The following is a 140063-nucleotide window of genomic DNA, read 5'->3' as shown; positions in this document are numbered from 1 at the left end:
TGTGCGCTGGGGCCAGAGCCCTCTGCTGGGAGAGCGATGGAGGAGGCCTGGCCGGACCTCCTGCAAGATGGCAGATCTCGTCTCCAGATCCAGATGGCTTGTCTGTCGTTGGTGATAGCCCTGTTTTTATTATTATTACCTTCCTGTGCTGTCATGACTTTGTTCTTTCTTTGGGTTTTCTGTGAATTTCTCAATTTTATACCTGGTGCTCAGCTAATATAGCACCATTAAAAAGATAAAGACATGGCCGAAACTGGTTTGGCTCAGTGGATAGAGCGTTGTGACTGCCGACTGAAAGGTCCCGGGTTCAATTCTGGTCCAAGGCATGCACCTTGGTTGCGGGCACATCCCCAGTAGGGGGTGTGCAGGAGGCAGCTGATAGATGATTCTCTTTTATCAGTGTTTCTAACTTTCTATCCCTCTCTCTTCCTCTCTGTAAAAAAATCAATAAAGTATATTAAAAAAAAAAAAAAAGATAGAGACAGGGGCAGGAGAAGGGGGAAGAGTGAAAGGGGAAGGGGGAAGGGGGTAGGGGTGGATGGTGTGGTGCTGGATAATAACTAGATTTGGGGGGGGGGGGTGATGACTTTTCAGTGTATACAGTTGTCGAATTCCAATGCTGTGCACCTGAAGTGTGTATAATCACGTGATAAAGTTAAAGGCAAGAGAGGCAACCAGGCCCCAAAAGTCACAAGCAAGCCAATACTCGAATACTCGAGCTCTGGCTCAGTGGTTGGAGCGCCAGCCTGAGCACTGAAAGGTCACTGGTTCGACTCCCAGTCAAGGCCACGTACCTGGGTTTCAGGCTGGATCCCCAGCTCAGTCCCGTGACTGCAGGAGGCAACCAATCTATTCTCTCTCCCTCCCTCCCTCTCTCTCTCTCTCTCTCTCTCTCTCTCTCTCTCTCTCTCTTTTTCTCCCTCTCTCCCTCCCTCTTTCCCTCCCTCCTTCCCCTTCCACTCTCCATCTAAAAATCCATGGGAAAACTACCCATGGGTAAGGATTAACAACAACATTAAATTAAATATTCAAAACAGAAAAGGAGGGAGGATTCTCCTGTTTCCTGGAGAGAAGCCTGCCGAGCCTCCTGGCTCCTGCCCTGCCCCTGCCCCCAGCAGTGTCTCCCCTCCTTCCTGTCCTCCGGGAGGTACAGGGAGACAGGGCAGGGCTGCACACAGGGCGGCCCAGCTTCCTCCCCTGACCCTGAGAGGGCACAGTCCTCTCCTGGCCACGTGCAAGTCCCAGCCTGGAGGGCAGAGCCTCCCAGCACAGTGACAGCCAACAGCTGGAGTTGTCCGCGTGAACCTGTGGTCCGAACACGTGGCCCCACGTGCCTGAGTGATTTAGGCTGCAGGTAAACAAAGTTTGACCAGCTGCATGTAGTTGAGTAGGATGGAAACCCAGGAGAATGCTATAAACACCTTGACCAGGCCCTTACTTTGCCTCGTGGCATCGGCTATAAAATAAAGACACGGCTTGTCTCTGTGGCGCTGTCCCTCCATCAGAGAAGCAGCATCCCACCGAGACCAACTTTCATTCTCTTGCCTGTCTTCTCCAAGCCTTCCAGCCGCCCCTCTCAGGGTCACCCTGGGCCGTGCCGGTGCAGCACAGAGGGGTGTGTGTGTGTGTGGGGGGAGGTGGAAATAGGTTACATCTTGGTTCCTCCACCAAAAAAACCACCTTGGAAACCTAGCAGGAAACTTTCCCCGGAAGGACTGCTTGTCCCCCTGGGTGAGGGGACCGCTTTTTCCAGGATCCTCTTGTAAAACAGCAACAGCTCAGGGGGGTGGGGGCTGAGCTGAGGCCGGGACGGGGAGCGGGTAGACACCACAGTGCTGCCATTCAATTCCTTTTAAAAAGTTGCTTCTAAAAGCCACCCCAATGAGAGTGTTTCCTCCATGGGTGGGAAGCAGGCTGGGGGGGGGGGGGGGGGGAGGGGAGAGGGGAAGAAGGGAGAAAGGGGGGTTGCTAGGAGTAAGGGGGCACTAGGCATGTGGGAAGGTGTTGGGCTCTTTGCCCAAGGTTGTCCATTCCCCAGGAGGCACCAGAAAACCCAAAATAAACCCCAGTTTGAGCCGCTAATCCAGCATCGGCTGACTCCCTCCCAGGTGCGGGTGCTCAACTTCGACTCTTGCACCAGCTGTGGCCGCCCCTTAGCAGACCCTTCTGACCCGCTGCTCCTGCTCCCTCCGCAAGCTGGGGGGGGGGCCTCAGTCTGGCTGGCATCCCTGGCTGACAATAGTTGCCTTTCCTGAGATCTCCCAAGAGGGGTCTTCCATGCAAGAGGTTCCGTGTAAGACTGAGGCCTGCTGTCAACTCAAAGGCACAGGAATAAAAAAAAGGAGAAAAGCAGCCGAAACCAGTTTGGCTCGGTGGCTAGAGCCTATGGACTGAAAGGTCCCAGGTTTGATTCCGGTCAAGGGCATGTACCTTGGTTGCGGGCACATCCCCAGTAGGGGGTGTGCAGGAGGCAGCTGATCAATGCTTCTCTCTCATCGATGTTTCTAACTCTATCCCTCTCCCTTCCTCTCTGTAAAAAAAAAAATCAAAATATATTTTAAAAAAGAAAAACAAAAAACAAGGTTCGCCACCTGCCTCAGGTACTCCCATAAGCTCTGTGCGCAAAGTCAGAGCTGCTCAGTGAAGCCTGCTGTCCCGGCCCAGGCCCGGCCCTTGCAGGGCGAGGACAGACCAGCTCTGAGCTCCCTGCAGATGCCAGCACGGCAGTTAGCTGGTGGCAGTCCTGCCCGCCTTTAGCTCAACCACAGCACGGAGGAGGCCCAAGGGGTGGGTTCGCGCCTGTCCGTGCCAATCAGATGCCCTGTGCCAGGCTTTCACCCCAGGCAGCCGTCTCAAAACCAGAAGCTACCGGGCACAGGGTAGCATCCCCTCCTAAAGGGAGAACCCTCCCAAGCGGAGGAACGTAGGATCAGGGAGGGAGTGCCACTGCCATGTTTCCTAAAAGTCATCTTTTTTTAAAAAATCAAGTAATATACCCTGTTTCCCAAAAAATAAGACAGTGTCTTATATTAATTTTTGCTCCCAAAGATGCGCTAGGTCTTATTTTCAGGGGATGTCTTATTTTTCCATGAAGATGAATACGGTACACATTTATTGTTAAATGAAAATAAAGGAAATTTATGACCTGTATACGGTACGGTAGTACGGTAGTTGTCAACACAAACCAGACAAACTGTGAATCCTACAGTATCAAGAATTTACTCATTTATTCAATGACAATCATGTCATCATCTTCTGGAACATCATCATAACAATCCAGTTCCTGAATTTCCTGGTGAATTCCTTGTGACTCCATTTCTTTCAGAATCAGTGGACCAAATCTCTCATGTGTAGCAATAGCATTCTGAGACAGAGCCTAGGGGGGCCTTATTTTCGGGGGATGCCTTTTATTTCACTCAGAAGGAAACCTGTAAATAGGTCTTATTTTGGGGGAAACGGTACTATCCAACCCACCTGGAGCTGGCTTTGTAAACTCTCCCAATAGCCTCATGCCTCGTCTCACACTGTCTGCCCCTGACGAAACCCTCCCGACACCTCAGAGAAACCGTCCCAGCTGAACCCTTCCTCCCCTGGACTCCACGGAACTCGTGCACCTGCTGCGGCACTTCCTGCCCTGCTGACGGTGACCCCGTGACCTGTGTGTGCTGCCCCCCTCCTCCCCCCCACCCCCCGGAGGCTTGTGCGGGAGATGTCTGGGTTTACGGCTCCTCCTAGGCAGGTCACCTAGCCCCGTGGTCGGCAAACTGCGGCTCTTGAGCCACATGCGGCTCTTTGGCCCCTTGAATGTGGCTCTTTCACAAAACACCACAGCCCGGGCGAGTCTATTTTGAAGTGGCGTTTGAAGAAGTTGAAGTTTAAAAAAACTTGGCTCTCAGAAAGCAATTTCAGACTTGTTAATAACCATTTCACACAAAAAATAAACGGTTTTAAAATAAAAAAAAAATAAAAAAAAAAAAAGCAATTCCAATCGCTGTACTGTTGCTATTTGGCTCTGTGGACTGATGAGTTGGCCCACCATGGACCTAGCCCAGTGTCTGGCACATAAGGCTGCATGTACTCATTCACATGCATGTGTAGTTCCAGGCGGAAGGGGTCTGACACGCCGCGCTTTGTTCCTGTGAAAATGCCTCTGAATAACCAGAGGCAGGAGCACCCACACCCAGGCGTGCAGCTTGCCCATCCAGATCCTCCCTCCTCTGTGAACCCTCCTCCCCGCTCCCTGCGGCTGCCCGTGGGCGCCCTCTGGTGGCCCTTGTGGGTAATGACAACACACACACAAGGCGAATGGGGAGATGGGGGGGGGGGGGCTGTTTATTAGGTGGTTATAACAGGGGTCAGACCACGTCCGTCCGTGGTGCCAGCCCTGGGAGTGTGACCTCTCAGGGTTGGTCACCAAGCCCCCACGGCTGGTCCCCTGGTCCCGGGGCGCCCCAAGGTCAGAAATGGAACTGGAAGGCCTCGGTCACGTGTGGCTTCCAGGCGTCCAGGCTGGGCAGCAGCGAGGAGATGCCCATGACGTGCCAGGTCTCCCCGTCGGACACCACCGAGGTCTGGTAGGACAGCAGCTGCACGCCGGCCTCTGCCAGGAGCCCTGGGGAGGAGAAAGCCTGGGTTGGCACGGAGTGTGGGAAAGGAGAAACGAGAGCCTGGGGCCGCGGTGACGCCTGCCGCAGTGCAGGCTGATGGTCTCGGGATCAGAGAGCCGAGAGAGGGAGCGCCTGGCTCAGCTGTATTCCGGAGAGCATGGGGCGGGTGGGCGAGGCAGGGTGGGAACCGCTGAGCTGGAGCGGCTGCCTGGCTGGCTGGCTGCCAGCTCCATCAGACGCACCGCGAGAGAACAAAGCAGGCCTGCTCCTCGGCACAGCTGGCAGGGGTGGGGAAACTGAGCACTCCCTGCCAGGCAGTGCTCCAAAGCTCCCCTCAGCCCAGACGCCGGGGGACTGGGCAGCTCAAGATGGCATAGACTGTCAAATCTCAGAGGGAGCCGAAACCGGTTTGGCTCAGTGGATAGATAAGAGTGTCGGCCTGCGGACTGAAAAGGTCCCAGGTTCGATTCTGGTCAAGGACGTGTACCTTGGTTGCGGGCACATCCCCAGTAGCGGGTGTGCAAAGAGGCAGCTGATTCATGTTTCTCTCTCATCTATGTTTCTGGTTCTCTATCTCTCTCCCTTCCTCTCTGTGTTAAAAAATAAAATCTCAGAGGGAAGATAGGGGTGAGGAAGAGATCAACCAAAGATAGGACACCCCCTTCCACCCCTCCCCACCGCCTCAGGACGCCAGCACCCCCCCAGGCCCCTCCTCACCGATCATGGTGGGCAGCATGGCGGGGTTGGAGGGCTGGGCTCGGAACAGCAGCAGGGGCAGCCCCCTGCGGAGAGGCACTTCGGGTCGGAAGGCGGCTCCGTTGAGCGCCTGCAGCACAGGCGTGGTGCCCTGGACGAAGCCCACGGCCTGGTAGGGGGCACCGGCCAGGGCCACGCTCAGGAGGCCTTCCCCGCATCCCTGCTCTCCGGGCCCAGCGGGGTTATGGGAGGAGGTGACCTGCGGAGAGAAGGCAGGGGGCGGTCACGCCTCCTGGCGGCATCAGGCCGGCCCATTCCCTCAGCCCCACGGCCGATGAGTAGGGCTTCAGCCTGGCCCGCTGGGTTAGCCATCCAGAGCTGGGGGAGGGGTCCATGGGCCCCGTAAGGAAGAACGGATCTGCCTGGTACAGGGAACAGCTCGGAGGGGAGGGGTGGGAACGAGGGCTGCGGGGCTGACCCAGCCTGGCCGCTCCGGCTCACGGCTCCCTGCACAGAACCAGCCGCCTCCCTGGGACGTAGGTGTGGAGAGGGGGCGGGAGGGGGGCTGCCGGAGCCCCGCTTCCCAGGGCCGCTGCCAGCTCCCCTGGCAGCAGGCTTTGATCTACAAAGGGAGCCGGAGGGAGAGATGCCAAAGAGAAGCCGGGAGGGCAGCAGAGGCGAGCTGCCAGCTTCCCAGGAGCAGGCAAGCTCAGCAGGAAACCGGGCTCCATGGTGCATGCACAGCCCTGGAGGGAGCCAGAGCTGAGCACGCGAGGCTGCCTCCCAGCCCCCCGGCCAGACAGACACAAATGGGCCCCTCAGTGCTCCCGGCTGTGAAATGGGGGTGCTGGCACAGGCGTGCACACACACAGCACTTTCCTGCACAGCGACACTCGGAGGCACTCACTGAGCAGGGCTGGGGCGTGCTCTGAGCAGGCAGGGGAGAGGGCTGTGCCCAATGACACAGGTTGGGGTGGGGAGGGGAGGGTGGGCACCCACATTGAGGCCGGCCTCCTTCACCAGCAGCTTGGCGTTCACCAAGTTCACGTCCGCGTGATTGGAAGCGTCCTTGAGGAGGCCGACGATGACTGCGGGGCTCAGGCAGTTCCCGGCATTCTTCAGGGATACGCCTGGGGGGGCCGAAAGGAAGCCACCATGAGGCCACCGTTGGTTGAGCAACTCAGGAGGGGCAGGAGGCCCCAGCACCCACTGGGGACCCCGATCCCAGCCTGCCTGGGCCGTCCTGCTTCCCCCAAGGAGGAGCGGACACATGGTGGGTCTGCAGACTGCCCAGAGGCTGGCCGGCCTGGCCCTTGTCCCTGTCCCGGACTGGACCCCGAGGGCACTCTCATCCACTAAAAAAAAAGCATCTCCAGCCGAAACCGGTTTGGCTCAGTGGTAGAGCGTTGGTCTTTGGACTGAAAGGCCCCGGGTTCGATTCCGGTCAAGGGCATGTACGTTGGTTGTGGGCACATCCCGGAATAGGGGGTGTGCAAGAGGCAGCTGGTCGATGTTTCTCTCTCATCGATGTTTCTAGCTCTCTATCTCTCTCCCTTTCTCTCTGTAAAAAATTCAATAAAAAATATTTAAAAAAAAACGCATCTCCAAAACCTGCCCAAATCCAGTGTCCCCCACACCTGCCATGGCCTGGCCATCTGGCCTGCCTGTTCCTTCCGACATTCACACCCTTGCTGGCCTCAGGAAGTAGAAGAAAGGGGTCATCGAAGGAATTGCGGCCAGTTCCCTCTGCCTTGTGGCCTGGAGTCCCAGGACGGACAATGCTCAGGGTCTACCTGCCCGACCCTCACCCCCACCCGTCCCTCTCCCCGAGAGTCAACGGTCAATGGGGCGGACGGTCTCGGCAATGCTGGAGCCTCCCTGGTCTCTCCAGCACCTCTGCCCCGGGTGGAGCCTGCACAGTCAACAAGCGGCCGGCAGAGGGCGCTGTTCTGCTCCCACGTCGCGGCTGAGCAATGCCCCCAAGGCTACCATCTTGTCCCAGCGCCCATCTTAGGCTGTCGAGCACAGAACGTCCTCAACACCTCGTCTGGCACACCCATGGTGACTCACACTTCACACATGAAAAACACAAGGTTCGGAGACCGGGAATGCCACACAGCTGGTAAGCGACAGGGTCAAAACCAGCATCAAACTCCATGTCACTTAACCAGGACTCCCGCCACCAAATCCTACTGCCTCTCATGGGAAACTGTGTCTCTTGTGGAGGTTCCTCTTGCACCCCAAACAGGGACATCTTTAAACTACTGCACTCACACACACATCTTTAAAATAATGTGTACACGGGATTTGTGAAAATGAAGCATTTTTCCCAACGACTTTTTTGTCCCTCCTCTTCTGCCTCTAACTCAGTAGCAAGTGAGCCGTACTCAGAACATGGGGCCCCTGAGACCAGGGTCACCTCCGAGTCCCTCACTGGGGGACTCGGAGGTGACCCTGCAGTGGACACACCTGCAGCGGACACACCTCGTGGGGTGCAGAGTCCACACCCCTCCTCCCCTTCCCTCGGCAGGGTCCCCGCTCACCCTGCGTTACCACCTGGATGGTCCCTTTGGGGGACCCGGCCCAGGCTCGCATCAGAGTCCCCAGAGCTTCTGCCAGGCCGATCCACGGCTTGGTGTGCGGAGAGAAGGCGCTGGTGAGGGCCTGGGCATTCACCTGCAGGGAGACGGGGAGGGGGGCTGGGGTTAGGAAGAGGTGGGTGGGACCCGGCAGGCCTGTCCCAGCAAGCCTTGTTGCTGAGACCCAGCTCCCCAAGGACCGCGGAGAGCAGACGGCCAGCTGCTGGGAGCAGAGCCGAACAGCTGGGTGGCCATGAGCCTGTGGCAGGCGGAGGAAGTGTGCAAAGTGTGCAACTAACAAAGATCCTCACCCTCAGGGGCTTTCTCCACTGCCCCGCCCCCCACTCCGGGGAGTCCAGCCCTCAGCCCAGCCTCACCCCTGCATTCGCAGGCCTGCAGGGAACAAAGGAGCCTTTCCCAGGCGCTGGGCCCCGGGGAGAACCTCAATTCCCGCACAAGGCAGCAATGTCAGGGCGGAGCTGGGCTCCCTGCTGCCAGGCCTGGGCCTCCAGGCGAGGGGCAGGCCCGCTCCTGCCACCGGCCCAGAGGCCGACTCAGGTGGAACCTTACCTCGGCTCCCAGAGCAGAACCCGGCCACCACACCACGCTGTCCCTGCCGCCGTCACCAGGACTCCTCTCCCCCCTCCCCCCTTCCCCCCCCCCCCCCCCCCCCGCCTGGGATACTTACGACCCCCGCGAGGGCTCTGCCCTTCACCATGTCCACGAACTGCACCGCGATCTCCTCCCCGCAGCGGCTCTGCGCCTCCCTGGTGCTGGCGCCCAGGTGGGGGCAGCTGATGACGTTCTCGTGGTCCACCAGGGCGCGGTCCCGGGGCGGCTCCTGCCGGACAGAGACGGGGACGTTGGCAGGAGGGAAGGCGGCTCCTCCTCTCATTCCGTCAGGGTGGCCACTGGGCTCCATGGCCGGCTCCCTCACGGATGCCCCGCCACAGCCAAGGGTGGCCAGAGCCCTGGACCACAGTCAAATAAATGTGCCTCTGGGCAAACCTCCATCTTCCCGAGCCTCAGTTTCCCACCCTCAGAAATGGGTGAGCACTGCTGCCTACCTTGGACCGTCGCCATGGAGATTACACGCCAGCAGTGGCACCTCCCGTGGTGGCTGCTTTTCCCTCAAAGCCCTGCCCCCTGCGCTCACGTTTGCAGACAGAAGGTGGCCACCTGGGCACCTCCTCCCCACGCTCCAGGGTCCCTCCACCCCTTCTGCTTGCTGAGCACAGCGCACTGCCCCTTGGGCTCTTCTCTGCCGGGCACTGTCCCCCGGGCTCAGGCGGTGGCAGTCAGTGCTCTGAGGAGGTCGGGGACAGAGGATGGGTTGTGCTGGGAGAGGGCCAGGCACCCCGGCCCTCGGGAACCTCACCATCTAGTCCAGAGAGGTGACCAGAAACACAGACCCAGAGCGCTGTGCACCGGGCAGGGGATGGACAGCGAGCCTATGGGGGCTCGGAGGGCGGGGGTGGCCAAGGTCACACAGTTCACACAGGCCAGGCACCCGCCCGGGCCTCGGCCAAAGTCCATGCTCTCCCCGGGCTCCGGGTGTTGAGGCGGCGAGGGGATTCTAGGGGAAGTGCACCCTCCATCGCTGGGCCTGGCGCACGGGCAGGATGGGTGGGGGGTGAGAGGTGGGGGTGGAGGAGGAGACCTAGGGGAGCAGCCCACCCTGGGGACCCGGAGCCTCTAACCTCTGTCCTGGGAGAGGAAGGGCGGGAGAGCCAGGGCACTGGGCGCAGCGGGCGGGATTCGCTTCATCAGACCCACATCAACAATGAAACCTCTCTCCCTGCCGCAGGCCCGGCCTCAGGAGCCCGTGCCGCTGTCTCCTCTGAGGTTCTAACCCAGCAGGGACCAGGATTGGTCCCACTTCACACTCGGGTTTTGCAGGAGCCAGCGTGGGGAGGCCTCCTCAAACCACACAGCACAGGGCCATTTCTCTCTCCCCTTTCTCGGGAGGTGCCCTGCCCCCTCCAGGGTCCTGACTCCTCCCACCCCCACGCACTCACCTCGGTGAACACGTCCAGCGCGGCGCCCGCGCACTGCCCGGACTGCAGGGCGCGCAGCAGGGCACCCTCGTCCACGATGCCCCCGCGGGCGCAGTTCACCACGCGCACGCCCTTCTTGCACAGCGCGAAGGTGCCGTCGTTCAGCAGGCCTGGGGGGCGGGGGAGGGGGGGAGGGGTGCCACCATGGTGCCAGGATCCCATGGGCTTGGCTCCAGCTCAGACCCCCTTCCCTGCCCCCCTCCTCCCTACAGGCGTCCCCCTCCCCTCTGAGGCGCTGGGCCAGACCCCGTTCAGAAACCTCCTAGAATAGAAGTCCCTGAGATACGGCTGCACCCAGGGGGTCCGGAGCCAGAAAGGCCTGCAGCGGCCCAGCCACTCACTATCCAGGGACACTGGTCTAACATGTTGCCCCAGCTCACCCCTGCACCCCACAACTCCCTGCGAGCTCACCCCTCCCCTCGAATGCAGGGCAGTTCACAAAGCATCCTATGCCGGTGCTGGCAGAGCTGGGGGCCCATCCCCAGAGCTGATGACACACACACTCTCACACGTACACACGGGCACACACACGAACACACACGCACAGTGTCTGTGGAAGCCCTGGACGGCGGCCCACCCTGATCTGGCCCGTGGCTTCCGTGGGGGGACAGACCCACCTGTCGTGGAGGGCAGGAGGGGGGTGTGCACCGTGATGAAGTCACAGAGCGGCCAGATCTCCTCCAGGGGCAGCTGCTGAACGCCGAAGGAGGCCGAGACCTCTGGGGAGATGATGGGGTCGTACCCTACAGTCTGGTCGTGAGAGAGAGTGTGTGTGTCATTAGGATTAGTATTTATATTATTAATGGCAACCATGGGACAGTTAACATGCTAAGCCTTCTGCAGACACCAGTGTCCTGAATACAGGGGCTTACCCACGAGGAAGGGCCCGGACCAGAGCGGAAAGGCGGGGGTCGGCCTGCGCGCTCTTAACCATAAATGTGGGAGCGGCTCCTGTGTGCGGCCCACGGGCCATGTGGAGCGTGGACGCCCTTGGGAAGCAGGGCGCCCAGGGAGGGAGGATGGTCGGTCACTCGGCGGTCAGGGTGGGGCACATCCAGGAAAGGGAGGGGCGGCTGGCTGCAGCCGGGGGACCACAGGGCCAGACGGCAGGGGCCCTGGCTGCTTGGGCAGAGTGCGGGAGGAGGGAGGGAGGGAGGGGCGGCGGTGCAGAGCAGGGTTAGAGACCAGGATGCGTCACCAGGGAAGTGGGTGAAACACCGGTGCTGGAGTTATTGCTCTTAGGGGCTTAAGATGCATCTGGTCTTGGAGGGCAGACCGCGGTGACTGGCCACAGGGATGGGGGTGTACATGACCAGTGACAGGTGCTTTCCACAAGGCAGGGCTGATGGGGTGGGAGCAAGGCCCTCAGAGGAGGGGAGTGAGACAGCGGGGTACCGAGGAGGGGGAGGGCCCGGGAAGAACCTTGTCTGGGGAGGAGGTGGGCCCTCCTGAGGCTGCTGAGAAGGAAGAGGGTTGACTACTGGGAGACGGGGGCAGCCAGGGAACTTGGGCTATCAGCGTCAACAAACCGCATCCCACTGGCCAAAGGTCATCATCGCATGTCAGCGAGGGAAAGAGACGGGCTGGTGAGCCGGGGCAGGTGGAGAGGGGAACCGAGACAGCTGGCTGAGCAAACCGGCCGAGCAACTTGCAGCCAGACATGGGCGCCGCCTCCGGGCAGATAACATCTAGGCTGCAGGTCTATTTCGGCTCCCGGCTCAGCCAAGCAGCAAAGCCAGGCGGGTGGGCGATGCCAGGGCCAGCTGTGATGACTCACCACCCCCCATCCGGGCTCTGACCAATCAACAGAGGCCAGGACGCCCCCCCCACCCCCAAAACGGGGAGCACGAGCTGCAAGCATCTCTCCCGCATCAGGAACAGCCTGGCCCCCGGACACCCATCCTGGAGCGCGGGTACCATGCCAGCCAAGCAGCTGGGAGGTGCCTGCAACCAGGTGCGAAGCCAATGACAGGAACAGTTATTTTAGAAAATAAAATGGCAAAGAAGATGGCTCAGTGGATAGAGCGTCGGCCTGCGGACTGAAGGGTCCCGGGTTCGATTCTGGTCAAGGGCATGTATCTAGGCTGCAGGCTAGGTCAGGAAAACAATTGGGAGGCAACCAGTCGATATGTCTCTCTCACATCAATGTTTCTCTCTGTGTGTCTCTCCTCCTCCCTTCTACTCTCTCTAAAAAATCAATGCAGCCAAAACTGGTTTGGCTCAGTGGATAGAACATCGGCCTGTGGACTGAAGGTTCCCGGGTTCGATTCCGGTCAAGGGCGTGTACCTTGGTTGCAGGCACATCCCCAGTAGGGGGTGTGCAGGAGGCAGCTGATCGATGATTCTAACTCTATATCCTTCTCCCTATCTCTCTGTAAAAAAAAAAAAAATCAATAAAATATATATTTTTTTTAAAGAAGAAGACGGAGAAGCAAGGGAACGTGGGTATGGAGGAGGTGCCGCGTTCGGATCCCACTTCTCATCACCATATGGAAGAAGGAAAGCCACGCGGGCCCCATCCCAACCGCGGGTGGAGGCTCGGGGGAAGAAGGCTGCCTCCCGGTGGTGGCGTCTGGGATCACCAGCTGGTGACACCCAGGCCCACAGGGCCCGGCTGTCAGAGAAAGCCCATTTTTCCCTCTCGGGGAGAATGAAACACCCAGGGGAGGGGAGGTTTCTGTGCTTCTTCTCACAAGCCTTCTCACAGGCGTCTTTGTCCGCCGCCCGCTGGAACAATGGCCCCTTCATCTCCAACCCAGATGCATGTGGCACAGGGAGAGGAGAGGGCACAAAGCCCAGCCTGGCGAGCGGGTTCACACAACCTCAGGACCCTGGGCTCTCAGAAGTCAAGAAAAGGGGCAAGCCCTAGCCAGCATGGTTCAGTGGATAGAGTGCTGGTCTGTGGACTGAAGGGTCCCAGTTTGGATTCTGGCCAACAGCACAGGCCCGGGTTGCAGGCTCGATCCCCAGTAGGGGGCATGCAGGAGGCAGCCGGTTAGTGATTCTCTCTAATCATTGATGTTTCTCTCTCTCTCTTTCCCTCTCTCTCTCCCTCTCTCCCTCTCTCCCTTTTCCTTTCCTCTCTGAGATCAATAAATATATTTTTTAAAAAGGGGATAGGGGGCAAGCTGGCCAGGTGCCCCTGCCTGGGGCCAAAGGGAAGTGGGTGGGGCCAGGAGACAAGCATCTCTGCATGCCCAGGCCCTGACTCAGCTTTCTTTCACACACAGACCGAATCTCACTCATCCAATCTCACTCATCCGCAGGGAAAGAATTTGAAAGAAAAGCCCTGTTCTTGTTTTGGTTTGTGGATTTGTTGTTGTTATTTTACTGGAGTCAGGAACTGAGCTGAGACCTGGGGTCCTTGCACCAGGAGACCATGAGGGGGTGGGGCCCATTCTGCCCTGTAGCCAGATTCTTTAGCTTAGACTTGAAACTCTCCCCCCTACACACAGAAATCTTAAAACACAATATAAAACCAGATCAACTCAAAGCTGCAGAGGTGAGGCCCTCACGCCCCGCCTGACCCTCCTGCTGTCCCTCCTGCTGTCCCTCCTGCTGTCCCTCTGGCACCTTTCCAGGGCCTGAAGCTCTGGGAAGGATTTGAAAATCACGCACTGTTCTGGGTCAGTAGGAATTCTAACGACAGACCGAGATAAGAGAGCTTTTGATCTAGAAAGAACTCAGGGAAGGGCCTGTGTAACCGGCAGGGGTCAGGACAGGGGTCAGGAGGGAAGACAGCCGTGGAGGTACAGGGCAAACAACACAGATTAGCAGTCAGGAGACCCAGAGTCTGAGCCGGCCTCCACCACCTACCGCTCCTTTTTTCTTGAGCAAATCACAGAACCTTCCTGGGCCACAGTTTCCTTATCTGCTACAGAGATAATAACATTGACTCCGCAGGATCATGGAGCACAGAGTCTGACACAGGATCATGGAGCACAGAGCAGGCCTCAGTACACAGTTAGCCCAGTGGTCGGCAAACTCATTAGTCAACAGAGCCAAATATCAACAGTACGACCATTGACATTTCTCTTGAGAGCCCTATTTTTTAAACTATATAGGTAGGTACATTGTTATTAACTTGATTTGGGGTACTCCTAAGCTGGCCTTTGCTAAAAACTCAAGGGGCCAAGGAGCCGCATGTGGCTCAAGAGCCGCAGTTTGCCGACCATGGCATTAGCCAGACCCGAAAGATTCAGTGACATGTGGTGCCTCCAGTCCAAGGTCCAGCCCTCCGGGCTAAGTCAAACTCATTAGAACACCGGCCACCAAGAAACGTGTGAGATGCTGCTCTGCTCCTCACAGAAAACCTTGATCAGAAAGTGCAAGGCTCAGCTCTGGGCCCACGTGGGTCTCTTACACTTTCTAGACCAGAGGACACGCCGGCATGCATGCGAGAAGTCTCCAAAGGGATTGCCTGAGGGTTAGCCACACTACTGAGAAAAAGTGTCAAGCAGAACATGGGTCTCTATCGAGAGATCCAAACAATGCAGCCCCCCAGCAGCCTGCCAGCTCCGGGCATTATCCGGAAACCCGCATCTGTGCCACGTGGCTCAGATCAAGTCAGCCGCCGCTCTGCGATGGCTGCTCAGGGCTCTTTCTGGACCCGGGCCTGAGTGAGTGTCAGTACAGGCGGGCAACAGCCAAAACCTTCCTCCCCAACCACAACACACGCACACACACCAGGTGGTCCTGGGAAGGCACCGGGCTAAGCTCCCATCGGAGGTGAAGGATCCCTCGTTCCCCGAGGGACCAGAGAGTCACAGAGAAAGGAAAGGGGACAGTCCATCCCCAGCCCCTGAGCGCAAGAAGGTCTCTCTCTACGATTCCCGGGATAGAAAGGGATCAACTCTTCAATCCCTATACCCGGGAAGGGCCAGATGTCAGCCACTCACCAACAGCCTCATGCGTGATACCAGCCTGGGTGACAGACCAGACCGCTGTACCGATTTTTCGGTAATTTCCGAATCTGCCGCTATACCGCTGTACCTAATTTTCGGCCCTTTGCCTACCTAGACCTATGTTCTACAATGTCTCCAAGTTCCAGCTTATTCTAACCACTTGTTTGCACGTGACTAACATTTTTCTGTATCGTGTTGACTTTTTTCCTCTTGAATGTTCAGGAGCCCAGGTAGAGGGGACAGTTAGGCTCAGGGCCTCAGGTCTGGGAGGGTTTCATATGGTGGGGGGTCGAGGCAGGAGGCAGAGGAAGACAAGATGCTCACTATGGTAGAATGGGCTGCCCCCCTGGGCTATTGTCTGTCATCCATTCCCTGTGAGCCCTCGGAAAAAAACGAACCAACTCTGGAGGTCAATATAAAGGTAAGGGTTCATCAATAAGTTCCATGAAAATGGGAAGGACAGCCAGAGAGAGAGAGGGAGCTGGGGGGAAATGGAGAATTCTGGAACAGGGCCATGTGAATTTCTCAAACGATCTGATTTTCAAAGCTGTTTCCCTTAATGTTTAACGAAAGCCTCCAGGCTGCAGTCTGAACCCCCCACCCCCACCCCACCCCACTGCCACTGTGCACAGGCGGTGGCCCCCAGCCCTCCCAGTGCCTGTCACTCTGGCCTAAGTGGCCTCCCCTGTGCAGCGTCCCCCAGGTGTGGTTCTGCTTTTGATGACAACCCTCCCTCAACCGGAAGCCCCCCAGAACAGGATAAGGCAGGACCCTGAGGGGAGTGGGGGGCAGGGATGATTTCTAAGAAATGTGTGGAGTCTCCGGCCACCATCAGCTCTAGGATCCTACCAGCTTACAGACCAGCACCGTTCGGTTTCTGCTGAACCGCAGAGAGGAGCCAGAAGATGGATGGACAATTGCTCATGTTTCTTGAATCGTCACAGGCGACAGACACAACCCACAAGGAGGCCTCACAGCAGGGGGAAGGGGAGGTTGGAGGAAACGGGACCCCACTCCGCTGGGACTCAGGGCTACTACCCACCCCAGGGCCGAAGGACCTCCACTGAGGGGCCCCAGGTTCTGAGTTCAAGAATGCACACCAGCCGGTAATGCTCCCTCCCTGGCTGTACCTCCTGTTTAAGCCAGAGACTCTGAAAGGGGGGCGTGGGGGGTATCAGGGAACAATTGATGAACGCTTACGACGTTTGAGCCTTCAGCGCCTCGCACACAAAGCTGCCTCTTCCCAACGTTCTACGGGAAGCCTGCCGACCCCTTACCTTCATCCCGAAGGACTGCATCCGCACGGCCACCTCTCTCCCGATCCTCCCCAGGCCAAGAATCCCCAGCGTCTTTCCATTCAACTCGGTCCCCATGAACTGCAACCAAGCAGGCAAGGAGGCCGAGGTCAGCACCAGGAGTGCTTACGTCAGGCACCGAGCCGGGGGCGGGGGAGGGCAAGGCCCCGCTGCTCACCTTCTTCCGGTCCCATTTGCCATCCTTCATCGACGCCGTCGCCTGGGGAATCTGCCTGCAAGGACAGACGCAGGGTGAGCCGGCCCACGCAGACCCCTGCCGGCTCAAGGAGGCGTGCGGTGCTGCTCGAAAGCCACCTGCACCTGTCGTGGACCAAGCCCCGCCTGGGTCAGGGGCTCAGGCTCAGAGACAGGACGGTTGAGATTGTGCAGCACAGGGGGACCTTTGGAAAGGCCTGACTTGGGATCTTGCCAGTTTAGCTCAATGGATAGAGTGTTGGCCCACGGAATGAAGGGTGCCAGCTTTGATTCCGGTCAAGGGCATGTACCTAGGTTGCAGGCTTGATCCCCGGCCCTGGTCGGGGAAACAATCGGGAGGCAATGAGTGGATGTGTCTCTCTCACATCAATGTTTCTCTCTCTGCCTCTCCCCCTCCCTTCTATTCGCTCTAAAAGTTAATGGAAAGCCCTAGCTGGTTTGGCTCAGTGGATAGAGCGTCGGCCTGTGGACCGAAAGGTCCCAGGTTGATTTTTTTTTCAATCTTGGAAATTTAAGCCCCAAAGGTCTCAGGCTAGATTTGGGTGGGTGGGTGCCACCGTCCACACACGTCTAACTTCTCCACCTCCTGTCCCACCACCTCAGGCAGGCACTCACGCACGCTACACCCCACACAGCCTCTCTGCCCCTATTGGTTAACATGGCAGTCTAGTCTCCATGTGTTTTCTGGAGCAGACAAAGGAAGTTAGGGCAACGTTAGAGGGGAGATATGTCCTGTGGGATAAGGCCATCCAGGACAAGAAGCAATATCAGCCCTAGCCAGTTTGGCTCAGTGGATAGAGCTGTCGGCCTGCAGACTGAAGGGTCCCAGGTTCGATTCCAGCCAAGGGCACATGCCTGGGGTTGCGGGCTCGATCTCCAGTAGGGGGCGTGCAGGAGGCAGCCGATCAATGATTCTCTCTCATCATGGATGTTTCTATCTCTCTCTCCCTGTCCCTTCCTCTCTAAAATCAATAAAAATATATTTTACAAAAACCACAATGTTTAGAATGTTTAAGGAGCATCTTCTGTTTTAGACACTCCTATAGGAAATGTTTAGACGCCCATTAGCTCACTGAACGCTCAGGACTGCACAGGGTGGGCTCTGGAGGTTAAACACCCCGCCTAGCTCTGCCCTGGAGGCGGCTGAACTCACTCAAAGCCGAGGAAGGCCTCCCAGCAGGCAGCCTCCCAAGTATGAAAGGCTGGCTTTCCTGCTGGCCACTGCGTCCAGTGGTCTGTGGGCGGGTGGGTGGGTGCACAGAGATTCCACAATATTGTTCCTGTGTTTCTACTTCACTGACTTGTTTACAAAAAGCTCTTCCCTGCCGAAACCGGTTTGGCTCAGTGGATAGGGCGTCGGCCTGTGGACTGAAGGGTCCCAAGTTCAATTCTGGTCAAGGGCATGTACCTTGGTTGCAGGCACATCCCCAGTGGGGGGTGTGCAGGAGGCAGCTGATCGATGTTTCTAACTCTCTATTCTTTTCCCTTCCTCTCTGTAAAAAAAATCAATAAAATATATTAAAAAAAAAAAAAAAAAAAAAAAAAGCTCCTTCCTGTCTACCCATTAAGGACTTCCACCTGCTGGCAAGGCTGTTCTCCACTGGGAGCCCCGTGGACTTGTGGGTAAACTCAGCCAAGCTTAAGGAACTCGCTTCAGGGGAAAATCTCCATCTCCCTGCTTCAGCTCATCACACCATCGCATCTAGTTCGATGGTGTGAAAGTGCAAAAAGGGAAAGTGCTCTTGGTCTCAGCAAAGCCTAAAAAAAATGCCTCACTTGGTGAGACGGAGCCCCCAACCCTCACTCCCCTACCTGCCTCCTCTCAGCTCCCTCGCCTCCTGATCTCTGCCCACCCGACTCCACGGTGCTGAGATGTAGGTGCTAAGATGTATGGGATGGCACCACGGGCACAAGAAATCCCCAGACCCTCCCTCTAGCTGCTGTGCCCAGCTGGCCAGAGCCTCCCAGGTTCGGTCCTCACCAGGCCGGTCTCGGGGGACCAAGATGTGGGCGAGGGGCCCCAAAAGGGGTCTGACTCAGAAGAGAAGGTAAAGTGGGCAAGACGGGGAGATGTGCACTGGCTGCAGTCTCCTCCCTCTTTCCATGTCACCGCTGCTCTCCTAAAGGGTCCCAGGTTCGATTCCAACCAAGGGCACATGCCTGGGGTTGCGGGCTCAATCCCCAGTAGGTGGTGTGCAGGAGGCAGCTGATCAACGATGCTCTCTCATCATGGATGTTTCTCTCTCTCCCTGTCCCTTCCTCTCTAAAATCAATAAAAATATATTTTACAAAAACCACAATGTTCAGAATGTTTAAGGAACATCTTCTGTTTTAGACACTCCTATAGGAAATGTTTAGACGCCCATTAGCTCCTGTCATCTGTCCAAAGCCCTCCCCTGTGAGGCCCATTCAGGGCCTCCGCACCCACAGGGCCCGATGCTCTCAACGGTCCCGCCCACAGCGCCCACCGGGCCCAGGGCTGCCCTGCCAGGGAAGCAGTGACCAAACACAGGTTATGAGATGGGAATGCCTTCCTAACGGGCACTCGCTTCTCAGTTTGGATGCATCTTGGATGCGTGAGGTTGTGGCTGAGGGACTGGGATGAGGTGGTGGGGGCATCCTTTAAACAAGTGGTCGGCAAACTCTTTAGTCCACAGAGCCAAACACCAACAGGACAACGATAGACATTTCTTTGGAGAGCCACATTTTTTAGACGTAAACTTCTCCTAACGCCCCTTCTTCAACATAGACTCGCCCAGGCCGTGGTCTTTTGTGGAAGAGCCACACTCAAGGGGCCAAAGAGCAGCATTTGGCTCGAGAGCCGCAGTTTGCCTACCACAGACCTAGACGAAGTTGGTGGGGAAGGGTGCTCCGGGCAGCAGGAAGAGCATGTGCAAAGCGCGGAGGTTAGAGGTTAGAAGTTAGTGTGTGAGCCAAAACCGGTCTGGCTCAGTGGATAGAGCATCGGCCTGCGGACTCAAGGGTCCCGGGTTCGATTCCGGTCAAGGGCATAGTACCTGGGTTTCGGGCACATCCCCAGTGGGGGGGGGGGGGGGGGTGTGCAGGAGGCAGCTGATCGATGGTTCTCTCTCATCCATGTTTCTAACTATCCCTCTCTCTTCCTCTCTGTAAAAAAATCAATAAAATATATTAAATTAAAAAAAAAAAGAAGTTAGTGTGTGGAAACCAACTGCCAGATGGATGGGGAGAGTGAGAAGCAAGGAAGGAGAAATGAAAGATCACACACAATCCTCCCTCCACGGCCCTGCTCCCAGGTGACAGGCAGCACCAGGTAACGGCCCCTCCCCATGGGCCAGCACTGGGGACCTGACCTTGGTGAGGGGACAGAGCCAGGGGACTGAATGTTCCCCGGGGACCGGCCGCCTCGAAGGTTCCTGGCAGCCTGCACGCCGCCGAGCTGCAGCTACTCGCTAAGTTTCCGGCGACTTACCTGGCCAGACACATGATCATCCCGCAGGTGAGCTCGGCAGCACTGAGGCTGTTCCCGTTGGGGGTGCTGAGGGCAAAGGAAAGAGGGACTTCAGAGGGCCTCGGCCCAGGACTCTCACTCCTGTCCCCACAGAAGGCCTCGTGGGCACACTGCACCCGCTCTCCGCTCCATGCGCTTGTCCCAGCCTCCGCCCCGGGTTCCTGCGATGGCTCCAGCCCACCTCCCGGGGCTGGGACCTCCAGCACAGGAACACACCTGGCCCCGCTCCCCAAACTCACTCCTCCCGGGAGAGAAGCGTCTCCCTGGCCTGGCCAGCCCTTGTGGTTCCTCTCATTTCTGAATCTACTCGCCCGAGGCTCATGCCATCAACCTGACGGAGGCTGTGCCTCGATGGGTGACGTATCTATCAAATGCGAATGTCAGTCCATTGCCCACTGACCTTCCCCAAGGTGCCCAACTTGGTTTTCATTCGTAACCAAGTGATATATATAAACACATATATATATACTAGAGGCCCCATGCACAAAATTCATGCAGGGTTTGGGGGCATTGGTATCCCTCAGCCGGGCCTGCGCCCTCTTGCAATCTGGGACCCCTCTGGTATAGGGCCCCCTAAGCCTGGCCGGTGATCAGAGCCTATCAGGGCTTTCCTCTCCGCTCTCCCAGCAGCTGGCCCCGCCCCCACCACTGCCACTGCTCGCCATCTGTGCGGCGCTGCCCCCCAACTCCCCGTCACTGGCTGCCTCCCTCTGCTGCGGGCAACAGGCCACGTGGGGTGTGATCGCTTGGCTGGCCTGGGCCTGGCTCTGCGGGACAATCGTGGGGCGATGGTGGGCCCCCGACCAATAGAATCGCACCCACCGTGGCCGGCCTATATATTAAATCCTATATAATAAAAGGCTAATATGCAAATTGACCTGTTGCTATGACAAGCACTGACCACCAGGGGGCAGACGCTCAACACAGGGGGAGCACACTCAGCCAGAAGCTGGGCTCATGGCTAGCCAGCGCAGTGGGGTGGCAAGTGGTGGGAGCCTCTCCTGCTTTTGAAGCAGTGCTAAGCCATCAGTCGGACATCCCCGGAAGGCTCCCAGACTGCAAGAGGGCACAGGCCTGGCTGAAAGACCCCACACACACACACCAGTGCACAAATTTCATGCACTGGGCCTCTAGTAAATAATAAAGGTTGCTCAGAGCCTGTCTTTGCACCTGGCTCCCTGGCCCCCCAGGGAACAGGCCGTATGGGGACGCTGGGAGAGAGGCTGGGGGCCAGAGGCTGCTGCTTCTGGGTCCAGGGCAGCCATGTCAGATGGGTTACATTTAACATTCCTACTGTTGGGATATCGCCCACCCTCGCCAGATGACCGGTCAGTTCACCCCTACCCTAGAGGGGAGAGTGGAGGGAAAGGGCTTGAGGGCATGAGGTCCCCAGGGAAAAGGACTCCGAGGGACAGAGCCGTGGACCAAGGATAGTCTTGCCTCACCACACGCCAGGCGGGAGCCAGAGGTGAGTGTCCCCTTGCACGCGCATGCCGACACGGACCTTGCATGACCTTTCCCCCAGGTTTCTGCAAAAACCAGCTCCAGTGGGGACCCTTTTCCTACTGGCCCTGGGGTGTGAAAGGGAAACGGAGGCCCTGGCTGCAGAGGGGCCCGGGGAAGTGAGGAAGACAAAGACTGGGGTCCCTCGGGTGGCTGAGGTGGTGGGTGTGCGTCTAGATAAGAGCAGAGCTGACAATGCCGGCTCCAGACAGATAAAATCCACTAACTCCCTTCTGACTCCCACACCAGGCTGCAGACCCGCAGACACCTGGGGGAGGGTGGGTTTGGGAAGCACGGAGTTTGCAAAGACAAGCTCAGTGGCAAACCACTACGCTTGAGCACTGGCGACCGCCTGGACTCGGCTCCTCCTGGAAGTCCTCAGCTGCGGCCTGGGCCCTGGCTCTGCTTAACGCAGACCTCTCCCGCCCTCCTCGAGGTCCAGCCCCGCCCCCCGCCCCCGCCCCCGCCCCCGCCCCCGCGACTCACTTCATGACCAGGATGCCCTTCCTCGTGGCGGCCTCCAGGTCCACGTTGTCCACGCCCGTGCCGGCCCTGCCCACCACCTGGAGCTTCTCCGCGGCGTTGATGACATCGGCGGTCACCTTGGTGGCCGAGCGCACGATCAGGCCTTCGCAGTCCTGAGACGGGAGGAGAAAAGTGTCTGGGACCACGCAGCCGGTCTGGAAGAGCTCCTAGAGCTTCCTTCCCACAGGGGGCGCTCCCACGTGCTCACTGACCGGATAGTCTTGAGGAAAAGGAGGCAATGTTGGACCTCAAAGGGAGGGTGGGGATAAAAGGGAGAGATCCACCAAAGGACTTATGTGCACACATATGAGCCTAACCAGTGGTCGAGGACAATAGGGGGGCGGGGGCATGAGTGGGAGGTGAATGGGGAGGTTGAGGACAAATATGTGATTCCTTAATCAATAAAGAAATTAAAAATAGCCGAAACCGGTTTGGCTCAGTGGATAGAGCGTCGGCCTGCAGATTGAAGGGTCCCGGGTTCAATTCCGGTCAAGGGCATGTACCTTGGTTGCGGGCACATCCCCAATGGGGGGTGTGCAGGAGGCAGCTGATGGATGTTTCTCTCTCAAACATCAATGTTTCTAACTCTCTATCCCACTCCCCTTCCTCTCTGTAAAAAAATCAATAAAATATATTTTTTTTAAAAAAGAAATTAAAAATAAAAAAAGGCAATGGCGTGAGGCACCATTTACACCTCCAAGAAGCTCCCCCCAGTCAGCCTGGGTTAAAATCCAAGCTCCATCCCTGGTGAGCTCTGAATCTGAGCTTCAGCGTCCACTGTGAGAGAGAGGAGGCCATGGGACAGGCTGGGGGCAGCGCCGGGTGCGGTAGCTGGCCTTGCTACGAGTAAAGCTAGGACAAGCGGAAGAGGGAAACGGAGGCCAGTAGTTTTCAGCCAACGAGTCAATCCTATCTCCCCTAAACCAAAGACACTTAAAAGTAAATCGTTTGCATTCCTCCTCCCGGGCCCGAGGGTAAATGGACAGCAGAAATCCAATGAGTGCCACGGGCCAGCCACACCCAAGGACAGAAGGATAAAAGAATAAATTCCATTCTGGCACATCAGCATAAGGCTGAATATTCTATTGGGATCCTTCCCTGAGACCTCACCTCAAGGCCCAGCCTGGAAAAACCCTCAAAAGGAAGAACCAGCCGAAACCGGTTTGGCTCAGTGGATAGAGCGTCGGCCTGCGGACTGGAAGGTCAAAGGCATATACCTTGGTTGCAGGCACATCCCCGAAAGGGGGTGTGCCAAGAGGCCGCTGATCCATATTTCTCTCTCATCCATGTTTCTAACTCTCTGATCCCTCTCCCTTCCTCTCTGTAAGAACTCAATAAAATATTTTTTTTTTAAAGGAAGATCCAGCTCAAGGTCTCCCTCCCTCGCAGGAACAGGCCTGTGCCTCCCGCTGCTTTCCCACAGGCCCCACAGGCGGGCAGCTCCTCAGCTCTGAGGGACCCCCCCCCCCCCCGAGGCTTACAACCGGGCAGCACGGGCAGCGGTTGGCTGCCTCCCCTCTGACTTGTTGGTGAGCCAAAGCAGACCACGAGGCTCATCTCCCAGCCTTTCCTTGTTTCCTGTCCCCCGCCCCCCTTTAATAAACGTCCTCGAACGTTCACCCGGACTCGTGAATTTTTTTCCTGCACGAAGTCAAGGCCCCCTGCCTGGTAACAAAGGGACATCCCTGCCTCCACTGACCCTGGGAAGCCCCTAAGGTGACCAGACATCCCGATTTTTAACAATTTTGGAAAAATCGGGACTTTTTTTTAAAACACCGCGGGTCGCGGGACAAATTGTTAACAATCAGGACTGTCCCGCCAAAAGCGGGATGTCTGGTCACCTTACCCTAGGCTGGCCCATGGAAGGCACTCAATAAACAAATGGTGGTCGGCTGAGTGAAAAAGTAAAGTGATGCCGAAATCGGTTTGGCTCGGTGGATAGAGCGTCGGTCTGCGGACTGAAAGGTCCCGGGTTCGATTCTGGTCAAGGGCATGTACCTTGGTTGCGGGCACATCCCCAGTGGGGGGTGTTGCAGGAGGTGGCTGGTCGATGTTTCTCTCTCATCGATGTTTCTAACTCTCTCTCCCTCTCCCTTCCTCTCTGTGAAAAATCAATAAAATATATTTTCTTAAAAAAAGGGAAGTGAGTGAAGAAAAGACAAAACCGCTGAAAGGGAAAACATCTCCTAAAAAACAGAGGCCAAAGCAAGGGGGAAGGAGAGAACAATGAAACGGGTCCAAAACGGCTCAGACACCCAGGCAATGTTAAGAGTCAAATCACACACGTGAACACCGAGACCTTCTTTCTAGTCCTCCGAGCCACTTTACATGGCCACTCGCCACGCGGGACCCCGAGACGGTCTTCCCTCCTCATCTCCCCACCACAAGGATATTGTTGCCCAAACACCCACTGAGCATCCCCAGACAATAGAGCAGGTGAACAAGCACCCGGCCCACCCCCAGCTGGGTGGGGAAGCAACAAGCATGGAGTGGTCGGGAGGCTGGGTTAGAGGGTTAGAACCCTCTGTCTCTGTCTGGTCTCTGTCTGGTCTCTGTCTGGGTTAGAGGGTTAGAACCGATGGCCCTCGGGGCCCTCCCACATCTGCTCATCTGCTCAGACTCCCATGAGTGGGAATCTCTGCCTCTTCCTCAGCGGAGCTCCCGGCTGGATCCCACGAGAACTTTCTTTTCTCCCTTCCCCCACCACATCGATTCTGGGGAAAGAAGAGCCAGCGGGCACCTGGCTCCAAGGGCGAGGGCCCCGCTGAAATACTGTGCACCAGCCCAGAGCCCAGGAACAAGTCAGTCAGGGTCCACAGAGAGATCACAGCCCCACAGTCCGCCACGGCCGGAGGTGGGGGCATGGGCGAGGCGGGGGTTCAAGTTTACACATAGCCCAGTCTCTAGATCTGGAGGCTTCCCCGGTGTTTCAGGAGACGGCAGAGAGCTTGATGCAAGACCCCTCATGGGCACCCCAAGCTCTTATATTTATCTGTGACTCTATTATCCGTGGTTCTGAAAGAACACCTCACCATGGGACGTTCAAAGAAGCATTTACCAAAAAGCATGAAAGTCTCACCCCATTTCACAGATGAGAAACTGAAGCTTCCTCCCCACCCCCACAAATGAAGACTGCCCACGCCCCCTCCTCCTCATTTCTCCTTCCCATCTCCGGGGTGTCTGCTGTGTATATCTGGAATTACGCTACACCTGTCAACCAGTCACAGCCCCACCCAAGGAGCTCGCGGCCACCACACGCCAGAGCTCACCACTGCACGTGCGTGGTGTGACCTCGGCGTGTCCAAGGCATGCAAAGGTTAAGGCGACAGACAGGAGCCACCCAGTCTGGGCTGCGGGCCAACGCCTGGTACTCGGAATTCCTCCTAGTTGGACATCAACCAATGCCCGGCCGGAAAGGGGACACGGTGTCTGCCCCACATCCAAGTCCACGCACTGGCCTGCACAGAAAAGGATCCCCCTCCCTAGCCACACGCCACCCACTCTGCCAGGCAGGCAGCCTCCCTCCCATGAGCCCTTTGCCAACAACCCCGGACGCCATCACAGACCCTCCCCCGTTTTATCCTCTGCTTCATGTCTTCTCCTCAACGTCCTCTCTCGGACCTGCAGTTTGCTTTTCTCAGACATCCCTAAAGCAAAGCTTGTTTTAATGGCTGATACTCCATAAAAGACGCCGCTGAATACATGAGCCCAGTGATTAAACCTACCCTCCACCATTCTCCCCACCCCCACCCTCCTTCCCCAAATATTTGATCGGGTCACATGATTGGAAATCCAGCATCAGAAATCCCTTCTCTTGAGTGTGATAAGAGGCTTAAGATTGACTTGCGTGAGCACTGAACAGTTTTCTGAAAAGGGAGAGCAAGTTGGGAGGCAGTGGGGAGAAAGAAAGATTCGGAAATTGCCATATCCATCAACAGAGCCAAAGTCACTGGACAGACCCACGTATGTGTGGGGATTTACAGAATAATAAAGGCAGCCCTAGCCGGTTTGGCTCACTGGATAGAGCATCGGCCTGGGGACTGAAAGGGTCCCAGGTTCAATTTCGGGTCAAGGGTGGCATGTACCTTGGTTGCGGGCACATCCCCAGTGGGAGGTGTGCAGGAGGCAGCTGGTCAATGTTTCTCTCTCTTCAATGTTTCTAACTCTCTATCCCTCTCCCTTCCTCTCTGTAAGGGATCAATAAAAATATATTTTAAAAAATAATAATAAAGGCAGATTTCAAACTGCTGGGGAAAGGAAGATCTAAGCAATGAATAGCAGTAGGAAAATGTAAGGGACAAAACACTGAATTCCTTCTTTATCTTTCTTACAATTATGAGCTAAAGGTATAAATGCATTACCGGCCTGCGGGCTAATGGATTCTGACCAGCACTGCTGTTTAATGAAACAAGAAAATACATAAATGCATCACCTACGGTATGGGTGTTCTTTCATGAAACTTTAGTACATGTGTGTCCATATGTGTAGATGTGTAAACGGAGTGGTGACGGGAAATTACTTTCTGATTGTGGGTCATGGCCAACGTTTAAAAGCCACTGATCCGTGGTAAGATTTCAATGTTCCTGCATATGTGATTTAAGAAGTGGCACCAGCCGGGATAGGTTTGGCTCAGTGGATAGAGCGTCGGCCTGCGGACTGAAAGGTCCCGGGTTCGATTCTGGTCAAGGGCATGCACCTTGGTTGCGGGCACATCCCCAGTGGGGGGTGTGCAGGAGGCAGCTGGTCGGTGTTTCTCTCTCATTGATGTTTCTAACTCTCTGTCCCTCTCAATTCCTCTCTGTGTAAAATCAATAAAATATATTAAAAAAAAAAAAAAAAAAAAAAGAAGTGGCACCAGCCAGGCAGTGTAGCTCAGTGGTTGAGCGCTCACCCATGAACGAGGAGGTTGAGATTCAATTCACAATCAGGGCACATGTCCGGGGTGCAGGCTCCATCCCCAGTGTGGGGCGTGCAGGAGGCAGTCGATCAACGATTCTCTCTCATCACTGATGTTTCTATTCCTCTCTTCCTCTCCCTTCCTCTTTGAAATCAATAAAAACACATTTAAACAACAACAACAAAGAAGTGGCACCAGCCGAGAGAGGAGGGGTACACAGCCTTGAGTTTTGTAAGTTCCAAAAACAGATGCTTTGTTATTCCAAGCCGGTTTTCTAAACATTTTTTTTCACTAAGACCCACAGTTAAGAAACACATGATTAAGTTGTGATTTTAAACTCGCATTATCCCACACACACCCCACAACTTCACACATAGCTGAAAACAAATTCAGCCTTCCTCTCTGCATAGTTCTTATTTTGTGAGTGTTTTTTCAAATGCTAATTATGACCCATGAAAGCGACTTCCTTACCCAGCCATGGACTAGCTGTGACTTGCTTCAAGTCTGCACAGGACGGTTCTGGGGGAGTGAGCTGAGCGAGGGCAGCCTGTGCCTGCCCAGAATGCAAAGGAGTGGGGAGAGGCCCGGCCTGGCTCGGGTGATGTGTGGGAGTTCCTTCCATTCTGTAAGAATGGAACTGGGGGAGGCGGGGCACTAAGACAGAATAAGAGCACAGAGTGGAGAGGAGAGGAGAGGGCACCGTCCTGTCAGCTGCCAAGCAGAAACCCCCCCACCCCCCGCCCCCCACTCCCCACTGAAAGCTCCACAGAAGCAGGCAGGCAGGCTGGCGCTCCCAAACAGCCCCAGGAGGCCTGGCAGTCCAGCCAAGAAACACCCCTCCCGCCCTGCCAGTTCCCAGCGCCTTGAAAAGGGCCTCCAGATTTCAGCGCCACACTCCCAGCTCCCACCTGGCTGGCTTCCCAACGCCTGGAGACGCCTCCCGTCCTTCCCAATCCCACACACAGCCCTCCCCGGCCCCCGGCCCCCGGCCCCCGGCCCCCGGCCCCCGGCCCCCTCTCTCCTCCCCGCCCCCTCCCTCCTCCGGGGTATAGGATCTCTGATTTCCATAAGAAAGCTACCAAGCCCCAAGAACAGGCCACGCTCCCCATTCCAGTGGCCTGGTGGGTCTGGAGCTGGGCTAGAGGCCACGCCACTGCCCTCTGGCCACTGCCCAGAGCCAAGGTCATTGGCACCATTCATACAAAAGAGGAAGAGGTGGTGCGTGTGAGGCGCCTGCCTCCCACCGGGACCTACCCACCCTGCTCCTAGGATTAGGTCCTGAGCCCTTGCACTCCCTCCTCCCCATTCTCTCCCCGCCCCCGCCCGCGCCCCCAAATCCAGGCCGATCAGCCCCTCTCCCACTCCTGCAGCGGGCCAGGCGGAGGCCGGGCTGCGGGGCTCTCAGGCACCACCATCCTCTGGCGCCGTGGGACCAGGTCCCCTCAGCAGCTGATAAGCTCCCTGGAGGCACCGACCGGTCGGAAACTTCCCTGAGTCCGGGAAGGGGTGTGGGCATCCGGACACCGCCTGTGGGGGGGCGGGGAGTCCACGGAGAAACACGGCCGCAGAGCCCACCGCCCAGGCAGCGGCGAGGACCACGCGGTGGCCGCCGGCGGTGTGGGTGTCAGGACCCCGGGGGGAGCGAGGCCGGAGGGGGTGGGTCCGCGCAGAGGCGGGCAGAGAGTGGGTCGGAGGCTACCCTACGGGAGGAGGGTGGGGGAGACAGCGGGGTGCTGCGGGGGACAGGAGCTGGCGTGAAGAGTTCCCAAAATCAATGACACCCACCACCGGGCGAGGCCACCCACCCTCCCAGGAAGGAGAGGACCCTTCCAGCCAAGGGAGACGAAGATGTGGAGTCGATTGTGTGCACGCATATGGGCCTAGGCAGTGGCCATGGACAACAGGGGGGTGGGAGCATATGTGGGGAGGGGTTTGGGATGGGAATGGGGGGATGGGACAATTATGTGATATCATAATCAATAATAAAAATTAAAAAAAGATGTGGAGTCGCCTGTGCCCATTACGCATCCCAGCAAACCAAGGTGCGTTCCTGGGAAAGGCTGGCTAAGAAACGGCAATTGCCTGGGGGGCGCCTGGGGGCGATCCCCGTCCGGCCCGGTCGTTCCGGACCAGCAAGGAGGCCCCAGGGAGGCGGCCCACCCGCCCGCCCGGGGCCACGTGCGGGGCCGGAGCTGCCTGGACCCGGGCCGCGTGGGCGGCGCAGGCTCTCGGGCGCCCCCCGCCCCGTTTCCTCCGGGCTCCCGGGCGGCCGAGGGGCGGTGAAAGCTGCCGGCACTCTTGCGTCAGACGGAGGGAGGCGGGCACGCTGGTGGCCGTGCAGCAGCTGCCACGAGACAGGCTGGGACCCGGCCAGCGCCCCCCGGGAAGGCACGATCCGGCCGGGCCAGGGCCAGGGGGACCCAGAGCTCCGCTCGGGGGGGATCGCCGGTCCCGGGGCGCAGGGAGCCACTCTGGCCGCCTCCCCGGGGGCCACCGGGCGCCGAGGCGCGGGGGGCCGCGCTGGCATCCATCCCGCCGGGACCCTGCACAGCGCATGGCTGGGCGCATGGCTCGCGGGGGTGGGCAAAGCCAAGGAGATACGCGCGCAGTTTGCAAACTGAGCGGAAAGTTTACATCCTGCAGCTCACCGCCGCCGGGTGTTCCTCCCTCCTGACCCCTCCCCCACCACCACCCCCCAACCCTTTAATCCAGAGGCCCCAGGACCCACCGACACCCGGGGCCGGGGTGGGGGTGGGGTGGGGCGCGCCGGCCCGGGCGCGGCCAGCCGGTTTCCGAGGAGGATGCCACCGGCCGCTCTTGTCTTCCTCCCCCCGCTCCTCGCGTTACCTGCAGCTCGGCGATCAGCTCCTCCTGGCTCAGGTTCTGCTTCTCCACCACCTGCAGCCCTCCATCTTGCAGGATCTTCCGGCAGCAAGGGTCCAGGCTGTCACTGATGAGCACTTTCTGCAGGTTTGCGAAGGCCATGGCTGGCGCCGGCCTGGGATCCAGCGCGCGCTCTCTCTCTCCCGGGACCAGAAGCGCCTCGGAGCGCGCTCGGGAGGCCGGGCCTGTGTAACTGGGCGGGATTCGCGATCTCCCGCTCCCCCCTTGTCTCCCCCTCCGGCTCCTGCCGGCTCCTGCGATTGGACAGAAAAGCTCCAACTCCCGGCGGCTCCGCCTCCTCCTCCTCCAGGCTCCGAGCCTTCGGTTCCCCTCCCACCTCATTATTCGCAGGGATTGAATTTCTCAATCTCAGCCAAAAACCCTTCCCTGCACCTGGCGAGCATATATATATACACCATATACACCAGTAGAAGCACAGTTTATGCTGACTGGGCCGATTTGTATCTGCAATAAAGGGAGAAAGAAACCCGTTCTCACCGTCAGAGCGATGCTTTGTCTTCGCTTCTTTCCTCCGAAGGACTCATTCATGAATTCCTGCACCGCATTTATAGAAGACCCGCCTATTCTATGCAAGGCACTGTGCTGGATGCTGAAGGGGGGCTGGGCATCCATGAACCAGGAAGTCACTGTTCTATTCACCATCAGGGCCCTTGCCCCGGCTGCTGGCTCACTCCTCAGTGGGGGTCTTGCAGGAGGAAGCTGATCTATGATTCTCATCATTGATGTTCCTATCTCTCTCTCCCTCTCTAAAACCAATTAAAAATATTTTTTAAATTAAAAAAAAGACCAAAACTCTGTAAAACATCATACACATAAAACTGATGAATTTTGCCTTAACCCAGTGGTCGGCAAACTCATTAGTCCACAGAGCCAAATATCAACAGTACAACCATTCAACTTTTTTTTTTTTTGAGAGCCACATTTTTTAAACTTAAAATTCTTCTAACACCACTTCAACGTACTCTCACCCAGGCCGTGGTGTTTTGTGGAAGAGCCACACACACTCAAGGGGCCCAAGAGCCGCATGTGGCTCGAGAGCCCCAGTTTGCCGAACACGGCCTAACTGGTTTGGCTCAGAGGATAGAGCAATCGGCCTGAGGACTCAAGGGTCCCAGGTTTGATTCTGGTCAAGGGTATGTACCTTGGTTGTGGGCACATCCCCAAACAGCTGGTTGATGTTTCTCTCTCATCAATGTTTCCAGCTCTCTATCCCTCTCCCTTCTTCTCTGTAAAAAATCAATAAAATATTTTTTTAAAAGAAAAAGAAATGGCCGAAACTGGTTTGGCTCAGTGGATAGAGCATCAGCCTGTGGACTGAAGGGTCCCGGGTTCGATTCCGGTCAGGGGCATGTACCTTGGTTGCAGGCATATCCCCAGTGGGGGGTGTGCAAGAGGCAGCTGATCAATGACTCTCTCTCATCCTTGTTTCAAAACTCTCTATCTCTCTCCCTTTCTCTCTGTAAAAAATCAATAAAATATATATTAAAAAAAAAAAGAAAAAAGAAAAAGAAATGTTCTCCTTCAATGTCCGCAGCATTATTTTCACGTTATCTCCCAGTGCCTGGGGTAACAGATATATGAATGTTTGTGTCTCTGACCTACGATCAGAGGTGCGTGCAGCTTTGTAAGCCTCTAATAGTGCTTCCCGCATTGTAAAGATTTCTTTCAAAAATCAATTAATTGAGCATCTACTATGTGCCAGGCACTGTGGCTTAATACTGGGGAGGTGATGATGCGGGAGACAGATGCCTTTCCTCAGACAGAAAGACAACATGGAAAGCATAGCCTCAGGACTATAAATAGGGATGTGTGGAAGTGCTTGGGAGGGAGAAAAAGAACTCCCGGCCCCCAGGCCGGCACAGTTGAGGGGAACTAGGCAGGCTTCCGGTAAGGTAGTCTCTGACTGGCACTTCCGTTCTCCTTGAAGACAGCCACATTGAAAGGCTGAAGGATATGGAGATAAGCAAAACTTAATCTGCCTGCAAACTGTTCTTCACATGACCTTGAGAGCTGAAGAAGTAGCCACGTGGAGGAAACAATGACATTGACCGAGGCCCATAGATGTGATGAACTGCAAGACTGGAAAGTCTGAGAACATATCCTAAACAGTGAGGAAAGACCACACCGTTTCCACAGTGGCTGCATTCCCAGCAAGAGTGTACGAGGGCCCTGACCGGTTTGGCTCAGTGGATAGAGCATTGGCCTGTAGACTGAAGGGTCCCGGGTTCAATTCCAGTCAATGGCGTGTACCTTGGTTGCGAGCACATCCCCAGTAGGGAGTGTGCAAGAGGCAGCTAATGGATGTTTCTCTCTCATCGATGTTTCTAACTCTTTGTCCCTTTTCCTTCCTCTCTGTAATAAAATCAATAAATATATATATTTTAAAATAATAATAAAATAAAATATTAAAAAAAAAAAAGAGTGCACGAGGGTTCCCTGTTCTCCACATCCTTGCCAGCGCCCTGTTGATTTGTTGATAGTAATCATTCTGACAGGTGTGAGGGGATAGCTCAATGTGGTTTTAATTTGTGTCTCTCTGATGAGTAGGGACATTGAGCATCTTTTCCTATGTCTATTAGCCACCTGCATGTCGTCTTTGAAGAAGTGTCTATTCAGGTCTATTGCCCGTTTTTAAAAATATATTTTATTGATTTTTTTACAGAGAGGAAGGGAGAGGGACAGGGAGGCAAAAACATCGATGAGAGAGAAGCATCAATCAGCAGCCTCCTACTGAGATGTGCTGGCAATTACGTACATAACCTTGACCGGAATCGAACCTGGGACCTTTCAGTCCACAGGCCCACGCTCTATCCACTGAGCCAAACCAGTCAGGGCATGTTGCCCATTTTTTAATTGGATTGTTTGTTACGTTAGTATTGCTTGAGTTGTTTATTAATTTTTCAGATGAACCCCTTATCAGATGTATCAGCGGTGATCATGTTTTCTCATTTTGGCTGTGATACGTATTAGGGAGACTATAAAGTGATCCCTGTATATTAACGCACCAAAACCACTCCTTTCACAGTGTTGTTCTCATTATCACTATGGCAACAACAGTGAACCACAATGATAATGACTAGTAGAGTTGAGTCTCTTGTCTGGCACCTGAAGCAACTCAGTAACGTATGCTTTGAACTTGACAAGGTGACTCTGACTGTGCAACTAAAAAAAAAAAACACACAAAAAAAAAAAAAACACAACAATGAATAATGGATAAAGTTAACCACCTGAGAAAGTAACCCATCCTGAGAGAAGGTAAATGCCTGGCAAAGGAGCTGTGGGAACCACCAGATCAAATGAAGGGAAGCAGAATACTGTTTCATCCGAACATATTGCATGCTTAAAAGAAAGAGTTCAATATAGCCAATGGTGTTCTCTCATTTTTCCTGCAGGGAGAGTATATTAATAGAAAGATGTCCAAGAAGATGATGGATGGCGAGTCTTGGCTTTTGGCCAGCACTGTTCCCACAGAATGAGAGGAAGACAGTGGACATGACCCTCAGGAGCGCCATGGTCATCAGCAAGTCGTGCCTGATGTGAAAAGGAGAGAATTCGTCCCATTTTATTTATTTTTTTAATCAATTTCTTTATTGCCGAAACCGGTTTGGCTCAGTGGTAGAGCGTCGGTCTGCGGACTGAAAGGTCCCAGGTTCGATTCCGGTCAAGGGCATGTACATTGGTTGCGAGCACATCCCCGGTTGGGGGTGTGCAAGAGGCAGCTGATCGATGATTCTCTCTCACTGATGTTTCTAAGTCTCTATCCCTCTCTCTTCCTCTCTGTAAAAAATCAGTAAAAATATATTTTAAAAAAGAAGTTTAAGATGGAGGGATGACCCTGGGTTGTCTGGAGGTTGGGGGGAAGTAGTCACTGGAGCCCTTATCAGAAGGAAGCAGGAGTTGAAGTGGAAGAGGCCTTGTGGTGATGGAAGTAGAGGGTGGGTGATGTGCTTTGAAAATGGAGGGAGGGTCCAGGAGCCAGGAACACAGGTGGCCCTAGAAACTGGAAAAGGCAGGGAAACATTCTCCCCAGGGCCTCCAGCAGAACACCTTGACCTCACAACCAATTGCAGGTTTCTGAACTCTGGAACCCAAAGGGAGTAAACGTGGGTTGTTTTAAACTGCCATGTGTGAGACTTGGCTATTGCAGCAACAGAAAGCTAACATGCTTAAAAACCGTGCAAAATTAAAAGAACAAAATTTCACCAGGGCAGAGAGATTACATAGCAGGGAAACAGAAAATTTTGAGACAGGAGGGGTAGAAAGAACATGAATAGACCTGCTGCCCAGCTTGCCTCTCATTAACCAGGGAGCTTACATGAAAACAAACAAAACCCTGGGTAGTCTTGGTTAAGCCTGGTTAAAATACAAACTTTAACCGAGTTCATCTGAAGACCGCTTGGCTCTATTAGGTGGTTCATGAATAGGGCAGCATCACAATTAGCCATCAGAAGGGTGCCAGGAGAAGCTGTGCAAATGGAAGGCTTTTATAGGCAGAAGGGTGGAACACACCAGTTATTAACAAGAGAATAGAGCCCTAGCCGCTTAGGCTCAGTGGATTAGAGGGTTGGTTGAGTGGATAGAGTGTCGGCCTGCTGACTGAAAGGTCCCAGGTTCGATTCCCATCAAGGGCACATGCCCGGGTTGTGGGCTCGATACCCAGTGGGAAAATTGTAGGAGGCAGCTGATCCATGATTCTCTCTCATCATGGATGTTTCTAACTCTCTCTCCCACTTCCTTCCTCTCCGAAGTCAATAAAAACATATTAAAAAACAAAACAAGAGAATAGAAAGGATTATTTTTAGACCAGGACATCTTTAGGGGGAAGAGAACGGAAGGGTTTTCATTAAGCAGTCTGCCTCTTCTCTATTCTCTGGGGAATTAAGCCCATGTGACTTATCTCTTTGGTGCCTGAGCAGAAAATTTCAGATTGGTTGATTAAAATTTTGTGTCTGGAAGAGACTGAAATAGCAATTAGGTCAAGTATTAAATCTAGGTTTGGTATCATGGGCTTTATAGCACAGTAATGCCATTTTGGGCCTGTGGTTTTCTCTTTAACAATATCACCTGGAAGAAGAAGAAAAATAAACAAAAAACTAGTCCTTTCATCACCAAAATAAATTTATTCAGGAAAAAGAAAGGGCTGTACACAGGGCATGCAGACATGGCAAGCCAGGTGCACACTCTGCCTGTGTGCCAAGACAGCTGGCACTTACCGAAGGGATAAAGGTGGGGGGTTAGGAGGATGTAAAAGGCTGGTCAACCTTGAAGGTCTGAAAGGTCAGATCCAACCACTCCCTAGCTCATTGAGACAATGGTAACTGAGGCAACTCCCCCATTTTGTAATCATGTAAATCCTTACTGATGTGATAATCTGATTATTACCTGCCTAAGGGCTATGGGTGTAACCCAAATCTGCTTAAGGGTAATGGGTGTGTCCCCATAGCCTCCATAAAAGGAACAGCAAGGCCAGAGCCCAGCGGCAGTCCTCCCACTAGAGGTGACTTCCCAGGGCCTCCCTTATCGCCAAATTAAATTTCTTCTAGTCTCTATTTTTTATTTTTTCCTTCTAATCTCTCTTTAATTTGCGTGCGGGGGTCCTTCTTCAGAATCTGAATCCTGAACCGGAACCCTGAACCACGTGGGACGTGAAAGGGGTTCCCACAAGGGAAGGGGGAGTTAGAGCCACAGGCCTTTATGATAGACGTAGAGCTTTTCCTGTAGGGCTCTCACCATTGCACAGAGTTCAAGATCTTTCCCAAGCCCGCCCGGACTGCCCCGGTGAGATTTAGGTGGCTTCTGAGAGAGATGGCGGGCTTTCAGACGGTTCCAGCTCAAAGGATCGTAACGGGGAAGAAGTCTTCCCAGGAGAAGCGGCGCAAAAGAAGCTGCCCGGAGCCAGGAGAGCCCCGGAAGCGGAGGAGAAGGCAAAAGAAGCGGCCCGGAGGGTCGGGCTCGGTGCCCCAGGAAGCCAAGTGTCTTTTACCAACTTCGGATAAAGAATTATTCTTGGCAGAGCACAGGGACCTTGAAGAAGGTGGTCTGGACCTGACTGCGTCATTAAAACCCGTTAGTTTCTACCTCTCAGACAGAAAAGAAATGCTTCGGCAGTGCTTCTGTATCCTGGGAGGGAAGAAGTTACAGAACATGCTGCCTGACGTGTTAAAGAACTGTCCGGTAGAAGAGATTAAAAAATTCTGCCAAGAACAGTTAGAACTCCTATCTGAGAAAAAAATACTGAAGATCCTTGAGGGTGACAACGGTTTGGACTCTGATATGGAAGAGGAGGCAGACGATGGCTTGAAGAAGGAATCTGATGTAGTCCGTCAACAAGACATCGGTATGGGTTCTTCTTCATCCCCGAAAGCAACCTGAAGGCCTGGGATTAAAACGAGGCAAAGGAGAAAACAGCGACATAGAAGGCCCTTGCAGTGAAGAGGCAGCTGCTCCTGAGATCCCAGAAAATACAGTCCAGAGGGAAGCCGGTCAGATAGATGACCCGGAGAAAGACATTGAGAAAAGTGTGAATGAGATTCTGGGACTGGCAGAGTCTAGCCTAAAGGAGCCCAGAGCAGCTTCGCCAACTGTTCCTCCACCAGAAGATGCTCGGCCTTCTGCACAGCAGCTGGAGCTGCTCGAACTTGAGATGAGGGCCAGAGCCATTAAAGCCCTGATGAATGCCAGCCTAGTTATTTAATTTGAACCTGGATTTTAGGTGTGTTTGAACAAAGCCACATGATATGACTTTGTATCTGACATTTATTTTGGGTCTTGCATGATATTTCTCATGTAACCCTTATTAGATAAACTCAACATAGACCTACCTAAAGTATCTATGGCTATTTTTGTTGGTGTTACTTTTATATTGTATATGTGTTGTTGTTATTGTTTTATGAGTTCATGGCAAATATTGTTAGGTAATTGGATATTTTGTTAGATAAGTATTTTAGCTTGTCTTCAGATTGATGTCTGAAAAGCCATTAGCAAAGAGTCATGGTAATTTTTTTTCTTTATTTTTATTTTTATATATTTTTAAATATATTTTTATTGATTTTTTTACAGAGAGGAAGGGAAAGAGATAGAGAGCTAGAAACGTCGATGAGAACGAAACATCGATCAGCTGCCTCTTCCACACCCCCTACCGGGGATGTGCCCACAACCAATGTACATGCCCTTGACTGGAATCGAACCTGGGACCTTTCAGTCTGCAGACTAATGCTCTGAGCCAAACCGGCTTTGGCTTTTTTATTTATTTTTATTTTATTTATTTATTTATTTAATATATTTTATTGATTTTGTACAGAGAGGAAGGGAGAGAGATAGAGAGCCAGAAACATCGATGAGAGTCATCGATCAGCTGCCTCTTGCACACCCCCTACTGGGGATATGCCCGCAACCAAGGTACATGGCCTTGACCGGAATCGAACCCGGGACCCTTCAGTCCCCAAGCCAACGCTCTATCCATTGAGCCAAACCGGTCCCGGCCTTTTTTCTTTATTTTTAAATATTTTAGTACCAAATCTAAAATTCCCCCCCCCGCCTTGCAATAGTAGGATTGTTCAGTAATAAATGTGTGAGATCTTCTGACTCTCATATGGGCTTGTGATTGACAACTCGAGTTAAGGGATCAGACATTTTGTAGCAACGCTTTCTCCCCAAACCAAGTTCTCTAGAACTTTCAAGTCATGAATAAAGTGAAGACACATATTTTGATTATAACAGATAATTATAGACAACAAACAATATGGCTCCTCATTCTCAGCTCAGACACAGGGCTTCCCTCATCCTCAACCATGGTGGCCATGCAGTTTGTGTTGTCTTTTAGTCATCAGGGAAGACCTGGGCCATGGATCTAACCTGCAACCCAAATGCATGCCGAGGACCAGAAGACAAGACATGTGGAGAGCGGCTACATGGTTCAAGCCTTGGGCTAATGAGAGGGCACAGTCCTCTCATGGCCACGTGCAAGTCCCAGCCTGGAGGGCAGAGCCTCCCAGCACAATGATAGCCAACAGCTGTAGTTGTCAGCTGGAACCTATGGTCTGAACACGTGGCCCCACGTGCCTGAGTGACGTGGGTTTGATAGAGTTCAGGTGCATGTAATTGAGTAGGATTGAAACCCAGGAGAATGTTGTAGACATCTTGACCACACCCTTACTTTGCCTCGTGGAACCTGGCTATAAAATGAAGACACGGCTTGTAGTCCATGGCGCTGTCGTTAGCTCTCCATCAGAGAGGACAGCGTCCCACCGAGATCCAGCTTTCATTCTCTTGTCTGTCTTTTCTCAATCCTTCACCCCCCCACTCAGGTTCACCCTTGCCTGTGCTGGTGCGGCACAAAGACACAGTCCTGGCCCAAGAGGAACTTAAAATGTTGTAGACAGTGGCTAATGGGACTATGATGTTTGTGGGGAAGATGTGAGTCTTCTTGGTTAATTAAAAAATAAAAATTAAAAAATATATATCTGTCCACTGGACCACTAGAGGGCGCTCAAGATATTACAGTTTAGCAAAACAATTACAGAAAGAACGGGGTGTGGGGGGGAGGGAAATCTCCCTGGAAGAACAAATAGCACTATGACTTCTATTGTATTTCACATGTACTTTTAGGTTCCATCAAGCTTCTGTTACATTCCCCAACCCCAGGGCTCTGGGTGTGATGTTTCAACAGGGAGAAACACTCTTCCCACACCATCTCTGCCCAGCCCACACTGACCTGTAGGCGGCGCACTTCCCAGTGAGACCAGGAAAGAGCTGACCATCTGTGAGTTGTGCTCAGGGAGGAATGTTCTCCATTTGGATGGAGGCTGATTCTTACCTGAGTTCCATATCCAGCCTGGGTCCTTTGGAATAAGCCACGTTTCTCCCCTCTAGCTGCTCTGATCCAGCCTTCTCCCCCTCTGCTCATCTGCTGTGTAATTTGATTAAATAATGAAATATGTTGATTTTTTAATGTTCCATCTCTTCCAACTGTTCACAGCTTTTCAAAATATTTTAACTTGATTATTGTTCTGCCCTGCCCTCTCAATTACAATAAGCTCATTAAAAGAAATGCAAACAGAAATTAATGAATTAGAAAGGGTGTGATTTCTCCATAATTCAACTCTTGGGGTGGATTATATTCATCTTATGGACGAAAGGAGCCACATGCTGACCTGACAAACTCAGAGGTGGCCTGTGTGGCAATCTTGCAAACTCAGAGACCTAAACCACAAAGGATGGTCTGAAAATTAAATATTTAACTACAAACAGGTTATAGTGGGTAGTCATGTCCTAGGCAGATATTTTCCCTGACAAAGATCAACTTAGATCTTTCCTGAGCCCATTTGCCTTCCCGCCTTTAAGATAACATATCTGTGAGATATCTGGGTAAGTTCCCTTTTTCTGGAGCCCCTGGGGCACTACCAAATGTGGTGGGCGCCAGGACAGACACCACAAATTCCTTCATTATCATGTTAATTGTCCCTGCACCCACCAAGTACGTGTCCATTTTACTTTTTATCCAATCCCAGGGTTTCCCACTGCTTTGCTTTCCATCACCAACAAATTTCACATAACCCACCTATGTCCCTCCTTTGGTTGCAATGTATAAATAGAAATGTAACCTGCCATTTCTCCAGAGCATTATCTCAATTCGTTGAGGTTCTGCTTCCCGGCATATGTAGACAACTAGGCTCAAATAAACTCACAAAATTCTTTACAGGCTTCAATGATTTTTTTTGTTGTTGTTGTTAACAATCTAGAGCGGGGTCTCTTAATCTTTGAACTATGGGTATTTGGGCCCAGAAAATTCTTTGTTGGGAGGACTGCCCTGTACATCCTGATGTTAGCCAGCATCCCAGACCTTTAACCACTAGATGCCAGTAGTCACCACCAACACCACCCTCAGGACCACCCCCCAGGTGTGACAATGAAAAATAGACCCCCAATATTGCCAAACGGCTTCACGCTGTGCGTGCCTTTCTGCAACCTGCTTATCTTCCCTTTTAAAAAAAATCTTCATAACATGCCTTGATCGTCTTTACATTTCTAATCATCCAACTCTATTACATTCTCCACTGTTTCGTGATTTCTTTGATATCTTCCATTGATGATCACCTGGATATTTAAAAAAAATATATTTTTAAAATACATTTTTATTGATTTTTTACAGAGAGGAAGGGAGAGGGGTAGAGTTAGAAACATTGATGAGAGAGAAACATCAATCAGCTGCCTCCTGCACACCCCCTACTGGGGATGTGCCCACAACCAAGGTACATGCCCCTGACCGGGAATAGAACCTGGGACCCTTCAGTCCTCAGGCTGATGCTCTATCTACTGAGCCAAACTGGTTAGGGCTCATCTGGATCATTTTAAAATTTTCTGACTAGAATTAAATGTAGCTGGGTGAAAAAATAGTATTTAAAATTAAAACCATCTGTAGTCATTTCTTCCTTTTAAGGGGATATTTCCTATTAAAGAGAAACGCTTATCTCACTGCTCCCCTTTCACTTATACATCCCGATGGGTCAAAGAGGGAATGCAAAAGCCTCTATCCATTTTCTGGGTTGCCAGAGCTGGCAGCCAAATTCATGGCCTATTGTTGAAGCTCTAGAGATGCAAAGAAGGCTGAGGTCTGACTGCAGCACAGAAAGCAAGTTTGCTCTGCATAACAAAGGCAGACGTTGTCACCCTCCCTGGAAACGTGCAGCTGATGAGACGTGAAATAACTCCCCGGGTGAGGAGAGCAGGTCAAGTGATGATCCGGACCGGAGCCCAAGGAGAAATGTAGACAGTGAGAAATGATGCCTGGGAGGGCATTTATGTATGAGAATGTCAAATATGAGTTTTTAAAACTGAGGTATCATCTACATAATATGTTAGTTTTAGGTGTACAACATAATGATCCAATAATTGTATATACACTGCAAACTGATCACCAGTTAATATTCATCACCAGACAGAATTATGCATTTTTTCTCACAAGCATTTTCAAGACCTATTCTCCTATTGACTTTCAAATGTGCAATGCAGTGTTATTAACTATGTTATGATGCTAACCTTGTATTCCCATGGTTTATTAGTTTTATAACTGGAAATTTGTAACTTCTGACACCCTTCACCCATTTCAGACCTCACCCCCATCCAGTTTACATTCTTACCAACAATGCACCAGGGTTTCATTTTCTCTACATACTCACCAAGGATTCTTCCTTTCCTTTTGTTGTTGTTAATCCTCACTTGAGGACATTTTTCCCATTGATTTTAAGAAAGAGTAGAAGGGAGGGAGGGAAAGAGAGAAACATTGATGTGAGAGAGACACATCAATTGGTTGCCTCTTGCATATGCCCAAAAACTTGCAAGCCAGCCCTAACCTGTTTGGCTCAGTTGGTAGAGCGTTGGCCTGTGGACTGAAAGTTCACAGGTTCAATTCCGGTCAGGCGCATGTACCTTGGTTGTGGGCACATCCCCAGTAGGGGGTGTGCAGGAGGCAGCTGATTGATGTCTCTCTCTCATCGATGTTTCTAACTCTCTATCCCTCTCTCTTCCTCTCTGTAAAAAATCAATAAATATATTTCAAAAAACAAAAAAACTTGCAACCCAATTACCAGTATGTGCCCTTGACCGAGAATCAAATCCACAACCCTTAGGTGTGCCACTCTAACCACTTAGACACACCAGCCAGGACTAATCATCTAAATCTTGATCTGCATGTCCACAACTGCTGACCAGGAGGGAGGCTCTTATTTTTTCGGTGTTCATTTCTCCAATTATTTCTGAGAATCTCCCCCCCCTCCCCAGCCACCCCGAGGAATATACTAGGTTTACCGCTTACTAATGCATATTTTTTCCAATAGATGGAATTACACATATATTGTGATTTGATATGTATGCTATTTTGTTGTATTGACAACAAGTTTGAAAACTTCATATGTCCGTTTTTCTGAAGGTGTTAACATCATAGATATTTTTACCGTTAAAAATGCCAAATTCCATGCCCAAAAGAGAGCATTTGTGGGAAGTTTTAATTCATTACTTTATTTGGAAGAAAAGTGCTGCTGAAAGTTCTCATACACTTAGGGAAGCTTATGGTGAGCATGCTCTGTGAGTTCATAGAGACACAATCCTAGCATTTCTGCCACAGCCTTACCCTCCCAGGGCTCACAGGTACCCTGGGAATAGTGAGGGATTGTTTGAGGGAAGGTGGTAGAAAGAATTATTCTACATTATTCCTGAAACAGCTGCTCCTTCTACCTCCAGATGCTACAGCTCAGTTGGCCCCATCCTAGACAGTGACGCTTATTCTTGGCCATCTGGTCTGGAGGGGCCAGTTGAGAGTCCCTCCTGTCCTGCCCCTCGGGGTTTTCAAGTTCACGAGACAGCCTGCACATTGCTGAACCCTAGTTACAGACAAGGTTCTATTTCTTTCCAACCAATGTACTTGGACCAAGTCAGCCCACTGTACCCGGGATTTTCCCAGTGAGCACGAGAGTCCCATGTCCCCCAATCCTTCTCGGTACCGGTAAAATAGGGATGATCCATCACACAGACATCAACCTCGCTTCTGTTTAATTTCCTCCAAGTCTCCCATGGCAGTTGGGAAGCTAATTGCCCAGAGCACACACAGGACCTTTAGGGGAGAATGTTACTTATCTACATGCAAGACTATTGGTCCAGCTGAGAGGGCAGGGCGGAGTTATCCTCCATTCTGTAATTGAACCCTAGCCCTCACCCAACCAATCAGGGTTAGCTGAGGCAGTGACATCACCACCGACCGGAGTAAAACCCCTGGACTGGGCGAAATTCGCTCTCTCTTCCGCCATGCTGCCTGCGTGAGTGGGACAGAGCCCATGCTAGCATGGAAAAGGCTCTTTTGTTTATTGCATCGGACTCGGCTCCCTGGTGGTCCTTGGGGATCACGAAGTCTGGGCGTAACACCAGCCTCCACAAGAAAATTGAGAATTAAAAGAAAAAAAATTATTTGACCCATAATCCATCGGAGAGCCTGACCTACATCTGGCAGACCTGATTCTTCCTGGCCACAATGTACCAAGTCTGGAGGGTCTGGAACTGGAGAATCGGCTGGTTTTCCAGACCACGTCACTTGCATGAAGGCAAGATGCAGGGGGAAGCGAGCCAGATGTCGGAATTAGCACAGAGCATCACCGAAAAGAGGTACATGACACTGGCGAGGTACAGTCCAAGCACCCTGGCGACTCATCGGGAGAGGTCTTGGGACCAGATGGAGGGATCAACTCTGTAAAGTGAGTGTCAACCAAGGAGAGATAGTTCTACGAATGGCCCCCGCAGACTGACGCAAACAAGAGGTGGAGTTGGCTACAGTGCATTCTGTCTGGAGCTTCATTGTCATTAGACAAAGAGAAAGAATGATAAAATATTCACGAGCCCATTGTTTCCAGAAAGCACGCTGTGAGCAGCGTGGATTTTAGGCCTGGTCCTTAAGCATCTTAAGCTCTCCTGGGGAAGAACAGTTTGAAACCTAAGTGCTCTTCACCAAATAGCAACAACAAAAGCCCTCCCACCACACCCCCTCCCCGTCATAAAACTAGATTTAGGATAAGTGAGAGAAAAACAATAATGGATAGAATCGAGAACATTTTCCCCATTCACTTAATTGGGGGGGGGGGGGGGGCGGAGAGAAGGGAGGAAGAAATGCTACTGTGGTTCAAAGCCAGCTCAGAAAGCCTTCCTGGTTATGGAACCAGTAAGAGCTGCGGCTGAGAACCACCGCACTAAGGAACTAGTAAGACTCATTAACACTTGAACTTCAGCTTGCTTCAGATCTGTTTTCTTAAGTTAAACATGTCCTACCACAATCTTGGTTTTGCTCTTAACGTATGTTGCAAATCCTGTATTCAAATAGCTCAAAGAGGAATGGGATGGCCAACATAGGGAGGTTTCACTGCCCGGAAGAAGAGCTGCTTTCTCCTTCCTCAACGCGGTCCTGTTAACTCCCCATCCTCCAGCTTCTGGTTCCTTCTGGGCTACCAGAGGGCTCCAGGTGGCTGTGTGTACTCTCTGAGGTGCAGGGACTTGATCCCATAGTCAACAAACCTCACTCAGCAACTAAGGAAGTGACCTATTGGCAAGGGGGAGGGGAGGGGGTGACGAGGTCATTGCAAGGGAGTGTCCTGGGACTCCAGATTAGCTGAGATTATTATTAGCGTCTGCGCTTCATAACCAGATGTGTGGGTTTGCTGGCTTTGCTTTTCCAATAAAAGTGCGTGCTCTCATTGCTGTAATAAAATGGCTTTTCACAACGCAGTTAAGGCCTCTGGTATCAATTCATTTGTATGAGAAGACCAGGATTGAGGAACAGCCCTCTCCCACATGCTTGGGGGCTGTCTCTGGTGACGGTGAGAGGTGCCAGATAACGTCACGGGGAGGGTGTGTGTCTTAAAGGGATTAAAAATTATACTTTTAAAAACCTCGTACTCCCTGTACTATCTCACACACGTTTGGTTTCAGAATTCAGCCTCCGGCTCCAGGTCTGTGTGGGATTGAGACAGGACCCTCATGACACCAAGGACCATGCATGTCCACGTCCCAGAAAATCTCCGCGGGGACAGGTCTGTAGCCCTGGGCGTGTCTTTGCATTTCTACCCCAACACCCTTCCTTCCTGAGTGGGAACAGAACCAGCTTACGTTCCATCACTTGTGTGGAGAGAGTGTCGGTAGAAACCCGAGTTCCAGGGCATGTGATCTGGGATGCATTCCAGGGATGTTTCCGTGTCATTATGGGCTGAAGCCTGGGGCCGCTGTCCCAGCCCTGCTGACTCTGACTTGGTCATGGAAACTCTAAAACCGGTTTCCTCATCGGCATGGGGATATGAATATCTACACAGTCTACCTCCGAGGGCCGCTTGAGGCTCAAAGGAGAGAGAGGCTCCAGTTCGTAGTAAATGGACCAAGGTAGCCATCCGTAGCCTGGAGAGGAGGAGGGTGTTAGATGGGTGAAGCAGTTCCCCAGGGGGAATCCCAGCTTACAGCAGCACCCCTGACTTCTCCTGAACCCACAGTTCAGAATATAGAAGGGAGCAGGGTGCTTGCTAGAGAGAGCCATGGCCTGGAAGTATGTGGCTTTCCAACACCACGAGGTGCAGGAATTTGGATAAACCCCTTAAGAACTTCATCTTCTTCATCTGTAAAAGAGATGAATACAGCCCAAACCGGTTTGGCTCAGTGGATAGTGCATTGGCCTGCGGACTGAAGGGTCCCAGGTTCGATTCCAGTGAAGGGCACGTACCTTGGTTGCAGGCACATCCCCGGTGTGAGGTGTGCAGGAGGCAGCTGGTCGATGTTTCTCTCTCATCAATGTTTCTGGCTCTCTATCTCTCTCCCTTCCTCTCTGTAAAAAAAAAAAATCAATAAAATATATTTTTTTAAAAAAGAGAGAGAGATGAATACGTATATCTTCTCTAAATGTTAATGAAAATGAACAAGGGGAAACCTTGCCAACACGGAGTTAGGAGGCCACGAGGGGGCGCTCTCACACAGTACCGCTGGATGTCAATTACAGGAAGCATGATCAGCTCCAAACCCCGGAGAGGGGAAAAGATGGGCATTGCCGCTCCCACAAAAAAACCCACCGCTCCAGCGACTCAGTCAAGACACTGTCATCTGCCTGAGCTCTGCTTCTCTCCAATGGGCTTTCAAACAACCCCTCCCAACTTCCCCTTGTCCTCCATGGAATGAGTCCCTCTGTCGGTAGGACTTGCCTGTGGCTTTAGCTAGAGCGTGCTGTCCCACATTAGAATGCTTTGCCGCTCCCTAAGAAGCACATTTTGCTAGTAAAACAACCGACATTTATTTTATAGGTCAGGAGTTATGAAAACCATGCTTTCCAGGCTTTCTGAGACAGGATTTATTTTCAAGCTCAGGGACTTGTCTCCCGCACTTCTGTCTACCAGTATGGATACTTCCTTTTCCAGTCCGCGCCTCACCACCCCAGGGCTGTGTCCACTGCGCACACTCCTCAGCATGGTTCCCAATGTCATTCCGACCTGGGCCCGCGCCTCCATCCCTGGCCTCAGCCCTGTCATTCTGAGACACCAGCCTGCCTCACCCCCGCCCCTACAGCGTTTCAGGTCTCTGTTCTCACTGACTGCACTCGGCTCCTTTCCTCAAGACTCAGCTCTGGTGGGGACCCTGGGGAAGCCACTCGGACAACCCCAGTGTCTCCTGTGCCCTTGCTGCGCTCACACACAGAGAGAGGGCTTCTCTCACCTTAGCTTCCGGGTCCTGTGCCACTCCTCAGTGGGTCACTGGCCTGGGCACTGAGGCAGCGATGACCCGCAGCCCTGGCCCCTAACTTAGCCCTGAGCTGGAGGATGAAGAGGTGGGGGAGGTGGGAGGTGGGAGGGTGGCAGCCTCTTCCAGACAAGACTGAAGTTGGAGGGCCGGCGGGGGGTGTGTGTGGGGGGCGCTTGTGCAGAAGGGAAGTTAGATTGTTGTTAGGAGAAGTGGGAATGTAAAACCCCCTATAAAAACAAACAGTAGCCGAAACTGGTTTGGATAGAGTGTCTGCCTGTGGACTGAAAGGTCCCAGGTTCAACCCAGGTTCAATTCCGGTCAAGAGTATGTACCTTGGTTTTGGGCACATCCCCAGTAGGAGGTGTTCAAGAGGCAGCTGGTCAGTGTTTCTAGCTCTCTATCCTTCTCCCTTCCTCTCTGTGAAAAACCAATAAAATATATTTAAAAAACAGACAGCATGCACTGCAGTTTATCCAATGGCGTCCCTTCTTCCAAACATTTTATTTTTAAAATACATTTTTATTGATTTCAGAGAAGAAGGGAGAGGGAGAGAGAGAGAGAGAGACAGAAACACCAATGATGAGAATCATTGATCATCTGCCTCTTGCACACCCCCTTCTGGGGATGGAGCCTGTAACCCAGGCATGTGCCCTCAACCGGAATCAAACCCAGGACCTTTCAGTCCGCAGGCCGGTGCTCTATCTACTGAGCCAAACGGGCTAGGGCCAAACACAGTTTTTAAAAATGTCCCCATTTAAAAGCATGCAGTTACTCTGCACATGCGTGACTAGCATTCACCACATTCCAGAGAGAGAGAGACCTCATTTGTGTCTTAGCCCAGGGCTCTGAGTGACTTTTAGTCTCCCTTTTTGACAGCTAATAGCTAAACTACAAACGTGGTCACTTCCCACACAGGCAGTGTTAAACCGGTGGAGGGAAATTAGGGCAACTCCTACTCCACAGCAAAGGGTAAATAATAACCAGGGAGACCGTCCCCCAGGATGTATCCAGGTCTATTTAGAAATAACAAGAATTGCCTGCCCCAGGGGAATGGAGTTCTTTGGCCAATTGAGCTATTTCCACCCTAACTCACAAGAGAGATTCTGATCGACTGTTTTCCCGTGGCTCGGCTGCATTGGGCATTGGGGAGGTTGCCCTCGGGGACGGAACCGCTGTCTGTAGTCACCCATTTCCTCCTGCAGTTCAGAGGGTGGTACCCACTCCAGAACCCTGGCCAGCGGCTCTGCGATGTGTCAGGAAGGCTTCCGGTTGATTCACCCATTTTCAGTTTCCTGGCTGCCATCTTGACCTCTGCCCAAGGACAATTTGAAACAATTATCTGGGGATGAGGAGATCAAATGGATGGGCCTTTTGTTGCAAAGCTGTCCTGGTGAATAGTGGGCTCTCTTTCTTTCTCTCTCTCTCACTTTCTTTTATGAAAAAAACCTTTACCCAAGGACAGTGGTTGGCAAACTCATTAGTCCACCAGCCAACTATCAACAGTACAATGATTGACATTTCTTTTGAGAGTCACATTTTTTAAACTTAAACTTCTTCTAACGCCACTTCTTCAAAACAGACCCGCCCAGGCCATGGTATTTTGTGGAAGAGCCACACTCAAGGGGCCCAAGAGCCACATGTGGCTCTCGAGCCACCGTTTGCCATCCTCGGCCCAAGGATATTTTCCCATCGATTGTTTTAAGAGAGAGTGGAAGGGAGGGGGAGAGACAGATGGACCAGTTGCCTGCAGCGTGTGCCCGAACCAGGGCCAAGGATCGAGCTTGCAACTGAGGTGCGTGCCCTTGACCGTAATGGAACCCTTCCGTCCGCAGGCTGATGCTCTATCTGCTGAGCCAAACCGGCGAGGGCTGGCGAGTAGCTCTTGTCATGAGGGTGACCTGCTTTAGAGCTGTCTGTCACCTGTTATTAGTGATTACTAATAACGCCCCTGCTGTCACTCAACACTGCCCCATTGGGGATGATCAATGATATGGTCACCCTACTTAATGCGGGGTCAATTCTTCCCTTCCTCAGCAGGGAAGCAGACCCTGGAGACGGCTTTCCATGCTCAGTTTCTTTTCCACCCACAAGCCTTTGCTGTCACTCTGGAAAGCACAGAGAATTTCATTTTCCCACCTTGGCCTGGCTCCCTTTGGGTTGTGGGCTAGAGAGAGGCAGAAAGAGGCGGAAAGACTCTCTGGGAGCCAGGCTGTCCTTCCTCCCTCCCTCCTCTTACACGGCCAGCCTCGACCTCAGCAGGCCTCTTCCTTGAGAGCATGTCTAAAAACCACAGTGGCCCACACCTTCCTGAAACCCTGGTATTCACCCATCACTGTTTCTAAACGCCCACCCTTGACAGATGGGGTCTGAGCCTCCTTCCCACGCCCACCTTCCTGAGCTCAGGCTGCACAGCTGGAGGGCCGCACTGCACCGCCCCCAGCCCAGCTGCACGGAACTCTGGGAAGCAAGAGCTAGAGAACTCAAAATAGCTGGAGGCCCAAAGGGAGTGGGTGGCTCCTGTAACTGGAAGTCTGGGGGAGTTTGGCTTCAGGCGTGACCCAACAGTATCCTAAGGATTGGCTCCCTGTCCCTCTCCTCTCCCCCCCCCGCCCCCCCCCGACACACACACACACACACACACACACACACACCCCTTTTCTCAACTCTGCTTCCTCTCGTCTCCTATCACCTTTTCTCAGCAATGGAACAGCCTCATTGCAGGTGTTGATCAAGTCCCCCCCCTCCCTCCCCCCACTGAAGGGGAAGTAGAGACAGGCTCTGTCCCTCTTTATTATTATTTAAAAAATATATCTAACTGATTTTTTACAGAGAGGAAGGGAGAGAGATAGAGAGTTAGAAACATCGATGAGAGAGAAACATCCATCAGCTGCCTCCTGCACACTCCCTACTGGGTATGTGCCTGCAACCAAGGTACATGCCCTTGACAGGAATCGAACCCGGGATCCTTCAGTCCACAGGCCAATGCTCTATCCACTGAGCCAAACCCGCAGGCCGCCGCCCCCCCCCCCCCCCCCCCTTCTGAGGGTCAGAAAAACAACGGATGTCCACCTTAGACTTGCAGGCTTAAACCATGTGGGCAGATCTAGACAGGTCAACCCCCCACCCCTTTGTTTGTCCCTCCCCCAAGCATTGTATATAGTTTTACACTCATTTCAAGTAAAAAAAATTTACATTAGAATAGTTTCGTAATGCAAGTGTGAGGAAGTAGTTTAGAAAAAAAAAGAAAGAAAAGCATAATTACAAGAGATTATTCTTCCAAATATTAAAAATTTAATGCCATAGTAATTAAAGCAACACTCCAAGAAATATAGGAATATTAATGGAATAAATTTTTAAATCCTGGAATATATCTAAATGCACATAAAATTGAATTTATTGTTATTATTTTTTTTTCAATTAATAATTCCCTTTTAGAAAGGTGAGGATGAGAATAAATGAAGGGGAAAAAAAACCAAGGGTAAAATATTTGCTTGATTAAAAAAATAATAATGATAAAACCCAAACCCGCCGGGACCGGTTTGGCTCAGTGGATGGAGCGTCAGCCTGCGGACTGAAAGGTCCCGGGTTCGATTCCGGTTGAGGGCATGTACCTTGGTTGCGGGCACAACCCCAGTAGGGGGTGTGCAAGAGGCAGCTGATCGATGATTCTCTCTCATCGATGTTTCTAACTCTCTATCCCTCTCTCTTCCTCTCTGTGAAAAATCAATAAAATATATTTAAAAAAAAAAAAAAAAAAAAACCAAACCCATGGGCTAACACATTTAGATGTCCCTGATGTTGCTGTGTGCCTTTGGAACCTGCTAGAATGCCTCTTCTTGAATGATAAATATATATATATATATATATATATATATATATATATATATATTATATTATATATATAATATATATATTTTATTGATTTCAGAGAGGAAGAGACAGGAACATCAATGATGAGAGAGAACCACTGACCGGCTGCCTCCTGCACACCACCCACTGGGGACCGAGCCTGCAACCCGGGCATGTGCCCTTGACTGGAATCGAACCCAGGACCCTTTGGTTCCCAGGCCGATGCTCTATCTATTGAGAAACCCGGCTGGAGCCTCTTGAATGATTTTCTATCACCTTTCCCTCCCACCCTCAGGACGTGAAGGGCGGGGGAAGGGTGCCTGAGGAGAAAGGAATGCCATTTCTGTCTGGCCTCAGACTGCTGTCTTAGCTGGGAATGTGCAGTTCGTTAATTTCAGTCTCACCATCTTCCACAGTGATTGGTGGCAGGAATTGGTTAATTCCCGAAGTATGTGTTGAATGCCTCATCTCTTATCTCTTCTCTCTCTGTCTCCGCCCTCAGGCCTCTCTCCGAGAACTTTCCCACCAGCATTCAGACATCCCCAAGGAGCTCTCATCTTACAAACCAAGGAAATGTCAAAACCGGTTTGGCTCAGTGGATGGAGCGTCAGCCTGTGGACTGAAAGGTCCCAGGTTCAATTCCGATCAAGAGCATGTACTTTGGTTGTGGGCACATCCCCAGTGGGGGGTGTGCAGGAGGCAGCTGATCAATGTTTCTAACTCTCTCTCTCTTCCTCTCTGTAAAAAGTCAATAAAATATATTATAAAAACAAAAAATAAAACAAGGAAATAACCACAGAGGAAAGCCTCCTCTGAGCTCCCCTCCTTCCTTCCCAGCCACCCCCCCTTCCCAACCAATTGTCCCAGGAAGTTCCCTCTGTAAGACCTGCATTTTCACCAAAACCGGTTTGGCTCTGTGGATAGAGCATGGGTCTGCAGACTGAAGGGTCCCAGGTTTGATTCCGGTCAAGGGCAGGTACATTGGCTGTGGGCATATCCCCAGTAGGGGGTGTGCAGGAGGCAGCTGGTCGGTGTTTCTAGCTCTCTATTCTTTCACTTCCTCTTTGTAAAAAAAAAGAAAAAAAAAAAAAAGAAAAAAAAAGAAAAGAAAAGAAAAAGAAAAGAAAAAAGACCTGCATTTTCTCTCCTCTCTGGCCCTCCTCTGCTCCTCCTGCTGCCACTGGAACTAGAGTTTATGGAAAGAGGAGCACTTTCTGGGAACACAAACCTCTGCATATGGCTTTGCTGCAGCCCTTAAACAGTAATTGTGTGATGGCAAGCGGATGGTGAGCTTCCTGAGGGTAAGAAAGGACTCGTAGCTACTCAATGAAGTCCCGCTGTTGAGTGTTATCCTATGTCTATCCCAGTCATGGTGACTAGTATTGAATAAGTGGTAAATACATTATTGTTGAAGCAACTATTTGACCTGGATCGGCAACAAGAGAGAGGGGATGGAGATAATGAGTGAAATTCCCAGTTAGAAATGGAGAGGGGCCGAAACAGGTTTGGCTCAATGGATAGAGCTTCGGCCTGCGGACTGAAAGGTCCCAGGTTCAAATCCGGTCAGAGGCAGGTACCTCGGTTGCGGGCACATCCCCAGTGGGGGGTGTGTAGGAGGCAGCTGATTGGTGTTTCAACCATGGATGTTTCTAACTCTCTATCCTGCCCTTCCTCTCTGTAAAAAAATCAATAAAGTATATTTTAAAAAAAGAAATAAAGAAATGGAGAGGGTACTGAGAAGCAAGGCAGAGCACCACTCCAGTACACAATGTTAAATGCCATAGGCGAGTGTATCATCTTTTCAAGCTGAACACTAAGAGATTGCTGGATTGGCCAATGATGATCAATGACACCCCCCCCCCCCTTTTTGTTTTGAGGGGTGGAGGGCAGTTTCGCTAGCATGTTGCCAGGCTGCAAACCCTGAAGGAACAGTCGTTTGTAAGGAAAATGCAAGGATCACAGCACACTGAGTCTGTGTAGACAGTCATCAGGGACCTGCGACAAGAACTTGGGGAAGGGAGGTGCTCCCATCCATCACTTCTCATCAGCTCTGCATCTGAAATGAACCCAGCTCATCTTCTCCCTGTGGCTGAGGCTCTCCCTCTCCCGAGAAAGGGAACCACAGCAGAAAAGTGGATACAGTTTAAAAAAATATATTTTTATTGATTTCAGAGAGGAAGGAAGAGGGAGAGAGAGATAGAAACATCAATGATGAGAGTCACCAATCGGCTGCCTCCCGCATAACCCACACCGGGGATCGAGCACACAACCCAGACGTGTGCCCTTTACCAGAATCAACCCAGGACCCTTCAGTCTGCAGGCCGATGCTCTATCCACTGAGCCGAACCGGGTGGGGCTGGCTACCCTTTTATTAAATGTAAACTAAATCCCTCACTCCGATATGACAGGTAATTATATCTATTTTTTCCGGACAGGTTTTAGAGCATCCTAGAGCCTCTTTTCCCAGCGCTTTGAGAGAGAGCACAGCTTCAGTCATTCCGTCTCTTGATTTTCCCAAGAGGGCCCCGGGTATGCAGTTCCAGAATTAGACAGGAATGTGTGGAGGCTGTGATAGACTCTTGACAGGCCGGAGGTGGAGTTCCTCTCTTGTAGCCAAGGTCCTCCGCCCCTAACCCCACCCCTCCCCTCCCCTCCCCCGCCCCCACCCCTCCCCCCGCCCCCCTAGGTGTGCAGCTGCGGCCTGCGCGTCGGTTTTGTAGGATCCAGGAAACTGACTCCTGAAGGTGAATGCGGGGGAGATGAGCAGAAGTCCAAGTCGTTCCTAATTCAGCAGCACACGGTGGTTTTTTTTTTTTTTTGCGTGACTTACTGTTAGTTCATGAAGTGTGTTCTCCATCGTTTCCTTTAATTACTTTTCTTGAAAAGATGCCTGGGGACACGGCCAGCCTCGGAGGAGGAATGTCACGGTGAGGGTCAGGCTGGGAACAATCAGCCCTTCTGGTTCTGAGGACGGAGCGCCAAGATCTTAAGGAACCTGAATTCCTAGTGAGCAGCGAGCGGTCAAGTTCCTTAATCCTCCTCCCCGCTCCCCCCGGGAGGATTCGGGAGGTTAAAAAAAAAAAGAAAAAAGAAAAAAAAAAGAAGCCGAAACCGGTTTGGCTCAGTGGATAGAGCGTCGGTCTGCGGACTGAAAGGTCCCGGGTTCGATTCCGGTCAAGGGCATGTACGTTGGTTGCGGGCACATCCCCAGTAGGGGGTGTGCAGGAGGCAGCTGATCAGTAATTCTCTCTCATCGATGTTTATAGCTCTCTATCCCTCTCTCTTCTTCTCTGTAAAAACTCAATAAAATATATTTTTAAAAAATAAAATAAAAGCTGATGTGTTTAAAAAAAAAAAAAAAAAAAGAAAAAGAAAGGAAAGGAACCCAGAAAAAGAAAATGATGAAAAAGGCACTTACTCCTTTCTATAGAAAAGCCGCTCAGCCGCAGGGTCTCCCCGCAGCGCCAGCCCCGAGGGGGGACCGCCCCCGCGCGGGGCGCAAACTCCCGGCGGTGCCCGCGTCCCCGGAGCGCGGGGCCGGGCTCAGGGCGCGCCCCCCTGCCGGTCCCCTCCCCGGAGCGCTCAGGGCTGCAGGGAGCGCCTCCCCCCACCCCCCCACACTCCCAAGTCCCGGGGTCCCCTCTGCTCGGGATGCTGCGGTGGCAGGAAGTCCCCGGGAACTACAAATCGAGGCATGCCGGGAGCGGTCCCCTGCTCCTCCCAGGAAATGTCCTTTGTCCAGCCCCACAGGAAGCCCCGGCGAGGAGCCAGCCGGGCAGCTCGCCAGTCTGCCCGCGAGCCAGCGAGCCAGCCAGCGAGCCAGCCAGCCAGCCAGCCAGCGCGCTGCAGCCGCCGCCGCCGCACCGGGGCCGGCGCCGCCCCCGTTCCCGCCCGCCGCCCGCAGGTAGGAAGGAGCGCGCCGGGGCCGGACCGCCCCGCCGCCCGCAGACCCGGCTCATCCACACCCGCTCCGCCCGCCGCGGGGGTGGGTGTGCGCCCCAGGGTGCGCGGCGGACCGGCTGGGTGAAGGTGCGCCTCGGAGACCTGACCGCTGTCCGCTCCTCCGGGGCGCAGGCGGGGGGCGGGGGGTGTGTGCTCCCGCGGCCCCCAAACGCCGGGCTGAGCTGCTGTCGGGGTCCGGGGCGAGGGGCCGGGAGGAGGAGGCTGAGATGCGAGGGGGACCGTCCCGCCGCCCACCGGAGGGGGCATCCGAGACCCTCGGAGCAGCGCCGCCCGGGGAGGAGCCGGGAGGCGAGGGGATGCAGGGCTTTGTGTGCAGCTGCCGCCGGGCACCGGCCGCGCTCCCCGCGCCCCCGGCCCCACTGTGGGGGCTCCGGGAGGGGATGGGGGCGGGGGGACAGCGCGGCTTCTTGGATCCTTAGGAAATGTGCTCTCTCCCCGCCCCTCCGCTCCATTCCAGCCCCACTCAGCGGGGCTGCCATCTGACCGGGCGGCGGCCCCGGAGGACGGGTGGGTGGAGAGGGGCGACCGCTGGCCGCCGGGAGGGTGGCCGCTTAGGCTTCCCGGGGCCAGAGCCCCTGTCTGCCGGCGGGTGGGCGGGTGGGTGGGTGGGGGGCGCAGCTGCTGCCTGCACCCAGGAGCATGCGGAGGCTCAGCCGCGGGTGCAGGCGCCGGGAGGCGGGCGAGCGGAGGCTGAGCGCCGAGCAGCCGCCGGGCGCTGAGGGTGCCTTAGGGCCCCTGGACGTGACGGCCGGGCTTCGGGATCGGGTAACCACTTCCTCTGGGTGTTTCCTGGATTTTCCTTTTTTTGCATCCCCATCCATCCCCCGGCCCTCGCCCCCGCCCCGCCGTGAATCACCCAGCCCTTCCCTGCAAGGCGAGCGCCGCTGGACTCGTTGGGCCATTGGGTGATGCAGCCTTGCCCTCGGCGTGGCCTCTCTGCCCTTTACCTGCGAGGCGACGGGAGGCCTTTGCATTCCCCGCGGCGTTCTCCTCCTCCTCCTCCTCCTCCTCCTCCTCCTCCTCCTCCTCCTCCTCCTCCTCGGCGGGACCCAGGGTGCGGTGAAGGCGGGTGCATTAGGGCTGGAAAGTGAACGGTTTCTGAGGGGCTGTGATGGATGAGGGGGCAGCTGTGAGCGGGCCCTGCGGTCTTGCTGTCACTCGGCTCACTCGCCCAGGGGCCTCCGCCCCTCCTTTACCCCTCCCTGTGGTCCTACCGCTGCCCCAGGCGCTTACAAGCCTCTTAAGAAGCCAGCACGTGGGGTTGTGTATTTTTGTTGTTGTTATTGATTACAGTATTACATATGTGTCCTTATTCCCCATCACCCCCCTGTTGTCTGTGGACATTGGTTAGGCTTAAATGCATTCATACTAGTCCTTTGGTTGGTCTCTACCCCTTACCCCACCCCCCTCCCCTACCTTCTCTGATTGTTTAACGTGGGACACTGCAGTGTAAGAGCCACCGGCACCTTGAACAGTGCCCCTTTGGTGGGGGCGAGGAGGACCCCAGGCTCATGGTCCGGGTGGTGGGCACAGACTCCTGCACCCGTGTGAATGGCTCCTAGGGGCAACACACTTCTCACCAGCTTCCCCAGGAGATGAAGCGAGGTAAGAGCGGAGTGGGGAAGACAGTGAGGGCATGAGGATTGTGAAATACGTGCAAAGGCTCTGAGTTCAGGACACGCTTTCTAGTTGGAGCATATTGGCAAGCTCTCTCTTGCGCTCTCTCTCTCTCTCTCTGAGATGGAGGTGGTTGTTGGGGGAAATTTGATGTCAGATGTTCAACTGGGCCCCAAAGAGAAGATGGTGCCCGAGTGAACCAAGGTCATGAATGGGGAGTCATGGAGCCTTTACCTTACAGGAAGGAACACCCAGAGAGATGGCCTTTGACAACGACTGGGATTCGGGGTGAGTGGAAGCAGATCAGAGACCCCAACTGCTGCGGCTGAACTGGAGAGGTGAGAGGGCCTCTCAGGCTGACCGCCTGGCATCCCATGCCCTCCTCTCCCCTCCCTTCCTCTTCCCCCCCCTCCCCTCCCCTCCCCTCCCCTCCTCTCCCCTTCCTTCTCCTCCCCCAAAGCTCTGTGTCCTCAGACTCTTCATGTTTGCTTAATTCCTGGTGTCCAGTTAAGGAAAGGAGAGAGGGGAAACGTTAGTTAGAGATGATATGTTAAGGCAAGAAGGATATTGCCTGCTGGTGCGGTGTGGTGGGGGTTGGGGGGGGGGGAGGGAAGCAGCGTTGTCACTGAGAGCCCTGGAGCCAGAACCCCTGTTAATGCCGTTGTCTTTGTAGCTAAGATTCCCCCACCCCCCAACAGGTCTCTTAGTACATACACTGCATTGTTACATGTAATCAACAAAGGTAATGCCTGTGTTTGGCACTCACAACTCTTCACTATCCAGTGCCCGCCTGCCTCTATGCCCCCTCTCCCCCTCCCCGCCCCCAATATGACCGGCTCATTCTTGCAGCAGACAGCTCCCCATGTGACAGACGTTCACAGACAGCTCCCCATGTGACAGATGTGACAGACGTTCTTCCACGTGTGTCTCCGTCGGGTCGAACTTCATGCGTGTTGGGCTTCCCTGTGCTGTTCCCGTTATTTCCTCCACATGCAGCCCCGCTGCCAGGGCACCCAGCAGAGGTCTTCCCGACCTCCCAGCCAGATCCTTCTCATCCTCATGGGTCCGCTGGGTGACACATCTTCGGGTGGCCTGGTGAGAGCTAGATGTTTATCATTCTCCCTTCAAACGGAAGCCCCTCGAGGGCGATGACTCCCTGCCCTTCCTTTATACCGATTCGGTGCCAAAGGATGTTTCTGTGGGAAACACGAGTGAATGAAGGAAGGAGTGAAAGAACTGATCGCTTTGCTTTTTCTTGTAAAGACTTGCAGACCTCTGAGGACTCATTGCAATTGTGTGTCTAAAGCATCTCGTACATGACAGACTGGAACTTTGCCTTTTGCTTCTTCTGGGTGGTGAAGAGACCCTGAAAAGATCTATCAAGAGTGTCTGGTACAAAGACACTCATGAAAAGTTTCTTAAATTGCCCGGCCGGTGCGGCCCAGTGGTTGAGGTTCGACCGATGAACCAGGAGGTCACGGTTCGATTCCCGGTCAGGGCACATTCCGGGGCCGTGGGCTTGATCCCCGGTGTGGGGCGTGCAGGAGGCAGCCTATCGATGATTCTTTCTCATCATTGATGTTTCTCTCTCTCTCTCTCTCCCTCTCCCTTCTTCTCTGAAATCAATAAAAGTAAATAAAAATTTCTTGACTAGATTCTTGGCCAGCCTAAAATTTCAAACTCTGTAGGCAGGGTATAGAAGGGATTAATCTCAAGTGGGTAATCAGGCACTGGTCACGCTCTTGGACCTAAGCGACACCACATTGTGAAGGTGCGATGTGACTTTTAGAAAGCAGCCTGACAAGGCCGTCCTGCTATTTGGGTGAAAATGTATGGAATAGAAGTGCAAGACAGATCAGACTCAGCTTTCCCCCAAGGCATTGCAATTTCATAGTCTCTCACTTGTCTTTTAATTGGACACTTTTTCATGCTTTTTATGTGATGGTGACAGGTCCTGTTTATTGAGCATCTACACCAGGTGGCCAGATTATTATGATCTCTGAACGCATAATAATCTGGCCACTCAGTGTATATCCTATATAATAAAAGGCTAATAGGCAAATTGTCCCCTCAACCAGGAGTTCGACCAGCAGGCAGGCCGTCCGACTGTCCATGTCCCCTCCCCCTGGCCAGGCTGATTGGATCCCACCCATGCATGAATTCATGCACCCGGTCAGATTATTATGCATTCAGAAATCATCATAATCTGGCCACTTAGAGTATAGGTTAGACAACTTGCATGCATTGCCTCCGTCTGGTTATTTACATGTTATTACATTCGTTCTAAAAAATGAGGAAACTGGGACTCGGAGAGAAGAAACTTGCCTGGAGTCCCAGATTCTGAGCTGGAGCTACAGTGTAATTTAGGCCTGCTGCCTCCCACGCCGGCTCAGAATGGGCGGATCTGTTTTCCTTGGGAGAAAACCATCAGATCTCTCTTCCTTCTTCCTGAGGCTCTCTGCTTTCCAGATTTCCTACCGGGAATGCTGCCGAGCTTCTAAATTCATCCTCGTGGGCCTCATTCTGAGAGGCACTGGTTTCTTTATGTTTATGCCCTTAAACTCTTACACTTCCCATCCGTTGGGAAGTCCAGGTTCAGAATCCCTCCTTTGGGCAGAGAACTGTTTTCCTGGAATTCTTTCCCATGGTCTCCCAGCCTCTCTACCTGGATTCTTCCTGCTCCTCCCTCCAGACCGAGCCTTCGCCCTCCTGGGTCACCTTTCTTTTCTTTTCTTTTTAAAAATATATTTTATTGATTTTACAGAGAGGAAGAGAGAGGGATAGAGAGTTAGAAACATCGATGAGAGAGAATCATCCATCAGCTGCCTCCTGCACACCTCCCACAGGGTATGTGCCTGCAACCAAGGTACATGCCCCTGACCGGAATCGAACCCGGGACCTTTCAGTCCGCAGGCCCACGCTCTATCCAACTGAGCCAAACGGGTTTCGGCTGGGTCACCTTCCTTGACACCCCACGTCACGCATGGCCTCTCCCCTAATTCTCTGTGTCATCTGAATCACCCTAACAAAACTAAACTGGGAAAGCCCCCACGCGGGTCCCCTGCCCCTGGCAGGAACTCTGTGTCCAGAGCACAGATCCTCCTATGATGGGGTTTCCGGACCTGAGCTGATGATGCATTGGTAATAACTAAACATGAAGAAACGAAGTCATGAAAGCATGATGTGCACATTGACGGTTTGTAGGTGAGGGAGCAGAGGGGCCATTTTCTCGGTTCATTTTCATCCTTTTCCCGGGACTGTTGTGGAGTCTCACAAGCTTGACTCGCATCAGGGCTGAGCGATTACCGAGTGTTACTGATGTTGGGAGCAGGGGTTGGGGGGGGGGGGTCCATGGCTTCAGTCCCTTCCCCCTGGCTGTCCTGCCTGCCCACCTGGTACCCTGTCTTCTAGAAAGGGCTTCGGGGCTTCCCAGCTGAGGAATTCAGAGCGGGTTCCCGGCCTCTGCAGAGGTGAAAACGCAAGAAAAGAAAAAGGCTGGGTGAGGAAGGAAAAGAATTCATTCCGTTTTGTTTTGTTTTCCCTGTGAGAGCAGGGTGAGTTGCTGGGTATGGGTTTGGGCTTCGTTGCCTCAGGCCTTAAAGGGGATGCTGGAAAGATCGGCTGCCTGGCCCCTGTGGGGACAAAGGCTTTTTCCTCACCACGAGGTTGAACCCACCTCCCGAGGCTGTCAGCCCTCGTTCTGGAAGCCTCTGCGTCTACCCGCAGTTTGCCGAGGGTTGTGTCAGCACGTGAGCCGTTGTAAAGGAGCATGGGAAGTTCTTGGGATTCCGACATTTAGCTGTTCCACCCGGGGTGTGGGAGGGCCGCCTGCAATGCAAGCTCCCCTTCCCGCAGCGGGAAAGCCTGAGGCAGTCCTGTGCTGGCGGCTCTCCTTTGCCAAAACGTGTGCCGTGAAGGGGAAGGTGTCCACGTCGGGGCGGAGGTTTATTAGCCTCTGAGAACTTCGCCAGCATCTTACCGTACATTAGGGAATAGGACCCGTTCCATTCTGGGTCTGATTGAGAAATCCCTGCTTTGGTGCAGGGTCTCCGTGCTATGCCTATCCCTGGGGTTGGCTCTCTTGGACGCTTGGGCAGGAAAAACACATTTCCCATTGTTGACCCCTTTTCCCCCTCAACACTCCCCTCCCCCTCTCCTCCTCCCCCCTCTCCCCCCCAGCCTATATCCCACAGAACCTTTGTATATTTCAAAAAATCCCTTTTATTCCCCTGCAGACATTGGCAGTGATTTCGGGTAGCAGAAGATGGCTTTGAAATCAATGAATATTTTAAAAGTTTTATTTATTTATTACTGATTTTAGAGAGAGGAAGGGGGAGTGAGGATCACCCACCGGTTCCCTCCTGCATGCCCCCTACACTGAGGATCGAGCTTGCACCCCAGGCGTGTGCTCTGACCGGGATCGGACCGTGACCTTCTGGTTGCTAGGTTGATCGATGCTCAACCACCGAGCCATGCCGACGGGGGAATTTCTTTTATTTTTGTTTGTGCTCCCGAATGTACCTCCCCTTTCTCTGGGTGTCTGTAGTCTCATTCCTTTGTGGAGGTCGAATGTTGGTCTTTTCCATTCACGATTGAATTTCTGCTCGTTCTGGTCCTGTCTTTCCCCCGGGCGTGGGAGAGGCAGTTGGGTGTGGGGACTCTGAGAGCGTGGCAGCACTTGCCACGGTCAGCACAGCACAGCTCAGTCACACCCCCCCTCCCCCCCCCCCCCACCCAGTGTTGAGGCTGCAGTGGAGGGGGATCCGCACAGGACGCCCACAGGGCTGTTTGCATCGGGTGTCCCAGATTTGAACTTGCCTTGGGCTGCCTGTTGAGGACGGGAGTGTGTGCTTCACTGGAACCAGCGTCAGCCAGCCGTGTCTGAGCAGGAGAATGAATGGAGGCAGCTGCACTCCATGACGGGCCCTGCATGAGTGAGTTGCAGGAGCTTCAGCGGTGAGAGCTTCCGTAGTGAGGGCGGCTGAGGCAGAAAGAGGAAAGATGTGGCAACGGACTGGATTGAAAGGGGTGCGGAGGGGTCAGAGTTGCCTCCAGGGTTTGAACCTCAGCAGGCGTGGGCCCTGGCTGGAGGGGATGGTTTGTAACGGAGATGTGGGAACAGAACCAGTGGTTCCCAGTATGACCAGGGCCAGATCCAATACAAATAGAAGAAACTCATTTAGGCTTTACAACAGTTTTCAAGGTACCTCGTTCTTCCCATTATAAGGATGCGGAAACTAAGACTCCAAGAGTTGAAAGAACTGTCTTGCGGGCAGAGTGTGTGTAGGTGGCAGGTTTCTATTTGAAACCAGGTATGTTGACTCACCGTGCTCCCTTCTGCAGCTGCCTCCTGCCCTGAGCCCCAGGTGAGGTGCGGGCGGCACGTTAGGGTGGGAAGGGGCTATAAGTTCCTCAGGTGAGGGATGGGTGCATCATTGGCGGTGGACCCAGAGTGCAGGGGAGGGGTTGGGGCATCTCTGGACAGAGGTGCGGTGTCTTTAAACCAACCAGGGGAAGGGGCCACGTGACTGAAGGGGAGAGAGAGGGAGAAGAAAAGGGAAACAAGAACTTTGAAGGCTGACCTGTTTTAGGAGTTAAGAAGAGGAGACGGGAGGGGGTGGAGGGGAGGTTGAGTGAAATATGATAATTACTAGGACAGAGCAGTACTCTGGATGCAAAAGAAGGAAAGAATTCCCAAGAGCAGCCTCTCCATTGGATTTCCACATCCATTTACTGGATTCCTGTGTTTAGGCCAAGCACTCGACGGTGCTGTTGGCGAGGTCAAAGAAGAGACCGCCAGATTTGGAAGACATAAAATTATAGCCGATATTGAAGTGAGCCCTGAATGTTAACAGTTAACGGCATCCGCTGAGATGGCTCGCACCTGGATGCCCGTGGTTCACGGGACACTGATGTGTGTAGTTACGATGTGAGCATTTAGCAGAGGGCTCACGGACACCTGCCCCGCCTTCCCTTGACAGCCTGTTTGGCCAAATAAATAAATAAATAAAAGAAGGCACTGCAGCCCTTACCAGTTTGGTTCAGTGGATGGAGCCTGCGGACTGAAGGGTCCCAGGTTCAATTCCAGTCAAGGGCATGTACTTTGGTTGCAGGCACATCCTCAGTGGGAGGTGTGCTGGAGGCAGCTGATGGATGTTTCCCTGTCACTGATGTTTCTAACTCGCTATCCCTCTCACTTCCTCTCTGTAAAAAAAATCAATAAAATATAGTTTTAAAAAAAAGACACTGCAGAAGAAAATGTAATATAGCTTGATCATTAATTTTAAGCATTTAAAAAATGTTACTGCAAAAGAAAGGGTCTCCATTTTTAATGAGAGTTTCATAGTTTGATTAAAAAAAAAAAGTCTTTGAATATTCTTTTAAAATGGCATAACCATAACTAATTGTTCAGGCTTTCTTTTTCACCTCACGTCCCCTCACTTTCTCTCTCTCTCATGATGACTTTTCTTTTCAAGGACATGGAGTTATTAAATATTTACCATAACACTCCATTAAGTCCATGCTAATTCAAATGGCTTTTTCCTTTTTCCCAAGCCAACAACATGTCTGTTTTCTCCGTGACAAACAGCTAGCACTCCAAACCTTTCACATCAGAGACTGTTCTGGAGGGTCCTAGGAAATGGAGTTTGAAGAACATTTCCGACATTTTTCAGAGGGAAAAATAATTAAAATTACAGTAGAAAAGAAACTGAGCAGGAGCCTGGGAGAGAACAAGAAAGATCGGAAGAAGGCAGCATTGGTGAAATGCTGTGGGAAAGGTCAGAGCAGTCACCTCATAAATATGACAGCTGGTTGGCAGAGGCTGGGCACGAGAGACTGAACTTGAAAGGATCGGATAACCTGCACAGTAGTCCCAATTTGGCCGACCACTCCGACCTCTGTGAATCCACAGGCGGCACTTCTCTAGCCCTCATTTTCCTTATCTGTACAATGAGGGGTCTTTTCAAGAAATGTTCAACAGCCCAAACCGGTTTGGCTCAGTGGATAGAGCGTGGGCCTGCCGACTGAAGGGTCCCGGGTTCGATTCCAGTCAAGGGCATGTACCTTGGTTGCAGGGCACATTCCCAGTGGGGGGTGTGCAGGAGGCAGCTAATCGATGTTTCTCTCTCATTCATGTTGCTGACTCTCTATCCTTCTCTCTTCCTCTCTGTGAAAAATCAATAAAATATATTGAAAAAAAGAAATGTTCAGCAGCAGCAAAATGTGAAACTCTCAGTCTCTTCAGCAGAACTGTAGTTGGCCTGCCTCCTGGTCCGTTTTCACACCCCCTCCCACACCGAGGATGCGAGGATGCTTAGCGATGAAGGCAGGAGGAGAAAGATGCAAGAGAAAAGAGGGCAAATCCGAGAACCTGTGTCTAGAATTGAGCCGTATTGGATGAGCGTGTGCCTCCTTCCTTGAAGTGTGAGCTGGGCTCGGTAGAATGCAGTTTTGTGTCACTCCCAGAATCCCCCTTTTCATGTGGGCATTTGCATGCTATTGTGCAGGCAGGGTGACTTTGCTAACACTTGGAGGATTTGTTTGGAATGAGTTGGTGACTTTGGCCAGAATAAAAAAAAACATACTTTTTTTTTCCCCTTTGAGAAGAGAAGGATTAACAAAGTGTTGTGTGTCCTGGATCGGTTAGGGCTTGATGAATGTGCTTTGACTCGCTGCCCAAGTAAGCAGCTGATGGGAGCTATAAACCCGGGGTCAAACTTGTTTAAATTAGCCACATCCCCGAGAGGGGGTGTGTTAGAGGCACCTGCCACAGAACACAAGTGCCTGGGAAGCAGGTGAACTAAGGGTGCTGGGAGGGTCCAATCACCAGTGCAAGTGTGTGAGCCAACCACGCAGTAGGCTGTGTTAGGTTGAGGAGAAAAGTAATTGGAATGAAAGTTGAGAGAGTGATTTAGCATCATGTCTGCCCTTCACCTGTCCATGTCTCTGTTGCCTGACTCGTCTGTAAAACAGATCGGCAGACTGGATCAGGGACGTTGCATTTGCAAATTCTCTCATCGTGCTCCATCATCCTGCCTCATCATCTTGCCCATCATCCCCTGTTTGAAATGTACTGATATTTTTGTTCTCCTGCCTGATCTGGGGCTTACAGTCCTATCTCCCTTCTCCACCAGCTCACCAGAAGATTCCTGGCATACAATGATGACATGGCTCTTATTCCCCTCTCCCAGGCCACTCGGGAAGATTTCTGAAAGGCTGTGATCAGGAATGTATCATGAGTCATCTGCGGTCCTGGTTTATTAGATAGAACAGGGCTTTTGTCTTGTTTTTTGTGCCCTGAATCCTTTCAGAGGCCAAGGGAAAGCTGGGGCCTTCTCAGGAAGACGTTCCTACAGACACATTCACAAGGGTTCAGGGAGTTGCTGGACTTGGAAGGCTCTTAGGCCGAGGAACCAGGCCTAAGGAAAATGGCACTGTTCCCTTTATAAGCGGGTGTCGGACTGTTGCTCCCTCCAGGAAATGCTGGGAACTGGAGGTAAAAGGGACCTAAGGAACCCAAACAGCCTGCACCCCTGACTTGGGAATTAACGGTGGTTGAGCTGCCAATGAGCCAGGATGCCACCACCCCCTTCTTGAGAGAGATGTGCCACTTCCCCGGCCGGGAGCTGTGACTGGTTCTGAGCATCACAGGCTTCCCACCGTGCACCCTGAGCTGAGGCGGAAAGTATCTGCGAGCCTCTGGTTTCCAGCACGAGGCGGGAATAGGATCTCTTTCAGCTGACCTCTTTGTAGCGCGGTGTGAGCCCATTTGGATGGCATCCTCGGAGTCCCTGGGAGAAGGACACTGGCTAAATTTAAAAGTGCTCCGTTTGGGCCGGGAACGTAACTGTTCCTGCCAGGGATCATCTCCTAGGGACCACGTGCTCATACATCATCGGTATATTTTCTTTCCATCGACACACACCCTTCCCTTTTTCATCCCGTTAGGAGATCATTCTGGGGGGGGGGGGGGGGGGAGGGTGACCAGTGAGCAACGGACTTCCTCTGTTGTCAGTTTCACTTTCCTGGGGATAAAACATCCCTCTCCCAGAGTTATCAGGACCAGAACCTCCATCGAGGTTTATTTTCCCCTTAGCCTTTTTTTTTAATCGAAATGGTTTTTTTTAAAAAATAAATAAATAAATATTTATTTATTTATTTATTTATTTTTTTACAGAGAGGAAGGGAGAGGGATAAAGAATTAGAAACATCGATGAGAGAGAATCATCGATCAGCTGCCTCCTGCACACCCCCTACTGGGGATGTGCCTGCAACCAAGGTACATGCCCTTGACCGGAATCGAACTTGAGACCCTCCAGTCCGCAGGCCGACGCTCTATCCCCTGAGCCAAACCGGTCAGGGCCCAGAATTTTTTTTTTGACTCAATAGGTTTCCCTCCTTCCTGTTCCTTTCTTCCCATTTTTGTCATTGTCCCTGAAGAAACTGGATCACGTGTCTCCTATAGTTTCCTGCGATGTGTGTTTTGCTGGTAATGTCATTTTTAAGGACATCAGAGTAGCACGAGTCTTTTTTTGAAAGGCGTTTTTCAGGGTCTGTAGATGTTTCACTTTATGCTGAAAACAATCTAGCTATGGAGTTTAAACTTTAATCAGGCAGGAGCGTGGACATATCGGGTGACGACTCCACGTCCTTATTGCTGTGTTCCCTTCGCTGGAAGACACCTTGGCAGATGGCATGCCACTGCGGAGAGGGACTGGGCAGGAACACGCCAGCCAGTCTCCAACCACAACCCCACACAGTTATTTTGGGCAGAGAATTTAGAAGAGCAGCGTTTCCTATCGAAACTGCAGGCAACTGAGTGTGTGCCTGCAGCCCTCGGGTCCCTGTGAGCAGCGAGGATCACCCTCATGGCGGTGGAAATAGGATCCCAGAGGCATCCGGGTTGGAAAAGACTCCCTGAGGTCACCTGGCCCCACCCGGTCACCTTCACGGGATTCCAGCGTCCACCCTCCCGGAGCAGAGCTGCTTGTGAACAACTTTCAGACCCCACGCGCACCCCCCCTGTGCCTTCTAAGTCTGTTTTCTCTTTCGCCCTTCAGGGAAATAGGTTATTAAATTGCATTCCTTTCTGCTGTGGAGGTGCGTGCCTGAGCACACACGTGTCCCTGTAGGTCTTTAATGAAGATGAATGCTGGTTCTCTCCTGCTTGCCCTCTGCAGAGGCCTCGCTCAACAATCTGATAAAGGCTTTTAGGAAAAAGAAGGTGTTTTATGAGCACGTTCTGACACACGATGGGATTATCACAGACTGTATTTTTTAGCGACTGCTTAATTAAAAAAAACAACAACATATTTTATTTTTATTTATTTATTTAAAAATATATTTTATTGATTTTTCACAGAGAGGAAGGGAGAGAGATAGAGAGCCAGAAACATCGATGAGAGAGAAACATCGATCAACTGCCTCCTGCACACCCCCCACCGGGGATGTGCCCGCAACCAAGGTATATGTCCTTGACTGGAATCGAACCTGGGACCCTTAAATCCGCAGGCCGACGCTCTATCCACTGAGCCAAACCGGTTAGGGCAGGCTGGCTGTTTTAGAAGTGGTGTTTTATATTAAAGAAACAGAAAGATCACTGGAGAGGCCGCCAGAAAAATGAAATTCTGGCCATAACACCCTGCCTTTCCGTCTCTGACCTGTTCACTTTCCCTCTCTGAGCCTCCGTTTCCTGTCTGCAGAAGGAGTTTGAGATAAGGGATATCAGGCCTTTGGTTCCATGGAGTACAAACACTGACCATTTGAACAGGCTGAGAGAGGGTGTCTAGAGATAATCCTTCTGAGGCCTGGCAGATGCTCGGTGAGGGTGGAGGCGGAGGGTGTACATAGGTGGTGCCCACGCGGTGATGCCCAAGCCGGCGAGGGGGTGGGCCGCATGGACAGAAGGATCCTCTGTGCATCAGGGAGAAGATTCTAGTCAGTAACGTGTGGACTATGGACGAGCAAATGCCTGCATGGAAACCTTCGGATTCTGTGCCTTCTCATCCGAGGGCAGATGGTGGTCTGACTTCCATAGTTCTTAGCATCCATCTCTGCATTGTGATCCCTCTCATTGGGTGCAGGAGGAGGGGTGGGGGGTGGAGGGTGGGGAAGGCGTGGCGGCTGTGACAGGCCGAGGCCCTCTGGCCAAGCCGAGGGGCCCCAGTCCAACCCACAGACAGGAAATGCTTGACCCCAAGGACACTGTGCTATTCTGGACGCTGGAGATTGGACGGCGGCTCGGCCCAGCTCTGGCCGCGGGGCTGGAGGTTGATTTCCCCGTCGTCTGGGCGGTGAGCCTCTCTCTCTTCGGCGGGGGCTTGCCCCTCCGGGCAGAGGCCGTGTCCACAGGAGGAAACCGAGCGGTTTTCTCTTCTCCCATCTGGAGCGTGGTGGAGGCTTAGCTGCGGTCATCTCTCAGCTCTCTGTTCGCCTCCTGCAGCAGCTTGCCATTTCGGAGGCTGGCATTTTGGGTTGGACAGTCTTGGGGGGTTGGGGGTGAGGGACTGGGGAAGTCAGCTGTCCCCTCGGGTACGGACACCTTCTCCTTGCTTCTGGGGGCCTCCCCTACAAATAGGGGAGGCCGATCCCTTGGTCTTTAGGGTTCTTTTTAAAGAAATATTTTTATTGATTTCAGAGAGGAAGTGGGGAGGGAGGGAGAGAGAAATGGAAACATCCATGATGAGAGAGAATCATGGATCCCGCCTGCCTCCTTCCTGCATGTCCCCTGAGCCCTGACCGGGAATGGAGCTGTGACCTGCTGGTTCATAGGTCGATGCTCAACTGCTTAGGGTTCTTCATGGCCAGAAGGAGGAGGCAGGCCTCTCATGGCTGTGTCCCCCGAGAGGCTGGTTGACCGTTTACCCACTTGGTGCTGAGGCTGACAAATGATTAACCCCCTGGAATCCCTGGTTTGCCCCCAGCTCTGGTCAGGAGTCCAGCCTTGCCTGGAACTGCCCCCCATCCTTCCACCCGGTGGGCGGCAGCCCCAGCCTCTGCCAGGGGACCCTCCCCCGGGACAGCGTGGTTCGCAGGGGGCGTGGGAAGCGAGTGGGGGGCCTGGGCTGTGGCTGGGAGGCGGGAGGTGAGGCAGGGACCGGCAGGACCAGCAGGACCGGGGACAGGAAAGGCGCTGCGGCTGAGGAGGCGGAGAGGGAGCCGCTCCTGGCCAGCCGCCTGACCGCTTCCTTCCCCTGACATGACAGCCCCGCCGCAGGCCTGGCCCCTGGCCATCTGGCCGTGGCCTTGGCACATGGCTCCCGTGTGGGGAGGTGCAGGGCGGAGGGCGAGGGGGAGGGCTTGGCTCAGGCCCTGGCTCCCTCCTCTCACTGCTCGGCGGGCAGGGGCTGCCAGGCAGGTTGCTTCTTCTGTCCTCTGTCCTGTGAGGTGACCTCTTTCGCTGCCTCTGAGTCCCGAGGAGCCAGCCGGGTGGGAAAGGCGATGGCGTGGGGCCCGGGATGCTGGTTGGAGCCCTGGCTCTCTGGGAACCGTGTCACCGGAGCTCAGCTTGGGGAGCTGCGCTTCCCTTTGCCTGGAAGCAGGTGGGTGGCCCGCACCCGCTCAGGTGCTGCGTCAGCTGCCCTGGTGGTTCCAGGGGGTGAGGCTCACAGCACCCCCCAGGCCGTGGGCACGCACTCCCCACAGCCATCCTGGGCCGGGAGCGGGCATGACTGTGTGGGGCCCTGAGTCCCCTGAAAGCCAGCCAGGGCTTATCTTTAGGAAGGTGGGGTGAGCTGTGCGCTTGTCTGCCCCTCTCTCCGGAGGAAATGAGGTCGGATCTCTAAAGGGATGGGGCTCTTGCTGTTTGTGGGTGGGGTGGTGGTGAGGGGGGAGAGTGAGCTGGTGAACTCAGGTTAAACTGCCGTGCTGGCTCTGCTGCTGGCTCCGCTGCTCTTCCCACCTCACGCCTCCCCTCCCTCTCTCCCCCTTTCCATCACCCCTTGCCATTTTTACTTCCGCTGCATAGCAGTGTCTTCACTCTGATCTGATTCGTCTTTCAAATGGGGCTGAGTTTGTCCAGAAGGCACTAGAGCATTTTCCTAGGGGCTTTACAGGGTAATAAACATTACCTTTATTTTTATTTTTTTACAGAGAAGAAGGGAGAGGGATAGAAAGTTAGAAACACTGAAGAGAGAGAAACATCAATCAGCTGCCTCCTGCACCTGCCCCCAACTCACCACTTGGGATGTGCCCACAACCAAGGTACATGCCCTTGACCAGAATCAAACCTGGGATGTTTCAGTACACAGGCCGATGCTCTATCCACTGAGCCAAACCGGTTTCGGCGGTGTGTAATTTTTTAAATCAAGAAGTTGGCTTAAGCCCGGCTGGCATGGCTCAGTGCTTGAGTGTTGACCTATGAACCAGGTCACGGTTCGATTCCCTTTCAGGGCACATGCCTGGGTTGTGGGCTCCATCCCCAGTGTGGGGCGTGCAGGAGGCAGTCAATCGATGATTCTCTCTCATCGTTGATGTTTCTCTCTCTCTCTCTCTCCCTCCCCCTCTCCCTTCCTCTCTGAAATCAATAAAAAAAGATATATATATATATATATATATATATATATATATATATATATATATATATTTTTTTTTTTTTAAAGAGGTTGGCTTAAGTTTCATAACTACCAGTTATTGTGTCCCTACTATGTGCCAGCTGCTTTTCCAACAATCTTAGATGGAAGGTGGCAGCATACTTGTCGTGGATGCAGAATCGGAAGGTTGGCAAGGCTAAAAGACTCGCACGAGGTAGAGTTGCTGGCGGAGCAGAGGATCTGAACCTAGGCCAGCCTAGCCACAAAGCTGCCACAGTGCCCGGCCATCCAGCTTGTTATCCAACTCTGGCCTTGCTGAAGAAAACATGCTGCTAGTTTTTATTTTGAGAATGAATGGGAAGGGAGTTGGAACACCATGTGCTTGGCTCTCTGCTGACTGACACAGTGTCTAGATAACGTTTCTGAGAACTGTCTTCCAGATAGAGCTAATCGCAGCTCGCCCTTGTCTTCCTTTTCATTGCTTCTGGAATCATCGTAGGTTTTCCTTTCTTGTGTTTTGTCAAGTTAAAAACAAAGCTGGTGTTTTTGCTGATAAAAGCACAGCTTCAGTGTAGAACAGACAGGGTCTACCGAAAGAAAACGCTGTCCTGAGCCGCACACCCGATTCTGGGGGAGAATGTGGGCGCTGGAGCTGGAAAGCGGGGTGCACACCCCGCTCTGCCACCTGGGATTGCGTGACCCTGAGCTGGCCCTTCGCTTCTGTGCCTCGATCCTCGTCTCTAAAGTGGAAACGAGCGCCCTGCTTCTTTGGGGTGTCGTTAAGATGAAATGATACAGAGCTCCCAAAGGTGACGAGGAGGCGGGTAGCATTTTTTAAAAATATATATATTTTATTGATTTTGTACAGAGAGGAAGGGAGAGAGATAGAGTTAGAAACATCGATGAGAGAGAAACATCGATCAGCTGCCTCCTGCACACCCCCTACTGGGGATGTGCCCGCAACCAAGGTACGGTACATGTCCTTGACCGGAATCGAACCTGGGACCTTTCAGTCCTCAGGCTGATGCTCTATCCACTGAGCCAAACCGGTTTCGGCGGTGGGTAGCATTTTGAGCATCCTCTCTGAACCCCTGTACACCCGGGTGAATACCTAGGCTGGGGTGCACATCCTAATGAACACAACGGGACCATTCTAAACCAACCGGTTCTCATCTAATAATCTACTGAGTCCACATCGTGGGCATGCAGGGTTCCAGTTTTGCACGAATGTGGTGTGTTTTCCAATAAATTTGAGTAGATGTTGTATAGCGAGTGGTGTCTCTCCGGGGACAGGGGCTACCCCTCTTTCAGAGCGCACCCAGTCTGGCCTCCCCTGGTGTGAAGGAAGCCATGGCATGATGCCCCCTTGGGAGCTCAGGTCTCAGGGACTCGGAGTGGGGCAGCATTGGCATACGCCAGCCCAGCCCTAAGTGGGGGATTAGACTCTTCCTTTCCCCGACTCCCTCTTTAAATAATAATAATAATAATAATAATAATAATAATAATAATAAGACCCCACGCTTCTTTAGTTAGTGTCTCTGGTATGAATTATCTCTTGGTTCCCAAGAAATCATAAGTCAGAAACTCCTCTTGTTCAGCCCTGGCTGGGTGGCTCAGTTGGCTGGAGCGTTGTCCGTTACAGAAAAAGGTTGCGGGTTCGATTCCCAGGCAGGGCACATCCCTAGGTTGCGGGTTCGATCCCTCGTTGGGGTGTGTGCAAGAGGCAACCAACTGACATTTCTCTTTCATATGGAGGTGTTGTGTTTTGTTTTTTTTCTCTCAAATCAAATAAAAAAACACGTCCTTGGGTGAGGATTAAAAAAATCCAAAAACCTCGTTCTGATTTGGCTGTATCTGAGGTGCTGAGACGGTGCTCTGTCCTCCTCAAACAGGCTTCGAAGTGAAACCTTAAGCTTCCCTGCCTCCCAGGGTGGACCCCCGAACCCTCAGAGCTGCAGTCACTGTGCCATTCTGGGCACCACCTCCTGCCATGTCAGGTGCTTGCGTGCAGGTGACATGCTTATCTGATTCCTTCACTGATGTAAAACTCTGGCTTGCTGGTCTCAGAGGGACAGGAACCATTGGCTAGGTCTCCCTAAAATTTCCCCCCACCCTCCGCTGCTTGTAGCCACTAACAAGCCAGCCAGTAGGTCTTAACACAGGTTTGAAATCCACCCCTCAGCATGGGCTGTGTCCTGTATGCAGACTCCGGGGAGGTGGCTGCCTATGCTCCAGGCGGCAGGAGAGTGACGGGAGGGAGGCAGAGTTCAGGGCTAACAGCCCTCGGCGGGAGAGACCTCTTAAAAGGTTTACGACTTTAATGGGATTTCCTGCAGCCTAATCCTGGGTGTTTGAACCCTGGCGTTTTAAGCAGAGCTAGTGGGCCTCCGAGGAGCTGGCTGCCTTCCAAGCTGCTGTTGGTGACAATCATGGCCGGCCATTTGCCTATGGCATTTAAGCGGAGGCCTTGCTTCTTCACTCGGATGCAGGGAATAGGGCATCTCTGAGAAAGGATGTGACACCTACCACGCTCTTCAGGGCGGTAAGTCCGCCAATGATATGGTGTGTCCTCGAGGTGTGATGGAATGGCATCGGGGCTTCAAAAAGAGCCACAATGTGTGTACTGCACATGAAGAAAAAAAAAAAAAAAAGGAAAAAAGGAGGGAAATCACACGTTTTTTCCACAGCTGTAAAGCTGGGAGCATTAGTTCCTCTCTGCAGTATTTCCCAGGGTGCTTTGCAATATTCCCTTCGGACACCTTGCCTGTGAGGAAGGTTAAGGAGCAGTGTCCCCCTTGGGCTGAGGGAGACATCCGGACAATGGGAGGTCCATGGACTCGCCTTGGGCTCTGGAGCGAGGCTGGGCCAGGCAGAATGGCTCCTGCTTTCCGCTCTGAGCCAGGGCTGTCTCGGGGAAGTGCTCAGGGGAGGCAAGAAAAGATGGGGCATCTGCTTAGCCATGTTCTTGGGAGTTCTGTTTTGGGGGGCTCCCGAGGCAGAGAGAGCTGGACAGTTTAAAAGTCTAGGTCCAGGCCCTAGCTGGTTTGGCTCAGTGGATAGAGCATTGGCCCGTGGACTGAAGGGCCTGAGAACTGTCTTCCAGATAGAGCTGATCGCAATTAGTAAATACAATTGTAAATACAATCCCCTTGACCGGTTTTGGGCTCGATCCCCAGAGGGGCCATGCAGGAGGCAGCCGATCAATGATTCTCTCTCATTATTGATGTTCCTCTCTCTCTCTTCCTCTCTGAAATCAATAAAATATATTAAAAAAAAAAAAAGTCTATGTCCAGGATCCTTGACCTACAAGCTGCTTTGCTGCCATGAGCTAAGCTGGAGGGAGTGATGGATGGCAGAAGCAAATTATTTTTGGCTCCATGGCTCAGCCTTGGCAGGAGGCCCTTTAAATTTGAAATGTAAACCTGAGGGCTCCAAAGGTTTGGGAAGCTGAGGTCATTTTCTCCCTGCAGGTCCCATGCCGGCCTGTTCTGTGGAGGGGTTACCCATTACACCAGGGCGTGCTCTGCTAGGGGCTCTCTACAATGAAGTGCTCATATAATACGGCAACCTATGTAATAAGGCTATAGGGAGAGCTTCTAACATGGAGGGTCCCTGCATCTCCTGCCCACTCCTCTACCTCCCAACACACACACACACACACACACACACACACACACACACACGAAAGCTTGATCCTCACCACAAAACCAGGTTGGTGCTGTTGGAGGCATGGTCTTAGGTCAGAAGTGAGTATACCAATGCTTCTGTTATTCTTCTGTCGTGTCTTTTTCTTTTTTGGTCAATCCTCCCCAGAGGATATTTTCCCATTGATGTTTTAGAGAGAGTGGAAGGGAGGAGGAGGGACAGAGAGGAACGTCGATGTGAGAGAGACACATCAATTGGTCGCCTCCCACACGGGCCCCGACCAGGGCTGGGGATCCAGTCTGCAACCAAGGTAGGTGCCCTTGACCAGGATGGAACCTGGGACCCTTTGGTCTGTAGGCTGAAGCTCTGACCACTGAGCAAAACTGGCTAAGGCTATTTCCCGCCCCCCCCCCCCCAAATATATTTTATTGATTTTTTCCATAGAGGAAGGGAAAGGGATAGTTAGAAACATGGATGAGAGAGAAACATCGATCAGCGGCCTCCTGCATGCCCCCTACTGGGGATGTGCCCACAACCAAGGTATATACATGCCCTTTATCGGAATCGAACCTGGGACCCTTCTGTCTGCAGGCCGACACTCTATCCACTGAGCCAAACCGGTTAGGGCTACTCGGGCTGTTCTTATGTCTTGAATGTCCTTTTCCTCTAGCTCCTTGGAGGCCCACTCATCATTAGCTAAAACCCGCACAAGATTGCTGTGGGCTTGAAGAGTCCCTATCCTCTCTCCCCACCGCCTCCAGGCCCCCCCCCCCCCCCAGCTCTATTGAGTACAGCTGATAAATACAAATTGTATATATGTATTTAGAGGAGGACAAGCTTTCGTAAGAGTAAGGAATGCATGGAACTTGAGGCAGCAAAAGTGATTCGAACCCCACTTTATGGCTTACGTGTTGGTCTGAGGCTGGGGGGCTTTCTTTTTGAGCACTGTCTTCTCAGCTGTAAGATGGGAGCACCACTGCCCCCCTTACCCACAGTGAGAGGTACCAGGCCATGCTCACAGGGCCATCCACTGCACAGATGGAAACAGATCGGGTTGTGGTCCAGCGAGAGTTGGCTTATGGCCTGCAGATGAGCTGCCCCGGTGACTCTGACACCCAGACCAGCCTCCTGGGCACCCGGATCTGTTTACCTTAGAACGTGAGGTGGAGCAGATATTTGCCATCAAGGCTTGGACTGTGTCACCGGCCAGGGTGAGGGAACAGGGCCAGGCTGCCATGACCTTTATCTGTGTGTTTTGTCTGGAGCAGGGCTTCCCGGTCACCGCCCTCGTCTGGCTCCTCCCGGATGGAACAGGAAGACAAGCACGGTGTGTGTGAAGACCCGGACTCAGAAGATACAGGGATGGGCTCCGATTTTGAGAACTCCGAGGACAGGGAAGGGGACCCAGACGAGAGAGAAATGGTTTCCCACGCACGGGACGCAGATGAGAGAGGGGACCACCCTGAGCAGGAGAGGGGCTCTAGCCCCCGGGAGGAGCGGGGACAGGCATCTGACGTCTGCACAGGTGAGGAGGATGCGGGGGTTTCCGTGGAAGTGGGGGCTCACATGTATGTCTGGCTCCTCCCGAGGTGTAGCCAGGGGCAGCATTCTTGTGAGGGGGCTCACCAGAGGGACCAGTGAGCCGAACCCGTATGATTTCAAGCCTAGGAACGTCCCTCTCTCCCGTCCAGTGGGAGGTGGCTGTGCTGGTAAACGGGTGAGGAGGGAGTCACTGGCCCCGCACTTCACAGTATACAGAACACGGATATGCACTGAGTGGCCAGATTATGATTATCTCTGAACGCATATCCTATATAATAAAAGGCTAATATGGAAATTGTCCCCTTGACCAGGAGTTTGACCAGCAGGCAGGCCGGCCATCCACCCATGTCCCTTCCCCCTGGCCAGGCTGGCCGGACCCCATCCATGCATGAATTCATGCACCGGGCCTCTAATTACACACACACACACACACACACACACACAAACATATGTATATATATATATGCATAGATAGCTAGATAGCTAGATATACTGAGTGGCCAGATTTTATGCATTCAAAGATCATAATAATCTGGCCACTCAGTGTAAGTCAGCACAAGAGAGAACACAGGGAACACGAGAACCCGTCACCGGTGGTTGGGATAGTTAGACATGTTGCCACGTACAAAGGCTCAGTGAGTGCAGCCTGAGCAGAGTATTCAGGAGTTTACAGTTACCTTAATCGAGTTTGTTGGAGACAGCTCAGCTCAGTGGTAAGTGATGGGCCCAGGTGCATGTGACTAATTCTCAGAGCACCAAGGCCTCTGCTCATCATTGCCGTGCTTTTCCTGACCTGGAAGCAGGCTCCATCCGTATTCAGTTGTGTCCTCGCGCCTCCCTTACTTGATCCTACTCTGTGCATGCCTCGGGGACCGAAATGAGCGGCGACACCCATGGCCAGGGCTGTGAGATGGCAATCTTTCCCATGTCACTCATCCCAGGCCCAGCAGTGCACGCATGCACACACACGTTCTTGCATACCCAGTGACTGGGCCTCAGCAGCCAGAGTCAGACAGGTGTGAGTGCTGGGCCAGCCTCCAGGCTGGGCTCAGCAGCTCAGGGCCCTGTGCTCACTTCCCCTTTCCCCCTACATCTTCCTCTCCCCCTTACAGAGCAAAGCCCTGGAGTTGGGGGTTGTTTGGTATATTGTTCCACCGTAAGCTGTTCCAGAATGACCAGTCCCATGTTAAAAACCAGTCCAGTCCCCCTGGTGTGGCTCAGTGATTGAGTGTGGACCCACCAACCAGGAGGTCACGGTTCAATGACCAGTCAGGGCACATGCCTGGATTGCCAGCCGGATCCCCAGTAAGGGGCATGTGGGAGGCAGGCGATGGGTGATTCCTTCATCATTGATGTTCCTATCTCTCTCTCCCTCTCCCATCCTCTCTCTGAAATCAATAAAAACATTAAAAAAAAAAAAAAAAAACAACAACCACCACACACAAAAAAACAACCCCAAAACAATCCAGATGGCCTTTTCTTGTGATTGGCAGGAGTGGTCTTGTCTTGTGGCATTAGGGCCTTGAAACGCATGGGGTTGCTCTTACAGTGAGCAAATCTCTTCTGAGCTCCCACAGCGTCCCTCCCACCTGGCCCAGACTTGGCCACCTCCTACCGATTGGGCTTCAGCTGGAACCTCAGGGACAGTGGGTGGGGCCTGGGTTCAGAGAGAGTTGCCTAGAACTGGTGAGCTGAGGGGAGAGGGGAGTGAGCTTTCCCTACTTTCTGAGCACAGTCTCCCCAGGAGGCACCAGGTAGGAGCTTCGCGATCTTGGGAGAGCAAGCTTGGGAATACCTGGAGGAGGGAATTAATTACTCCTTGGCCCACACTTAAAAAATATATGTATATATTATTAATTTTTTACAGAGAGGAAGAGAGAGGGATAGTTAGAAACATCAATCAGTTGCCTCTTGCACACCCTCTACTGGGGATGTGCCCGCAATCAAGGAACATGTCCTTGATCGGAATCGAACCTGGGACCTTTCAGTCTGCAGGCCAACGCTCTATCCACTGAGCCAAACCGGTTTCGGCAAGCCCACACTTTTCTTGAGATTGGCTTCCTCTGGGTTGACTCTTGGAGCTCCAGGTATAACCGCCCGCCCCCCGTGTCACCGTTTCTGTTGCAGAGGGGCTGCTGAGCGAGGAGGCAGTTCTGCGGGAGGAAGAGGATGGCCACCCCGGCGTGGTGGCTGCCGTGTTCCCAAGCCTGTCCGAGCCCCGCAGCACCTCCCGGAGCACGTCCCGGAGCCCCCGGGAAGAGGAGGAGGAGCCGCCGCCGCCGCCACCGGTGCTCCCCTGGAGGCGGCACCTCTCCCTGGGGAGCCGGCACCCGGGCGACAAGCCGGCCCCCCGCCGCTTCCGCCGGCTCCACCACCCCATGGCCCATCACGTGGACCTCGGGGAGCTGGACAGCCTGATGGCCAGCATCCTGGACGCGCCCACCATCTGCCCGGACTGCGGGGAGAGCTTCAGCCCGGGCGCCGCCTTCCTGCAGCACCAGCGCATGCACCGCCTGGCGGAGGCGGCGGCGGCGGCGGCGGCTGCGGCGGCGGGCAGCCTGGACCCCTTCGGCGGCCTGGCGGGCGAGTGCGCAGGCGCGGCGGCGGCGGCAGTGGGCGTGCCCGGGGTGGGCGTGGCCGGGGGCTACGGGCCGGGCCCCGCCCTGGCGCGGCCCCCGCGCGAGAAGCCCTTCCGCTGCGGCGAGTGCGGCAAAGGCTTCAGCCGCAACACCTACCTGACCAACCACCTGCGCCTGCACACGGGCGAGCGGCCCAACCTGTGCGCCGACTGCGGCAAGAGCTTCAGCTGGCGCGCCGACCTGCTCAAGCACCGGCGGCTGCACACGGGCGAGAAGCCCTACCCGTGCCCCGAGTGCGGGGAGGCCTTCAGCCTGAGCGCGCACCTGCTCAGCCACCGGCGCGCGCACGCGGCGGCGGCGGCGGCGGCGGCTGCTGCGGCGGCGGGCGGGGCGGGCGGCGTTGGCGCGGGATCGGCAGCGGCGGCTTCGCTGCTGCTGCGGCCGTTCGCGTGCGGCGAGTGCGGCAAGGGCTTCGCGCGCCGCTCGCACCTGGCCAACCACCAGCGCACGCACACGGGCGAGAAGCCGCACGGCTGCGGCGAGTGCGGCAAGCGCTTCGGTTGGCGCTCGGACCTGGTCAAGCACCAGCGCGTGCACACGGGCGAGCGGCCCTACGTGTGCCGCGAGTGCGGCGAGGCCTTCAGCGTCAGCTCGCACCTCTTCACGCACCGGCGCACGCACTCGGGCGAGCGGCCCTACGTGTGCCGCGAGTGCGGCAAGGGCTTCGGCCGCAACGCGCACCTCGTCAACCACCTGCGCGTGCACACGGGCGAGCGGCCCTTCCGCTGCGGCCAGTGCGACAAGCGCTTCGGCGACGTGTCCACGCTCACGCAGCACCAGCGCACGCACACGGGCGAGAAGCCCTACGCGTGCGCCGAGTGCGGCAAGAGCTTCATCCAGAGCTCGCACCTCATCCGCCACCGCCGCATCCACACGGGCAACAAGCCGCACAAGTGCGCCGGCTGCGGCAAGGCCTTCCGCTACAAGACGCACCTGGCGCAGCACCAGAAGCTGCACCTGTGCTAGGGCGCTGCCCCCCCATCCCATCCGCGGGAGCTTGTGGGGTGTAAGTATCCTGGGGGACAGATATCCCGGACCAAGGAATGAATGGGAAGAAGGGCGGGAAGGGACAATCCGAGAGGGATGGGGGGTCTTCAGGTAAGGTGACCAGGAGTCCCGCTTTTGGCGGGACAGTCCCACTTTCTAACATTTTTAACGGGACGCGGGACAGATTGTTAAAAAGCGGGACGTCTGGTCACCTTATCCCAAGGGCAGCGTGGAGAGGTGTTCTCTTTTGGTGCTATATTTTGGGGACAACGAAGGGATGTTTTGGAGATGGGCTTTTGGGCGTGCTGACTTCTCAAACGCGCTGGGGGCTAAGCGGGCACTTTTTGAGGACCCCGAGGAAGTGGGGTTCCGGGAGGGGGAGGGAACAGGGCGGCAGGCTTTGAGTAGGTTGGGCTGTGATGTTGTGTGGAAATCGGGAGGGTGTGGTGGGAGTGAGGGTCACGGGGTACAATAAAAGGCGGGTGTGGATAATTCTGCCCTGGTTGTACCAGGTGTGAAGCCACTGTTTGCCCTGCCTCCCTCCCCTCCCGGCCCTCCCCACTTCAGCTCGAGTCCCACGAAAAGCAGAGGAGCCTTGCCGTCCTGTAGAGGACAGACCCCGAGCTCTCCTCTCTCTGAGCCACAGTAGCTGCTATTTGGAGGCCTCTGGGGAAGCTGGGCAGAAAGGCTGCACACCCTCACTTCCAAGGTGAAACTCAGACCTTCCTTCGTAGCTGGTTTCCAGATCTAGGAATTCTGGTTCTGTGCTGCTTCCTCTGAACCGTCCTGGTTTCCGCTGGGCCAGGGTGGTCTGTGGGGGAGCAGGCCCTGCCCCAGGGCCAGGTGTGTGCCTGGCTCGTGTTTCTCAGGCCTCACCATGACCTCCCTGCGGGGACAGGGGGCCATCCCGGCTCCGGGCGGCTTTCCCTTTCCCGGCTCAGCTGGGGGCTTATGTCAAGTGAACCTCAGGCCGTCCAGTGGCCTGTGACCTGCTACAAAGGTCAATGCGCTCAAGAGCTTTGCAAAATTCACATGTTGGGGGGAGGCTCCTTGGTCTCATTTGCTTTATATCTGTGGACCCCAACTCCCCGGTAGTGATGGGGGAGGTCATGGGACCCCCACCTTCACTCCTATTGACTGGGCTCCGGTCTGAGTAGACACTTTAAAAAAATTTTCTTTTTAATTTAACATGAAGGCACAGGAGAAAGCTCCAGGCTTCCCACACGGAGGGCACAAGCCGGGAGAGGTGTGAGTGCAGAACTGCCAAGTAGCACAAGCCCTGAATGTTTCCTGGTTCTACAAAAGCCAAACTCGCACTTTCACATTTGCAAAGTGCTTTAGCGTTTTAACGATTGTTAGTTGCTCCTCATGATTGTTAGTTGCTCCTCACGCCTGTGAGGCGGGTCAGTGTGGTGACCCCTGTCTGGGGAAAGGCTGCTCTGAGGAGAGGCTGTGGCAGTGTGGACAGCTGCGGTCTGACCTTTTGTGCTCCCAGCTGCTGGGGAGACTGGCCGTTGTGATTTACATAATGAAACGAGGACCCTGAAAACGCGAACGCGTGTTGGAACACTTAAGGCCAGCCGGGAAGGGCCACAGGGGTCCTTGCTGACACAGCTGGTTTTGTCCCATCCGTGGGGTGTCCTCGGCGTGTTACGTGTCCTGGGGGCTGTGGTTAGAGGACTCCGGTGTAGACGTCAGTTCCCTGGGCTGAGCCCCTCCCCCGGTTTAGCCTCTGGAGGTCAGCGTGGTGGGAAGCAGCCTTGTTTTCTCACTCCTGATGGGTACCCTGTGCTTTTCACGGATAAAACAACCACAAGGTGGTTCTTTACAATGCAGATGTTCTGGGGATGCCGGCCATTGATCCTTGATTAGTTGTATTCTAGCAAAGATCCTCTTTGGGGGGCCGTAGGAAAGCATGTTTGTCATTATAAAACCATTTTTTAAAAGTGCTGAGAATTTCGGGCATGTATGATGCTTGTCGATCTTGCCCTGTTAGGGGTTGTTATTCACAAACGCAAATAGATTTTCAAAATACGGTTTTGGAAGACTGCGAATTGTTCTTTTTAAGATGTTCTTCTAGTTGAGCAAAGCAAGTGTCCGTTATTTATTCTGCATCGTCTGGCCTGAATAGGATGTGTGTGAGACTTCACCTGAAGATAATGTGGCCCATGTGTAGGTAATCTTGTTCCTTTTCCCACGCACATCTACCTCTTCCGGCTGTCTTCGGTTCTCCCAAGTCCGTGCCTGTGAAATCACATCACACGTTCGCCTCTTCAAGGGTCGACTCTCCACCTTGTGGGCTATTTGGCCTTTTGCTGCCATTGCACAGTCTGGCCCGCGTCCATGACGCTCCCTATTGGCGGCTTTGGAGAAAGGCCTGGACACAAGGGAGAGGAGACGGAAGTTGATGTGATTTAGAGGCCGAGGGAATCTTTGGGTTTCTCCGGCCTCTCTTGTTCTTTCTGTTCTGGCGGCTAAGAAGAGACAGCTGCTGCTCCCGGGTCCCCTCCGTGAGAGCAGACCAGCCATCACCACCCACTCTCACGGCGCATCGCCAACGTGACTCCATTTTCCTTACAATGAATCCTTCAGGGAGCGCATCTGCGTTGAGTGAAGTGAAATGCGTTCAGGGGATGGTTTCTTGGGTTCACTCTTACAATAACTGTGTTTCTCAAGCACACCCGTTTCCTGTGGTTCGCCCTTACACGTGGTAATCGGAAGACGCCCTTCTACCAGCTCAGGACGACGCTGGGGGCAAGTGTATCATTTGCTTCCCGGGAGCATGGTCAGGTGCGGGCTGCGCCTCCCCGAGCAGAATCTGGCGTCAACAGGTGGAACGGCTCGCTGGCGTCGGGAGCCCCGAGTTGGCAGGAGAAGACTGGTGAACCCCGGGAGCCTTGTGGTCTCTTTGAGACCGAGAGGCTGTACATACGTGAAAAAGTGCACACGGAGAGCCTGTGTTCACACGCCATCGGAACTGAGCCCCTCCCGTCACTGTGATGTTACTTTACAGCTGATTGTTCAAACGGTGAATAATTTAATGGCCCTAAAAGTGACTGGTTTTGTGTGAGTGTGTGTGTGTGTGTGTGTGTGTGCTTGTGTCTGTGGGAATTGCCTTATTTTCCCCGAGTGGTTTTATTTAATGATGGCTCCCTGGACAGCATTCTGGTGCTCCAGCAGCCGGTATGGAATATGTGTCATTAAATCCTCGTCAGTCTTTCGCCGTGCCGTTTTTGATTCTTTATTTGTCCCCTTTTGATGTCGGGTCACTCTGTGGAAGCTGTGCTCACCCATGCAAGTAGATTTGTGAAAATACCAGAGGCCCCCCGTGCACAAAACGCATGCAAGGGGCTCAGTCCCTGCTGCTGAGGCGGCTTTGTCTGGAAGGTCATCCAGTCGGTCGTCTGGTCTAATTAGAATATTATGCTTTTATTATTGTTGGCTCTTGGTCGGCCCACCTTCCACACACACACACACACACACACACACACACACACACGCACGCTTACAGTTACAGACAACCAGTCAGGGCAAAGGACAACACTGCTCTTTGAAGTTCACTAGATAAAGCCGGGTGGTCATTGCAGGCTGCAGCTGGCCCTCCTTTGTTCATCTCTGTCCATCAGACTGCCATCACCCCCTCTGCTTTATTATTATTGTTATTATTATTATTAATGTACAGCTTACACACTTTACCTAGTACCCCCCTCAGTGTTTCTAGAACCCACGCAGCTTTCACACTGTTACTGATGAGGTAGCCTATGCAGTACTTACATCCCTGTGACTTTTCTAACTGCCAATTCGTGCTTCTTAGTCCCCCCCCCCTTTTTTTTCCCCCCAGGGCCCCACACCCCTCTGGGAGCCCCAGCTCTCTGTTTGCAGGAGTCTGCTGCTTCCTTTGCTGCCTGAGCTCACTTATCAACCCCAAACTCTGGTCTCCTTCCCATTCTCATTGATTGGCTGCCTTCTGCATGCTCCTACTGGGGATCCAGCCTGCAGCCCAGGTATGTGTTCTTGATTGGAATCAAACCCGGGACCCTTCAGTCCGCAGGCCGATGGTCTATCCACTGAGCCAAAATGGCTAGGGCACATTGTTGTTGTTAGATCTACTGTTAGGCAGTGTCTTGAGTCAGACCAGACCTTTGGCAAATGAGGACCACGTACTGCTCTGGGCTGATGTGAGTGGGTTTTGTAAGAGCCACAGATACTACTCCATAGCCAGAGGCCTCTGCCCGAGGGAGGCCCTGCCCAATGCTGCTGTCGCTGTAGACCGGGCTGATAGGTAGACTTGATCTTGGCTTTCCTGCCCGGTGGAAAGATGCCGGGGTGAGGTCTGGGGAGGAGGTCAAGCCAGACAACACGCGAAGGTTCCTGGAAGGTTTAGGACAGGGCAGGTGTTAGGAAACAAGGTGGGCATGGGGTGAGGTGTTGTATGGTAGCTCCTAGGAGCCCAGGAGGGGAGAGGCAGATGCTCACATGCAGACTGTGTCCTCTGGGATCCCAGCTCCGGGGGAAGGAGAGGAGGAGGCGCGAGGCCATGGCCTTCACTTTCCCGGGGGCAGAGGAAGAAACGTGTGAGGAACCAGCCCGCCTGTGCCTTCGCGGGCCTGCCTTGCTGGGGAGAGTGCGGGGACGGGCTTTGGCGTTCCCTGGCTGTGGTCCTGAGCGGGCTCAGATTTTCCCGGGTCTCTGTTTCCTCTCCAGGAGGCACTGTCTCTCCGGACTCTGCCTACTCAGATGTCTAGCGGTTGTCAGAGAGCTTAGAACCCACTCGGTGAGCACCCAGGGCTTAACTCCATTGCTTCACGAAGGAAGGAGGACAGGATGGGTTTGTACTCTCAGAGGCAGGAGGACTGATACCTGGTGGGTTCCTGGTGGTCCCTGGCCTCAGTCCTCTACCACTAGAGGGGTGTCATGCCCCTTCCCAGCTGGGGCGCAGGAGCCAGGAGACTGGGAAGAGTTGGGAAGCCACATCCCCAGCTTTGGCTTCGCACTAACAAACCGAGACTCCAGGGGAGGACTGTGATGGGCAAGGCTAGCTGCAGCAGCAGGGGGTGCCCAAGGATACCCACCGACCGACCTACAGCTGCCCGGTGTCCCCGGGGACAGGACTTAGAAACGGGCTGCACCTGCTGAAACTGGTTTGGCTCAGTGGATAGAGCGTCGGCCTGCGGACTGAAGGGTCCCTGGTTCGATTCTGGTCAGGGGCATGTACCGTGGTTGCGGGCATATCCCCAGTGGGGGGTGTGCAGGAGGCGGCTGATCGATGATTCTCTCTCATCGATGTTTCTAACTATCCCTCTCTCTTACTCTCTGTAAAAAAATCAATAAAATATATATTTAAAAAAAAGAGAGAGAAATGGGCCACACCTTCACCCGGCAGAGAAGGGAACAGACCCAGGTAAGTAAAGGAGCTGTCTCACCTTGACGGCACACTTGAAAGAGAACTCATTTTCACTCTCTTCGCGAAGGACCCCCACTCCACAAGCGGAGGCTGGATGGCTGGAACTCTCCGGGTTCCACAGAAGGCTCAGGCCGCTGGGTGCCGGTCCCGCCCGCCTCTGCCTCTCCCCCCCACGCCACACATGTGCTGGCAGGGCGGCCTCCTGGCTCCGCGCCTTCCTGGCCCCTGGGAGGCCGTGCCTCCGCCTCCCCTTTTCTCAGCACCCGAGCTCTCAGGCCAAGCTCAGGGGGAGTGGAGCACAACTTTGTCTTTCTCAGGGGAGAACTTGTACTTGGACGACCTTCACTCCCTAAAATCCTGTCCCCCCCCCCCCCCCCCGTCCAGAGTCCCTTTCTGTAAGAACACTGCCTGCCTTCTTTCCTTCATTCCCTGTGTTGATGGAGTGTTGACTCGGAGCCAGATGTGGGGATACAGCTGGGCACAGGTGGTCAGTGCAGGGTCCCCGTGGTGCCCTCCCAAAGTCCACAGTGGAGTCCGGGAGACAGGTTAATAAGCAACCGCCCGGACCGTGACAGGTGCCTAGTGGACACACACACACACACACTGCTCCCCTCCCTGGAAAACCGGAGGCGCCTGCAAGCACGGAGAGGGCGGGTGCCAGGGGAATGGAATGTGCTGCAGACACAGTCACTCCTGTCCCTCACCTGTCCACAACCACATGACTTGTATTACCGAAGGCCTTTCAGTTGGCGAGATTTAAACCCAGACATTGCTTTCTTGCTACATCTATGTCAAGTTAGCATTGGATGGCAGCAAATGCCAGTTTTTAAATGAATCATTAAGTTCCGTTCACGGTGTCCTCTCCAGTGCCACACCTAGAGGGAGCCGCCTCAAGAATTGTGCGGTAACTATGCCACGAAAAGTCTGAAAGGACCCCACCAGTTTTAGAAATGGACAGTATTCCAGTCCCATGACGCCTTATAATAAAATTCGCCATTTGCGAATGAAAAAAAAAAAAGGGGGGCAACAGAACTGGAGGGTCCGCGAGGGGCTTGGGATCCAGCCAAGGCTCAGGAGTTGAACCCGTACTGGCACGCAGGCAGGTAAGGCCACGCTGGTGCCTTTGATGCCAGGGCCCGCACGGCGGGCGGGCTGCTGTGCTGAACCATCCTGGCGCTCAGTTCAAGGCGCTGCTCCGCTGCTGCCCCGCACCTGCCCGCCTCGCCCAGTAGCACAGCCGGCGCCGGCAGAGGGCGCTGCGGGGCGCGGGGAGGGGCGCCAGCTCCCGTCGCTAAGGTCGCTCTCAGGCAGGTCCCTGTTGCGCGGGATGCGGGATGCGGGGAAGAGATAACGGGCATCCTGTGGTGCTTGAGGAGGGCGCCTCCAACAGGTCAGGGAAGAGTCAACAGGCTGGGAGCCATGGCTCGGGGGCCAGGGCTGGGGGCCAGTCGTGCCCGCGGGGCGTGGTGCTCAAGATGAGCTGGTGGGGGCGGCTGGGATGTGGCGGGGATGAGAATGTGCGGCTCCCGGTGGCGTGTGCTCCTCCACCATCCCCCCCCCCCCCCCCACTGCTGTCTGGCCTGCGCGGCTTTCAGTGTGCGCACTCGGTAGGTTTTTTTTTTTTAACTTTTCAAAAAATATATATTTTATTGATTTTTTACAGAGAGGAAGAGAGAGGGATAGAGAGTTAGAAACATCAATGAGAGAGAATCATCGATCAGCTGCCTCTTGCACACCCCCCACCGGGGATGTGCTCGAAACCAAGGTACATGCCCTTGATCTGAATCGAACTCGGGACCCTTCAGTCCGCAGGCCAATGCTCTACCCACTGAGCCAAACCAGTTTAGGCTATTTTTAACTTTTTTTGACATCACCTTTTTTTTTTTTTAACTGTTCATGAACTACTGATTAGAGACTTTGACATCACCCTTTTTTATCGTTCATGAACTACTGATCACAGAAAGACTGTGCCAGAAAGATTTTAGTTTTGCACTTTAGGTTAATGCCAATATTTGAGAGTCAGGCCTGACAGAAAGCAGTAGCAAGTGCTAGGTAGAAGTGAAAAGAGAGAAAGACTGTATGTCTGAAGTGTTATAGCCCACATTTCCAGGGGCCTGATTTAAATGAGAATACCCCTATTTAGGTATAGGTCTTTTATGATCTTACAGATTTGAACTTGAAATTTGTGCTGGAGTTTAAGAACTTGATAAGAAAACAGCATTTTAATTTGGAAAATTGAGGGTAAAATGGCTGTTTAATTTCTTCATACGAGTAGGGTTTTAAACACATAGTGCATTTGACTATCTTACTTATATATTGTACCCTCCAAATATTTAAAAAATGTTTTACTGAGTTTAGAGAGAGAGGAAGGGAGAGGGAGAGAAACATTGATGTGAGACACATTGATTGGCTGTCTCCTGCATGGGTGGGATTGAATCTGCAACTCAGGTAACATGACCTTGACCAGGAATTGAACCTGAGACCCTTCAGTGTGGGGTTGATGCTCTAACCATTTAACAACACGAGCCAGGGCTGAATATATGTAGTAATTTTTAGACTCTAAATTTTGTGCTATGGGCCATGAGACTAATACAATGTATAGTAAATACAATGTATGGTATAGGAATGATAGGGCAGTTCAGAGTTTATTTAAGAAAAGCAGTAATAATTATTGTACCTATAATAGCCCACTACACTTTTTTACTAAAGCCTTAAGAATTCTTTTAAAACCACAGACCCTGCCATACTGTCCCATTCATGTGCAACATAGACGGAGCAATTTTCATTAATGCATAAAGTATTCGAGATTTTTTACATTAATTAGAGGCCATTAATTCTTAACATCCAAAGCTTGTCTTATAAAAAAAAGTAGAGAGGGGAAAAAATAGACAACTTTATTATTTCTGAATGGGTTGCGATGAGGTGGCAAACACATTGGGTGTTTCCCACAGGGACTTGGCCTTGGGCAGTCAGGCTTGTGTTGTGATCGATTAGGCTTTGATTATTGACCTGTTCGATTATTTTTCTCATCTTTGCCACTGACCCTTAAGTCTGTGAGGTATCCCCTTCCTTCCTTGTAAACATTGTAAAAGTCCATCTACTCTGTTGTCAGTGCTGACTGCATGCAGTAAAAGCATGGCTTTGTCCCTGTCCCCGTGACCGACTCAGATAACACCTGTGAACACTGAATGGTCATTCATGTCGTATCTGTTTCATTTTTTTGGTATTCGCATGTGACAGCTTTACACTTGTCCGTGTCATGTATGGAGGTGGTAAGCCAGCAATAGTAAGACTTTAATTAGAAAGGACCCTTGCCTTAAATTTCCCAGCAAGATAAAAGAAAAGGAACCTGCTGGCCATCAATATATCCACGCTTGGCTCAGAGGCTCAATTCTGCCACCTCCGGTGAACGCTAGACACTTGCTAGTTAATTGATTGGATGGCTGGAGTGGGCCTGGACTGATGGAAAAGCGTTCTGTGTTTCTGTGGTCGGATCCTGCCAGTAGACTGTAAGTGGCTCATTTACTGAAAGACCCCTGAGGGAGGTAAGACCGTGACGAGTTAACATTTCTAACTGCTTTGCCCTGGCCGGGTGGCTCAGCTGGTTGGGAGTGTCCAGGCAGGGCGCATACCCAGGTACAGGCAGTTTTTCTTACAGAGGATGGTGACACCTGAAAATAGAGGCAAAGGAGGGAGGTATGTATTCCCATAAACCACAACCTCCTTTGGGTGAGGCATGAAAAGATTTATTCTTTTCACCGAGTCGTGTAAAGGAATAGGAATTAAAAAAAAAAAAAAAGGATTTTGTAACGGGCAAAGGAAATGACACGAACAGGCTGGGCACGTGCCTGGCGTAGGAAGAAGACAATGACGTGGCATCTATGTAACGGGGATGCGGTGGGATCGGGGTCCAGGTCGCTTTCTGCACGAACCCAGACGGGGAGATTGAGAGCCACCCGCTAACCATACCCACACGCACCCCCTCGCCACCCGCCCGCCTCAGCGGGCCGTGGCTCTCCCGGCTTCCCGGTGCCGCTTCACCAGGGCGCCGATCCACGCCGCACAGTTCTGCTGGGCCTGCTCCCAGCTGAAGAGCGGCTTGTAGCCCAGGTCCCGCTGCGCCTTCTTGTAGGAGAAGGTGAAGACGCTGTTGAGCAGGGTCACCGTGTGGCGGTTGAAGGGGGGCCGGTACCGGCACACGGGCCTGAGCAGGAGGCTCACCATCTCCAGCAGGAAGCCCAGCCAGTACTGCAGCAGCACGGGCAGGCCCCTGCGGGCGTCCAGGCGGAAGCCCCACTCCCTGCCCAGCGCGTAGTTGAGCTGGTCGTAGCTCTGGGGCGGCGTGTCGTCGGCGATGTAGTAGAACTGTCCCCCGACGCCGGCGGCCCGCTCGGGGTCCCGCAGGGCCCGCAGGGCCAGGACGTGAGCCCAGGCCGCGTTGCCCACGTACACGGGGTTGACCACGGAGTGCTTGCTGTTGTGGGGCAGGGTGCCGTGGTTGCGCAGGGCCTGGTCCACGAAGCCGCGCAGGAACGGGCTCCCTTCCCCGTAGATGTACATGGGCCGCAGGGCGCACGTGGACAGGGTGCCGCCGTTCCTGAGCGCCCAGCCGTTGGCGGCCAGCACGGCCTCCTCGGCCAGCTTCTTGCTGTGCGGGTACGGGGCCGACCACGTGCTCTCCAGGCGCTGGTCCTCGCTGGCGTCCCGGACGACCTCCCGGTAGGAGTTGGGCCCCGCCACCTCAATGGTGCTGGTGTAGATGAAGACGGGCACGCTGGCCTGGGCGCAGGCCTCCAGCAGGATCTGGGTGCCTGCCCACGGGAGCGCACGTGGTCAGTGTCAGGACAGAACCCAGAGGACCACGCCCACCGGCCATGGCCAGCCCCTCCTTCCCCACCCAGGGTGGGGGTGTCATTGCAGACCAGGAGGGAGCCCTCCCGTGTTTCTCTGGCTGGCTGAGAGCTGACATGCCGATGCCACAGAAAAGTGCGGCTAGAAAGAGAGGCAAGCATGGCCAGGCGTTTGGGTTTCATGGGCCTGTGTGTGTGTGTGTGTGTGTGTGTGCGCGCTTCTGACTCTGGAAAAGGACCCAGGGTTGCCACTTTGTATTTTCCTGAACATTAGCAAATTGTCATTTCCCCCCCATCCTTACCATTAACGACAGGCTATTTAAAATAAAATAAGTTAGGAAGCTATACTGTCAGAATATGGACAGTCATAGTTCCTAGGCAAAAAGAGAACAGTTAAAGGACTTTTATCACACACACACACACACACACACACACACACACACGAGAGGGAGAGAGAGAGTAGAGAGAGAGAGAGAGAGAGAGAGAAAAAGAAAGAGAGAGACGCTTATAGGTAATAAGCACTCTTAAATATACATTGAATTGTCTGTATTGTTCTCCTTTGAAGGACCAATAAACACATAGTCACAGGGACCTTCCTTGGAGAGCCACTGAGCATGTTAGTGGGTTCTGGGGAGAAGCTGGAGGTCCAGGTTCTGCTCCCGATTGTGTGTCCCCTACAAGGCCAACCCTAGTTCTATCTGTGACTTCCCAGGTATGGAAAGTGGGGGTGATAACCCTCCTCCTACTGAGCACTGGGGGATTCTGCACTGGCCTTGCAGGCTGAGCTGGGGGAGAGGCAGAAGGGGGCGCCCTCTGGTGGCAATACCTATCACGGGGGGACCTGGCAGAATCCCTTCAGCTGGGTAGACTCTTAGCTCCTGGAAGTAATCCAGAGTGCCCTCCCCTCCTTACAAGGAATCTCTGGGCCAAAGCATCATTTTTATGTTTTGCATTTAAAACTCCCTTTTAAGGACATGGTGAAGTTTGATTTTGGGGAGAGACAGCTTCAATGAAAAATAACTTCAATCTAGAGGCAGAGACTATTTGGGGCTAATGCACCTGCAGAGGGAGAAGTGACAAGCATCACAAAGTATTTTCTAAGCCTGGGAATGACCTTGCTTTTAGCCAACGTATCATGTCTCAGGGATTTCACATCTGTTGTTGGAGCTGTGAAGGGTGGGAATTGTGAGGGAGGGCTGATCGCCGGACACTGGTTCCTCTCACCCCCTCCTTGTAGTGTGGGGGTGACTAGGGGCGTGGCCTAGTGGGAACTGAAGGGGTCTTTTTTTGTTATTATGCTGTTTTTGGCTAGAAACCCAAAGTGGATAGAGCGTCGGTCTGTGGACTGAAAGGTCCCAGGTTCGATTCCAGTCAAGGGCATGCACTTTGGTTAAGGGCACATCTCCCGTGGGGGTTGTGCAGGAGGCAGCTGGTTGATGTTTCTCTCTCATCGATGTTTCTAGCTCTCTATCCCTCCTCCTCCCTCTCTGTGATAAATCAATTAAAAATATATCTTAAGAAAAGAAAAGAAAAGGAGTCTGAGCACCCGGCACAGAGGACCGATGATGGGCTGGGGAGACGGGGTGCCGTCGTCCTAGAGAGGCTGGCCGCCGGGGACCAGATGGATGACATAACGGCAAGCCAACGAGTGGGTGAAGCCAAACCCTCGAGCAAAGGCGTCTGTATTTAAAATAGATGGGAAAGCCACACTTCTGAAAGAGCCGCCAAGCCTTTAAGGTGTGAGGACCGAAGGTGTATTTTGACACCTGGTTAGAACCAGTCTGTAGGAGGAGACCTGGCGGTGGGACGAAGAAGTGGTGTGAAGGATGATGGGATGCCATTATGGTTAAGAAGATGTTACAGGACGTTCAGTGCCCCATGACCCTGTAGTTCCAGACCACTGCACCAGCTTCATCCTGCACATGAAGTCCCGCCCACGGAATCCGGCCCAGAGCTGAGGCCCATGGCTGCTGACTGACTTGGGGCCACCTCATCCCAGTGCCCTTCATTCGTGGCTCCCCATGTGTGATCATCACCTCAGAGCCACACGGGAGGGCTAACATGATGACTGAGGAAGCAGCTAGGAGGCCCGGTTCCAGCCCAGGGGGGAGGTGGTTGAGTATCAAGTGTTGGAGGTTGGAGTTTAGTTCCTTCTCGATGGGAGCAGCGCTAGAAAGAGCTTCTGCAGCCTCTGGAGTCACACTGCTGTGGGTTTCAATTCTAGCTCTCCCTCTCTGGCTCAGGGAGCCTTGGAAGTTACTCAGCCTTTCTCATCCAATACCCAAGGACACCTGGCTGGTGTGGCTCAGTGGTTGAGCATCGACCCATGAACCAAGAAGTCCTGGTTTGATTCCTGGTCATGGCACATGCCCAGGCGGTGTGCTGAATCCCCACTAGGGGGCGTGCAGGAGGCAACCAATCAGCTGATCCTAGATGTTTCTCTCTCTCCCTCCCCTTTCCTCTCTCTGAAATCACTAAAACATTAAAACAACAACAACAACAAACCCAGAGGACAACAGCCAGCCCTCTCTGGGTTGGTAGTGCTAAGCGAAAGCACAGACCTCAGGTGATCAGCGACTGCTCTGCTCCTCCCTACCTCGTCCCGTTCTCCCAGCCTCGCCGGCCCACCCCACCCCACCCCACCTCCTCCCGAGGAACCTGTACCTTTCACGTTGACATCCATGATGGTCTCTCTCGGAATGGCATTGAAGACGTCAATGACGGAGGCGGCGTGAATGACAGCCGAGGTGCCCTGGCAGGCTCTCTTCACGAACTGCTCATCCAGAATGTCTCCTTCCAGCAAGGTCAGCTTGCTCTGGCTCTGGAGCTCTGTGTGAACACCGGCAGGTCACTGGGAGGCATCTTGGATCTGGGAGTTTCCTGATAAAGGTGGCATTTTACCCAGGTCTCCAAGGACAGGGGTGGGGGTGGGGGTGGAGGGGAGAGCGCGGAGAGGGAGGGAGGGAGGAAGGGAGGGAGGCACATTCCACAGGAGGACAAATAACCCGAAGCACAGAGATCAGAATGCATAGCGTTCATTGGAAATAGCAGGCATCTGTTTCCATGCATCTCCTTCCGAAAAAGAACTGGAGCAGTGCGGAGTCACGCGTGCCCGCAACACTAAGCTGTCAAAAGGACTCGGGGGAAGTCGCCCATCCATGGAGGAGAGGGGAATGATTGTGGAGAGTGGCTATACAGAGGACGGGATTCGGATTCCCTTCTGTAGGGAGTGAGGCTCTCGCGTGGATTTGGAGTACGTGGAGAAACGTGAACAGAGCTGTGTAGGACGCTCACCCTGGCCGCAGTGGCTTGTGGGGAGGGTGTGAGAGAAGGCAAAGCGGTGGAGAGAGCAATCTGAGTGTCGGGACCAAAGCACAGGTGGGGAGTGCGGGAGCCAGGGTCCCGGCAGCTGCGCTGGGCAGAGCCGGGGAGGGAAGCACAAGGTTGGACATGCAGATCCACTGTGACAGGTTCTGGTTCTCACTGGAGATGGGCTGAGAGGAAGAGACAAAGTCTCGGGTACCGGGAAGCTGGGGGAACCAATGGGGGGATTTAGGAGGAGCCCAAGCTCTGGTTAGCTGTCATCAGAAGCAGATGTCTGCCCAGTGAGAGCTTCCCGGCCTGGAGCCCAGGGCAGCAGCCACCGTGGAGGGTCTCCGGCTCCTCTGAGGCCCACTGGGGTGACCCGGCACTGGGCTACCTGTCGTTTGGATAAACACCTGCATTTATCCTGTGCTTCCTACTCTCCACTCGACTCCCATAGTCTGACTTCCTTTCACAGCTGTCTCAGGACATGGGCATTCGGATGCCTACTTTCCAAGCGAGGGGCCTGCGGCTCAGAGAGGAAGGGGAGGTCTCAGTCACACAGCCTCCCCCCTGCCTTCAGCCTCGCTCACCTTCCCTGGCCACCCACGGGCAGGACCGGCCCATTTCTGGGGGCAGAGTAGGGGCAAGGGCAGGAGAGAAACTGCTGGAGTCAGCCTGAGAGTTCAGCTTTCTCTGATGAGGGCCCCACGTCTGCCCTCTGCCCTCCCTTCCTCTGCCTGTTGTTTGCTGCTGACTTCAGTAGACTGGGTCAATGGACTCACTATATCCTGGTTTTGGGGGTAGGGGGTGTGGAGGCTGGAAAGGGGGGCAGCAGGGGAGGGGAGAAATCCCACACCAAGGAAGGGAAGAAGTCCTACCTACCCCGCTAGCCTGCAGGGACACAGAGCAGCCAGGAGAGGGCGCTGTGGAACCCCCGGTGGTGGAGCCATGGCTCCGTGGACATGTGGCTGCTTGTGTGGTGTGCGTTGGGTGGGAGGCAGGCCCAGAGGAAACCTTTCAGGCAAACTAGTGGTTAAGAGCACGGACTCTGGGCGAAACCGGTTTGGCTCAGTGGATAGAGCGTTGGTCTGCGGACTGAAAGGTCCCAGGTTCAATTCAGGTCAAGGGCATGTACCTTGGTTGCGGGCACATCCCCAGTGGGGGGTGTGCAGGAGGCAGCTGATCGATGACACTCTCTCATCAATGATTCTGACTATCCCTCTCTTTTCCTCTCTGTAAAAAATCAACAACAACAACGACAAAAGAGCAGACTGCCTGGTTCAGGCTTAGCGCTGCCATTTCCCCAAGACCCAAGTTCACTTACTAGAGAATTCCTCCTGCAATTCTGGTCTGAAGGCTTTGTCCAGCGCCCGGATCTCCTGCAGCTCTCTCTCCTCCACCAGCAAGCTGATGATCCTCTGGCCCAGGAATCCCCCTGCGCCCGTCACGAGGCAGCTCCAGCCGGCCATGGCACACCTGGGGACCGAGAGGTGCCCTCCAGAGACCGGGAAGCTGGGGAGCAGGTGGGGCAGAGGCCCACCCCGAAGAGGCCTACCCCCCAACAGAGGCCAGGCGGCTACAGGTGCACACTCCCCTTCCTTTCCCCCAACCCCTCCGCACCCACGACTCCTTGAGAGAAAGATTTGGAAAAGCTCTGACCTGCTGGGTTGCTAACGGTCAGCGGGAAGAGCCTGAGCCTGAGTCTGTCCCCTGGAGGCAGACCGGAGTCTTGTGCCCTCCCCTCTGGCCTGGCCTTTTTATCGTGGCCTCTATCTGCTCCGTGTCATCGCTCACGCCTGTCCCAGGACCCCTCCTACCGCAGAGTGCGGGACTCCAGCCTCCATCTCCTCTCCCTCCTGAGCGGGGGAAGAGAAGGCCAGCCCCAAGGCCACCGCGATAAAGATGCTCGGGGGCCGCCCTCAGCTGGACACCCGCAGGGGGCGTTGGCTGTGGGGGAACCACAATCTGAATTTCAGGGAGATGAGACGTCTCCCAGCGCAGTGGGGGTTTTGCCTGTGAAGTAGATACGCGCGCGTGCGTGTGTGTGTGTGTGTGTGTGTGTGTGTGTGTATTTTAGTTCCCGTCTCCTCTCTCGGGGTGTTGCCATTTTGCAAAGCTGAGACATTTGCAGTGGTGGCAGCAGCAGCTCCAATCACTATGCTGTACCGGAGGAGATCTTTCCCACCCAATATATCCAGACATCAATTTTGCTTCCCCCCCTCCCCGGAGAGGTCTGGGGGAAGCTGTCCAGTGATAACCGCCACGTCTATGGCCTGTGTCATGAGGTTAGGGGTCTAGTTGTGTTCAAAAACTGTTGTATGCTTGACTAGTGTTTCTATTTTATACATCTTTATCTCCCCATGAGGATTAGCACAGTGTACGGCACATATTAGGGAATGAATGAGTGAATGAATGAATGGAAGGATACACAAACAGTCCAGGACTCTGAACATCTTAGTGTTTTTAGTCCTTCGGTTAGGTCTCGGTGTTTTGGTGAGAAGCTGTGGTGCTGGCCTGTGAACCTGACCAGTGCTTCCCGGTCCCCTACCGCCCCCCTTAGGTGGGACAGGGTGGCTACAGGGGGGCTGGGTTGGGTATTTTCCACCTCCCAGGGAGGTTAGGGTCTTGCTAAGAGCAGGGGGTTCTAGTGGGCACATTTCAGAATGGTTCCTTTCCCCTCCTCCTGCGGGAAGCTCTAGGGGAGGTGTGTCCGGTTGTCACTGAGAGAACCAGGAAGTAAACCAGGTAGAATTCCCGGAGGAAAAACAAAAGCCTGGGGGCATCCTGGGATGGGGCCCGCCCTGGAGTTTTTAACTTTCAGACTGGTCACCTCGGCAATTACAGCTCGGGTTTCCTACCGTATAGCTCTCATGGAGGTTTGTTCACAGATTCCCGCTCAGGTAAGTTGTGATTCCCTGGGTCTGCCCGTCTCTCCAGTGGGGGGCAGTGGTGTGCCCTGTGACCTCACTTTTCGGAGGGACTTGGCGGAGTTGTTAAGTTTTCAGTTTGCTCAGCTTTTGACTTCTCGTTAGGAGTGGAGACCTCTAAGCTCCTCACACTCTGCGTTAGGAAACGGAAGTCCTCCTGCCCCCGAGTTTTCTTGTCAGTCCAAGAGGGTTGGCGTTAGGGTTTGACAGAAGAAGACGGGGTTGCGCGTAGTCTTGCCAAACTTCTCGAGGACAGTGACGCGGGAATCTCCGTCAGGCAGCCTGACCCTGCAGTGGCTTCTCAGCTGACTCTCTTTATCAGAATGCGGGCTTATCTCTTAGATGCCAAGTATTTCATTCCATTATTGAACACATTCCAGTGGAGAAGGTCACCTGCATTCTAGCACGGAGGCATTCTGACTGGCCCAAGAGCGCTTCCCCCCTTCCCCCCCAGCACAGCCGCTGGCAGTACCTTATGTCTTTGCTCCTTTTCCTTGGGCTCTTGGATCTAGCCATCTGAGTCCAGAAGGAAAAATGACTTCAGAAAAAACACACGTGTGTCCATGACCAAAAGAGTAGACACCCAGGCAGAAGCACACAGGGAGGATTTATGCTAGACTCTCCTGGAACGTCAGTGAACTCCATTATGTCCACAACTTGCTTTCACGATGCTCCCTCTCACTCCAAACCAACCTGGAATGGCTAAGTCAAGCGCCCAGCTGGTGATGTTAGGGCTGGCCATCATGCCTGCTTAGAAGTCCTCATAAGTAAAGTTATCACAGAGAAAATTGGGGGATTTTACAAGTTCGCCAGCCAGTAAGGTGATCAGAGCATCGAAAGGTTCAAGTCGGTGATGCGTGGGCAGACTGAATAGCCATCTCAGACGTGGATGAAGGAGATTTGAGTTTATTTAAGGAAAGTGGGGGCTGGGGATAGCCAAAGGGAAGGGGTACACAGCACTGGGCCAAAGGGTCTTGGGTCCATGATGGCAGCCAAAATATACTTAGGACCGTGACAACAAGGAAGGGCACAGAAGAAGCACAGAAGAGGATAGGGTGAGCTGCTCTGGCTCACTGAGAAGGCAGAGAACAGCAGGCCTTAGAGACAGGCTCAGGGGGTTAGCAGTGCCACTGCCCATTGCTCCCCTCATAAGTCTTGTGGGGTCACGTAAAGGGAAGAATGGGAGAGGGAATGGCTCTAGGGGAGACTGTGCACTGGGTCCTTTGTCCTGATCATACTTCTCCCTCTCCTGCCGGTGGGAATCTCAGGGGAGGTCCCCGGGGAGGGTCTGAACAGAATATCCATGATCTTTCCTCCTGTGCTCTTCCAGGGTGGTGGTGGTCTCCACGGGGTGCTCGGTGCCAGGGCAGGGAGTCACTAGCCAATGTGACTGGTCTGGAGGCAGCCATGGCGTCACTTCTCTGCTTTTGCTGCTTCTCTGGGCCTGGAGCTGAACTATAACGGAGGCCTAGATGTGATCTTTAGGAGGATATGAAAGACAGGGGTCCAAACCTCATGCAGAGAGATGCCAGGGGAGGACAGGTCACCCTGGGGACAAGGTTCTCACTTTCCCAGTTTTGCCCCTTGCGAGGCACCCAGGCTTTCTGCCCTGGGGAGTCTCTGCACCTGGTGCATCGTCTTGCTCTGCTCATGTCTAACAAGCATGAAAAAAAAGAAAAATCTGACTTGTGAGGTTGTGAAGGGGTTAAAAGAGTGGATGTCATTCTATCAATGATTTCTCTGGTTTCATGCCATAGTTTCAAGGCTGTTTGGTACTGAGATATTCTCTTATTTCTAATGTGAAAAGAATAATGAGACCAAAGCTGTGGACGTGACACAGATGGAGTCTGAGGCAGAGCTCTGAGCTCTAGAGGTGAAATCCCGGAGAATGGAGGTCTAGGAAGGGTCCCACGCTCCGCTGTGCGTGACGCTGCGTCCTGATAGGGGCCGGGGTGAGGCCGGGGAGTAGGCCAAGAAAACACTGAGCCTATGTGACTTTCCCAAGCCACCCCGTCTGCCAGTGGCAGTCCTGCCTCTTAATCCCTTGTCTGCATGGCTCCGCAGCCTCTTTTAAACCCTATTATTTCCCTGGTATTTTTAGAGTGGGGAATGATTTTTTGTTGGGGTGATACTTTATATGTATTGCTCTTCTGTCCAGAATGCAGATGCCCATAGATGTTTCATAGAGATGTAGAGGATATTGCAAGAATTTCATCCACTAGTCCAGTGGTGGGCAAACCGCGGCTCGAGAGCCACCTGCGGCTCTTTGGCCCCTTGAGTGTGGCTCTTCCACAAAATACCACGTGCGGGCGCACACGTACAGTGCGACTGAAACTTCGCGGCCCACGCGCAGAAGGTGGTTTTCGGCCTGGGCGAGTCTATTTTGAAGAAGTGGCGTTAGAACACTCAAGGGGCCAAAGAGCCGCATGTGGCTCTAGAGCCGCGGTTTGCCGACCACTGACCTAGTCAATCATCATTGACCCGCCCTTTTCCTTCAGAGGGGGATTTCGGGCGAGAGAACAGCATATGAAGAGCAGTGAGGCAGAGGAGGGTTTGGGGCCGGGAGGTGAAGTGGTTGAGCCGCTGGATGGCACAGGGCCTGGGCAGGATGGTGCCACACGTAGGCTCTGGTCTGGTCTTCCCGTGGGCTGCCTCGGCAGTCCTGTCCCCAGCTCTTTCCTTACAACCTGGAGAACTGGATCAGGTCCTGATTGATCTCAGCAACCGACCGGCAGCCTAAAAGAACAAGGGGTTCGAATGTGGATGAGCCAATGGGAACAGGCCCTGACTTGCAGCTGGTGCTCACCCCGAGGCAATAGTACGCATCCAGAACCAAGGATGCCGTTCTGTTTGCCTCAGGAATTATTCCAGGAGCCTGTGCATGGGTCCTCTTTGGGCATTTTTAAAGCAATGCGTGTGTGTAGTAGATACCCTTCACCTTGATCTGGGTCCTGATAGGCTCAGGTAGGACGTGCATGTTAAGGAGGAAATGAGTCAGGGACAGCTTAGGAGATGGGGTATTTCATGTCTTCTAAGGAGGAGTTCTGAAAAGTGAAACCCCCTCTGCAGTAAAGGGTCCTCATTGGAACGCAATAGGATTGGAGCTGAGATTACACACGGCGGCTCCAGAAAGGGACTTCAGATAAGTAGAAGAGGCTTGGCTGAGCTGGCTCAGGGGTTGAGTGCTATGAAGCAGGAGGCGACGGTTCGATTCCCAGTCAGGGCACATGCCTGGGTTGCAGACTCGATCTCCAGTGTGGGGCGTGCAGGAGGCAGCCAATCAGTGATTCTCATTATTGAAGTTTCTATCTCTCCCTTCTTCTCTATAATCAATAGATATATTTTAAAAAGCAGAAGAGGAGGGAGAGAGCATCTGGGTGGCTTATGGGCTGGAGAACTGAGGGCTGAAGGAAGCAGTGAAATCTCCCTGGCGATGAGAAGGCTGCTGGAATGGAACAACAGGATGTGTAATGTCCGCCTGGAATTTCTTTCTGTGCCTCTGATGTATGCCCCTTCACCTCCCCAAACACAACTTCAGCAAAATGTGTTCCTCACAAAAAATATGACTCAAAAGAGGGTCTGTTCCTCAGAGTGGAAACAGAGGAAGGAGTTGCCTGCCTGGGTGACTGCGCACACAGAACCTGCACGCTGGACTGATCGGCAGATGCCACTGTGCGGGCCTCGACGGCTCTCCCAGGAGGGACAGTGATCTCAGAGCCTTGGGCTTCCACCGGGCAGAGAACGGGACTCCCAAGCAGGCAGACCTCCTCACGGAGCACAGAGATCAGGACAGGCTCTATGGTGATGTGCCGCAGGAAATTAGTTAAACTGTGAAAAAAGGGGGGTTATGGAAAGTAACCTCACAGGGTGACCTGATCAGAGATTCCCAGCTGGGCAGAGCATGGTGGGGAATCATACCCGAGGACATACTGTCTTCAGTAAAAGGTTGAGCTTTGCCTCAGCAGCCCTGTCCATGCTTTCTGTGCCTCCCGGTTCAGGCACCTTTGCAAAGCCCTGATGCCTCTTCTCAGAGGCCAGCTCCCGGGAAAGAGCAGGCAGGGTTAACTGTTCTGTCACCCGCCCCCATGTGACCTTCCCTCCTCAGTTCCAAATGCGTAAGGGCAGCTGGCAAACTGTCTTTTCTTGGAAGCACTTATCTCTGTTGGAAATTTCTTTCTTTCGAAACGTTCGCCTCTCTTGCATCCAGGCGTACGTGCCCTCCGTTTGGCTCGAATAAATCTTTATAAAAACCCTCTCCCGCTTCGGATGAGGGATGAGAACGCAGTGAGGTCTGTGCAGCCTTCAGGTGAGGGGATTTATATGCGGGCATTTTGTTTTTTTTTCAAGACAAATCATTTTAACCTTTTTGCAAATATAAAAATTTCAGAAAACTGGTCTCCCAGCTGGGAAAACCAATACTTTTCAACTCCTTTTGTTTTCGGCAATAGTGTTACAGGGTTCTCTTCCCAGGGCTGTGGTGTCACAGAGATATTAGGGGGAACTAGCACACATTTCCAGGGGAGTTAGGTGATTCCTGACTGGCTGCCTCCTGGCACCCGTTGTAGGTAGCGTTTACATGCCTTGTGCAGGGAGGGAATGGGGAGTGACACCACCTCTGGGCTACACACTGAGGATCTGTATTTTGCTGAGCTCCATCAAATGCACAGTGGCCCCCCCCCCCTCTCCCCTGAGATCCCCTCTCTCCAGGGAGGAGTCTGGGGGGTGTCTTACCTGCAGCAGTGTCTCTTACAGGATGCCCAGGGATGCCCTTTAGTCTGGTTTCCTATCCTTTCCCTTCCTCTCGAACCCTCTTCTCTGCCCCTTGTTTGGTTGGGATCACTGCTGTTTCTATACACTTAAACAATACATCTCCCTGTAGAACACATGTGTCAAACACAAGGCCCGCGGGCCAAATCCAGCCCGCCAGGCCTTGCAATGTGGCCCGCACCTCGCTGTCATCACTGCACTCCGCTGTCAGTTTATGACATTGTCAGTTTATGACTGTTCAGTAAACCATTTGGCCCGCGATTTAGGCTGGATTTTAGATTTTGGCCCCTTCTCTGATTGAGTTCGACACCCTTACTGTAGAACGATCAGAAGGAAGAGGAGTACAAAGAGTCGGGCACAGAGTGCCCATAATCCTGATTTTCCTTTCCTTTTTCTGGCCAGTCATAAAAGGTGTCCCAGAAATAGTTTTCTGTCTCAGAAATAGTTTCCAGCGGCCATTAACACAGGAGTGGTGAACAGGTGCTCACTTTGGTGGCATGATGAAGCTTTGTTATTGAGTTTCCCATCAGGCTATTGTGAAAAGAAGTTTGGACACCAGTTTGCAAGAAGTGGGGGACACGTGGGAGGAGGACAGTCATCTCAGCCTCCTGGAATCCACAGACCTGCAGGTCTCCCCACCCCTCCCCTGCGGCTCCCAACATGCTCTCAGTTCCCACCCCTCCCTCAGGGGAGGAACTCGGTGACGTCGGGTCATTTGGAAATGAGTTACTTAGAAAAATACAAACTAAAAACGTCAACCCAAAGGCCCTTGAAGAGGAAAGCCAGCACCAGTAGTTGGGAACCACTGTTTTTGGGAACACTGGGACTCCAGGCTTTGCTGAAAACGTACAAGTTTTTATGAGCGCCACTCCACAATAATTTCATTTTTGACCGAAACCCATGTAATTTTGAGACACGTGTGTCTTGCTGTCTGTGGTTACAGAGGACAATGCTTCTCCTTCTCCCTGTTTCTATCTCTCCTGGGTCCCTCTGTACTTCCTCTTCGACATAATTTCTTGACTATTCACAGTCCATGAGTACTGTTTTATACTGACACCCAGAGCCACACCCAGAGAGTCTGATATGGTCTGAACAGTCCAGAGCAACCTGCAGGCCTCACTCCCATAATGTGACACTACGTTGACCTTCGTACACCTTAATCACGGACAGCAGAGCTCCCCGTGGGCAAGGACCAGGAAGTAGGAGCCGTAGCTTTTGTGTTTCCTGCAGTCTGTCTTACAGAGGTGACTGAGAATGTGCTAAAGCTCTGAGGATGCTCACTGATGCATTGCTTAAAAGAGCAGAAGCTTAGGAGCAATCCAGATGTCCAACAATAGCAAGTTTGTTATATAGACTGTGCGTTCATGGTTAAGATGTGTCAACGACAAACCTTTGTCAGGGACATGTCTTTCCTGCTGTCTCTGCTGGCGTCCCCAGGCTGGGGAGCGGCGGCTAGAAGGGGAGCCCACCCTCCTGCTCCTTAGACCTCCCGCTTTCAAATCAGGAAGAGAGTCGGACACTCACCTGTAAGGGCCATGGAAGTGTGGAACTCATCCTTCAAAATGCTCAAAACTTCCCCAACACCATGTTCTCCCTGAGAGAGAGAGAGAGAGAGAGAGAGAGAGAGAGAGAGAGAGGAAGGAACATTGTGATCATGAGCTGATATAGATTCTATTATATAGATAGGTGTGCTCAGAGACAGGGAGGCGTGGTGAGGAGCATGGGTGATCAGTGAAATAAAGAAACGCCAAGAGGAGAAGGGGCGAGGGCTCTGGAAAACGTGCAGCGCGCTGCAGAGGAAGCCTGGGGGTGCGGGCCAGGTGGGACCCTTCTCTGGGACTCTGCGGCACCTGGAGAGATGGTAAGCTGGGGTGGGGGGGTGGGGAGGAGACCACAGAAATGCACTCGGAGGAACGAGGAACTCTGTACCTCCGGGTTGGCCTTCCCTTTGGGCTCACCTTGCAGGCAAGACCCCACAGGACCGGTCTCCCCAGGAAGACGCACTTCGCCCCCAGGGCCAGAGCCTTGAGCACGTCGTTGCCCGTCCGGACCCCGCCGTCCAGGTACACCTCCAGCTTCCCCTTTACGGCAGCCACCACTTCCGGCAGGGCGTCCACCTGGAGCAGAGCACACGCGGCCCGAGGCTGTCTCAGCATGGAGACCGCGGGCCCTCCGCAGCGGGGAGAGCCAGGAGTCTAACCCCGTAGCTTCTGTGTTTCCTGCTGTTTGTCTTACAGGAGTTATTGAGGATGTGCTAAAGCTTTAAGGATGGCCACCGAGGCATTGTTTAAAGCAGAAGAAGCCAGAAGCAATAGAGATGTTCAACGATAGCAAGTCTGTTACATAAACCATCCTTTTATGGTTAAAGAAGCACAAATTGCCAGTTATAAAAGCAGTCACTGGAACGTAGAGGACAGCCTAGGGCAGTGGTCGGCAAACTCATTAGTCCACGGAGCCAAATATCAGCAGTACAACGACTGACATTTCTTTTGAGAGCCAGATTTTTTAAACTTAAACTTCTTCTAATGCCACTACTTCAAAATAGACTCCCTCAGGCCGTGGTATTTTGTGGAAGAGCCACACTCAAGGGGCCAAAGAGCCGCATGTGGCTCTCGGGCCACAGTTTGCCGACTACGGGCCTGAGGAACATAGTCAATGATATTGTTTTGATAATGTCTTATCATTATGCTGTGCACCTGAAACTAATGTAATATTGTATGTCAGCTGCAATTGGAAAGTAAATTTTAAAAAATCATACATTGTCCATTCATACTATTAAAAATAAGGGAATATATATTGAAATAACATGATGCCCTTAATATATTTGTGTGAAAAAAAGAAAATTAAAAATATGTATCATTTTAAAACCTAAAATGTTGTATGTGCATTAAAGAGTTTATAAAAATAATTCCAAAATTATTGCCACTAATGATAGTGATAAAAATAGGGGTACCTGTTACTTTTTTTGGCTTTTGTATGTTTTATAATTGCACTGCATATGTCCTACATATATAGTAAAAAGGCCAAAAATAGAGAGGGAAAAAAATCCACTTTCTTCAAATGAGTCAAGCAGCAATTGAAGAATCTGGAAAACAAGCTTCATGAAAATACGTATCTTCATGAAGATAAAGCAACAATGAATTCCAATTTAGATGTTCTTTCCTTGCCTCTCTCCTCTTTATTTTCTTTCCCCAAACTCCATATCTAATGGACATAAATCCACTTTATGGGAAAAATTACAGAGTGTCCTAAATGTTTACAAAGGAATCACGGGGCATTTTAAAGTTGTGATGAGAAGAACGGTTATCTATCAGGGTAAGTGACACACTGTTCCTCCTGAGTTGAGTCATCTGAGAAAATGTGAGATTGCGATCCAGGCAGTCAGGCAGCCTTCCTGCTGAGTGCTTCTTCCCGGAGGCTGGGACCTCGGTGCTTGGGAAACACCTCTAACAGCAACCCTCCCCCAACCCCCCCCTTGCAACGACTTACTGTGAGAACTGGGGATGTTACTTAATGTCGATGAACTCCAGCACCCCAATCTGCAACATGGGGATACTAATATTGTTGTGAGATTTAGGGATAATAAACGTAAAGTGTATAAAAACAGCCTGCTACACATGAGGCTATTATTAAAAGTCCTTAGCCTGGCTGGTATGGCTCAGTGGTTGAGTGTCTATTTATGACCTAGGAGGTCACGGTTCAATTCCCATTCAGTGTACATGCCTGGGCTGGGGGTTTGATCTCCAGTGTGGGGGGTGCAGGAGGCAGCTGATCAATGGTTCTCCCTCATTATTAAGTGTTTCTATCTCTCTCCCCTTCTCTTTTCCTCTCTGAAATCAATAAAAATATATTTTATAAATAGGGTATTAAAAAAATCTTTAAAAGGTACACACATACCAACATAAGTGATACGAGAGAGGGGACGGTGCACTCCAAACTGCACAGAGTACTTTGCTCTACAGACACACACACACACACACACACCCTCCCTCCCTCCCTTCCACCCTCCTCCCTCTGAGGTCCTCCTCCTTACAGAAGCAGGAACGTCGTCCAGCTGCCGCCCTCCGTGGTTGGAGACGATGATGCCCTGCACGTTGTGCTTCACGGCTAACTCTGCGTCCTCTTTGGTCAGGATCCCTTTCAGGATGATGGGCAGGTGAGTGATGGTCCGAAACCAGGACAGGTCATCCCAGCAGAAGGCGGAGTCGATGGGAGACATCTGTAGATACGGCACTGAGCTTCTCTGTGGGGATAAGAGGAAAGCCTTAGTCCCGAACTCCTTCAACACCGCTTGATCCGGTCCAGCGATGAAGCACACTCAGAAAGTGAGTGAACGCTTTAGGAGCTTGAAAAGAGGCGCTATCAAACCAATTCTAGCTCCTTTTCTTTACAAATATAATTTTATACTTTAATTGCTTACTCATTCACCGTTATTGTTTCCCTGTTTCCTTATGCCAGGATCTGGGGACACAAGACAGCGGAGACACAGTCCCCATGTTAAAAGAACTCAGAGTTTAGTGAGATGGATAAGCAGAAGCATGTATAGGCCAAATGGAACACATTCCGGCTGAGAGAGGCACAGGACAATGACAAAGAAGCAATACTTCAATGATCCTAAGTCGTACAGTATGCGATAGTGACCCACCTAATAGCCAGAGATAAGGGTTCCCGAAAGCCTCAAGGCCAAGTTGTGTCTGACTTAATGAGTAGGACTGTTGAGTGTCTCCTGGGGGGTATCGCTGGTACCCACTAACTGAAAAGTCTGGGGTCCCCATCGTCACTGTAGCCAAGGAATTCCAACTTGACCATGACTTTGTCTCTCTGGGGATTCCCACCCCATCCGACGGTAGGATTTTAATGGGTGAAGTGCTGTTTGCCGTCATCGAGTCCAGAGATTCCAAACACCTGGTGCTCCCTGGATGAGTTCCAGGTGTGCAGAGAGGTTGATCCCCCCCTCCCCCGCCATTTCTCTGGGCAGCAGGGTGAGGCCTGGGCTGGTTACACCCCAAGGGCTGGTCGCCTTTGCTGTGAGCACCCCGTCAGAGGGTCAGTTTATCAAAGTGTGCCGCCCCAAATGATCATTTTCTAAGTGTGCCATGAAGGAGAAAATGCTGGAAGACCCATGCAAAATCCTTCTTATAGCTTTCTCAGTGCTCAGCCCTGGCCAGAACACTTCTGGTGACAGATCGGACAGCTCCAGGCTGCATCACCAGTGCCGGGCACAGGGCAGGCGCTCAATGCATTCTTGCGGAAGGCATGAAGGGAGGAACCCCGGAAGGGGCTTTGCCCTCTGGAATGCCCGCCCATTGGGCCTGGTATCTTTCCTACCTCCTGAGGTGACCCGAGATCCTTCAGCAGTAAATTTGACTTCAAGTTCAGCTGGTTGCGAACGTCATGTCGCCTGTTGCCAAGTTTGGGCACGTCCACGGTGATCACCAGGGCTCTGAAGCCCAGGGATTCGACCCGCTGGACCAGCTGCTTGTTGAGCTGCCGATCTCGCTGCACATAGAGCTGGAACCACCGGAAGCCTCTGGGCGCCGCGGCCACGATGTCTTCCAGGGTGCGGCTGGCGTACGTGCTGGTGATGTAGCAGATGCCGGCCGCCTGGGCAGCTGCAGAGCAAATGGCACAACTCAGGGTGGAGGCAGGGGCATTCCAGGCTGGGGCGAGAAGCCCCGGGACCTGCACTGCTTCTGGCCAACCTGCCCTGAGGGTGAAGAGAAGGCCCGACTTACTTCTGTGCCCTGTGGGGCAGGGTTAGAAGTGGTATTTGTTGTTGTTAAGATAGATATATTTTAAAATTATTGATTTCAGAGACAGGAAGGGAGAGAAGGATAGGAACATGAATGATGATGTCCGGCCGGTGTGGCTCAATGGTTGTGACGACCTATGAACCAGGAGATAACAATTTGATTCCTTCTTTTCTTTCCTCCCCCCCCTTTTCTTCTTTCCTTTCTTCTCTCTCTCTCTCTCTCTCTCTCTCTCTCTCTCTCTCTCTCTCTCTCTCTTCTCTCTCTCATTTAATACCTTCATATTGATTTCAGAGAGGAACAGAGAAGGGGAGAGAGAGAAAGAAACACTAAGATGAAAGAGACTCATTGACCAGCTGCCTCCTCCACGCCCCACACTGGGGATCAAGTACACAACCTGGGCATGGGCCCTGCCCAGGAATTGAACCATGACTTTCTGGTTCATAGGTTGATGCTCAACCACTGAGCCATGCTGGCTGGGAGAAAATGGGCATTTTCTCAATCTTTGGGGAGGTGTTTGCAAACATAGTGTTAAGCATTCCTCTCCCCACCCTCCTTCATGCCAACCACGTGCTGTCCCTCAGCCCCTTCTCTGGAGAAACCCCGGAGCTGCCAGCCCTGTGTGAAGGAGGCCTCCCGGCCATCATGGGCCTCAGTGGCCTGGTCCGCACCTCTGGCCGTGCTGGTCTCTCCGTCGGGCCAGGCCAGGCAGTGGAAACCCGTGGGCGCGATACAGATGGGGGCGCTGATCTCCTCCCCTTGGATTGTGGTCCGGGTGTCCACCTGCGACACGTCTCTCAGGTACCGGGGCCGGAGGCGGAGTCTGCGCTAGACAACAAGGAGGTTTTCTGTGGGTGGGATTGTCTCCGGCACCGAGGCGCTGCCTGGTGCTGGGGCCTCCAGATTCCTGCTGCAGGCGGAGACCAGACTAGGCCCCCGGAAACCTCTGGTGGGGGACCACTGGCTGGTAGCTAACTAGGCAGCACAGCAGACTGGAGGCTCCTCTCCTTCAGGGAGCTTCTCCCAACCCTGATTCCACACGGACCCCTCTCCTGTGGACCCCACAACCCTCCTCGCCCCCTCTGTGGTCTGTGTCTCCGGGAGACTGACTGTACTCATTCTGCAGAGGCACTAAGATAGGCGCTCTCTCCAACCTTCCTCTCCCCTGTCATCTGCCCCCCCCCCCCCCAAACCCCACCCCAAATAACACAAAAGCCATTCTATATCTGCTCTGGGCTTTGCAGGCAGAAACCAGGCCTGCTCCCTTCCCTGGAGCTGTGAACCAGGCCCTGAGTTCAACCGCAGAAAAGATACAGGAGACCAGACTTTTTAAACGCTGCGACGTTGTCGTGCAGGGTGAAGCCTTCCCCAGCGCCTCCTTCGATGTAATCCCAAGTGGACTTGGAGAGCCGCTCCCGCGCGTGGGCCTCAAAGTCCGTCACACACACCAGGGACATTGCTGCACCTTCAGAGGAGAAGCCAAAACCAAACCACCAAACCCAGTGAGAATAATTCAGAGGGAGAGGAGAGGGCAAAGGGGGCTATAGCACGATTTGGATTTATGATTGACCTTTTGTGTTCTTTTATTTTTATTTTAGAGAGAGGGAGAGAGAGAGAGAGAGAGAGGCATTGATCAGCTGCCTCCCCACACTCTCCATCTGGGGATTGCACCTGCAACCTGCGAATGTGCTCTGATGGGGAATCGAACCTGTCACCTTCGGGTGTATGGGCTGGTGCTCCAGTAAACTAAGCCACCCGGCCAGGGCAGCCCCCCGTGTTCTTTACCTGGGCAGAGGCAAATGTGCTGTCAAAGGTGCAGCCAGCCAGCACACCTCCATGTAATCTTCCCTACCTTCCCGCCTTAATTTCAAATGCATAAAAGTAACTGCAAAACGGCTATCCTCTGGAGCATCTGAGATCTTGCTCCCTGGCACATGTAGTCAGCTTGGCTCAGAGAAACTCTCATAAAAATTCTCTGCAGATCTGGCCACTTCTCAACGCCCAATGTCTCAACAAATCCCCTCATTACACGCACACAGAAGTGGCCTTCTGCAGATTGCTAGCATAGTGATGCTTGTGTCTGGTTCCAGGAAAATGGCTCAGCCTCACTGAGAATTACCTCACTCAGAATATTGCGAATTATATAATCTGAAAGCTGCTTAGAAATAAATAACCCAGCATCTTTATATACCAAACACAATTTTTACCACACTTTTTCTACTGGTTTCTTCTATCTACTTCCCTGTGAAGCAGACATTAAGTTCTCTCTCTCTCTCTCTCTCTCTCTTCATTGGAAGAGAATGAGACAGTTAATGATTACAGAGCAAGGCCCAGCACCCTGCCATCTGCTAGTCTTTACAGATAGATGTTCTCCAATATCAATCTCACGGTGCACAGCCACATAGTTGATTCACATGAAGCACTTGCTACATGGCATTTAAGAGAATTTCCTAGGGTGAAAGCACAATTATGATGCATTTTTTCTTTTCTTTTCATAGCATGCGTAGAGCTCAGGAGAGTACTGAGCCCGTTATTTTCCTTAGAGGTAAGGCTGATAGTGGAAGAGAATGACAGCCTTGTTCAAAGCTTTCCCTGAGTTTGGGAGGCAGACTTAGCTCTGTATGTTTTTATGTATTTCAGTTTGATCCATACAAGACTTAAAGGGACGATCTGGGTCATCTAATGGTTTGTTTGTGTTCCTGTTTTCTTTGATCTCTATTCAGATAAAGAAGAGGAAAGAATAAAAGTCTTTTTCGAATGAATATCCGTAGCTAAGTTAAGCTCATTCCATTTGTTTAGGCTTTTTGCCTCCTGGTAAACAACAGTGAGGTACAACTAGTGTACCAATGATATACTAGCTAACGTCTGACAGCAAGGACGTCGTGTGGTATCTGGTGCTTACTATCTGAGGTTCAAAGCTCTGCCTGACTGAGGAAAGGGGCAAGGACATGGATGAGGGCTGGAAAGAATCTCAAGGCAGACCTTGCTTTTGCAATATTGCCATTTAATCTAATGCAGTTAGATAACAAGTCATTTTCCTTTGAAGGTTTCATAGGACTTGTATGATTCATATGATCCATGTCTTTTTAGGAATTCTGGGTATTTTCAGTCGCCTGGGACTCCAACCTGCATTTTAATATATTTTATTGATTTTTTTTTTTTTTTTTTTTTTTTTTTTTTTTTTACAGAGAGAAAGGGAGAGAGATAGAGAGTTAGAAACATTGATGAGAGAGAAACATCCACCAGCTGCCTCTTGCACACCCACTACAGGGGATGTGCCCGCAACCAACATACATGCCCTTGACCGGAATCGAACCTGGGACTTTTCAGTCCGCAGGCCGATGCTCTACCGCTGAGCCAAACCGGTTTCGGCCAACCTGCATTTTAAAAGCATTCTTTCCATGGGAAAATGGGTGCTGAGTTCTAAATACAAGGCTCCCAAGTAGAGCTTTGGGACTCAGTTTTGTTGTCATGTGGCGAATTGTGTGCTGTCTGTCTGGTGTGGAGAACATGCAAGGCATGCTGGGGAACAGGGACCTGAATGCTCACTTGGGTGTTTTTTAAAGGTTGGGAATTTTCTTATTCTACTGAGCAGTGGAATAATTTGATTACACAAAGACAGCAAGATGGCTCCTTAGTAATAACGATGACAATAAAATTGCAACCATTTATTGAATGCTGTGTAAGTTGTTTTATGTGCATTCATGTTCCAACCCTTAAAACCCCAAGCACAATTGTTATGCTCTGTACTGCACAGATGGGAAACCTACAGGTCAGGGAGAATAAAATACTTGGCCCACCTTTGCACACTGAGTACCGTGATCGGACTCCCACGGCCTAGCTCTTCAGCATCAAGGGAAGAAGCAAACCTGTGCAGCCAAGTTTGGCTCATGGAGAGCGTTGGCATTTAAAATGCGCAGCTTTGCTCCCTTCCATCAACAAAACCAAAATCCAATCAGAAAGGTGAAAGGTGTCATCATTTAGCTGGTCATAGACAAGGACACATTTAAATCCATCTACAGAGCACTCGTCTAATCAGCGTTCCACTTGATGATTACAGTAACCCGGCAGCGGCCATGTCACTGTTTTCCTCTGCCTACGACCAGAAAGCAGTGGTCAAGGCATCAAGTACCCCCCCCCCCCCCCTGCTGAGGGCAGGGCCTGCACCTTTCAACTTTTCAGAACCTTTTCTTTTTTTTCTTTTTTTAAATATATATATATTTTATTGATTTTTACACAGAGAGGAATTGAGAGGGATAGAGAGTTAGAAACGTCGATGAGAGAGAAACATCGACCAGCTGCCTCTTGCACCCCCCAATGGGGATGTGCCCGCAACCAAGGTACGTGCCCTTGACCAGAATCGAACCCAGGACCTTTCAATCCGCAGGCCGACGCTCTATCCACTGAGCCAAACCAGTTTCGGCACAATTTTTCAGAACCTTTTCAAGTGAACAGATTTTGACGCATGCTCCCTCCTAAGGGTCAGTATGCTGCCCGGTGGTTCTAAGACTTGACTCAACGTAACGTCTTCTTTCTGGAGCGTCTTTGAAGAGAAGCCTTCCTTGGTTGTCCTCAGTGTCCTGTCAATATGATCCCTTTTGGCCACCTTGTAAGTTCCCAGTTAGAAGCCACAATGCCTCACACAGTCTCTGGCCTCTGTCCTCGCCCCGCTTGCCACCTCATCTCCTTCCCAGTCCTAAGCCCACAGGAGACACCCAACCACAAACCTGACTCTCAGGTAGGTCCTCCAGGGCTCACGGAAGTGGTGTCTAGAGGCAGCCACTGGAAGCCTGACTCACGGCTGGATGAGGCAAGAAACAGCACATCACAGCCCACAGCAGAGTGCAGAAGAGGTTCAAGGCTAAAAGTTAATCTTTTAAAGGGGACAGTATTCAGCTTTGGAAGTAAATGAGCAACTAGGCCAGAGCAAGGCTAATTTGGAAATGAACGTTTTGTGCTTTGCAAAGTCACCTCAGATGTCACTGAAGTTCATTACAAAAGGAAACTTCAAAATAAAAGTTACTTATTTACTTCCAAACCTGTATTTCCCCAATTGGTCCAAGATGATTGGAAGGAGAGAGTGGGTGATTGCAACTGGAGAATTAAAAAGCCCCTGTGATGTCAAGGGAAGCTTGTCTGGGGAGGAGGGGATGAGAAGGGAAGAGGAGCCACCTCCTGGGAGCCCCAGGCTGAGAGCCAATGAACCCAGTCAGGGGCGTCTGAGGGCCATGCTGTGTAGGGCTCTCCTGGCCTGACAGAGATTTTATTTTTATTTTTTAAAATATAATTTATTTATTTTTTACAGAGAGGAAGAGAGAGAGATAGAGAGTTAGAAACATCGATGAGAGAGAATCATCGATCAGTTGCCTCTTGCATCCCCCCACTGGGGATGTGCCTGCAACCAATGTACATGCCTTTGGCCGGAATAGAACCTGGGACCTTCCAGTCCTCAGACCGATGCTCATTCCACTGGGCCAAACCGGTTTCGGCAAGATTAATTTTAAATCAGTGTTTTGGATTTCTTTGAATAAATACCCAGAAGTGAAGTTGCTGGGTCATACAGCAGTTCTATTTTTAGTTTTTTGAGGTATCTCCATACTGCTTTCACAGAGGCTGCACCAATCTGCATTCCCACCATCAGGGGTTCCCTGTCCTCCCCATCCTCACAATTGTTGATTTAATGATGGTAGCCATTCTGACAGGTGTGAGGGGATATCTCATTATGTTTTTAATTAGCCTTTCTCTGATTAGTGAGGTTGACCATCTTTTCATATGTCTATTGGCCATATGTAGGTCCTCTCTGGAGAAGTGTCTATGCAGGTCTCCTGCTTATTTTTTTTTAAATAGGATTGTGCTATTAAGTTGTATGAATTCCTTTCATAGTGTGGATAGTAACCCCTTATGAGATGTACTATTAGTGAATATCTTCTCTCATTCTGCAGGTTGTCCTTTTGTTTTGTTGACAGTTTCCAGTATTGTACAAAAACTTTTCAGTTTGATGTAGTTCAATTTGTTCATTTCCCTTGGGGAGACATATCCAAAAAATATTGCTAATTGCCTATGTTTTCTTCTAGGAGTTTTATGGTTTCAGGTTTCCTATTTAGTCTGTAATCCATTTTGAGTTTATTTTTGTACCAGAGGCCCGGTGCATGAAATTCATGCATGGGGTAGGGGGATGTCCTTCAGCCCGGCCTGCACCCTCTCCAATCTTGGATCCCCTCCTTGGATATCCGGCTGCCCTGAGATTAGGCCTAAGCAGGCAGTTGGACATCCCTCTCACAATCTGGGATTGCTGGCTCCTAACCACTCGCCTGCCTGCCTGCCTGCCTGCCCCTAACCACTCCCCTGCCAGCCTAATTGATGCCTAACTGCTCCCCTGATGACATAATTGATACCTAACTGCTCCCCTGCTGGCCCGATTGCCCCTAACTGCCCTCCCCTGCTGGCCCGATCACCCTCAACTGCCCTCCACTGCCAGCCGTCTTGTGGCGGCCATCTTGTGATGACGTGGGGCAGCCATCTGTGATGAGGGCCTGAGGGTCAATTTGCATATAACCTCTTTATTATATAGGATAATATAAGAAAGTGGTCTAGCTTCATTGTTTGGCTTGTTACTGTCCAGTTTCCCCAAGACCATTTATTGAATAGACTGTCCCATTGTATATTCTTGCCTTCTTTGTCATAAATTGGCCATACTATAGGCATGGATTTATTAGTATAATAATAGTATCCCACTGTATATCCTTGCCTTCTTTGTCATAAATTGGCCATATAGGCATGGATTTATTAGTATAATAATAGTATCCCACTGTATATCCTTGCCTTCTTTGTCATAAATTGGCCATATAGGCAGGGATTTATTTCTGGGCTCTCTATTCTATTCCATTGATCTATGTATCTGTTTTTATGCCAGGACCATGCTGTTTGGCTATTACCACCTTGTAGCATACTTTGATATCAGGTAGCAAGATACCTCCAACTTGGTTCTTCTTTCTCGAGATTGCTTTGGCTATTTGGTCTTTTGGAACCGCTAAAATTTTTGAATGGAGAAGTGACTCGATAATGTAGGCAGAAGACTGAGGAAAGCAAACGTAAGGCTGCGTGTGAAAAAACTTTCCCCAAGAACGATCCTGTGGGATTCACCCAAGTTCACACTAGTTAATACTTAATGTGCTTCAGTCCCGGCTCTTGCCACACCTCTTCAGTATTGCGACAACAACTAGCATTTTTAAAATGCTTACACTATGCCTGGCACATTGCATGCATGATTTCGCTTGATCCTCACAACACCCATGTGGGTAGACATTATTTCCCACAGTTTCAAAAGAGAAAATGAAATTAACAAACTTGCCCAAGCCTTCGGTCAGTAATGAGCAGAGCTGGGATGAGAACCTAGCCTGTGGCCACCATCAGTGGCCTGTGGAAACTGAAGGCTACTCTGAGGACATGGCATGGGATATGCCTGTGTTTTAGAATCTGTACTTGAGGAAAAATGAACAGCGCTGGGCTGATTTGTTATACCTCGCCTTCTCAAGGCTCCATCTTTGCTTGGAGAGTAACTGCTTTTTGCTGTCTTGCCACTAGATGACAGTGTTACCTCAGGCATGCTTTCAAACTGGCCATATCTCTGGGACTGGGAAATCCCTTTCCCACTGCAATGTCCACCCTCCACAGGGAGCCTCCAGGGCCAGCTCTCAGGTCACCTGGCTGTTTGCTGTGCCCGGATGTAGATTTTCCATAGCCACTGTCCACACCTGGGCCCCCTCCCTTCCTTCCAGGAAACACCACAGTGCGGCACAAAGAACACAGACATGGGAACATTAATGCCCAAGCTCAGACCTGCGGCCCTTATTGACTCCCACGTGCTCCTCAATTTCTCTGCCTCAGTTTTCTAACAACATCTCCTGCACGTTAATGAGCAGTAAATGAGTCAATCTTTATAAGGTGCTAGTGGCAGAACCGAGGAAGTCCTCGTGCAAGATTCTTGAACTTGAACTAATTCCCATCCTGGGGACCTTTTGAATCTGACCCCTGCTCTGAGCTAGGGAACATCCCGTCTTCCACGGTGACACTGGAATGTCAGCCTTCACTGCCTTAGCCCAAGTGAGTGACTCTCAATGAGGCACAGTGGGCACAGGCGGATGGGGTCTTGCACCATCAGAATGGGTTCATGATGGGCCCGACCTCGGAGCTGATACTGGGCTCCATGGGGCAGCCCCAGTGGGCTTGGTGGGTGCTGCAGGATGAGGCTATGAGGAGATGCTGGTCTTGGTCAGGTGGGCCTGGGGTACCTGTTAAACAATGGGCTGCTTCATTTGGGTGAAGAGAAATGACGGGTCAATCTGGAGCAGCCAGGGCCCAGCTGTGGAGAGAGAAGATGTGGTTCCACAGGCAGAAAGGAATGGCCCAACGCTCCAGATTGGGGGACACTAGACCCTCGTGATACCTGCTGTGGCGCTGGGCCATCCGTCCTGCTTGAGCTAATTCGGATGAGCTTTGGACTTGGAGGTGTGTGCTAACGCCTATCAGGTTAAAAACCTATAAGGCCCCTTGGAGCAGGTTAATATTAACTGTGGGTTGTTGAAATTGGAAGCCAAACCAGCCGTGGACGGGGCTAGGTCAAACCCAGGGGCAGTTTGCATCTTTCTGAAGCCACAGAGCTCCTTACGGGATAGGAGCTCAAAGCTGTGGGTGAGCTGTGGGCAGGGCCACAGTCACCAGGATGGACCAGAGACCCCCAAAGAAATAGTCCTTGTTTTGTCTTCCAGTCAGTGCCCTCCACTCCAAAGCTGTGCTCACTACTCTGATGCCATCACCATGGACTAGCGTTGCTTGTTCTAGAACTTTACATTATTAGGATCAATCAAGAGATTATTTAGGTATGCACATCTTCTTTCACTCCACAAGATACTTTTTGAGATTCATTTCTATCGTTGCTTGCTTGAAGTACTTTACTCTTTTTTATTGCTTAGTATTATTGTATTAATATCACACACTTGTTGATCTGTTCCCCTGTTGGTTGGCATTATTAGGCTTGTTTCCAGTTTGGGAGTGATTATGAATAGAACGGCTAAGAACATTCCTCCTGTAAGCATGTTTTCATTTCCCTAGGGAGGTGCCCAGGAGTAAAAGAGCTTTGCAACAGAGTCTGTGTTCTGTTTATTCCTCCATCACCATTTATCCCCCCAACACCCTCTTCCATCTTCCCGCCTCCCCCGCCGCACACCTTTGTCTGTGTCCATGGCAGAGAAGAAAAACTTCTCCAAAGTAGCATTGGAGAAAAAGTTCTCCAAAATGGTTGTACCATTTTGTTTATTTACTTATTTATTTTTTAAAATTTAAATAGATTTTGAGAGAGAAAAAGGACACACACACACACACACACACACACACACACACACACATATATATATATATATATATATAGAGAGAGAGAGAGAGAGAGAGAGAGAGAGAGAGAAAGAAAGAGAGAGAGAGAGAGAGAGATTTGTTGTTCTACTTATCTATGCATTCATGGGTTGACTCTTGTATGTGCCCTGACTGGAGATCGAACCTACCACCTTGGCATATGGGGATGGTGCTCTAACAAACTGAGCCACCTGGCCAGGCTGTGGTTGAACCATTTTTAACTCCCACCCCCAGAGTCCGAAAGTTTCAGTTATTTTTCACTTTACTTACGTTTCAGGCTCTTAGCTCATGGTCACTGCTTAGGGCAGTTCTAAGAACAGTGTATTGGTTCTTACAAACAGATTTCTGAGGGTTCTGTCCCCAGGTGATGCTTCCTACTTGAATACCCTTGATAGGAAAAGGGTTTAGCACCTTAGATCCAGCATGGAAAATCAGGAAGATGCTCAAGGGGCAATGAGGGAGGAAGGAGGTACAGTTCAGCACACTGTGCAGGCCCAAACCCAACAACCAATTGGATGACAGGCGTTCAAGCCAGATCACCCTCACATCCACGAGTGGCTGTGTAACAAGCCACTGTCCCATCCCCGAGTAACCAGAGCTCACCGTTCCCACACTGAGCACAGATCTTAACTAAATTCCCCAAGTGACATTAAGTCTCTGTTCTCCATTATGAAACAGTTGATGAACTGCCATGCTCAGATCCTGCCAGGAGAGCTTAATTTCATTTGTTTAAGATTGCAGCTGATTTCTGAGATCCCCACAACAAGATAGGAAGCAAATATCACAAGCTGTGATGTAAATGCAGTAGGAGATGCGGACTTTGTAGGCAAGATAACCACACTGCACGCCGGCTGCACAGAATTGAGCCAGAAACATCACTTCTCTTCGGGTCACTCAAAACCAGAGAGAGAACAACAATTCCCGTTTCCATCCACCTACCTGCTGGGGTGGGAGTGATTCAAACGGGACGCGGCTGCATAGAATCATGGCTCCCCTCATCCAGCCAAGAGCTGGGCCGTGTGACTTATCTACTTCCAATCGGAGTTTCCATCCCTGTGAAGTGGAGATAACAGATGGATATCTTACAAGGTGGTTATGAAAATTAGGTAATATATGGAAGCATCTATCACAGTGGGTGCCCAGTCAATGAGGCCTCAAGACTAAGCAGGCGACATGTTTTAATTGTTCAAGTGTACGTACCATCAGACATATGGCAGCGTTCTACACAAGTGGCAGATTCACTGCTGACAGCCAACCTTTGTTGAGTCAGGCAGCATGTCCTGCTGATTAAAGCTCACACAGCGACAGCAACAGCTCCTGGGCTGTGATTTGTAACCCAGTGTCAGCCTCTCAGGTGTCCCTGGTCCTCCAGTCACAAGGATTCACCCCTCTCTTCAATATCACAGGGCTCTAGCCCTGGCACCGTGGGAAATTTCTGTCCCTCGCCTCTGCGTTCCCATGGATCCTCAGAGGACCAACATTGCCTTTGGTGCTTCCTGAGTTCTCGCTTCTTGATCTCCATGGTGTCGCCTCCTGCAGTTTTCCTTTTTTCATTCCTCACTGACCAAAATGTAGAAGACACCCCTGTTTCTCTTCCATCAAGGTCAGTTCCTTTGATCCCTTATCACATCCAAACAATCGGTTTGTTCTGTTACCTTTTTTATCTGAACACAAGGTTTTATTCTAGTGTCCACCTGTATTTCTGCTCCTTTATTTTCCTGATCGTCTTGTATAGAGTAGCTTCTGATATTCTTAGTCTCTTGAATTTACACTTCATTAGTTTATGTGAGTGTGCAAGCTGTGACCAATAATCTGCTCTAGCCTGTTCATGTGCGAATATATACATATAAAAACACATTTTAAAAAAAGTACATTACAGTGTTTTCACCTTTATATCACAGCTAGGACATGATATTGATTTTAATTCCAGTGGTCATAGATAGGTTGTATTACCTATGAATTTTATTTTAGGATAAAGGGGACACTTGATAAAAATTATAGAGAGAGGGTACTGTTGAGAACCAGTGCTGTGGGTGCCGAGGGTGAATCGTAGCAGCATCTCTCCATCCCAATGGCTTCTGTTTTTGTTGCAACCACTTTTGCTAGAGCAAGGGGTGGAATTCGAACTCTGCAGTCCAGAGCGAGCTCTGGGTGGGACCCTCCTGTTGAGAGAACAAAGTATTCGCACGCCAGCCGCTTCGCCCTCTGTCCACTAGGTGGCAGCAGCAGCCCGGGAGACTGGATGGCTGTGCTGTGCTTCTCTGGCATTTTCTGAAAACAGCACAAGGACAGCTGCTCCGGCTTCAAGCACACTGCGCTCCTTCTGGCTGCTGATGGCCTTCTGATTGCTTGGTTCCCTACCTGTCTGCTTTCAGAACAAGGACAGGGGATCTAGTGAGCTCCAGATCATTACCACGAGAGAGATCCCAGCTCCTGCGCTGGGGAACTCGCTGACCCACCCAGGCACCCACCCTGCCACGCACAGACTAATCTGCTGGAGACTGAGCCTAAATGTCTACCTTTCATTAAACATGTCATCACCGCCTTCCCTCGGTCTTGAGAGCACCTGCACAGAGCCAGGGCCTGGAGCTCAGCCACGGGAAACAGGGAACCTCTGATTCCTTCTGGAAAACTGTCCTCAACCTCAAGTACATCATGTTTTCAGGGAGAGATTTCTAGCTTCATGCATCCCTGTTGGGTAGCAGTCCCGGGGTGATCCTGGATGGCCGGGGAACTGGACCACCTGTGGCGGCACTGAGCATGAAGGTGACCCGGAGGGCAGGCGGAGTCTCGGCTGGGTCTAGAAACACCCAGCTGGATGCGATGCTCTCTCTCCCCCACTCCTGAAGCTCTCTGCGTCTGGTACAGGAGAGAAAGGATTCATTTATCAAGCTCTCTTGCTCTCTAGGCTGGATAGCTCCTTGCTTCCTTATTTTCCAACTATAACTTCTGGAGGGCACATTGACACAGGCTGTCACACACAAAAAGCCCATCTTCACTGGAACAGAAGTTAATGGGTAGGTATGTCCATCTCTGAATTTTGAGCAGTTGTTTTTTGTTTTCCTGGATGCCACCTGCCTGTCTGGGGCCTGCTAGGTAGGTAGTGAGGCTGGGTGGCAGGTGGTCAGACCCGAGTGTTCATGTGCAGAGCCAAGCAAGCCAGTGGCCACCAGAACCGAACCTCAGGAGGCTGGGCCATACGTGCAACTCGCCTCCAGTCTGCACTGGCACCTTTGGTCTCTACTTCGTGATGGGCTGGCCTTGTTCCCATGTCTACTTTCTCTTCTCTCAGCCCCTGGTCCACAGCGCCTTGCTCAAGTAAGTCTGTCTATCCCAGGTGACCTCTTGCACATGTCTTATGGCGTGTTCTCTTGTTTGTAAAATCTTTCCTTCTTCCTAGTGTTGCTTCTGGCCTGTGTTTTCTCCTCCTCTCAGTCTGGTTGTGGAGCCTTCTCTCACGTTTTGCTCCACGAAGTCTTGGCTGAAGGCAGCAGTGAAGTGGAGGAGGACTTCCTAGGGATTCCCAGGCTCACTGACCTGCCAAAGCAGGCTCTGCACTGACAAAGATCAGTTGACTTCCCGGGTCTCTTGACATCATAAAGCTTGAGGTCCCTCTTCCTCTGCCATTGGACAGAACTTCAGTGGAAACCTCTGAGCACTGGCCCAGCGGAACAGGGCCTACCTGGAGCCTTAGGCCAGAAGCACAAACGAGCATTTGGTGCTCACGAATGGTCTGCTTCACCAAGAGACTTCACAGATGTGGGGCTCAAAGCCTCAGATCATAGCCAAGTGTCGGGGCTGAGGCTCTGTTCCTATAAATTCCATAGAGACTTGGACCATGTGGGAAGGTTACAGCCACTGCCAACAGCCAACAGAATCCTCTCCCTGCTACTTCCTAGCCTTGGCAAGTTACCCAGTTTCTTTGAGTCTTGATGTCTGCATCTTCAATAGAAGAATAATTGTTTGTATCTTAGGACTCTAATGAGGACTAAGAGGGATAAAGTGTGCAGATAGTATCAGACAGCATCTGGCATATGAAAGGTCTTCACTGGCAGCTGCCTGTTCTTCCCTAGTTGGCTATCACACTGCACTGGGTCCTCAGGATGGTGCCTTATGCTCCCAATCTTTCCTACTAAATGTTCTCTTCTCTCTTCACATCAATGTCCATCTAAGTGGGGTTCTGTTGCCTCACCGCTGTTCCTAGAACCGATGAAGCCATTCAGGCCAAGTTGACATTTAATAAGCATTACTATCACATTATTTTTCCAGACACAGTGAACTACACACAAGTTCATCCTTCATCCCCTCTCCAATTTCTTTCTTGCTGGTGGAGCCCTGATTTTTTTCAGCTGTCCATCCTCTTCCACATAGCCATGAGTTTATGCCCAACTCAGACACCGATGGAAAGAGCCCCATAGTTTTGAAAGCTGGTGCTGGTGAGAGCTTGGGCTCTAGAGCCAGGCGGGCTGCATTTGAATTCTCCCTCTCTCTCTTCCTAGATGGACGGTCTTGGTCAGATGACTGGACCCCTCTGTGCTTCAATGTCCTCATCTGCAGAATGGCTATAGTAAGAGCAGTTACCTTAACACGTTATAAAGGTTAAATGAACGAGAAAATGGGGGTGTGAGTTATGAGTGGCTGGCACTAAGTTGAAGAGCGATGAACATTAGTTATCGTTCTAGAAAACGAAAAAGACTCTAGGCCTGAGGGAGGCAATAATTCTGCCGTCAAAGGGACCAGATCAGTGAGAGTTAAACTTTTTAAACACTGAAAGTCACCCTTAACTTTTTTTACAAAGATTTTCCCAAAAGAGATTTCTATAATCATTGTTTCTACTTCCTCCTCTACTTCCCCTGACTTTTCCTTCCACTTGGCTGTTCACACTAACCATGCTTCATCTGGCCACAGGGCTGGAGAAGAGGCTTAGAATTGTGTTGATATGAGAGGAAAGAGTCAACTAAACCGAGGACAGTGAGATCAACATCGCAAGGGGGTGTGTTTAATCTTCCCTCCTCATCCCTTTCTGCCTCCCCCTTTTCTGTTGCACATCTGTGCTCTTCTGTCATCTATATGTACATTCCTTATAGATGCACTGTGAGCTCATCTCTGAATCCCTGTGGCACCCACATCACTGCCTAGAGCAGAACAGTGTCTGCTGAGTACATGATGGAGCACTTTTCCTTAAGGAGCCATCGTTGCCCCTGCAAGACAGGCTGCAAGGTTTATTTTGGTGGAAACGACAAAAGATGCTTAGCCAACGTGACTGAAGCACGCCCATTTTCTTTCCAAAAGGTGAAGAGGGACGGAGACTTGAGAAGGCAGACATCTGGCTTTTCTTCCCAACTGTCTCTGGTTCCACATTCTGGAGACTAAACCCACAGTGCCCTGCCTTTATTTTTGTTTATCACAGAAAACACAAGACTAAGCTTAAGATGGGTCAGGACCCCACATACCAAATAAACAGGGAATCAGAACTAGAATGCTTGGTATTTGGGGTGGGGGTGGGGGGGAGGTGAGGAGAGAGACTGAGAGATCCTATGCTTACCTTTTTCTTTCTTTCTTTTTCTTAATTATGAAAATCACAGCTTCTGTCTTCTTCCCAATAACGATTTATGAGATTATCCAAGTGGTTGCTTGCTGGAGCTCTGCAGAGAGAAAAATTAACTTTATAAGCGGATACAGTGTCCACAGTGCCATATGGAAATGAATGTAAGGACCACCGCACGGCGACGGGCCCCAAAGCCAGAGCCCTGATGAATGAATGGAACCACATGATAAGGTTCTCCCGAGAGTGGGGCAAAAGGAACCGATTGTCTTCCTGAAATATACCAGCAAGAATGCAGGCCCTCATTAACGAAGCCCAAGGTTGATTTTTCTTGCTGTCTTTTTCTCTGAGAGACAAAAATAATAAGAAATGAATGAGGTTGAAAGCAAATGAGAACCACATTGGGGAAGCAAAGCATAGTCAAACTTATGGCTGAGCCAGTTGCAAAGAGCTAAAGTTCTTTAATCATCTCACTGGAGATGTAGCCAAAAAAATGCAATTTGAAACACACACACACACACACACACACACACACACACGACACACACATTTCTACACTATACCCTCCCCCTTTTTCGATGGAGATGAATCAAGATGGTGGAGACAGGCCATGATGAGAACCATTTGTGCTCTCCACCTACTTTATAAAAGGCTTTGGCAATCGGTAATCTTTGCTGCCATGGCGTGGGGAATCCATCTTTCAATTCTTATTCTTTAAACATCCATTGCATATTTTTCACGGGCCACAAGGAGCCAATAAGCAGCTGGAATAGGCAATTTGTTGGCACTAGGCTAAGATGGCAACCTATTTGAAATCCGGATCCTTCTAATAGATGGTTTTTCTAGGAGAAGGTGAACCAGTTTTGGCCTGAGAGACCATGACTACATCTGAAGGTGGGACTAGGATGGGAAATGACAACTTTATTTGAATTAAGACAGACTATTATTAGCTAATGAATTGATGAAAGACAGAGAGATCGCCCTTGCGTTGGGGTTAGCCAAGCCGATTGAATCCGGAGGCAGACTGGTTGGGGGTGGTGTGATTGTAGAATGGTTCACTATCCACTCCACCTCGCTTCACCTCACAGTATCTCTGAGTTTGTTTAAGGCTTAAAAAAAAAATCACTATTATGATTGTTAACATAGAGATACAATAGAAGACGCACCTATCTGGCTTTATGAAAGTGGGCCAGTTGAGATATGAGCTTTTAATTAAGCCTAAGGTTGATATGAAATAAATCTGGTGTATTGCAGGAACATTTTTACCCAATGTACGATGTTTCCATTTGTTAAAGGGAGCTCATTGAGTGCAATGCCTGGCTTTTTCTGGACGGTTCTTGCTCCTCATAGGGGTCTAGCGTTGGTAGGTCTTCTTGGCCGACAGCAGCCCCATCCTCCCACCTGGCCTCTGCTAAAAGCAAATGATATTTTTGTCTCCAGTTGCCAGTCCTTTGTGTTGTCAATTTGTACAGAACATGGTCAGGGAAGAAATATATATAGATATATATCCCTCATACACCCCAACAATGTTTAAGGGTCAAAAAATCTGAATAGAGAACTAGAAAATTTTAGTTCTAACTCTGGCTCTGCCTTTCTTTCAGTGTTTGAAGTTGGGGAGATACCTAATTTTTTATTACTTTGGTTTCTTTAAATGTAAAACTAACTCATAAAATCATTACCCCACACTTACATGTGTCACTCTGACTTATGTTGATATAATATAGTGTATGCCAGAGACCTTTTTTTTTTTTTTTGCAGCCAGAGCAGCTTCTAGGGTTCTGTAAAGGTAGAATCTGAGGAATCCGTTAGTTACCTAAGAAGTGGCTGATCTGAGAGAAGATATTAGGACCAATGATGTGATCTATCAGAGTGAGGGGCCTAGGTTTGGGCACAGTGCGGCAAGGTTTATGCCGGGAGTTCCTCCAGACACAAGCACACAGGCGCCAGTGTTCGTGCTTTGGAGAATGATGGCTGGATGAGGAAATGTGAGATCAAATGTGAGTTTTAATTTTTGCATGGAAAACTATAGTGATCTGGGTAAGGCCATCACAACATCAGAAGTTAAGAGTATTTTTCATAGCCGAAACTGGTTTGGCTCAGTGGTAGAGTGTTGGTCTGCGGACTGAAAGGTCCCAGGTTCGATTCTGATCAAGGGCATGTACCTTGGTTGCGGGCACATCCCGGTAGTGGGTGTGCAGGAGGCAGCTGGTTGATGTTTCTCTCTCATCGACGTTTCTAGCTCTCTATCTCTCTCCCTCCTCTCTGTAAAAAATCAATATCAATAAAATATATATATAAAGAGTATTTGTCATGCCCAGCCAGTGTGGCTCAGTGGTTGAACATTGACCTGTGAACCAGAAGGTCACAGTACGATTCCTGGTCAGAGCATATGCCCAGGTTGTGGGCTCGATCCCCAGTGTGGGGTGTGCAGGAGGCATCCACTCAATGACTTCCTCTCATCATTGATGTCCCTCTCTCTCTCTCTCTCTCTCTCTCTCTCTCTCTCTCTCTCTCTCTCTCTCTCACACACACACACACACACACATTCTTCCTTCCTATATACCTGTTATGGACTTAATTTCATCCTCCCTAAATTCCTGCGTTGAACTCCCTAACCCTCATTGTGATGGTATCTGGCGATGAGGCCTTTGGGAGATAATAGGTTTAGATGAAGTCATGAGGTGGGAATGAGTGCCCGTATGTGAAGAGACATCAGAGAGCACGCCTGCCCCCTCCGCCCTTCCTGGCCACACGAGGACACAGTGAGAGGCCAGCCCTCTACAATCCAGGATGAGAGATCTCACCAGAAAGTGACCCTGTTGGCACCTTGAGCTCGGATTCCAGACTCCAGAACTGTGGGAAAAGAGACTTCTGTTGTTTAAGGCCCCCAGTCTATGGTGTTTTGTTATTGCTGAAGGGGCTGGACCCGTATAAAATCTCTACTTCTCTGTGGTTGGCTCCTGACTGCCTGAGGCAAAGTCTGTTTAATAGAGCTTTTTGACTCCATTGGAAAGGCAAGCAAACATTTATCAACATCTGTAAACATTTTCATTCCATCCACCAGGGAGCTAAAATCCATCACATACCACACCTTTATGCTCTTTCAAATCCACCTTCCACCAATACAGCTATTTCTAGAAAGAATGTGGATAAGCTTCTGCCAGTTTTCAAATATTCATCTGGTAAAGGGGTATTTTCCTTCTCATTTTGTGAGAAACCCAACCAGGTCCTCTCTCACCATGTCCAGTAAATCATTAATTCTTTGAAAACAGCAGCACCATAATTCTTGGTTTTAAAGGATATCCTAATCAGACCTATCTGGGTTTTCCAGTGGTTCACAGTTGTCATTCTGTGACTTAGTAACTGTGTGACTGGAGTTTTTACATAACCTCACCCAATTTTCTCGTCCATAAAGTAGGGAATGTGCCTACCGCACTGGGTCGCTGTGAGTATTAAGGAGAGTGTGGGAAAATACTTAGCACATTGCTCGATTCCAAGTATGCGCACATATGGAAGGGATCATGAACTCACCCCAAAGAAAATGGCACCCCAGAGAAGTTAAGCAGTTTAGAATGGGGCCACAGAGGAGGTACGTGTCCCGACCTCAGATGGAGCCGTCGGTGAGAGGGAGCTGGGCTCTCCCAGGCACGGAGGCTCAGAGCCTGAGCAGACACAGACCTGGGCATGATGGGAACACAGCTGCTCCCCGGGAGCACGGAGGAGCTCGGGGATGCACAAGGACTACTGGACTTTGAGTCAGGGAGATAAACAAGAACTTGGCTTGAAGTCTTGGACCAGCTCTCTTAAAAGGTCACTCAAATTGAAGAGGGAGGTGTCCTCATAGCAGGACTCTGCAATCCAGAGCTTGGGGTTCCTCTCCTGCCCTGTATATGCCCCAGGGGCATAGTCGTGCAGAAGGGAAATAAAGACAGGCTCTTGGGGACGAGGGAGGGAGGGAGGGAGGGAGGGAGGAAGGGAGGGAGGGAAAGAGAGAGAGAATGTGTGTGTGTGTGTGTGTGTGTGTGTGTGTGTGTGTGAGAGAGAGAGAGAGAGAGAGAGAGAGAGAGAGAGAGAGAGAGAGAGAGAGAGAGAGAGAGAAAGAGAGAGACACCACGGCAGTGAGTCCAAACCCAAGGCCTTGAAAACAAAGAGTAGGGAAACTATGGCACAAACACCAACTAAGTCGGAGAGCAGAAGTAGCCTGAAACGAGGAGAGGAGTAAGAGGAGAGTAGGAGCAGCTAAGACTTGGGATAGCAGGGCCCCGGCCGCGGCCAAAGCAGCCCTAGGCTTCCTGAAAGGTCAGCGGGAGCAGGGGACATGCATATGTAGGTCTGGTTCATACACAGGCCGGGGGCTGAAATGTCACTTCTGTAGCCTTCTCATCTTGGTTCCTTTATAAAACGTGTCCTGCACATTGTAGGGATTAAACCTTCCTGGACATGAATGGAAAGTCATTCTCCAGGGGGTGGGCTGGGAAGGGATTCGCCTGGCGCCTCCATGAAAGGTCTGTTTCACCTTAAATTACGTTCAGAGCAGTGAGTGATTCTCAGAATGCATTTCATGGGATCAGGACACTCATGTTAGTGTCCTGGACGTGGTCCAGATCATTGCAGTCTAATTTCTCCATTTCATATGTTCATGTTTCTAACGTTGCCCAGAAAGGTCATTCCCAGGTTACCAGGAGGCAGGAAATAACGCATTCTCGGCCCACCACCAACTCCTCCTGTCGTTCTGGGTCCCTGAGCAGCTGTCACCTGGCTCTGCTCTCAGTTACTCCGTCTGGGAAATGGGAATAATAAATTCCCTCGAAAACATGGAGATGGATTAGAGAGCATGCTTCCCAATAATGTGCCAGCTAGGTAAGAGAATACTGCATATTTTATAGATGTTTGCAGGGGTGAAATTGCACACACGAGAGGGCCATCTTCTTTCCTCTGTAATTGAGAAGAATTACAGGACTTTCCCTGGACAATCCATTGTTCTTTTATTTTTTATTATTATTATTTTTTAATCCATTGTTCTTATGCTTGAGAGGGTGTGGCTAGTCATCTTAAAAAGTGGTCCTTCCCAGCTCACATCAAAAGGGGGTCCATCAGTGGAAGCAGTTGGTTTGAGAAGGGGGCCGTAAAACCCTCACTGAAATAGCTCACCAAACCTTAGTCTTGGTTCTGCTAACTCTCCACACTAGGGTCTTGGTCTGCTGTGTAGTTTTGGTGTAACACCTGGCACTAGCGCCACCTTGGGGTCCAACAGACCTTATAAAACTCTCTCACTTGCGTACAAGCCTGCTCCTGCTCATCATGCAGGAAAATCACCCACTGTGTGCTCTCCTGGGCAGTCCAGAGCTCTGCCAAGTCGCAGGCTGCAGATAACCGAGTCTCGGAAAAGCCCAGCTAAGGGCCTGGTGCATTGTGGGAACTCTGTGATGTCTGTCAAATGAACGAACGAATGAATGAAGAATGTGCCTACTCCATGTAGCTGAAGGTTGGGGCAGCTCCACTGGCTCCCCCTAGACGGCATACTCAAGGGACCCCTTGGCGGGTGCCTAGAGCCAGCGAGGGACGCTCAAATATAATACTAACACTTATTTAGCATTTGCACAATGGGCCGGGTATAATTGTAAGCATTTTTTAACTAAATATTCATGGCAATGCTCTGAGCTATGTTCTCTGATTATTAGTCCCACTTTATAGATGAGGTCAATGAGGCCCAGAGGAGATTAATAGCTAGCCTAAAGGTTGGGGTACCAGGGGAGGTTATAGGAATACAGTCTCCCTCAGGATCCCACCCCTTTAACCTCAATCACAGCGCACATTGGCCCAGAGCACCTACAGGAGGAGCGCACCCCAGAGAAGGCGAGGCTGCACCATGTCACTGTCCTCTCTGATCGGCTGCTCCCACTCGGCTTCATGACACCCCAGGGTAAGCTGGGCCTGGTATTTCTGTTTTCTAACGGGGATACTGTGACGAGAGCAAGCAGGTGCCTCATTCGACGCCACTGAGCTCGGTGTGGCAGCACAGTGGTGAGAAAGCAAGTTCTCTGGCCTTTGCCATGCAGGTCCCACCTCCTCAGTGCAGTCATCTGCACCAGCGATGCCCACCTAGGCCACCTCCCAGCCCCACCCTCCACAGGCAGCTTTGCCCAAAGGTGGCAATGGCTGCCACACTTGGTGACCTATTGATAACATGAAAAACACCTGCTAGGAGCAAAGGGACTGCAGGATAAAAAGCCAGAATGGAAGAAACTGGAAGAACATTTAACCACGCCTGCATTTTGCAAATGCACAAACTGACGCAGGTTGCTCAAGGTCCCAGACCACTTGGTAGCAGTGGGGGAAGTGGGACCCAGGTCTCCAGACAAGACGCCTCATGTACATTTGCTGCTCTGCCAGCTGTGCTGGGCAGTGGTCACAGGCCAGACCAAGAGCTTCTCCTGACTGCCCTTAAGAGCCTCTCTGGCTGTAAGGAGACCCTGCAGGTCTGCTTGCAACCCACTCACTGCACCCCTGTGGCCGTCGGTGCATGAAGGCAAGTCCTGGGTCAGGCACCCAGCCTTGGCGACCCCTCCCTGTGTATAAAAATGATCCTCCGTAAGCCATCCGTCCTGACCATCCCCCTCCCACTCCTCGCCCCAAACTTAATTAATCATGTTTGCATCTGGATCCAGACAAGACAATAGCAGGGATGTGTTTTTGGTTAGGAACTGAAGCTGCATTCGCAAAGGAATGTTGATTAGTTAGTGGTCGGTATCATTTTTCATGCCTTTTTAAGTTACAAAAATTTTAATATCAAAGCATTTCTCCCTGCACCGCACAGATCTATTTCTCATAAGTGCATTCTGCTGGCATAATTTTCTTTTCCTTCCTGCGGGGCTCTGTTTATGAGATGATCCATCAGGTTGTCTCAGAGCCTCCATCCAGCCCTTCAGCAACCGGAGGCGTCCCAGGTGAGCTGTGAGCTGTGAGCTGCAGCCCACAGCCTCTGCCCATGTGGAGGACAAAGGCAGGCTAGGTCAAAGTTGATCAGGAGATGAAGGTCGTCCACTGCCGGGGCAGCAAGCCCTGTGGAGCAGGTCCTGGGCCAGGCTGAGCCCTCATTATCAATGCTCTGCTTTTAAGAAAAGGACGAACGCTTAAAGGGAAGGAAATGTTCCAAACCTACTCTAGACATAGAGATATATTTATAAAGTGTTTATTGATTTTTTAAAATATATTTTTATTGATTTCAGAGAGGAAGGGAGAGGGAGGGAGGGAGAGAGAGAGAAGCATCAATGAGAGAATCATTGATTGGCTGCCTTTTGCACGCCCCCTACTGGGGATCAAGCCCGCACCCCAGGCATGAGCCTTTGACTGGAATCGAACCCAGGACCTTTCAGTCTACAGGCCAATGCTCTATCCACTGACCAAAACCAGCTATGGATGTTTATTGATTTATTTTAAAGAGAGAGGAAGGGAGAGGGTGAGAAATGTTGATGAGAGAGAAGCATCGATTAGCTACCCTCTGCACACCCCTTAGTGGGGATGGAGTCTGCAACCTGGGCATGTGTCCTGACTGGGAATCAGTCCTCTCGGTGCACATGATGATGCTCAACCAACTGAGCCACATTGGCCAGGGATGGACCTATAGGTCTTGAGGTCCATCTGAATACCTCAATTCAAGCTTCAGTTCTACGGCAGGAAAATATCTTCAATCTGGGAGAGTCTCTTACTGCAGGAAGCACGTCTTAATGTGTACAACATGCCTTGTGTGCAGAACCTGTCAAGCTGCAGATGATAAGTCAGGGCAGTAAGTAATGCTGGGAATCTGTGGCAGGGCCCCAGATCTGTCTGCCCTGCCAGCCCTCAAGCTAGACTTCCTTTTCGGACAAAGGGGATGGAGGAGTCAGGGAAGACAGAGAGGTGCCACTTTCTTGGGTCCGGTGGCCTTTTCTGCTCAGTTCCAAACCTAGCTTAGGCACTCCTAGTACAGTTGTGACAGGACTGACCGGGGCTGGCCACAAGAACGAGATGTTCTAAGATGCTCCATCACCCATGGTGCACCCACCATGCACCTCAGACACCATCAGCATCAATCACAGGGTCACGGATCCCTCAACACCGCTGGCTCCAGTGGAATGGGAGAGGCTGGTTACAGGAAAGGACCCCTGCAGGGAAGTCAGGGATTCAGTATGAGTTTGGGGTATGTTGGTCCCCAGAGCACTTTGTGTTTGCTATTTGAATAGATCAGGTAAATGCCCCAGGTAATTTCTCTTACTACTGACATTGGCCAAGAAGGGCGATTGAGGGTTAGGATGTTGAAGTTGGTGACTGACGTGGAGACCGAGAGTACTCTTGGGCAACTAAATAGCAAATTCATATTCCCAGAAACCAACCAACCAATTAAATCAATCATTATTGCTTTGGAAAATAAAGAAAGTGCCGACTGTGGGCCAGGTATTGTCCTAGAGTCAGGCTGCAGGAGTCCCATCTGCTCCTAGGCCTTATAATGGGGGTTTGGCCTGAATTAGTCTCATTCTTTATCCCTCTCCTCCAAGGCCTCTTTCTAAGACATGACCTTGGGGTTGGACAGGGACTAGGAGTAGATGTTTAGCTGTAGATAGACTCAGCTCTCAGAAAAATATTTACCATGTCCATTTTTACACTCAGAGGCACAGGTGCACGGGCCTGCAAACTATAGCCATGGGGTCCAATCTGGCCTGTTGCCTATTTTGGTAAACAGTTTTATTGGAACAAAGCCATACTCATTCATTACAGTATTGCCTATGGCTTATTTCACACTGCACTGCCAGAGTCGAGGAGTTGAGACAGAGGCTACATCACCCTCAAATCCCCAAATAGTTACAACCTGGCCCTTTAAAGAAAAAGGTTGCCCTGATATAAAAGATTTGCCTTTTCCATGTAGAAACTCAATGGTCAAATAGGAAGTATACTCAAATGTCCTTCTTTCTCCTCTAAGACCCAAACCACAGACTGGCCTCCTCATTAGAAAGTTCTTTGTTGTATCTCTAATATTATTCATCCTTGTGATTTCTGCCCCCCTGGTGGAAAATGTCTAAGATGCCAAATGGTCACAGTGACCTAGCAAAGTGACACAGTCTTGAACTCTTTGGCCCAGCACTGGAATTTAGGAACCAGGTAAGACCGCAGCTCAGCCTTCAGGGGACCAGACCTGAGTTCAGAACCGTGATCCTCCTTCGGGTTCTGATTCCTAACCCTTGTGCCCCAGAGAGGCAGGGGGTCCTCTGGAAAAGGTCCCCTTCTCTTGATGTGCACCAGAGGGGCATTGGGGGCGGTGCCGGCCCTGCTTGTGGTGGACATTGGTGAGGTCAGGTGTGGGGACGGACAGCAGATCCCCGAACGTGGGTGACGTAGGGACACCTGTGGTCTCACCTTGTGAGTGCCTACACCGTACTGAGGCTTTCACTGTTGTGGTTTGTCTATATCAGCCACTCCTTTCTTCCCCGAACACCTGTGTGAAGCCAGTTAGTGGAACCTCCACCCCTGACATGTCTGTCTGAGGCCAAGGCAAGAGATGAAAAAGAAAGATGACTGACAAGAGGAAGGCACATTGTCAATTTAGACACTAAAAAAAAAAATGGTTGCAAACAAAATTTAGAATTATTTCCGAACATCGTGGCAGAATGGAGTTCCAGGAAAGAATAACCAACAAATCTTTCCCGGGGGCCCCACATCGCGCCTGTGCTTTGACTGAAGACAGAACAATTAGCGAAGGAAGCCCTGGAATTCATCAACATATCACACAGCCTTTCTCACCAACGTGGGGGCCCAATGCAGCTTAATCTCGTCTTTTCCAGGCCCCTCCCCAGCCACCCCGCGAGCAGGAAATCCAGTGTCCTCCCCTTTGTCCCAGCACCGCTCCGAACTGTCTGAGAATGCTGAGGGTTTACCGTTTAAAGATTTAAGACCAAGAGCCTGGTTGCTTGGCGACTGATGTTCATCGTGCTGCCCTCCATGGTGCTTTGGAACGTGGGTCCTGCCCAGCTTAGAATCTAACTTGGATTAGGCTGCTGAACATCCTGGTTATAAAGGTTTTGGGTCAAGCAGGTGATTCCGAAGAAGCTTCCAGCATCAGCCAGACCCCTCAGTCACTGTGGCGGTTGTATGAAGATGGTGTTAGGAGCCGGGCTTGCTTTTTCCTTACGCTGATTTTATTTCTGTGGCCTAACTGACCCTGGGCCTCGGTTGGGAGCCCCCAGCCAGCCTCTCGGGCTTTCCTGTTCATCTATCTCGGGAAGCAGGAGTGGGTGGCCTCAGCATTTTCTCCCCCAGAAGGTGGCTGGGGTCTTGTTCAGACGGGTCAGCCTTGTCAAAGCAGGTTCTCTTGTCTCCCGGGCTCAGAGCACAGCGGGCCTCCGCGCTTACATAATCGAGGAAACCCTTCTGGTTCCTTCCCTTTTCTTCCCCAGGAAAGCTCAATCCTCATGGGACCTGGGGTCTCTACTTCCAGACGTGAGAGAAGGTGATTTTTTCTGCCTGTTTTCACAGAAGCCCTGTGACACAGACTAAGAACACTGTGGCGTTTACCCAACAGCCACACTGCCCCTCCTGTCCCTTTTCCAATCGCTTCCTAGCAATGTCATCCTTCAGAGCGGGGCGTGAACTTGACTTCCTAAATCCATCACTGCCCCTCCGTATTCCGTGTGTGTTCCCCTTCCATCTGACGGATGCGGGAGCTCTAGAGCGGAGTTCAGTAACTTGCTTAGAACAACCGCACTGACGGAGTGGCAGGTCCAGCATCCCCAGGCAGATCTGAGTCCAGCCCTGAGCTCTGAGTCCAGCCCTGCTCTGTCCGCAGGGCCAGACGTGATGGCAAGAGACTCCAGACTGGTGCTAAGGACCGGTGTCCTGCCGCTGCCTCCAGCCCCAGACCCCCTCCCGCCCAGCACCGTGCTGGGGGACAGTGCGGAGGGATCAGAGGGACCCTGACCCTCAGGCCTGGCGGCTGGGGACACACGGTCCCCGGCTCGGGCTGCCAGCCACGGGAGAGAAGGCGCTGGCCGGAGCCCAGAGAGGATCCCCTGCAACAAGAAATATATCGCGTGCTGACACGTTTATGACCCGGGCCCGCGCACAGAACACCGGCCGGGGCGCCGCGCCGCGCTCCCTGCCCAGCTTGAGCTCACATGCGCGCCCGGCCGCGGCTGCCACTCGGAGTCAGGGAGGCCCATATATCTCCCTCCCCGCCTCGGCCTAGCGATTCCCGTCAGGTGCGGAAAGCCAATAAATCACCAGCGAGGTCTCCGTGTATCTATCCGTCAGGAGGCTTGTCATCCTCCCGCCTTGATCCACATGAAAGCCGCCCGCAGCGCGCGGGGCGGGGCCGGGCCGCGGGGCGCGGACACCTGGTGGGAGCGGGCGGGGGCGCCCCGATGTTCGCAGCTCCGAGGGCCCGCAGATTTACACCCCTCCCCTCTGCACGCGCTTCCTCTCGCTTTGAAGTCCCGAAGCTCCGGGTTGGGGGTGGGGAGGCGAGGCCTCCAGCCCTGGGGGTTTTAATAATCTCACTCCTGCTCCGCTGCGGCTGCTTTGGGGGAAGGAAAGCTGGGGAGGAAGGTCGGGGCGACCTCCCCGCCACCCACCCATGGGCAGGCGGGCGCTTTGACAGCTCGCTGTCCTGTCTTGACATCCGTGCGCCTGGCGGCCTGGCGGCCTGGCCAAATGGAAAAGGAGTGGGGCCTTGGGTGCAGGCCCTCTGGGCAGAGGGTCCCCTAGGGCAGTGTTTCCCAAACTTTTGACATATGTGTACCCCTTCTATAATTTTCGTAACGCTGAGTACACCTCATACTCATGAGAACGTAGAATTAGGCGCAGCTAAGCACGGTGCAGTGCATATCCCCACCAAACTCCGGTGCAAACTCGTACCCCCACCAAACCCTTCCCGCACCCCTGGGGGTGCGCGTACCACACTTTGGGAAACACTGCTCTAGGGCATTCCCTCTCCCGAGCTCAGCTTCTTCCAGAAAGCAGTGTCCTGCTGTGGACCCGATGGACCTCCATTCAAACCCCACCTCTGCCATTTCCATCCCTAGGGCTCCAGCAAACACACTGATGCTCCATCTGTCCCATCCCCTCCCGCGTACCCGGGCACACAAGCCCTTCTTCACAGTTCAATGAGACAGCCCGGGCACGTTGCTTAGGCCGGTAGCACAGGTGGTAAGACTCTGACAAGCTGACAGTTGCATTTTTATGGAGCCCGTGGTGCAGCTCAGGCAACGGGTCCTGGTGCTGACCACTCCCGCCCAGCCAGGTGGCCTGTCAGGCACCCAGGACCCCCAGTTCTCATGCTGGCGTTTGCCATGAGGATCCCAGGGCTGCAGGTGTGGGAAGTCTGGGTGCTTCTGCCGAGTGCCTTCCTTCAGAGGCAGGGGAGGGGCACCACAGGGTGCTGGGTACCACAGTCACAGGAACTTCTCTTGGTCCCACCATCAGCCTCTCCCTGACCATGGCCATGCCAACCCATTCTGGTGCCTGCAGAGGAGTGAAAGCAGCAAGTCCCCTCAACGGGCTCCATTTCCTTTTTCAATATTGCACTCAATAATTTTTCAACAAATATACACACACACACATATATATATATAATTTTATTGATTTCAGAGAGGAAGGGAGAGGGGGAGAGAGAGAGAGAGAAACATCAATGATGACAGAATCATTGATCAGCTGTCCCACTGTGGATAGAGCCCTTAACCTGAGCATGTGCCCTGCCTGGGAATCAAACTGACCTTGTGGTTCATAGGTTGATGCTTAACCACTGAGCAACACTGGCCAGGTGCACGCCACAGTTTTTGACCATCTCCTATGTGAAAAGCATCAAGGGCCTGTCATATAACCTCACTGGGCCTCAGTCTTTTAGTTTAGAACACCCCTGCTTTAAGTGGGAGAATGAGAACAAGAGGAGCCAGTGACCTTAAGAGTGGCTGCCTACTGTCTTGCTTACCGAGACTCTCCATTTTGGGTCTCTGTGCCTTCCCTTCCTCCCGTATGAGAATGGAGACCCCTTAAGTTCACTTTAATCTTTTATATATCCCAGTTCTTCCTCCAGCTCTCTGCAATCTGCCACACACACACACACACCCCAGAACTAGGGTTGCCAGATTTGCCAAATCCAAGTACAGAATGCTCAGTGATATTTGAATTTCCTATAAACAATGAATTAAAAAATACATTGCATAGGACCATACTTGTACTAAAAGAGTGATTCATTGTTTATAGGAAATTCAGATTTGATCGGGTGTCCTGTATTTTACCTGACAACTCTAAGCACAACCTAAGGTATTCCAGTGCCAGCCCCCACAGCCCCCTACCCAACCTTCAAGTCCATCAGCACTGACAGCCAGAGCGGGCAGGGCTCCTCTGGACAGACATGGGAGAAGGCCCAGAACGCAGGAGTCTTTGTCCTAAGGGAAACTCTCAGTCCAGCTGAGAATACGGAAACCACAACAGGCAGCTCGCGTGGACTCTCACACCAGCACCCTCTGGAAGTCCCGCCAGACCTTCCTCTCTCGCCCCTCGATGTTCCCTCACCGAACTCCCCTCCAGTCCCTCCCTTTCATATTCTCTCAGATGCCTTCCCTTCCATCCGCAATTGGTCCATTTTCTGGACAGTTTTGTCCGAGGGACTGTGGCTTCCTGATCCTCCTGACTTGGCTTCCTGTTTCCATTCCTGATTTTGAGCGTCCACCACCCACAGTGAAACCAGGGCGATGCTCTTTCTTTGGAGATAACAGATTTGCTCTGACGATCAGAGTAATCTACACTGACTACGAATATTAGACAATTCCGCAGGAACCAAGGGGAAAAGTCCACTTTTCCCTGGTTACTTCTGCACTCAGAGTTTGTGCCGGGTTCTCCTTTTCTACGCATTAAGATTCAGACTCCGAGATTGAGCAAAGACCCCTGGATCTGGCCCCCCACCTGCCTCTTCCATCCCTGACTGAAATAGTCCAGCTCGAACCTGAAGCTTCCAGTCCCCGACACAGAGAGCCAGGCCCTTGGTCCAGGCCTTTTCCTTTTCTTCCCGGAAGTGGTTTCTTCTACTACATGTTAGCAAACTCCTATTAGTACCTCAGAACCCGCTTTCCATGTTACTGGACATCAGCTTCCCAAGGCAGACACAGAAGCAATCTCTTTAGTGCTCCTAGAGTCACTGATGTTTTCATAGATCTTATAAATACCTTTTCTGTGGATTTTTTTTTTTTAAACTGTGCTGAAATGCTTTACTTACACATATATCTTCCCATTGAACTGTGAAGCCCCTAAGAGTGGAGACCATCTATTTCTGAAGCCATGTAAAATGCCTGACACAATTAGGAGCTCAATAAAAGGAGTTGATCATTAAATTACTTAATTAACGGAGCTCTTTCCTTTCCCGCACGCTTCAGGCATTCCACCGATAGCTTCATACCAATTGTTCTACCAATTAAATGCTTATTTAAATGCTGTTATTACTTAAATACTTGCCAATCCAAATAGATTATAAATATTTGTAACCTTCCACAGTGGCTATTTTAGGGCCAGACACAAATAGTTGTTGAATGACTGAATAATCTTCCCACAGAACTAGCAGGGCCTGCAGCTCACAGCAGATGAGTAGAGGTCCCAGTTGGGAATTCAGAGGTATGGGTTCCAGTCTCCCTTTTCTGAGTGACCATGGCTCACTGGGTCTTATTTTCTTGCCTATAAAATAGGGGGGCAGGTCCAGGTGATCTTCAAAGGGCAATAAACTTATAAGTAACCTTACCAGCTGGGACTGGAACATGCTAGTGAGGGTGGTAAATGAATGCTCTCATTTCATCCCCTGAAAACCCTACTGAATGACTACTATTGGCTCTCATAAAAGTAATTAGGGCACACAGCAATGAAATGGCTCTCTCAAGATTAATCAATAAGGGACAGAGGTGCCGAAACCGGTTTGGCTCACTGGATAGAGCATTGGCCTGCGGACTGAAAGGTCCCAGGTTCGATTCTGGTCAAGGGCATGTACCTTGGTTGCGGGCACATCCCCAGTGGGGGGTGTGCAAGAGGCAGCTGATCAATGATTCTCTCTCATCGATGTTTCTCACTCTCTATCCCTCTCTCTTCCTCTCTGTAAAAAAAATCAATAATATATATATATATTTTTTTTTAAAAAAGGGACAGAGGTGAGTGTGAACTCAGTCGATCTGATTCCAATCATGGAGTCTTGAACAAATTATCTCTGAAATCCCCTTTCACCCAAATACCCTCTAGGTCTCTAAACGCATTAATACGAAAGCAAAGGTTCCCTGCCTCCATGACTGTATTACGCAGCAGGGTGTCTAAGGGCTGGACTGCTGATAGACTTCGGGTGGGAGATACAAAACCTGAACACGAACCCCAGCTCCACGGCATGCCGGCTGTGGGAACCTCGGCCCCCAAACACAGCGGGTCTCGGTGCACTTCTCTCTAAAATGCTAGTACTCCTGGTCGTGCCTCCTCCTCCCGCCCCACAGCATTGTTCCCAGGATCAAAAGAACAAGAGTATGTGAGAGTGCTTTGTAAATTTAGAGTGCCATACAAATATGAGTTATTATTATTTCCAGCTGGGGTTGTCTGGGACTACTTCAATGAGGGCATTATAAATGATTGATAAGACTTTATGTGGTATTTGTGCTTTCAGGGGGAACGAGTCTTAAGTCAAATGACGGACTCTCTTGTGAGGAATGTTGGTTGCAGCATCCTAGACAGAGGGATTTTGGGCAAGTGGGTGGGGGTTGGGCCCAAATTCAAAATACCGGCCAGCTGCACTCAGATCCCAGGGTTAGGAATTTCTATTAAACATTGATTATTATTTAGTTATTCATTGAACAAGTCAAGGAAAATCAGTACTGGTATTAGCAAATTTTTATTCGAATGCGTACCTTGCATCAGGCGTTATTCTAAGTTTTTTTGCATTACATAGATGTAATCCTTAAAACAATCTGATGAGGGGATTTTCTTTATGGGGAATCTGATGATCCCCATTTCCCAAGTGAGACAAACAGGCTCAGAGATGTTGAGACTTTTTTTCCAGGGCCACACAGCTAATAAGTGGTAGAGCTTGGATTTGAACTCAGTCTATTCTGATCCCAGAGCCAGAAGGAACAAGGAAGGGATAGAAGGAGGGAGGGAAAAGAAAAGGAAAGAAGGAAGAGAAGGACTCTTGTTCTCGTTCTGGGGCTCTGTTCCCTCCATCATCTATGAGTCTGACTTGGCAATGTGGTATCATCTTGTAACTACAGCATCTAGAACACGAGTCCTCTGGCAAGAGAAGAGAGAGACTAAAGAATCCCACGTGGGCCTTCTACCCCCTCAGCTGGAAGTGACATGTGTCATATCTGCTCACATTTCATCGCTAGAGTTGCCACCTCATTGCAGGGACTGGGACATGCCAAGGAGCCAATGTTATTTGTGGTGAGTGTTACTGTCTGCGCCGCGTCAGGCATCAGAACATGGGGAGGTGGGTAGACCCAGGAGAGGAAGGAGGGGGCCCATGAGGGTAGAACCCACAGAGTGAAAAGAGCGTGGTCAGCCAGAGCCATCAGCGTCGCTCACGCCAAGGAGGCACAGGGTGGCGAAGGCGGCCAGAGGAGCAGTAGGATAAAGACGGATGTTTCTACCACCTTTGGCAACACAGAGGGAGAACATTTCAGTAGGTGTGTTTCCATGGAGCGAATAGGTGATCAGATTTTTCTTGTAGAAAGCATGGAGCTGTGTGGGAAAGGGCTCTGCTGGTGAGGCCATAGGCCCCAGCCCTACTCTGAAGGTAACGGTGGTGATTCAGTTAGGGAGTCCATCGCATTGTATTACTGAAAACACTTCATACACTTTCAGTCGATGACTCTCTAGTGGGGAAAGATAAGACCTGTGCAAGTACAGACTGTGATCACGGAATGAACCTGACGCTGGGCAAACCGTCAGACAGAACGAGTTGTGTAGTTCATCATTCATGAGTATGCTTTTGTAGTGGCAATATCAGAACTTGAGCCGTTTATCCAACATGTGGGTATGGCTGACTAAAAAAATACTCCTCGGATGGAGCTGGGAACTCACATTTGTGGTTTCCTCTCGTCCCAGGAGAGAAGGGTGTCATTTTCCCCTCTTTGTTTTTCCACTTGAGAAAACTGACCTAAGAACGAACAGTTGATGATGTTTTGACCAGACAGCTGTTGAGCACTTGGCACTTCTGGGAAAGAGGAACATGCACGAGACATTTGTTGAGTACCTGTTACATGCCAGGCAATTCTCAGACATAATTTTCCTTAATCTTTTATAACCACTTAGTAAGAGAGCTCTCTTTTATCCTCACTTTACCGAGGTGGCAAAATGGAATAGAAGGCCCCCAGGTTGCAGGCTCCAGGGGCTCCGTTCCCTTTGCTATCAGCTCCGTAGACTCTGAACATGGGCCCCCATCTCTGCTCCTCGCGGTTGCTGTGTGTGTGTCTCGGTTCCCATCAATCCCAGCGGCGAGAAGGCAGATGAAAGGTGTCACGGACCTGCAGATTACCGCGATGCCTTCAGAGGGACTGGCTCCCAGCTTTTAGCCACATGCACGTAAAGGGGCCGCTTCCATCTGCCGACCTGTCAGGCTGCCCCTCTCTCTTGGGCTTCTTTCCTCCCTCCTTGGAGTTTCTTCAATAAAACATTTCACTCCCTTGAAAAGCATCTCCCTTGAGTGGCACGGGGAGGGCCCAATCTGGTTCCATTTAGCTCTCTGGGGATGAGGAGGAGGCACCCTCCCTCCACATAACTTTCCCAGCAAGTGGTGTCTGTTTCCTCTCCCTCAAAAAACTATGAAAAAAATAAATCCTGCTTAACCTAGTCTCCCAACTCACAGATATGAACCCCACTCCCCGCAGCGGGCCTCACCCTGTGTCTCCTGGATCCTGAGACTCCTGACTGCCAGGAAGACTGAGGGGAGAGACTGAGTGTGGAGCCACCTGCTGGCCATGCCTGGAACGTCACCTTTCTTAGTGGCTGCTTCAGGAAGGGAGGCTCTGGCTTTTCTCTCCAGCTAACTGTTGTCACCTCCTTACAAGACGTCTGGAAAAGCAGCAATTAACTCCCTCCAATGCCCCAGACCACTAAGCGCATTGGCAGTGTTTGACCCCCACCCTCCTGTAATTCCAAAGTGCAATCAGGCTGAGAATCTCTGTAAATTCAGACCACGTCTTCCACCCCTGGTGGTTTTTAGAGCTGAATAATGGGGTTTAAGAAACTTTCCCTTCCTAAACCATTTAGACCCTAAGAAACATATCTATCTATATCTATATCTATATCTATATCTATATCTATATCTATATCTATATCTATATCTATATCTGCCTAAGCGATCAGATGACTGGCCAGTAGCTATGACTTGCACTGACCACCAGGAGCTGCTGAGCTGTGGTCACTTGGCAGCAGCGGCTCTTGGGTAATGCACCAAGAACCAGAGAGAAGGGAGCCTGATTCCGGGGTGCGTCACCCGAGAACAGCCCTCTCGAAATTCGGGACTCCTTGGGAGATGTCAGAGAGCCAGTTTTGGCCCGATCCCTGTAGGCCAAGGCCAAGGGTCCCCAACGTGGAATTGAAAAGAATTGAAAAGGAGTTGACTTTGCAACCCCACTAGTCCCTGAATTTAAAAATGATGAAAAAATAAATTAAAACTATAATAGTTTCTAAAATAAAATTTCAGACACATGTGCAGGCTGGGGGAAGGAGTAGATATTTAATTGAAAGAAGTCAACCTCCCTGGTACCTCTCATGTTACACTACCTGCTTGAGCTGTCGGGATAACGGAGTGGTAAGCAGCACGGAACTCTGAAAATAGTTCAGTTCTAGCTCCACCCCTTTGCTATAATGTGACCTGGGCCAACTAGTTAACATCTCTAAACCTCAGTTTCCACATCTGTGAAATGGGAAGCTGTGTAGTCATCCAGGTGAGAGATGATAAAGGGCTTGAATTGATGGATTTGAAGATTATGAAGAATAGTCAAGATCAAGACAGTTAATACACAGGAAAAGCTCCAGCTCACAGAACAAATACAGCTGTGGGTTGACAGTGCAGATCATATTTTTCAGAAATGGTAAGGGTATCATATTCAGCCTAACACTGAAACAACCAACACAGAAAAAAGCAGTTTGACATACTTCTAAGACCCAAAAAGTGAGAGTTTTAGAACATGGAGGAGAACAGCCAACAATGCTATTCCTTTGTCAACTGCTCCTCCATTTAGTTTTGCTATTTGAGTTTTCATTTAAATGGTAGCTTGTCAGTAATATTGTGACAACTTTGAACAGTGACAGATGATTATCAGAAGGTATATAAATGTCAAATTACTATATTGCACACCTGAAGCAAATATATTTATTGAATATACTTCAATAAAATAAGTAAAATAAATAAACAGAAGCTTGTAACCCCAGACTTCCAAAACTTGCAGCTGTGAAGTTGACCCTAAATTTATAGACATAGATGCTAGGACATATTTTTCTATTTTCCTGTCCTTACACTGTGGCTTTTCATTTTCCTCTTAAAGTCTCCCTTGGATGAAAACTCTGTTAGAAAAGGAGGCCATCTCTATTTTTCTACCCAAATTCCTCCTCTGTCAAGTTCCTTAGTTTCCTTTGGAAGAGTTATTGCCACAGAACCTTCAGACATCACGATTGGGTTTGATTTTGGTTAATGATGTCTGTTAATGATCTGGAGAGAGGTGATAACTGCATATTAATGAGATTCACAAAGGAGCCAAATTGAAAGCTGTTGCAGACTCCAGTGGTGACAGCAATAAACTTGAACCTTGCAGAGTGCTGACTAACAGTCTGGGACATGCAATATGGTGGAACCAGTGGGTGATGCTGACACTTCAGGGGAAAGAAGAGGTTTAGACTCTTTTTTTTTTTTAAAGGAAAGAAGCCATGTAGGAGGTAGAAGTCAACAGAAGAGTCTTAAAGATTAAAAAAATAATAATAATGTTGAGGTTGCAAAAACTAGTCACTGAGAGAGGAGGTTGAGAAGGACATGGACATTCCATTGACCTCCACTTTACATATCTCCACTCCCATATTCATATGAGCCAGGTCTAGCAAGTTAGTGTATCCTAGTGCGTGGGTTTGGGTTCTGGTGTAGACATGTCACTTGACTTAGTCTAAGGAGACTCATTTCTGGGATTTTTAAATTTTTATTTTACTGAAACTAGTGTGAAATTAGAACCTTTCTTTCTATAAGGACTGCAAGTTATACAGCTGCATGTTATACAGGTAATTTAAGCCTGGAGCTGTCAGAGAACAGAGAAGCCCTGGCTGTGATTGAAACCACACAGACAAAAGCTGAGCTGACACGGGGGGGAGGGGGGGGGGAGGGGGGGCGGTGGGGGGGGAAGAGGAGGGGAAGAGAGAGGGCGGGGGGGGCA

The 140063-nt window shown here is 51.9% G+C and overlaps 5 protein-coding genes and 1 pseudogene across 12 annotated transcripts in view; 3 read left to right on the top strand and 3 right to left on the bottom strand.

Annotated features, from left to right (window-relative positions):
* The window catches only part of HMGCS2 (3-hydroxy-3-methylglutaryl-CoA synthase 2), a 17236-nt gene extending 16979 nt beyond the window's left edge, over nt 1-257 (top strand). Inside the window, exon 10 of the mRNA XM_084866373.1 lies at nt 1-257. This exon is cut by the window's left edge and continues 200 nt beyond it. The gene's annotated coding sequence lies outside the window, so the exon portion shown is untranslated.
* Nucleotides 258-4313: 4056 nt separating this feature from the next.
* On the bottom strand, nt 4314-29861 carry PHGDH (phosphoglycerate dehydrogenase). Its single transcript, XM_084866372.1, has 12 exons — nt 29617-29861; nt 21834-21985; nt 19806-19871; nt 16317-16371; nt 16121-16219; nt 10557-10689; nt 9901-10049; nt 8571-8723; nt 7847-7979; nt 6303-6433; nt 5325-5562; nt 4314-4612 (listed from the first exon to the last, which is right to left on the bottom strand). Exons 1-12 carry the CDS (start codon nt 29752-29754, stop codon nt 4458-4460), a joined length of 1602 nt encoding a protein of 533 aa, XP_084722498.1. The 5' UTR covers nt 29755-29861; the 3' UTR covers nt 4314-4457.
* Nucleotides 29862-35500: 5639 nt separating this feature from the next.
* On the top strand, nt 35501-36367 carry LOC311613036 (caspase activity and apoptosis inhibitor 1-like; annotated as a pseudogene). Its single transcript has one exon. The product of its transcript is annotated as a caspase activity and apoptosis inhibitor 1-like (transcript).
* Nucleotides 36368-53713: 17346 nt separating this feature from the next.
* On the top strand, nt 53714-80919 carry ZNF697 (zinc finger protein 697). Its single transcript, XM_084866371.1, has 4 exons — nt 53714-53802; nt 55595-55641; nt 73799-74055; nt 76200-80919. Exons 2-4 carry the CDS (start codon nt 55613-55615, stop codon nt 77675-77677), a joined length of 1764 nt encoding a protein of 587 aa, XP_084722497.1. The 5' UTR covers nt 53714-53802; nt 55595-55612; the 3' UTR covers nt 77678-80919.
* Nucleotides 80920-84732: 3813 nt separating this feature from the next.
* Nucleotides 84733-94475, bottom strand: LOC311612955 (3 beta-hydroxysteroid dehydrogenase/Delta 5-->4-isomerase-like). 2 transcript variants are annotated; one of them, XM_084866374.1, is made up of 4 exons: nt 94117-94475; nt 92583-92734; nt 90617-90781; nt 84733-87913 (listed from the first exon to the last, which is right to left on the bottom strand). In XM_084866374.1, exons 1-4 carry the CDS (start codon nt 94128-94130, stop codon nt 87102-87104), a joined length of 1143 nt encoding a protein of 380 aa, XP_084722500.1. In that variant the 5' UTR covers nt 94131-94475; the 3' UTR covers nt 84733-87101. The 2 variants fall into 2 exon arrangements, with proteins under 2 accessions (XP_084722500.1, XP_084722501.1); XM_084866375.1 differs by lacking the exon at nt 94117-94475 and adding an exon at nt 92918-93139.
* Nucleotides 94247-109588, bottom strand: HAO2 (hydroxyacid oxidase 2). Of its 6 annotated transcripts, XR_014793386.1 has the most exons (9): nt 109430-109588; nt 106029-106167; nt 105374-105525; nt 104281-104564; nt 102986-103195; nt 100911-101069; nt 100477-100546; nt 96619-96921; nt 94247-96458 (listed from the first exon to the last, which is right to left on the bottom strand). XR_014793386.1 is itself a non-coding variant. In XM_084866377.1 (8 exons), the coding sequence occupies exons 2-8, from the start codon at nt 106157-106159 to the stop codon at nt 96866-96868; spliced, it is 1062 nt and encodes a 353-aa protein (XP_084722503.1). In that variant the 5' UTR covers nt 106160-106167; nt 109430-109588; the 3' UTR covers nt 94247-96865. The 6 variants fall into 6 exon arrangements, 4 of the variants coding, with proteins under 4 accessions (XP_084722503.1, XP_084722504.1, XP_084722505.1 ...); XR_014793387.1 differs by lacking the exon at nt 109430-109588 and having other exon boundaries at nt 106029-108822; XM_084866377.1 differs by having other exon boundaries at nt 94247-96921.
* Nucleotides 109589-140063: the final 30475 nt, after the last annotated feature.

The sequence above is a fragment of the Pipistrellus hanaki genome, assembly GCF_964339955.1.
Source record: "Pipistrellus hanaki genome assembly, chromosome: 18".
NCBI classification, from domain to species: domain Eukaryota; kingdom Metazoa; phylum Chordata; class Mammalia; order Chiroptera; family Vespertilionidae; genus Pipistrellus; species Pipistrellus hanaki.
This window is presented reverse-complemented; position numbering and strand designations above follow the sequence as displayed.

Bases quoted from the DNA above. Each gene is read 5' to 3' on its own strand.
- ZNF697 (XM_084866371.1), top strand. From the start codon at position 55,613: ATGGCCTTTGACAACGACTGGGATTCGGG. The intron at 55,642-73,798 runs GTGAGTGGAAGC...TGTCTGGAGCAG, and splicing joins GACAACGACTGGGATTCGGG to GGCTTCCCGGTCACCGCCCT. The intron at 74,056-76,199 runs GTGAGGAGGATG...TTTCTGTTGCAG, and splicing joins GGCATCTGACGTCTGCACAG to AGGGGCTGCTGAGCGAGGAG.
- HAO2 (XM_084866377.1), bottom strand. From the start codon at position 106,159: ATGTCCCTGGTGTGTGTGACGGACTTTGAGGCCCACGCGCGGGAGCGG. The intron at 103,196-104,280 runs GTAGGAAAGATA...TTATCCCCACAG, and splicing joins ATCTCGGGTCACCTCAGGAG to AGAAGCTCAGTGCCGTATCT. The intron at 96,922-100,476 runs GTGAGTGTCCGA...TTGTTCTTTTAG, and splicing joins CACTTCCATGGCCCTTACAG to GCTGCCGGTCGGTTGCTGAG.
- LOC311612955 (XM_084866374.1), bottom strand. The intron at 90,782-92,582 runs GTAAGTGAACTT...GTGTTCACACAG, and splicing joins ATTGCAGGAGGAATTCTCTA to AGCTCCAGAGCCAGAGCAAG. The intron at 87,914-90,616 runs GTACAGGTTCCT...TCCCGTGGGCAG, and splicing joins CATGGATGTCAACGTGAAAG to GCACCCAGATCCTGCTGGAG.
- PHGDH (XM_084866372.1), bottom strand. From the start codon at position 29,754: ATGGCCTTCGCAAACCTGCAGAAAGTGCTCATCAGTGACAGCCTGGAC. The intron at 21,986-29,616 runs GTAACGCGAGGA...CTCCCGTCTCAG, and splicing joins AGCTGATCGCCGAGCTGCAG to GACTGCGAAGGCCTGATCGT. The intron at 8,724-9,900 runs GTGAGTGCGTGG...TCTGTCCGGCAG, and splicing joins CGCTGGACGTGTTCACCGAG to GAGCCGCCCCGGGACCGCGC.